Source organism: Gopherus flavomarginatus, chromosome 3 (assembly GCF_025201925.1).
Source record: "Gopherus flavomarginatus isolate rGopFla2 chromosome 3, rGopFla2.mat.asm, whole genome shotgun sequence".
In the NCBI taxonomy this organism is placed as follows: Eukaryota; Metazoa; Chordata; order Testudines; family Testudinidae; genus Gopherus; species Gopherus flavomarginatus.
In genome coordinates, this window is record NC_066619.1 from 149547006 (window position 1) to 149691184 (window position 144179).

Genomic DNA, 144179 nt, shown 5'->3' on the forward strand with positions numbered 1-144179 from the left:
TTATAGAAAGCTCTTTGAAACTGGAGAGCAAACATACAAAATAACAATACAGTATTTAGCACGTGATGGCATTTTCATCTTCAAAGCATTTACCTGTTTAATCTACACAATGATCTGAAGTGGCACTGATCTAGGTTGTTCAGATATATGCTTATATGTAAACATATAATGCTCTACAATATACATTTCTTGTCTTTCATTTCAAAGGATTGTCACCAGTCCTCTGACAATGCAAAAACAAACACACACTCTGAAGTATCAGAGGGGTAGCCGTGTTAGTCTGGATCTGTAGAAAGCGACAAAGAGTCCTTTGGAAACTTATAGACTAACAGACGTATTGGAGCATAAGCTTTTGTGGGTGAATATGCATTGCATTGCATCTGACGAAGGAGTATTCACCCACGAAAGCTCAGGCTCCAATACATCTGTTAGTCTATAAGGTGCCACAAACTCTTTGTTGCTCTTTACACACACTGAAGTGATGAGACACACAAAATAAAACCCAGCGATGTAAATAAGCCTATGCCACTTTTCCCAGACTTCAACTCACGATTGGGAAAGTACGGCGCACACTAGGGAATGCCAGATAACTCGGGTCTGGATGTAATCAGAGCCCTTTCTTCAGCTGTTGGGTGGGGTTTGGTTTGAGTGGAGGCCCGCTACCAGCAATGTGACCTGGGGGGATACACAGGGTCATTATGGCAGTAGCCAAAAATCACGGTTTTCTCTCAGGTCCCAATCCTGCAGTCGAACTCAGCACTGCACATCCCAGAACCTGTTGGAGCCTCATTCACCTGAGACATACGATGCCCTCTCCTGCATCTCGTGTAGTTATTTATTCTGTGCAAAATAGGTGGAAGACACTGGGCACAATTTTTTAAGCACCTGAGTGATTTAGGAGCCTAAACCCTATTGAAAAGCAACAGGACTTAAGCCCAGGATGGGGCAGGGCATAGCTGGGAACACATGATAGTTAGTGAGCTGTCATAGGCAAGCAGAAGTAATTAGTGGCTTGTTTATTCATGGCAGAATGGAGGGGGTGGAGGCCAATTTCCCCAGAGTGGTGACCATTTGGGGAAGGGATTGATTAGCAGCCACACATAACCCTGCTCTGCTATCACATATAGTGACCCTGAATCACCTGGTCTGGCCCCACACCACGCAGTACCGGCAGAGCACAAGGAGGCTTGTGAAAGGATTATCTCTCCTGGGGCTGAGGGCCGTTCAAGGCACCACCGAGGAGTAACAGCCCATGCAATCTCCTCCCAGTGCATAGGCGCCAACTCCATGGATGCTCCGGGGCTGGAGCACCCGGGGCGAAAATTGGTGGGTACCTAGCACCCACTGGCAGCTCCCTGCCCACCCAGCTCACCTCCGCTCTGCCTCCACCTCCTCCCCTGAGCACACTGCATGCCTGTTTTTCCCCCCCCATCTCCCAGTGCTTGCACCGCAAAACAGTTGTTTGGTGGCTGGGAGGGAGGAGGGGGAACACGGCACACTCGGGGAAGAGGTGGGGCTGGGGTGGGGATTTGGGGAAATGGTCCAATAGGAGCAGAGAGGGGATGGAGTTGGGGCAGGGACTTTGGGGAAGGGGTTGGAATGGGGGTGGGGCAGGGGAAATGGTGGCATCTGGTGGGGACCGGAAGCACCCATCTGCACTGGGGAAAGTTGGCGCCTATGCCTCCCAGTGGCCTGTTTGCACAGCCTCAGGGAAGCAGTCAGCACAGTGACCTCATCCTGCTTCTGCAGCACTGGCTGTTCTCCTAAGACTCCCTTTCCCCATCCTCACCTTTGAATCCTTGCTTACTACCACCAATACATTACCTGAAGCACCCTACACCCTGCCCATCTCACTTTGCAGGGCAGCTATTAGCCTGTTTTCAGCCTCCTGCCCTCCTAATCGCTTCACTACTTCACCTTATCCATCTGTTCTCCATTTCCCTTATTACTTTCCATCCTCTTCCCTCTTCTCACCCCATGAGTTCCTCTGCCTCGTCTCCTAACACCTCACCTCCCTCCTATCTCCTCAGCGCCACTGCCTCCTCCCCTCACTCAAGTGTCAATCACACCTCCACATCCTTCTTGTTTTTTCAAGGTGCTTCACCCAGTCCAGGCCCACCCTTCATACTAGACGCTTGCCTGTCCTGCAGACCAACTATGGAGAAGGTCACAGGACTATGCCAAATTGTGGCCTTCCTTTGTTCTCTGCGGCTAACCACTCAACCTGCCCCAGCTACCACGTTCCCCCTGTCGGCTCTTTTTCAGCCTCATTTTTAATTGTTAGCTCTTTCTGTCCTCCTACCATCTTCCCAGCTCATTTCTGCAGGCCAAAGACTATGTGCTTGGCTCCTCTATCCTAGAAACGTTTCCAGTTGCTACTGCAGCTTACTCCTCCAATTGTCTCCAAGACTAGTATTCTGGCTACCCCACCACCTAGACTTTCCTTCCACCATCTTTCTCCTACCTTCTTCCCTCTCCATTCCATGGCTCTAAGGTCGCTAATGACCTTCTCCTAACTATAACCGCCCCTTCCTGTTCTTCTCCATCTCCCCAGTGCCTCAAGACTAGCTCTCTCCTCCCCTGGTTGCACCCTACTCTAAGCTTCCATAACACTATAGTATCCCTGTTTTTTTCTACCTTGCTGGCCATTCCTAACACTTCTTCTTTGATGGCGCCTCCTCCTCCCCTTACTCCATACCTCTTTAGGTGCCATGGTTTCAATAAGACCTTCCCTATGGCTTATTCCCAATGTTACCTCTCTATGCCTGGCCTTTTCTTCACTGACCAGTCCTGAATCTCCAGGACTGGACAGACATTAAGCCTGGCATAGCAGAACAACAGAACTGTGCAAGTTAGAGGTGGAAAAGTTCTCTGAGCTTATCCACTCCAGCCTCATGGGGTCATGAGTATTTCCCACTGTACATTTACTGGAGATTCATTTATTCTAGTTATAAACATCCCAAAGGATAGTCATGGATGGTGATGGGGTATAGAGGGGGACAGAAAAGGAATAAGTCTTTAGCCACATGTAAAACTTTCAGCACTTTGTATTTTCTGGATATATGTCTCTTAGGCACTTCGGGTCCAATCCTCCTCTATTGAAGTAAAGCGGAATTTTGTCATTGACTTGAATGGGAGAAGGATCGTGTCCTTCAAGTTTTCAAGGTGGTCAAAGGGACCACCTCCCCGTATTGTCAGCTACTTCCACATTGCATACTGATGTAACTCTCTCACATAGCTACATCTCCCATGGACCTGCTGTCTGCTGGAGGGGGGCCTCACGAGACCTGGTGGGGGCAGGGGTTCCCTTCCTCCTGCTGCTGACCTCATACATCAGCTTGGTTGAATAAAAACACAGGGAAATTCCCCCAAGCAAAAACTTTCTTGAAACAAGAGTGAAGGTGGAAAGTGTGTTCCAATGGAGTCCAGTGCATATCCCACACCATTAGATAAAAATTCTACACATAAAAAAACCCTCCACCAGCAACAACCCCAAATGACCCAATTGTTAAGGAGTCTGGAAATGAACAGTCCAGGGATCCAGCCAGTTCCCCACTGCCCTATAACCAATGGCTCCAATTTGGGGTTCCACTATGGCCCCTTTTTATTAGCTCCGTCGAAGGAAAAGGGCAGGAAAACCAGCAAGCCCGCCTCCCAGGAATTCTTTCTGCATAGGAGGACTCCCCAGGTGGCACAAAACCTGCAGAATGGCTCCATGCCACCTTTTCCTGCACTCCTCGGAACAGGAGGTGTCTGGTTTACATGAGAGTCAACCCACTTCCCGGCCAGCCACAGAATCTAGGATGGGGTGGGCAAAAATGTGGCACCTGTCCATGTTGCCTGCCCTTCTCCCCCAGCCAAGTTGCACTAAGCTTATCTCAGCCACAGAGCGATGATCACTCCATCAGCCATATCCACCCAACAGTAACTTTTCACCCTTTGCAATCTGCAAAAATATTTGTAAAGGTCAAATGGACAAATTCCTGGGAGATAATGATGCTGAGAATTTGACATTTATATTGTAGCACCAATATTTGGGGCCCACTTAGGCTGTTCAAACTTAGGCTAGAGCTCTCTTGCCCAGAGACCTTACCGAGTGCTGCTATTGTGCTTGGAGAAGTAGCATTATTACCCCAGGAGCTTCTCAACATTTCATCAATCAATCTTCCTTCCTTCCTTTCAGCAAGGGATTTCCTAGTCCATACTGAAGGGACTGAGATGGAGGAATTGGCCCAGTGAATAGAAGAATCCCATGAGACTTCAATATGAACATAAAAATAAACGGACTTAATTTGATTAATTTCTCTCCACTCCAGTATTGACTCCAGAGCTTTTAGTTATTTCAGCTTTTAGAAGGGGAGTGGGTAAACTGGAGTAGGGGACAGAGAGTGTTCCTGCCCACCCCACCTCCCTCGCCTTCTTGCTCCAAGGGGAAAGGAATTCTCTCTGTGAATCTGCTGTCAGCCAGTTACATTGCACAGCAAGCATGTGGTTTTCATTTAATTTATCGGCAGAGGAAATTAAGGTCAGCAGTCACAGGGTTAACGGAGGGGAAAAAAACCTCTGAATTCTTTCCTTGCGCCAAAGTGGAGGTTTGCGTGTCTCAAATCGTTGACAAATGTTCCAGCAGTTAAGCAAAACTTTGTTTATATTGCGTGCCTCTCAACAGAAATTAGGAACCGTGGAAACAATCCACGCAAGTGCCGGGCAATCTACTCTGGTTCTTTCTTAGCAAATATGACAAGCTCACCTGCTGTGGGAGGCTGGAAATAAAAAGGACAATCTCACACTATTAATAAAACATGAACCACAGCCCAATCGCAGGCCGAGTTACCCACCAGAGACCTAGTGTAATGCTTCATTTGGTCGATGATGGAAGTGCTTTAGCCTGAGGTAACTTTCGGAGAGGCCATGTTTGCGTGCAAGCCTTCACTTAAAGCAATACAGGGCGGCCAAGCTAATGTTCACACGAGTGTAAACATACAGAGAAATGCACGAACCGCATGAGATGCTACATCACTCAAGCCTGTCAGCTTTGGTAGTGGCCTAATGTTTTATTGAAGCTTCCTCCTCTGAGGACAGCTAAAAATTCACTCGGCGCTTGCAGAGAAGTGTCTGTTTTGGCTGTAGAGAATGGTTCCCAATCACGGAAAGATAAAAACATCAAAATAAGCTAATAGGGAACTGTCTTGAAATGCAGTCCCTAGTGGGCACGGGGCCAGGTTTCAGGGGGACCACATTAAGCACAGATCAAGGGTTTGCAGCACGCAGCCGCACTTGACGCTGAGATACGGCAGTCAAGCAGATATAAGCGGATGCTGCTCCAGTGAAGGCAAACAAGCCAGGGAATTCTCTAGAAAGCCGGAGAAACCCATCCTCAGAGCTTGTTATAAATCAGTGCAGTGCGGAGAGGTCCCTCACCCTCTAAACCAAAGGTGTGGGCACATGTCCAGGGGTGGGCAGGGAGAACTGATTGATTAAGCTTCCAGAATTCATTAGCAAAGTCTGGATTAAAAAAAGGGTGAGATTCTCTTCACTGCTGCAGGCCTCTGTGGGGGTGCAAAGAGGCTGTCAATAGCATGCAAAAAGCGGGGAGAATTTCCTCCGCGTAGGCACGGCCTAGGGCGGCCATAGACTGCCCTACGCAGCCTCATCACAACCCCGCCTGCAGGGGGCAGGCCAGGATTAATGAGTCCCTGTAGCACTGGCTGCTCTGACAGTTCCTGACCACGCCCGCATGCCGCGACCCAAGGACAACCCAGGATGGCTGTGTGGGCGGCCATAGGTTAGAAGCACCTGGCTGCCCTCATTTTATGCAAGAATTGAGGAGCGGTGCAATGGTTACTTAAAGCCACCTTCAACTTGCCCCCCTCTTGAAGGCACAGCCCCTAACTATTTGTTCCAGGAAATCTTTAAATCACTGGAGGCATTAATTCTGTGTTCTTGCTCTTCCTTTAGATAAAGTCCTGAGCAAAAATTAGCATCGGTCCTTTTCGATTTTGAGTTGTCTCCGAAATTGTAAGCTTGCCGGGGCAGGGAGTGTGTCCTGGTGCGGTGGGAGGGAGGTCCTGATGCTCGTTTGTGGTCTTTATGTGCAACCGCTCTGGGAAGAATAAATACATGATTATGCTAACCGCTCATTTCTGTATGTCTTTGCAACAATCCTGGTTTGTTAGGTTCCTGAATATTCATTCATGCGGCAAATGATTCAGTTGGGGGTGAGTTAAAAAAGGGTATTTCCATTGTGGTTTAGTAAGAATGGGAGTCTTTTCGGCATTATTGCAGACTCCGGGTGAGATAGAATTACAGCTTTAAATCGCACGGTGGGTTGGGAGTCTGTGTGCACCTGTGTGTGGTGGATGGTAAATGGGTTTTCATTGCTTAGAGTAACATGTGTGAAACCTCTTTCCTGACCCAGTTTGCCAATTATGGGTCAGAGCTGGGGATAGAAAATGCAGATTTTTCCTTCATCTACTAAATTGCAGGGGGTTGGCTGTAATTATTAGCTACAGCACTTGCCTTTGGGCAGTGGGACTGGCTGGCTCACTGATATACTATGTAGGGCACTGCCCTCTCAGGTCTCAGGATAAGAAACAGTTCGAGCTTACAGCATTGTCAGATCAGTACCACAATGGAGGACCAAAGGGGCTAGGTAGAATGTCTGTGTAGCTATTTATTCATCTGAATATGTCCATTATTGGCCAAATAATTCACTGTTTGCTGACAAGTAATAACCACAACTAAAATTCCTTTAAAAAGGTTTTTTTTTTGCATGTAGTTAGCATTTGAGCCTTTTTAAAATTTTAGTTTACAGAGGGGAATTGTGTAAGAAATTCTATCGCTTACAGCAAAAGTTTAAAGAACTGCTGATACCACCTGGAAAACTCTGAAAAACCTTCTGTTTAGCCTGAGAACATTCAATTTCTCTGTTAGATATTTTTCTGTTTTTTTCCCCAGTTTTAATTATTGATAAGTTACATCAACATAGCTACAAGAACTTTGGCCAAGATATTAAAAAATAAGAATCTAAAATTAGGCTTATAAGTAGAGTTGTTCAGGAAATTAATCTCTGCCCTCCCTAATAAAACTTTAAAGAAAAAAATCATCAAATTGTTTTCTTTAAAATTCTTCATGCGTTGGGTAACTGAAAAATGATTTTTTTCCCACTGAAAAATGAAAAAACAAAAATAGCTTTTGGATGAAAATATTTTTTCCATTAAAAAACAGATTTTTCCCCCTGCAAAAAGTTGATTCATCAAAAAACATTTTGTTGAAAAAATGTTTGGTGGCAAGTTTTTGACCAGTCTTCCTCATAAGCTTATATTCAGATCCTACATAAAGTGGTCTGACTTTCACAAGTATTGACACCCCGCAGCTCCCCTTTACTTCAGTGGGAGCTGCTGGGTTCTTAGAAGATTTGAAAATCAGGCCATTTATTTAAATGTTTAAGGAAGGATCAAGGAGTAACTTTAGATACTGATTTTTTAAAATCACGGCCTTTGTTCCTGAAGAATTTGTCTACTGAGGTTGATGCTTGTTCCCAACCTAGAGTCACTATGCTGTGACAGAGCAACTCATGGCAATTAGGGAAATGCCCAGCCTGCAAACTCTGAATCCATATCGGGACTAATGCCAGGCTCAGAGATGTTCAGATCCTGGATTGTCGTTTGGACCCATCTCTACTTGTGGTGTCACTTGCTGAAATATTTCCACTTACCAACTCAGTAACGGAGTGGGTGCCCGGGGTGGCTTGGTCTCTGGAATGATACAACAGACAGACTTTTTTCATCTGGTTACATTACGCTCTTCATAAGACCAAAATGATTTCCAAATATGACATGCTGCCTCCTCCTCCCCCCCCTTGCTAAGTAGATAAGCAGACTACTTAAAAATCTGGACTACAAGAACTGGCATAATAAGCGTTTTGGGGAGGGTTGTTTTGTAGCTCTCTTACAAGGAGATTTTCATAGATTTGTAGAGTTTAAGAGCAGAAGGGACGACTATATCAGCTAGTCTGATCTCCTGCACAAGACAGGCCATTAAATTTCATCTGATTACAAAAGACAAATGGCAGTTAGATGAATAACTCCCTTTGAAAGTCAGTGGAAATTGGCCATCAAACTGCCCTTTGTGCCTCTGAAAGTCTCCCCTGTTGTCCCCATCTCTTAGAATTCTGGCTCACTAATATACAAATGAATCCTAGAGGGTCTTGGGCCAGATCCTCACCACGCCTATAGTGACCTCAAGGAAGCTACTTTGATTTACACCAGATGAGGATTTGGTGGTTTGGCTTTAGGCTTTAATGCCACAAAATGCAAGAATGTAAATGTCTTCTTTACATGAAAGAGTCACAGTTACTCAGCAACAGTTAGGCCCAGGTCACTGATTTAGTTTGTCACATATTATAATGAATGGTTTTTGTTATTTAGCAATGAGCAGAGCTGGCCTGAGCATTTCAGCCAGAGCTGCAAATCAGATTTTACCCTCTGACCCCTCCAGCAAGTATCAGTGATTGCTGTTTACCGTTATCACACAAGACCAACCTCAGGGTTTTGGACTGGGTTAGAAAAATGGGTCTTTGGGGTATGCATAAGGGCTGAAGCTCAGGAAGGAGAAAGGAAAGCAAAAAGAAGAGGTGGGGAAAGGGAGCTGGAGAAAAGAAAGAGAATTGTAGGTGAATGCAATTGTAACGGCCAGCACTGCAGGGAATGAACTAGAACTCAGCCTGAATCTCCAGAGCTTGAGCTAAAAAACCAGGCTGGGGGTGGCGTGGGGACCATAACAGCCTCAAGTCCTCTGCAGATCAGGCCCAGAGGGAGCTGGTAACATGCTGCCTAGTGGGCTACACAAGCAGAAGGCGTGCAGAGAAGAGACAATGCAGAGATTCAAAGCAGATGCAAAACAGAAAAAGAAGAAGTGGGGAGATAAGATACAGAAAGTGAGACAATAAAATGTAAATAGCCCTCAAAGAATGAAATCATAGAGAAAACAAGAGACAAAATCAGGCTCGTGAGACAAAGGGTGGAGATTTTCAAAAGCACATGGCACCAGGCTAGCTGCTGCTGCTAAAGATTCTGGGTACGCAGCATTTTTGAAAATCAGGTTACCTACTTTGGCCAAATTTATCCTCCCTACCCTGGGCCCTGAGGTTATGCAGAAGCAGAAAGTCTGCAGCGACAAGGACCCTCACCTGCCATCCTGTACAGTCAGAGGGAATTGTATAGGCCTGTGCAGTTGGCCTGGCATAATATACAAATGAAGGCGCAGTCACCCCAGATAAAGGCAGGGTTATGTAAATGAGCCCTCTAGGTGGACCCCATGTCAGCAGCAGGTAGCAGGGTGTCCTAGCATATAGCTGATTACCTCACCAGCCCTGGGCCAGAGGCAACATGGCTGCCCACACGTGTCGTTCTGCTCAGCTGAACCTCGGCGTCCTACCAGAAAGAAAGAGAGAGAGGCCCAAAGCACAGGACAGGTCGCCTCGCTGAGACAAGGCACTGGCCCAGGCTGCAGCATGCAGGTGGACATTGACTTACCCAAGGACTTATAGATTCATAGACTTAAGGTCAGAAGGGACCCTTATGATCATCTAGTCTGACCTCCTGCACAATGCAGGCCACAGAATCTCACCCACCCACTCCTGTAGCAAACTCCTAACCTATATCTGAGTTATTGAAGTCCTCAGATCGTAGTTTAAAGAGCTCAAGGTGCAGAGAATCCTCCAGCAAGTGACCTGTGCCCCATACTGCAGAGGAAGGCAAAAAATCTCCAGGGCCTCTGCCAATCTACCCTGGAGGAAAATTCCTTCCCGACTCCTAATATGACAAATCAGTTAAACCCTGAGCATGTGGGCAAGACTCACCAGCCAGCACCCAGGAAAGAATTCTCTGTAGTAATTCAGATCCCATCCCATCTAACATCCCATCACAGACCATTGGGCATATTTACCTGCAAATAATCAAAGATCAATTAATTGCCAAAATTAGGCTATCCCATCATAGCATCCCCTCCATAAACTTATCAAGCTTAGTCTTGAAGCCAGATATGTCTTTTGCCCCCACTACTCCCCTTGGAAGGCTGTTCCAGAACTTCACTCCTCTAATGGTTAGAAACCTTCATCTAATTTCAAGTCTAAACTTCCTAGTGTCTAGTTTATTTGGAGATTTGCATAGGACTTGCTGGGTTATGAGACACCTGCTTTGTTTACTTCCTTTCAGGGGCAGTCACAGCCACTCCTTACACAGCCAGGGTGTGATGCAACGGCGTGATACGGGAGATGGCTTGCACAATGGCTCGAACAGCCTACCCTGCAGTACTGGCTTACCGGCTTCCTCTTAGGAGCCTAAAACCGGCCTTACCGTCTTCCTCTTAGGAGCCTAAAACTGGCCTTAGCAGCTTCACCTTAGGCCCCTGTTTTTGGAAACAGGAGCTGGTTTAAAAAGAAACCAGATCAGTAAAATGGGGGAGATTAAGGCAGAGCCAGGAAGAAAACGAAGGAGAGGAGAACGTCCATGTCAACTAACATTAGCAAGAGCTGCTGTGTTCTAGTTCTGCAAGCATTTTCTCACTACATTGGCAAAGGTTTTGGTCTTTCCATGCGTCATGAGACTGGCTTAAAAATAACGAGATTTAAGATGTAATAAATCTTGGGGTTTTTTAATGTGCCGTCTGGTTTTTGAGCCTTTAGGGGTCACATTTTCAAGCTTCTCTCTGCAGTTATGAGGGCTAGAATTTTTTTTTTTTTTTAATGAAAGCCGAGTCTCTCACATGACTCCCGGGCTGAGGCTTTGACAAACACACCAAATATCACTAGACTTGTGTTGAGCTGGCAACACTTACATGTAAGTTAGAGAAGCAGCCCCCGTAGTGCCACTGTTTCAGCTGCTGCTGCGCTTTGCAGTGTTGGTGCAGAAGCACTCATAAAGGGACGTAGTGGTGCCTAGTGACTAACACCCCGGGGTTGGACTCAGAAGACCTACGTTCAATTCCCAGCTCTGATGCTGGTATATTGGGTGTCTAAGGCAAATCACTTCCCCTCCCTGTGCCTCAGTTTCCCCATGTTTAACAGAGATAATGATACAGACCTCTTCTGTAAAATACTTTGATAACCATGGAGGAAAAGCACTATATGGGAGCTATGTAGCATGAAAGGGAGACCCTCTGACAAACAGCACAGTGCTAGCTCTGTCTTAGAAATCTAATCATAGTACAAGAGTTAAAATCCAGACCCTGTTTCACTTCCCCTTCTCCCTCCATCCAATCAACTGACTGAAAGCCGTTGTGCAGCCAGCGAGAAGTGGAGAATTGTGCCACCTGGGCCCATCTAATCGCTGCTCAGACAATCTGCCACACATTTGGAGAAGGTTAAGGAAATATGACAGTGCATCATTATCCAGATGTAGGGGGTAGAGTGAAAATCATACCTGTGGCTAAAATATGGATCCTGTTAGGGGAGGAGGAAAATCAGAGCCAGTCGGGAACATGTGCCTGCCTGCTTCTCTCTTTACAATAGCTCTGGGTAATCTCTGCAATCATGTGACTGCCTCCTGTAAACACCTGTATGTGTCAGAGGGATACAGCTGTACGGTGCCTCTGCCGATGCATTAGCAGCATGTGCTGCATGCCAGTTGCTTGTCCTTAGGGAAGAAGGCAATGCATTAGAGAGATGGAGGCAGACAGAGGGGGGAAAAGTCTGCAAGCAGACTTAAATCTGCTCTTCTGATTGCTGTACTCCTTTAATCTTCATGCTTTCCATTGCCCCCCCACCCCGCTTCCTTTTTCTCTTTCACGCTGCAGCCAAGGTGTTGAATACAGTGCAAGCACCACTGTAATTTGGGTAATCACTTTACACATGTATTTTTGGAGTCCTGGGTCACCAGCTATCTTCCATGGTACCTATGAGGTATCCATCCAGCTCTAACAAACAAACAGAACTCCACAAATTCCCCAGTGCAGCATAGCCAGCCAGCAGAACTGCAGAAGCCTGTGTTAGAACGCTGTATTTTCAATGACTATTTACAGAGGAGGCATTCATATTCCTATTACGACAGCACCGAGAGAGCGAGGCCCTAGTGTGTTAGGCGCGGCATACACAAACCCTGCCCCAGAGAGCTCACAGTCCCATTGCACACACACCTACTAGGCACAGAGGAGGCAGTGACTCAGCCAGCGGTACAGGGGTTGTACTTTCACTAGGAAAAGAGGTGGGTTCTTAACTCATGGATTTTAACTTGAGTTTACTAACTTGGTGTAAATTCCTAGGGAAGACAAGGCAGGTTGTAGTTGTCGTATGAGCAGGTCATGTTAAAGACTAGGATCCCCCAATCGTTAGCCTTACCTGCTAACTCATGTGAAAGTGATGAAGTGCTTTGTCTTCACTGGGATTTTACATCAAGTTAAGACACTTCTCCCTCACCCACCCCAAGTGAAGATGCTGGCCAATGGGAGGGGCAGCAGTTATGCCAGGAACAGAATGCAGCTCTCCTGGGTGCCAGTGCCTGGCCCAAGCCACCAGACCAGCCTCTCTAGCCATTTACTTGTAAGGTTGTACTGTTTTATTTTGTAAAGAGAGGTCATAAGTTTCCACTGTTGTGCACCTCGCCCAGTCGCTTGCACCAGGGCAAAGTCGAGATAAAAATGCAACCCACTTAGAATGTGCTGTGTTCGACATATTTTGCACAGGTTGGCATGACTGCTCAAAGTGCAAGGCACAAAAGAATCAGGGCCCGAGAGCTGACAAATGCTTCATGTTGTTTATCATAGTCACTTTTTTCTCATTCGCAGTCTACATTTATTTCTTTGGGTTTAAAATACACCTGCCCATCCTTGCAGGTGCATTACAATATTTATTTACAACACCATGCAAATATAAAATGTATAAATGGCTACGATTAACCCCTCCCGCTCCCATCCACAAAGTACAACTCACCTTGTCCATTCAACCGTCCCTATTCCACCAGGGAATCCCTGGGAAAACAGATGATCAGTGGAACCTTCCCTGAAAGGGGAGGGTGTGTGGGGTTAATTTCAGGGCCAAAGAGACATCACTGAAAATTCACTGCCTCCACTCTTACTTGAGTCTGTTCACATTCCTAGCACAGTAGAACCCTCTTCTCTTTTTGCTGAAGAAGTAACCTTACAGGTATTGTCATCCTGCCATTTTCTCATAACATGCTACAGACCGAGAGTAGTCCATTATTTTGTGTCCAGGTCCACATTTCTTGGTCAAGGTAGCGTCTAGGTCCAGACTCCACAGAGACATTTTTCATACGGCAATAACAATAAATAATAATAAATTAAATAGAAAGATTGTGGTCTGTTCAAAAGCATCTGGCGGTCCAGATTTGGCCCCCCGCTCCACCAGCTGACTACCCCTGCAAATAGACCATAGAACACAGACCAGGGCCAGATTTTCACAAGTGATCGGTGCCTACAAGCGGACCTGGTTTTTCAAAAAGTTCAGCTCCCATTTAGTCAATAGCCAAGTCCCCAGTTTAGGGTCTGCGGAGGAATACTGCCCATTATGTGTTAAATCAGCAAAGCCACCCGGCCAACCGATGGATCAACATTTCCACTTCCTGTTTCAGGCCTCCTAGATTGGTATTTGATCTTACACAAGCAGAGATTTAATTAGAGAGGGTTTTTTAATAACGTAACAAATGCTAATGAAGACTAGTCTGAGTGCCCTCCCTCTGGCAACCTAGTAATAGCAACATGCTTAACACCACACAGGAGCAGCAGATCGTTAAGTGAGAATTTAAATGGGGTTCGTTACTTCTGACAACAGTGATTCGAGGTACTTGGGGCCCCTGTGTGGTGCTAGCCTGAGTAGGGAAGAGGAAGGAGAGTGAATTGAAGCTCCTGGGCACAGTTTTATACCTCTGGGACTTCACTGAACTCAGCCAGGTTCACCAATCAGAGTTCCCTAGGAATTCTTCCATCAAGGGGGAGAGTTTGCTCAGCTGTGGTTCTGTCCCATTAATCTATTGATCCCACCAGATCCATGTGGCTCTCAGGGGGTCTGCAGAAGGCCAAGGGGCGTCTGCATTAGATGGCACATTGACTCTGCTCTAAGTCCAACCAACATGCTGCTTTCTGGGTCCTCCTGTACTAGTGCATGCCCCCAAAGGAGGATCTCCACTACACACAAGGGCAAGCCAGTGTAAGAGAACACAGCCTCTCTCTCTCTACTAATTTCTGCTTGTTCACAAAGCAAGTTTTAGGAGGAGAAACTGGAGCAGCCTAGCTGACTCCCTCACCTCCTTGAAGCTGGGCCAGGATAAAACCCTGCAGTGTCCCCACGGAGGAGGGTCAGTGGGGCTGGGAAGCAGAGGGGTGTATCTGCCATGGGTCCCCAGGCTCAGCTCCACCTCTGTGCACTGATGGGGATATGGGACTCCACTCCTCTGTGCCTTAGTTCCCCCGTCTGTAAAACAGTGGTGTGTAGCACTGACATATCTCACAGGGATGTGTGGAAGAGTCATTGGTTGAGTATGTGTAAAGTACTGTGAAACTCGGAGGCAATACATGAATATCATTATTGTCCTTAAGAAGCATCCCTTGTATTGAGTAGAACCTGCAGCCACAACTTTGTAAACTTTTTCCTTTCTAATTAGCACTCACAGATCCCTTTTTCTTAATATAAACAAATACTATTGCAAATTTGAACTTTAATGAGTGGAAGTGAGTGTCAGGTAAAGAATAATCAGTTCAAGTTATGGATTCCAGACCCAGTTATTTCTCCTTGGAAAGCACCGGGGATTTAAACCTGCTCCCATTCCAGTTGATGGAAAGAACCTCCGTTGATCCTAGCAGCGTGGGCTCAAGCCCTAAATCTGGGGCAGAAATCAAGCATTCCCCCAGTTGTCGGTTACCACCATCCTAATCTCTGCATCTCAGAAAAGAAGCAACTCTTGGGCCAACATTTTCACAAATAGGAGCAGAAAGTTAAGCGTAAGAGTTTAGACTCCTAAATAGGAAGGCTTGGCAGAATTAGATTTTTTAAATGTAAATTCAACAGATAATATGGATGTTTAATTTTAAGCATTTTTTCTCTATTTTAATCAATTTATATTTTCACAATTGTGAAAAATTACGGGTTTTAGCCATTTTTCCTATTTTTATTTATTTAAATTTTCACAGTTGCAGGAAATTATAGGAGAGTCAAAATGGTGGTGGTCAGGGGGAACAGACAATTTAGTGACAGCAGACATTAAGATAAAAAAGTCACAGCTTTACAACTGTTCAACTACAAATTGTCAGCATCACATCAAAATATATAAAGTAAATATCTTTATATTGAAATCTCATAAGTTCTCAAGCAGCATTTTTCTTCCTGTGCCTATCTGTGAATTTTTATTATTATCAATGGAAATATTTGAATTGGTGGGTGGGTGTGAGGTGAAATCGATGTTTACTAACATTTACCAATACAAAGCTAATCCTTCCAAGCCTATAAATAAGTTATCGATTTTCAAAAGTTGACACCCAGCAGCTGCCATTAACTTGAGTCCCCCAAAAAGCACAATTTTCATGGGGACGTGTTCCTAAATCCCATAGGCACATCTGAAAATCTCCCCTGTAAATTCCTAAATAGGGACTTCGAAGCCAAACTTTAAACTGCTGGTTTTGAAAATCTTGAACTTAGTTTACTGACACCAAACCAAGATACAAAGGACACCATGTTCCAATTCCAATTTATATGCTTCTGAAATGGGGCCCATATTTAAACAGACTGATATCTAGACAAACCAGTCTAGATAGATCCCTGGGTGCTCAGCACAGCAGGAAAGAGGCTGACACCCACTTACTGTTTTGCATATTCCTTTGCCGTTAATGTTGTTCCTGATTTATAATCTCTTGTCCGTATGACATCCGTAAAAAGAAGAGCAGTTTAACTGTGGGTCTTACTCTACCTTTTAAGGTGACAAACTGAATCCAGGTAGTACTTTTGGCATATGACCATAGACAGTGAGAAGCGGGGGAGAACAACCCAGCCCGTTTATTGTAAGTGAGTGCTCCTTGTCACTTCAGATTTTCTATTTATGTCTCTGCTTGGAGCTTGTCAACCCACATGGATTAGAAATTAAACTGTAAACGAGCCTTTTCCATTTCCTGCCTAAGGAAGGATTAGCATATATTAAAACATGCTCAGGGGCTTTGCACTTTCTGTAATGAAACCTGTTCAAACACATAATTGATATGCAGCCACTAAATAAACTTAGCAGCTCGAGGAAACATTGTTCTCTTTTCTTCTCTTTCCTAATTTGCCTTTCTCGCCCCAATCAGCCTCTTCCTCAAATTAACATCATCCATTTTGGTTTGTGTAACTAACCCAGAGTGCACATGTTCTGGGAATGGATTTGGAATGGGCAGAAGAATAGATCCATAAAGCAGATTCCCAAAGCAGAGTATGTGGGACTTGACTCTGCTATCAAAAACACTCAAGCGGGAAAGAACACACGGGAGAAAAGAAAGAGTAAATAAAGAGAACAGCAGTGTATGTTAAGGGCATTAAGCTAATATCACTCAGGTGGTCTGCAAACACCTTCAGTTAGGGGGACCGACACCCTGATATTACCGGGACTGTCCCAATATCAGGGGCTTTTGTCATAACATTTTTCCCAGATCTGGACCTTAGCGTCCAAAATATGGGTGTTAGCATGAAAACCTCCAAGCTTAGTTACCAGCTTGGACCTGGTATCGCTGTCACCAGCTAAGAATTATACAGTGCCTAACTCACTGTGGTCCCCCAAAACCTTCCCTGGGGGACCCCCAGACTCAGATTCCTTGAGTCTCACAACAAAGGGGAATAAATCATTTCCCTTCCCCCTCCTCCCCTCCAGGTGTTCCCTCCCTGCGTTCCTGGAGAGATATACAGAAGCAAGAACCGTGAATCTAAACAAAGGGATTCTACCCTCCCTGTTTCCAGTTCTGGAAACACAAGTACCGAGAGAACTAATCTCTCTTCCCCCCTCACCCAGAGGGTATGCAAAGTCAGGCTTAGTAAATCTAACACAAAGAGATTTTCCCCCTGACTTCTTCCTCCCACCAATTCCCTGGTGAGCTGCAGACTCAATTCCCTGGAGTGCCCACTAAAGAAAAACTCCAACAGGTCTTAAAAAGAAAGCTTTATATAAAAAGAATGAAAAAAGGGCATAACAGGATCTCTGTAATAAGATGACAATATACAGGGTCAATTGCTTAAAGGAAAAAAATGAATAAACAGCCTTATCCAAAAAGAATAAAATTTAAAACATTCCAGCAACTACACACATGTAAATACAAAAGAAAAACAATATAAACCTATTGTCTTACTATCCTTGTACTTACAACTTGTAATTAGAAGATTAGAAAGCCTGGAGATAGAAAAATCACTCTCAGAGCCGAGAGGGTCAGACCCAAGACAAAGAACAAAGAACTCACACCCAAAACTTCCCTCCACCCAGATTTGAAAAAGTCTTGTTTCCTGATTGGTCCTCTGGTCAGGTGTTTTTTGTTACCCCTTTCCAGGTGAAAGAGACATTAACCCTTAGCTATCTGTTTATGACAGCTTTGTCTTATATAAGCAACTATACCCCCCACCCCACAAAAGATGTCCCAATTTTTCATACTTGCTATCCGGTCACCCTCGCTTCAATCACTGTCTGAATGGGAGTTGAGCTTGTTTGAAAATCTGGCTTTAAGAGTTATTGTTAGTAAGTTACCAAAATGACACCCTAAAATTGCCAGTCAGGCTGTGACTTGGATCGGAAGGTTTGTTTCGTTAACATTTGGCATCACCATATAGATAGAGGGGTAGGGGCTGGGAACAGAAGTACAGATAAAAGTAGAGCCTTGAGCTAACATCAATGGTTTTCATAACCCGTGGTGCTGAAAAACCAACAGAATTTAAGTCATTAGAATCTAGATATTAAAGATGCTTCTTAAGTGGCACACATCAGTATCGCTTGTACCCATGTGGCACATTTGTGCCCGAGTTGGCTGATCTTCTTTCATGACAGCTGTATCATTGCAAGGAGAGACCAAGTACTTTGTTATCTTACATCCTCATTCCCTTAATCTAAGTCAGAATCTTAGTATTGATATAGTATTAATTCCAGTAGCACCTAGAAGACCAAACCACAATCAAGCCCCATTGTGCCAGGTGCTAGATACAGGTGGAATAAGAGGCAGTCCCTTCCCTGCAGAGCTTTTGATCTAAATAGACAAAGAAAACATTATCACCCCCATTTCAAAGATGGGGAACTGAGGCCCAGAGAAGTTAAGGCTGGGGTTTCCCACTGAGCCCATTTGGGTTCTTCACTCCTTTTAGGTTCCTTCTAAAACCCCAGCCAAAAAGATCTGTCCGAAGTCCTCCAGGAAACCTGTGGCATAGCCAGGAATGAAAGCCAGAAATCCCAAGACCCAGGCTGGCTCCTTAACCATGAGTTAGGTTGTGTACGAGGCAGTTTTGGCTGGAATTCGCCAAGCACAGGTGTTACCATACTGTTCAGCCTATGACACAGGGCTAGAATTAGTGCTGGCAGACAAGGCAGGATGTGTTCATTCCAAACCTGATGCTGTGTAACACCTGTTGTAAAGAATTTCCTTCCGGTTACCACCACAACAGCTTTTGCACTCAACCATAAAGAGTGTTTAGTGGAAGATAAATGGGAAATAGGCCCTGGCTGGTAAGAAATGAAGTCTGCTTTTGTTGGGTTGCCAATTGCTGTTGTCACTGGGTGCTGGGTAGCTTTCCGGTAGCATCTGAGAAGTTACAGGAACATTGCTCTTCTCCAGCAGGTATTTCACTACAGAATCTGCAGAGATTTTGGGAGCTACACGCATAGTAAGGGATCTAAGTATATTTCCCTTTTGTAATTCCCTCTTGGTTTTTGCTACACTTTCAAAATTGAGCTTTTCCCCAGATAGCAGCCTAAGTAGACTATGGAACTGAGATTTCTAAAAGACACAGGAGACAGGAAAAGCAAAGGCGTGTGAGATGCTGCTGACAAGGCTGTGGTAATCTGCAATGTGCTGAAATAATGTCTGTGCTGAAAAAGCCCATTTTTATTACTATTTCTACTATAGCAGCATCTAGAAACCCCAACCAAAATCAGGACCCCAATTGTGCTAGGCTCTGTACAGACTCATAGTGAGAGACAGTCCCTGCCCCAAAGACCTTGCAGTCTATGTAGACAAAGGGGGAGGCACAGAGACTGGGCCAAGGTCACACAGTTATGCGGAAACCCAGCCAGGGATCCAATGGACCACTCCACTAAGACAAACGCAATTGTGTTGTACCATAAAACTACAGAGGTATTCTCAGATAGGTGGCCTTGCCATGAATGAAAGATTTTTCTTGGAGAGAGGCACCGTCTGGTGCCTGGTTCTCTCTCTGCTCCAGCTGGGAATTGATCTGCAGTAGCCCCATAACGTGACTCAGATTACTTCATGCCAGCTCTGCCCCTCTGCTCCACGTCCCCTGTGTACGACGAAGAGTAGCAGCCCCATGAAGGCTGCTCCCCACACTCCTTGTGCTGTGTTCTGCAGTATCAGCAGCCTCTGCAGGGGAGTAAAGCAGGCCAAAATGACACAGAGAAGCCAGGAGACGGAGCTGCTGTGCTTGGCAGTGACTGTTTGGTTAGCTTCTACTGCCCATCTCCTAAGACAAACACAAGGGGACATTTAATTAAATGGAGAGGTGGCCCATTCACAAGTGCAAAAAGGAAATACTTCTTCCCTCAACATGTAATTAGAATTTGGAACTCATTGCCTCAGGATGCCATTGATGTCAAGAAGTTAGCAAGATTCAGACGCGCTGGATGTTTTTATGGAAAAAAAATCAGAATATCCAGAGTTATCATAATTAATGACAACCGCAATTCTGGAAGGGATATAAAACCTCATGCATAAGCCAATCTAATATGGGGGGAGGGGCAGATTATCCCATATCTGCTTGATGTGGGGTTCTACCACCTTCCTCTGAGTTATCCGGTGGTGGCCACTGTCAGAGACAGGATACCAGATTAGATGGACCAGTATGGCAATTCCTGTGTAACAGAAGATGGGTTTCCTTCCTCCTAGCCTCGCCCAAGCATTTTCTGTGCTTAAGTTTGCCTAAATAATTCAGAGCAAATTATCCAAGTAATTCATAATACCAAATAACTCCGGTTGAGCCTAATTAGTTTGCAACCGTCTGAACAAACAAACTATAGCACTTGGGGACCAGGGCACCTGCGAGGGCACAGTGTCCCATAGCTGGCCCATCTCCAACATTTAATTAATCTGTCATCTTTCATTAGATCTCTGTGAAGCATCTAAATATCTTCCACATCTGAAAAAAGAGCCACATTTATGAGAAATTGACTGTTGCATTATGTAAACCTAGCAGGTTTAGTGATTTCAGTCTCTTAAGTGCCCATGTCATTTAAAAGGCACATCGGCCCTTGATTACATTGCAAACTCAGTGGCATTAGTATGAGTACAGCAATAAAGCACTTGTTTGGTAATCTTTTGGTTACAGCTCACAGTGACAGAGGAATGAAATTAGGTCCTGGGCATGGTTTACTGTTACATTACTCCAAAAGGAAATAGCTACTTTCTACCCTGTGGGCCTTTCTGCTCCCTGAAATTTCTATTAACAAATCTATGGTAATAGCTTCATGAGAAAGAAATAATTTTCAATTGCAAGGACAGTGAGCTGGTTGCAGCTTTTACAGAAGCAGAGCCACTCGGCCCCAACATTTCATGAGGAAGCTTGTGCATAACTCATGAATATGCAAATTTCCCTTTTGCAGATGTTCACTTGCTTAGGAACAATGCACAACGAGTGACATTTGTGGCATGCCTTCCAACATGCAAATGGCTTTATTTCTTGGAGGAGATTTTAAAAAAAAAGCCATAAATTGTCTGCTGTCCCTGCCTTTAAAACTATAGCACCAACTGCTGTAGAATTGAGGCAACATTTAAACACATGGTTCCACCCAAAAATACCATGGCTAGTGGTGGGGATGGGGAGGGAAGTGGAATGAAAAATGGGGTACGGTCAGTCTCCAGGCACTGAATAAAAGCACAGTGAATCTCTGCATAAGACAAACGCTATAGGCAAGACTGAGTCCTGCCCTACCAGCTTTTCTGGGTGCTATGCCCCTTTTCTTCCCTGAATGGAGGGAGGGCAGAGCCCAGAAGGGGTGGAAGGTGTCAAACTGGAGGGTGTCAATTGCAGCTGGAGGAGACGTACCCACACTAGCTCTGACTGAGCTAGGATGATAAAAATAGTACGTAGGTGCAGTGATGTGAACGGCAGACGGGGGTAGCTGGCATGCATACCCAGAGACGACCCACACCTGCGGAGTACAGCGTGGCAGTGTTCAGGCAGGTTTGTACACAGCATGGCTAGACCATGCCACCACATGCTGCTACCAGTGCTACTGAGGCTACACTACTATTTTTAGTGCACTGGCTGGATGAGAGCTAGCGAGAGGTGTAGAGAGAGAGCAGGAAATCACAGACAGACAAAGGCTAGGTAACAATTTTATGTTAAATTCAAAACTGTCCCTTCAGCTGGAGCATCCTGAACTCCCCTCCTACCTGCTCCAGAAGGTTAGCACACGGCACGTATGGCCAGTTTATTCCTGCATGGCCGGACCTGCAGTCTCAACCTGGCTCACTGTGATTGCTGCCGTCTCAAATACTGCCCAACACGGCTTGACTTCAGAGGGATCCATTTCTGCTGCAAATGGGTTATTTTGAATCTCTTTGCCTTACTGTACTTTCCAGATCTCCCTGCCAGCTCAGCAACAAGGCTCTTAACCGAACTCGTGGACATAAAGGCCGACATGGGGACTTCAGCAGATCGCTCACTTTGACAACACAGGTCGCTGGGTGCTCTGTTTACCACCCAGCCCTTGGAAACTGACAGTGCTGCTGCAGGACGAGTCCCACAAAAGGAGACCTCCACTGCACCAGGCACCTTAGCACACCGCCGTTGTGTGCAGTGCATTCTCGGGCTGCATGAGGCGCTGTGCACTTCAAGGCAATGTATTTATGACACCAGAGGGAAGCTTTATGAAATATTAACACGTGTTTTAAATCCCAGAAGCCTGGCACTGCTGGGAACACAAGATTCCTGTAACTCGGGGGAGACAGGTGTAATACCAAACTCAGACAGAAAGAATGGATTTTTACCCATTTTAGAAAGTGAATTTTATATATTCAGGCCCAGAGCCTCAGCTGCTGAAAATCAACATAATTCCAGTGAAGTCAATGGGGCTACACCAGTTTACATCAGTGAGATGTACACTTCAGTTTCTGTGATAAAATAAAATTGGTCTACAAGAGTAAGACAAGACCTAGTTTTAAATAGTGCTTTTCATCCACGGCACTTTATCAAGGGAAGTCACATTCGTCCTGTTTGCATATGCAGAACACACAGGCTTTGAGAAGTGAAGACACTTTCCCAAATCACCCAGCTGGCCAAAAGGAAAGCCAGGAAGAGAAGGTGGGTCCCCTGGGTCTTAGGGTTTGTCTAGATGACCAGTTAGTGTGCAGCAACCTGGGAAACAAATCTGCAGTGTCCTAGCCCACCGTGGGGACCCTGATACATGCACTAAAAGCCGTGTTGTGGGGGTTGGTCTACTCCCATGTCAAAACCGTGCAGCTCAAAGCAGCCTAGGGAACTTTTAGTGTGCGGCTAAAGGGTCTGCATGAGCAGTCAGTGTGCAGCATGCTACTGTGTGCAGATTTACATCCCAGCTTGCCACACACCAAGGCTATGTCTACTCTTAGGGCAGAGTGCAGAATACATGCCCTGCCTGCCAGCTAGCACAGGTACACACAGCATTTAGATGGTGAGGCACAGCTTAGGTGAGCAAAGACACACCAAAAGCTTCGGGGATGTACCCGACATGGTTCCCTACATGCCCAAGCAGTGCCTCCCCCAGCTACACTGCTATTTTTAGCAAGCTTCATCCACAGTAGTGTGTATAGCTACATGCGGCAGTGAAAGGCTCTGGCTGTGTCTTTCACTGATGCATGTAGCTATACCCGGTAGTGTGGATGAAGTTTGCTTTTTCACTATGGCGTGTAACGACATGTACCACTGCAAGAGTAGACAAGGCAAACTGGTCATCTGGACAACCCCCCCCGGAGCCCACTGCCTCAAGCTTGCTTATTAAAGTAATATTAAATTCCTGCTGATGCCTCATGGAAAAAAGAAGTTACAGCTTATCCTGTTTAGAGAAACTTCTGCTTCATGTTATGTGCTGCCTGCATTTCTCATGCCCTATTGTGGATTTGTTACTGGGAACACTTGCACGCCACCAAGACTTCCGTTGTAAAGGGTTCATCTGCTCTGCTTCTAGTTCCCCACCTGAAGCCATAATCATCTTGGCCAGTACACATGGCTGCTGCTGAAATGATGATGATGATGAAACTGGCTACAGGACTGTGACTTTGGGAGGCTAGTAAATAGTAGGAAAACATCAGTTCCCACGCAACAGAAATCCAATTTTAAGGCAAATGTTTACAACAGCAAAAAACCCCAAGGGAACAAAAACAAAACAAAACAAAAAAAGAAGCAGCAGCGACTCCCTTATACAGAATGCAGGCAGGAATAGACCCTAAACAATGCACTTTAAAACTGTCCAGGTCTCCGTTGCTCTTTATTAAAACATTTGCTTCACTGTGTCATTGATGAGATGCTCCGGACAAGATCCTGGGATCCAACTGGTGGCACGTGGCTCAGCTCCAGAAGGTGGTGTCTTTGTATGCCTCCAGTGAGTAAAGGGATGTGCTTTAGGGTGGCTGGAACAGTGCTGCTCCAACACACGCAGAGCAGAATGCACAAGAGTGATGAGCACTGACGTATCTGCTCTCATTAAAGTTGCTGACAATTTTACCATTGCTTCCAGTGGGAACAGAGGTAGGCCAGCACTGAGCACCTGTGAAGATCCCACCTGTAATGTTGAATGACCATAGTGCAGAATGACACCAGTGCAGAGTAAGGTACTATGCAGTGTGAGTACAGGTAACAGAGTTGGTCCTTTAGGAATAGGGTCTATTAAAGCACTAATATTTGGACTTATTTCACACAAACGTATACAAGGTACAGACTCAATACTCCTTATATACTAGCCTTATTACAGTAGTGTTGTTTCTCACAGACCTGGAAATATATATCTGATCAGGCTAGTGAAAATTCCATTCATTGTTATTAAAGAATGTCTATTATAAACCCATGTGCCATTTCCACTGGCTCATGATATCCAAGACTGAACCTCAACCAAACATCAATTTAGATTGTAATCTCTTCGGGGCAGCGACTGTCCCTTTGTTCTCTTTGTACAACACCTAGCCCCATGGGCTTCTAGGTGCCATGCTCATTTAAATAATAAATGGTTTACAATGGCATCGATACTCATCAGACCCTTTGCAACTGCCCCAATGCAACAGTTGGAAAAATAACTTGTTTTTCGGCCAAGGTCACGCAAGCATTTGGGACCAGGCCGCAAACTAGCAAACTGGCTCTCTGGCAGACTGCACGTTCCATAGATTTGTGTTAGAAAACAGTGCTAGGATGTAGCACCGAAAGATTTAACGGAAGATGCAGTGGTTAACTCCGGCTTCCTGACAGGGCACACAAAAGCCATGCTGCATGTTACACTTTCAACAGTTACTTAAAGGAAATTACATACAATTTGCCACAGCTCTCTTGTTTTAGCCTAATTAAATGCCTAAACACTTGTTTTAATAGGAGATTAAAAAATAAGCACACGTTCAGTGTATTCTTTTTAGAAGAAGGCCATACCATGTTTATTACTTATGTAAATTTCCCTAATTACACACCAACTAGGTTATCTTATTTATTGCATTTCCATCCTTTTAATAGTCACTAACTCCTTAATTAACTCACAGGAGCAAGAGGTGTCTTGTTAATTGTAAATTAAATAGTTTCAAATAGACAATAGACTGCAAGTGGTAGGTTTCCTTTTCCATGCACCGAAGAGTTGCTGGAAGGCCTGAAAGTGTTTGATGCTGTCTGCTTCAGTCTGCAGATGAAACCAGTCAAAACCTTTATCCTTCAATGCAGAGGAAAGCGCTGCAGGGCAAAAATGAGATATTGGCGGACTGGTGTGGAGGGTGAGGCTCATCAGGCATCATTTAAAGGGGAAAAAAACCATTCCGAACCAAGGCAAAATCCCTCCAATCAAAAGAAAAAGACAAGACCTTTAAATCAATCCCGAGCATGGAACCACATTCCGAAACGAACACACCACGGTCTGAAAACAGTGCTCACAATCGCTGATTTATTTCAGCAGTCAACAGACAAGAGGGCCATTGACTAATCTTCCCCCAGCGCTCTCTGGTGACCTATCTGCAAAGGTGGCACCAATGTGCTTAATGTCTGCTGGCAGCCTGAAGACCAGTGGCCTGACACCTGCACTCAACCTTGCTCTCAAATGGTTCCATGCTTAGCCCCCATGTTTATATGAGGGGGATTAAATGCTGAACTTGGATGTGGAAGGAAACTCAAGTGCACAGCAGCTGTATATGTATGTGAAAGATACCGACGGTCATGTTTCTAGCCATCATTTCCCGCTTATCTAATATTTACGGGCAGGAACCATCTTTGTTTTCTGAGTTTCTCCAGCAGCTAGCTCAACGGGGTCCAGGTCCGTGGCTGGTGCTCCTACCATCATGCCAATACAATAAATAATGACCAATGCGTGCCTCTATACTGTGTCAATGAAGTGCTGACTAGAGATCTAAGCACTACTCTAATGTTATGGTAAGACATTGTGTTCTACTCTCTCACCAAAGATTTGTAGATTCTAAGGCCATTTGCACTGTGGTCATCTAGTCTGGCCTCCGGCAGAACTCAGCCAGAGAACTTCCCCAAAATAGTCCCCAGAGCAGATCTTTGGGGGAAAATAGGCAATCTCAGTTTAAAACCCGCCAGAGATGAAGCTTCTCTATCATGACGTTTACAAGAAGGAACAGAGTTTCAAAAGAGCTCAGCTCCCAATTTGGACTCAAAGGCCAGACTTGGAAAAGCCAGTGGGCCAGAACAGAGTCCTTTTGAATATTCAGCCGCTTAGCAGCAGCACAGTCCAGGGGGTAGGAGAACCAGGAAGTGAAACTGTCTAGTTTATCATCATCATCCAAATTGAGCAAAATGCCAAAAGCAAACAAATTAGAAAATAAATGGGAAAGATTAATTTAGACTTTCAAAATCTTATCAGTGTGTATAGATCACCACAGATTAAATACAATGTGTGAAATCCTGACTCCACTGAAATCAATGGCAAAACTCCTATAATATTCAGTGGGGCCAGGATTTCGCCATATGACTTTTGTGTCACCTGTGGCCCTTTAAATTCACAAGAGTCCATCTCATAAATCATTATATTACAAAATCTTCAATAAAACAGACTTTTATTCCAATGTATACAGTATTTATAAATATCAGAGGGATAGCCATATTAGTCTGGATCTGTAAAAGCAGCAAAGAATCCTGTCGCACCTTATAGACTAACAGACGTTTTGGAGCATGAGCTTTCGTGGGTGAATACCCACTTTGTCGGATGCATGTAGTGGAAATCCACTACATGCATCCGACGAAGTGGGTATTCACCCACGAAAGCTCATGCTCCAAAACATCTTTTAGTCTATATGGTGCCACAGGATTCTTTGCAGTATTTATAAGTGAGTTTGTTAGATCTTTGGGCAAGGACTGCCTTTTTACTATTAGCTGGAATTTTAAAATGAGATGCCTAAAGACTAAATCCATATTTAGGCACCTAGGTAAATAACCATCATTTCCAGAAGTGCTGGTCCCTCTAACTCCACTGTCTCACAGAAGGCTCTCTTGCATTTGCACTAGTGACTGGGGAACCCTTGAGGAATGACTGAACTTTTAAAATAATCAAATAAAAGGATGAGTTTCAAAGGATGACCTCTAAATTACCCCCTTCAGCTGCTGTGCTCCATTGCCCAGAGGTCAAGGAAAAAGCTCCCATTGAGTTCCAGGGGTATTGTAGCTGATCCGCTTTATGTCTGCAAACACACTATTTGTGCACAAAATGGACATATGAATTGCACATGCAAATACCAGTTTTGTACACACAAATGTATGCCTTGTGGGTGCAGTGAGTGCTGATAAACATAGTAAGCAGATCTGAGCAGCTAACTTGGACAGTTTGGACCAAAAATCTATAGTGGATAGAAAAATTGTCTAACTAAAGGATCAAATGATGTTAAATCCACAGAAGGTGGTTATGTCACGTATAGCAGAGGAAGACTGATCCAATACCATTGCTTTTTGTGGTGTCTGCAGTACAGTTTAGCAAAATCAACACAATTACAGCAATACTTTCACCTGGAAGCACTAATGAACTAGATACGTGGTGAAAGATGCACATTTCTGCGTCCTTGTATTAGATTGTGTACATCAGTCTTGAAACAAATAGAGAGGGTGCCTTTTACATACCCAGACATACATTTTTATTAAAAGCCACTATTATAAATCATTGTTAATGTCCCAACATTACCACAGAGATGAGCAGCATGGCAATTATTCTGTACCAGGGCAATATGTAGAGGGCGTGTGCGCTTACATTTCAAAATTAGAAATAAAATTGATCTGTGCAACTAAAGCTGCAGCTCAGGCAGTTTTGTCATTTCTATAATGCACCGTGAAAACATAATAAGGGAATACACGGAATGGCAACTTACAGTAATTCTTTATAGAATGCCCGTCTAGTCAATAAGTCTGGAGTACATTGATAAACAGATCCATTGTAATAACCAGTGGAGGCAATGATCACACCATTGTTAACCTTCATGGGACCAATTTTCATCAGGGTACATGGGGTTGGGGGAGGGAGAATGAGACACATAAATCCCATTAACCTTAATGGGAAGGTGGGGGCCAGCGCCTTGACTGGTGTAAATTGGTATAGTTCTACTGGCTTCAGTAGAGCTAAACTGACTGACACCAGGATCTGTCCCTACAGGAGTCTATTTCCCGCCTCCCACACACACACCCCCGTTGGCCAAACTAAAAGGCTTTACACCTGAAGGTAAAACTGCAAATGGGGGAGCGTCGATATGAAATCGAGAGCCTTTTAGATTGTTAGAGCAACACAACAAAATAAATGAATGCATTCTTTTAAATATCACAATTCGAGAGATCCCTGAGCAAAAGAAGTCTACTTTGTGAAGAGTTACAACAATAATCTGCTCAGGATAGACCGGTAAGCTTAGAAGGAGCTGTTCTGTTTGTGCATATGCATGTTCATCCTTACCTATATATCTCCATCCTTTACAACTGGTACCCATGGAGACTATGGAGGGCAAAGGTCATGATTTTGCAAAGTATTTCCTCAGGTGATTGCTCAATTTTCATAGCTCAGTAGCAGCCACTGGTGAACAGTTGCCCCCTTGGGCTATTCATCATAGATATTTGCCAACTCATTCATTTTTAAGTGACCTGAAAGAAGCCTTTCTAAATTGGAAGCTATCAAGGCTTCTGTAGCATCAATAGAGGAAAAACAAGCCGGGAGCGACCCCTTAGCATTCGTATCAAAAGCCCGCACACAGAGGCATTAGGATGGCAAAGAAGGGAGCTATTGGCTATTTGTCTCAGCAAGTAAGTAATAGTCGGCCAAGTCTGTTACTTGTTCCTTAATTCCTGGAGCAACCACGCAACAAATAAGGGACATTCCATGGGTTGATGCAGAAATGTGCTTTCATTATTCCTGTAACAGCACCTGCATATTGTTTGGGGGAAGGGATCTGATCCTGAATGGGGTCATCATTGCCACCACTGAGCAAAGCTTCGTGACAGGTAACACACCCCGCATTGACTCTGACAATAACAAATGTGAATACACTTTTCTAGCATCGCCGTGATTTTCATATGGAACGGCACCTGGCTGCATGAACTGGCCCAGTCCATGAACGTCTCTGGCTGTATTGGCCTTACTAAGGGGAAAGCTGCGAAGCATCAAGGTCAGAAAGTTCTTTGTCTGGGCCTCAATCAATCATCCTGTTGTAGGCTGCTTTCCAGGGAGCAGCAGATCAGCAAGGCGACCAGTGAAAAGACACCCCTCCCCCCTTCACAGTTTCTGGCCAGGAAAGTGAACCTTAACTGTGGAATAACGTAAAAAGAAAGATTGTAAAGGGCAAGATGGGGCCTCTAGGCAGAGCCCTGTGCATGGGTCCATGTGTGAACTGCACTGGACTAGTCTGCATCGGGAGATCTCAAAGACATCCCTGTGAATCTCAATTCCTTCCCACGTCTCCCTGACCTAGGACACTGAGAGGTGTAAGAATCGGCCACAATTTAAGATACCCTTCCCTGGGCCAGCTCAGCTGCATGCACTGGGGACTTGAACCCGATTCTCCCTACAAGAGTGCCCTAACCACTGGGCTCTACAGCCAGTCACTTGCTTTCTCTGGCCCAATGAACATTTAATACAAAACGGTACAGCTTTAACAGGAGAAAGTGAGATGGCCCTCACCCAGAATACCCCACAGCCTAGGGCACTCTCCGGGGAGGTAGAAGACCTCGGTACAAGTCCCAGGTCCAAATTAGATTGGGCTTTTAATCTAGGTCTGAAAATGCACTAGAGCAGATTAAAGCCAAGACTGGCTGGGATTTAAAACAAAAAACAAAAAACATTCAGTGTGCTGTCAAATGCACAAAACTGTAAATAGCCTGAAAAGGCGGGGGGAAGTGAGCGGGAAAACAACAGCGAAGATGACATTGTTTTCCCCTCTAATCTCTTTCCATTCCATCATCTCAGTTGTTACCTGGAGCTATTGTTAAAAACAGTTCTGTTAGAAGTGCGATTTTTAAGTTGACAGTTTCCCTTTAATTTTAAGGAGCTGAAAAACATTTCCAGGGTTGGACAGATTGAGTTTTAACAACACGACAAACACATCCATTTGTTGATCTCAACTCCTCGCTATCCAACTTCAATTAACACGATAAAAATGTGGCAGGAAGCCAGTGTTATGGCATTTGTCTAAGTAGCACATAGCCTAGCAGTTGGAGAAAATGTTTGTCATTGATGAATGATAGAAGATAATTTATGGTATGACACCTGGCCCACATAACCAAGTAGATGGGAGTTGGGGAAGGGGTAATCAAATATGATGCTAAAAAAAATAATCTTTCAACAAAACCCAAAGAACCATTTAGCTTACAGAGGAACCAACTAAGAGTGAAATGATAGAAGTATATAAAATAATGAATAAAGAGAAGGTAAAGCAGGTTCTCCAGCCAGTGTGGAATGAGACAGGGCAATTAATGCAGTGGCTTTGAGCATATTAGCCCTATTCTCTATCAACTACCCTGATTTGATTTCCTTTCTTCTTACAGATGCAATCCAAGGTGTTGGTTCTGCCTAGCACATGCTTTGGGACATGGATATTTTAGAGAGCAGCTTTCCCTGTGTAGCAAAGAAGAAAACTGAATACATTCCTTGAGAAGTAAATAACTCTCTATGGGAAGAGATCGGCCTTGATTAAATAAAAGTCTGTAAATAAGTAATTTGATAAGCCGCATCTAAAAATCATACAAACAGTATAAATATTGATCGTGTAAGTATGAAAAGAATGTTATCTGATGAATGATAATCCAGACATCAGTGAGCCAAAATTAAAACTCATTTTATGAAGTTTTCTGCCTGGGATTTGCAAGATCTTTGGGCTAAGCTGCAACTCTTGGAGTAAGGTGCGTCTCAACAGGAGTAAAGGTGGCAGGATCTGTCCCATTGGTGCAGTTTCTACCTTTATGTACAGCCCTCAGCAGGGGTGGTGTACAAGCCACGCCAATCCAGAAGAAACCTCAAGAGGTGCTCTGACTGAGCAATGGCCCTTGGAGACCATTCCCCCTCCTGCTCCCAGGGGCCAGTCATTTATAGCCAGTCTACAGCAGCAATCAATTGTAGTCCTTCCTGCTGCCACCTGCTCCCATGCACATCAGCTCAGCTATTCTGGGCAGCAGGTAGAGCTGTGAAGCCACAGCACTCCCCCAATTCCATAGCCCTCGGCCACCCATCTACTGTAGGGAAGGAGCATTCCCCACATACTCCTTGGGTTCGAAAGGGAGCTCTGATCCCTGCAGCTCCCCTAGGCAAGCATGCCATTCAAGTCCCAACATGCCCTTGATGCTCTATGGTGGCTTTCCTAGACTAACCCCCTTTGCCTTCCCTGGGATCCTGGATGAGATTGAGCCTCTGGATTGTGATGACTGGCAATCACCTGCCAAGAAGAAGCTGCTGGCAGGAACGTGTTTTTGTGAAAGTGGCGGTACCAGTATTTATGAAACACCTCAGTTTAATGAAAGTGTCATAAGAAATTCTGTCAGACACCTTCCCAGCCATCCCCATGCCAGAAGCAGCGCATATACAATGCCTGTAGCATAGTCAAAGCAAGGCAAGAGAAATCCTAACCATTGTCAGAGAGACACAAACCTGGTTTGTGTCCTCCTGCATTAACAAAAACTGCTGCAAACAGAACTGTAGTCAGCTGTAACATGGGGTCCTTCTGAAAGCAGACGATGCTGCTCTGAGTTCATGGAGCACTGCAGGCCAAGCCCTTGGATTTACACTCACTTGCCAGTCTCATGGTGTGTAGCTCTAGATAGTATATGGTAACACGTCCGGGGTGGGTGTATCTTGCTGCTGAACGACTGTACCGCTACTAGGACCTACCCAATGAGGACAGTGCTGGCTATCTGGATGCCCTGTGGAATGCGAAGGAGACACGGTCTAGAAACACAAGAACAGTGGGGAATATTAAGGGCAACCACATGGCCCCAGAGACCCAAGGCACCCTCAACAAAAGCAGCATGGGCCAGCCAGTGTTCCCCACCCCACCTGAGTCCCACTCTTCTCCACCGGGGACGGCAAGTGCAGAGCTGAATTCAATGCTGTTCCCATCTGGGATAACTTCCATAAGGGTATCCACGGAGTCACAAGGGGCTGAGAGCTTCTGCTCCTCAGCTCTACGCCCAATTCCCACAGACTGAACATAGAGGGCATTTCACATGGTTCAAGGGAAGGGCAAACACTCAGCAGAAGTACTGCCCCTCCTCCCCACCATCTGCATCTGCTTTTCCTCTCTACCACCTGCATACAGGGAGGGGGCTGCAGAGCACACAGCAAGAGAAGAGTTCTGATTATTTTGGTCCAGTTTAAAAAGTGACTATATTTGTGCGTGATGGGATATGGTCCCTCTGGATGAATAAACCAGCTATGGATGAATAAACCAGCTAAGGACACCTCCTTGGTTCCTAAGGCAGGTCACTCCATGTAGTTTACATTTGCATCCCTGAATAAGGACACCATCTGATGGGAATATAAATTGCCAACAAAAACCATTGCTGCCTTCCCACCCACAGATTTTCCTCCCTACCTCTTACCAGACCCCATTTGCCATGATTTGGTAGGACACCTTCTACTGCAACTCTGACAGCTGCAAGTACAGTTTCCTGGCATCTTTATCCTAAACCCCTCAACTAGCAGTCAGCATCCTGCTTGCAATCCGGTGCATCCCCCTGGATACATACTAGCTGCCCGGAGCGGCGGCAGACTGCACTTGGGTGTCTAGCCCAGCTCACTGCCTGCGCCATCTCAGCCAGCTGGAGTGGGGCTAGTGCATGGATGTCTGTGTACCTGAGCTAGGAATTACACCTCCCAGCTGCTGTGACAATGTACCCAAAGTCTTCCAACACCGGGGTTTTCATTTGCTTTTCTCTTTACCTTCTTCATGGTCATAAGAACAGGACCTTTTGTGTGAAGACATTATTGCTTAAGGGCATTGCTCCTCAGAGGAAGCTGCATGGAAATAGCGGGTTTCACTCACTGGATATTGGGTAACATTTTGATATGGGATAGGTACAAATATTAAACACTTGCAAAGCATTACAGGTACAGTGTTGCAGAAATGCAACTGCTTCCAGGGTGGAAGGCGGCAACTCCACAGAACACAACACACAGTGTGGGCATGGGGGGAAGGAACTTACGTTTTCTACAATTCGGCAGAGAGACTGTGCTCCAGCCACCGGACCAGGACTCCTGGGTTCTGCTTCTGGTACCACCATTGACCTGTTGTGACACATGAGGTGTGTTGTTTCACCTCAGCTTCCCCTTCCACTCTTTACCTGTCTTGTCCATTCAGACTGTGCTCATCTTGGGACAGAGGTTGTCTTTTGCTACGTGGTTGTACAGTGCCTGGGGGCCCCATTCAAGCTGCAGCCTGTAAGCTCTACAGTAAGCAAACTGTAATGATAGGTGAAGAGAGGTGGGATTTGGGGACTGCTTTCTGTGATCAGGTCAAGTTACGAGAGTGATCAGGAGGCTTGGGAATGACGAATAAGACTGCTGAATAAGGCAGCCTGTCGAGAGTCATTAGGGGGGAATTTGGGTGTCAGAGAGACAGCCGGGATGGGTACGAAATGAAAGATGGTGGGAGAAGGTTGTCTGTGGTCAGCCTGGGAGAGGGAAAATCTTCAAAAAACTTCAAATAAATGTGGGCAAGCTTCAAATATATATCAGGGATCAAAACCCAGACCTGTGAATATCTGCTTACCAATCATTATGACATTGCAATTTTTTGAAAGAACCTGTATCTCAAATAAGGCCTTTGGGCCAGATTGCCACAAGGGCTCAGCCCCCAAAATTGGGGCTGGGTTTTTGAAAAAACTCTTATTCCCATCTAGGTACCTGTGCAAAGGGGTCAGATTTTCTGCCTATTCAGAAAATGCAGAGAAAATAACATTTGATCATGGTTATTTTATTATTGCATTGGTGCATGTGGATAAAGATTAAAAAAATAGCCATTTTGCTATTTGGAGAGACAAATTCAAAAGAAAAAACTGTTGACTTTACATAAAAAGTCCAAAAGCACAAGAACTAAAAACACAAATAAAGACTACATTTCAGGTACTCTAGTTAGAATTGGAGGGGAGGATGGGAAGAAACCAATATTTTCTAATAGGATAAGCAAGTCAGCAATCTTTGAAATCTTATTCATCTTTGAAGACCCAGGGGATGTTCAGGTAATTGAAAAGAACGGCAATAATACAGTGATTTCTAATAGCTCAGCAATGCTGCATATGTACACACACACACCGAACCCTCAGTGAAATAACTGTTGTACTTTGCTTAGCAAGTAGACAACATGGCAACAGTTTGTAGCTGGTATAAAGATTTTTTGTCCTCCCTTAATGCAAAATAAAGGAATTTTATGTATGTTTTAAGAATAAGAAATCAGTGTATAATTTATATTTTTGCCAACTGTCTTATAAACCAAACCAATCCATCTGAATGTTGAAGATGCCATCTATTTCCCATATGCTGAAGGTGACAGTTTAGCCCAGAAAGCACTTGAGTAGAGGATGTGCTAACTAGAAGCCACTTTGCCAACTGCAAACATCCCAGAAAGCAGCTATTTTGGGAGACCCTCTAACTTGAGGTCACAACCCTGCTCTCTGGATTTTCTCTTGCAGCCTCAGGGTTTTTCCTTTCTACTGTGCAAACGCAGGAATCCAAAGCAAATGTGCGTTCTTCAAAAATCAAACAGTGTCTGATCCAGCAAGGCACTTAAGCACGTGCCTAGTTTTAAGCACAAGTCGTCCCATTGCTTTCCACAGGAGTACTCCTATGGTTCGAAGTTCAGCAAAGCTTTTTAGCATGTGCCTGGCCAAGGTTGCCATATAATGGCAGAGATACTGTACACAACTTGAGTAAAATATTAGCTTTAGGAGTGATACAGGTTCCCTTTCTGAAGCCTTGCCACCTATCCTGAATCACCCATCTAGCCCTTTGCTTTCAGAATTCCCCGCCAGTCTGGCTGCCTCATGGTTATGACACTTCCTCTCTCATCTCAGCCCTTTGCCTTCCCCTCGCTTTGTTACTGTTCCCTCCTTACCTCACTTCCCCTCTCCTAGGCTGCCCCAGGCAGCAGTTCACCTGAAGAACTCTGAAAGGACCAGAGGATACTTAGATAGTTGGGGGGACAAGAAACAAACGTCACAGGATCTCATCAAAATGCCACTTTTCAAAGCCCCAGAAAACTTCAGCTTTGACAAACCTTCCCAATGGACTGAGGAAGCAGTATTTTGCAAGATTTCAAATTGGTACAAAACTCCAGAAAGAAACTGAAGATATCCAGATATGTTCTTTAATTTATGCTGTAGGGAAGCAGGCAAAACACTTCTTTAAATCCTTTTATTTTACTGAAGAGGGTCACAAAGATGACTACGTAAGGGTTCTGGCTATATTTGATGAATACTTTATGCCTCAGAAATGTGCTTTATGAAAGAGCAGGTTTTCGCCAGAGAATTCAAAGACCAGGAGAAAATGCTGAATGTGTTAAAAGAGCCCTGCAGACATTGGCTGAAAACTGATTTTGGAATTGCAAAACATTAAAATATCAGAGACAGGATGGTTATTGGGTTAACAGATAAAAATCTTTCACAGCAACTACAATTAAAAACAGACTTAACCCTACCCACAACTATTCAAACAGTAAATCAATCTGAGATGGTGAGACAGCAAAACTGAGAGCAACTTGCCGAACTTGAAAAAACAAGAAATTAGCTTAGAAGATGTTAAATACAGCATGAGCTGAGGAGAGAACTCTCAGACTAAGAGGGAGAAATTCCAGTCAAACGCCAAAGTCTTTCAAGCCTAAATGTAGAATGTATGTTTTGCCAAAGGTACACGTTTTAATAAATGCACAAAATATGGACCTTTGCAGCTGTTTGCCACACAAAAGCACTCAGGGAGTTGACTAATATTGCAGGTGGCCAGGCACCAGCAAGCATATAAAGAATAAAGTATTGGCATGTGAACTCTGCAAAACTAACAGTCCAACACAAAGAACCTTTAACAACACCTCTACCAACAGACCTTGGACAAGACTAGCTGAAGATGTATGTAAATTTGGAGGTCAGCATTTCCCGGTAGTAGTGGAGTATTTTTCCAGATATATAGAAATAATGTACTTGAAAGACATAATGTGTCAGTTTTATCAAGAAACTCAAGTGCAGTTTTGCTCACTTCAGTATTCCAGAACTTGTGATGGACAATGGACCACAATTTATGTCATTCCAAACTAGATATGATTTGATTTCAGCCACATAACGTACTCCCTGGCTGAGCTGTCATTGACTTCCACTATGCTTCCCCCAACCCTTGCTTCAAAGGAATATTTCTCCCCTCTCACACAGTTTCTATGCACTGTCTTTCTCCTATTGGAACTGACTGAGCGGGAGATGAAATTCATTATGATTGTGATGCTTTCCTAAGCAACCAGATGCAAGACAAGTATTGTACCATTCTTCAAAGAGACCACTCACCTGCTTAGAGATAAGCACCTGCTTATGTCCTGTGCTGGATTAGGGCCTAAGACAAGGGGCCATCTGTCCTGCAGCATCCTGTCTTTTTTATTATTATGTTACAAAGCTATATAAATAAGGAATTTGGAGAGTTGTATGCAATAATGATTAGTCTAATGTGGCAGAGTTATTTTAAAAAATTACTCTGGTGCACAGAAAAAGAGTGAAACTTATTTTGTGCATGTGGGGAGGTGAGCATGCGACTTCAGCCAGGGTGGAGAGCTGAGCTACTGAGTTGGCATGTGCCAAAATACCTTAGCAAAGTTCATTTCCTCTACTTGCCCTATGCTGCTTCTTCCAGCCCAACCTCAGATTTCAGTGTAATGCTTGCCAATCAGTTACAGTCTTTGGCCCCATGTCACTTTCATCCCATTGGATGACTGTCACGGGAGCTGCCCAATGGTGCGCCACTAATGAGGCAGTTTAAAGAGCAGCTGGGGATGTGCAATTGTTGGATTAGGGTCAAGGCCAACAAAGCAAATGGATGAGAGAGACAGAGGCTGAATGACTGCCAACAAGCAGGGTTTCTATTATCCTGCCAAAGCAGGACATTCATTACCATCTATTGTAACATAATTTGGGTTCAGTCAAGCAGTCTCTCCCTCTCCTCAGATTTACAATTCAAAACTATGCATGGGCCAATGAGCACATTGTCCCATGTGGCCACGTTACCCTGGGAGAGGAGAAGGCATGTCAGAAATGAATGAGGCATGAAGTCCAAACTCGGGGTGAAGCCAGAGCCGCTACCTCGTTACTAGGTGCTGAGACATAAGTTAAGGGTAATGTGCCTGGAGATTTTTGCATCTCTCTGATGCTGTTTGTTCATTGAGCAGAGATGGGATTTAAAAAAAAAAATCCTTGTTTATCCTCTGGGGGGAAAAAACAACCCTCCAAATCCTACTGTATCCCCAGAGTAATTTCACCTCATTTTTGCATAAGGCTGCTCCAAAGTTAGTTTTCCATTAAGGTGCAACTCTCTCTTTTAGTCCAACTTTTTCAGGCTCATTCCTGTTATCATTTTAACTACAGGTGGGTCTGTGATATACAAAAAAAAAAAGTGACATGAACAAAATGGACTTGTAAGACCTTTTTTCTGCTCCTCCTCTTAGCACAAAGCTCCTATTTTAAGATGGATAAAGGTAACCTTTCCCCACTGATCTTCAGTAATTACACAGTTTATTACTGCTTAGCTTCATTTTTAAAGCCCACCTGCCGTCTGGACTAAAGGAAACATAGCATGATTGTTTGTGTGCAGTGTATGGCTAGGAAAGCAGTGGGCTTGGGTGTTGAATTGAAAACAAGTACACTAATTCATAGAGCAGGAACCAAAGCCTTGGTGAGAAAGTTAATCATTATGCTCAGGTTTTGTGGGGGGGGGGCTTGAATGGGGATTTCTTTTAAATAGAAAATCCCTTGTCTCAGCCAGACGGATGACGGGGGCAGGTGGCTACATAGTGAACAGTAGATGGACAGTGTAAATTGCTCTCTTAGGGCCTTCAATGGGATTTGGATTGGGTTCTTAAATCTAAATTAGGAGTTCTGAGCAGGACCTTCTCACCTAGCAGGAAGAGCTCCATATCCACAGGTGCTGGAACTAGGGGTGCTGCTGCACCTCCTGGCTTGAAGTGGTTTCCATTATATACAGGGTTTGTAGTTGGGTTCAATGGCTCTCAGCACCCCCACTAAACAAATTGTTCCAGCCCCTCTGTCCATAGCTGGGTCAGAAAGGACAGACAAATCACAGAGAAGGGACGTTGAATGCAGTTTTTTAATCTATTTTAGATAGATTTCCAGCCCTCATTACCATCCTGTCTGAGCACCTTACACAGGGTTTTTCTCTTCACAGCACCACTGAGAGATAAGGCCATGCTATTATCCCCATTGCACAGATGGGGAATTGAGGCACAGAGAGGCCGAGTGACTTGCCCAAGATCATACATGCAGCTTGCAGAAAAGCCAGGGAACTGAATTCAAGACTCCAGCTAGGCAATTTTTTCAGATGTTCAGAGATGCTCCCACTCTACTGGGTCTGCAAGTCCTTAGCATCCCTGAGAACGAAGCCCGCAGTATTGTGCACAAGACAGGTGGTGCGCCCCTTTAGGAGAGGCTCTTTTGTAAAACAAAACAAAAAATCTGAAAGCAAACTCAAATTCTCTGCTCAAATCCAGGGACAGACAGCAGAGATGACATCACATGAGAACACACCATTTAACCAAACTTGAGAGCACAGCATGGAACAATGGATATTTTTTTGTTAAAGAAAAACACCCCAAAACATGTTAACAAACAATGGCTAACTCATTGCACAACACACATACTTGTGAGAATGAACAAATATTTGATCCAATACAACAATGCAACTTCACCAACAGTTATTAAATGCTAACAGAAAATTCAGATTTTAGGGCCAGAAGGGATCAAGTTCATCTAGTCTGAGCTCCCACACAGAGGCTATATAATTTCGCACAGTTATTCCTATATCCAGCTCAATGACTTGTGGGGGAACTAAAACAACTCTTTTAGAAAGATTTGCAGTCTTAATTAAAAGATTTCCAGGGAAAGGCTGTTCCAATCATTCGTGTCCTTCACTGTTAAAAATTTGCACTTAGTTCTATTTTGAATTTGTCAAGTTTCAAATCCCAGAAACTGGCTCTCGTGTTGCCTTTCTCTGCTACATTAAATAGCTTTTAGTATCAGATAGCTTCTCTTCATGCAAGTACTTCTAGATCACAATCAAGCTGTCTCTGAACCTGCTCATCAATGAGATCTGGAGTAACTCTAAGGCAAGTTTCCAGAGAGAATTCCCAAAAACACCTACCAATCCTGTGACAAGATTTCCCACTGATCTCTCAACACTTTGCCCCACACCTCCCTGCAGAGAACATTTGGTAGAAGATGAGTCTTGAGGCATCTCTGCAACCAACTCCCAGCCCTGATGAAGGATGGCCCTGATCCACACTCCACTAAGTCATTCAAAGTCTTGGTTGTCTTTCCATTGGATATAGCTGTGAAGTATGAAATAACTTTCAGAACTTCAGACTTCTCACTAAGAAGGTCCCATCACTAGCTTCCTTCTGTTGACACCAAGAAATGGCTCTCATCTGAACAGCTTTGGATCAACTGCTGTGGCATCATATCTATCTATGGAACTTATATGGCCTTCAGCACCATAAGCATCTTCCATAAGTTAAATGATAATAGATGATAGGGAGAGCAAGAATTCTGTCAGGTTTGTGACATCCAAACTCCCTTACGATGAAAGCTAGCCATAACATTTCACAGGATTAAAGAGTTTACTACACTTTTTTTTTTCAGACTCTCAACCAGCCCTGGTGGGAATGTGCTTTACTTAATTAATACTCAATTTTTACTCATGATAATGCAAAAAATGCCAACATTCTTCACTTTCACACTCCCCACTAAAATTAATAAATCAATCAAACAACAATCAGAATTGGTAGCTTCATTTGGGCACAAAAGCAGCAGCAAGTTCATTTACAACTAATTTTTCGGTTTTGCCCCCAAACCAAAACTTCAAGTTTTTTATTTTTTGCCCAAACAAAAATAATTTTTAAAAAATGTGTTTGGTCAAATGAAGTATTTTGTTTGACCCAAACATTTCAGGGAGGGCTTCGTTCCATTTTAGGATTGGGGGGGTGTTCACCATCGCTTGGTGGCAGGGGTTTATCCCCAAAACACAACCATAAATAAAACAGTTTCAAAACAAAGTCAAAACAGTTAATTTTGAAACTGTCAAAATGAACCATTTAAACCATTTAAACTTTTTTTCAAGTTGTATTAGACCTGAATTCACAATTAGGTTCAGTGCCCTGAAAATGCACTGTACAGCAAATTTACTATTCATCGTAAAAAAAGTCACCCAGTTCTAGTTTCAATCACATTTTGAAGGTTGCCATCTAATGTGGCTAATCAACTCATGAAGGCATTTAGTGCAGATTCCAAAGGAAGGGCAGAGCATTGTGCACCATCAAATAAAAGCCCACCAAAGCGTCCCCACCCTCAGTGCACTCCAGTTTGCAGCAGGCTGGTGTACAGAAGCAGGTAAATTTATGCAAGAAATGCCATGCATTCAGAAGTGTGTTAGCGGACAGATATCACTAAATGCTGACAGTGGTTGTCCTACCAAAATAAGAGGTGTAGTGAGGTGTAGCACTGGAGAGGGCTGCAGCAGGCTAAGAGAGATTAAGAATGGCTGGGGAAGCTGAGTAGGTAGCTGACCACAGCTGTGGCTGGCTTAATGAGGGCCCAGCTGGCCCTTATAAGAGGGCCGGGGCCAGAGGCTAAGAGACACTCTCTATAGCTTCTCTGAGAGAGAAGGACCTGGCTGCCTGGGAGCTGAGCAGGATACGGGAGGTGGAGCAGTGCTGGGGAAGGCCAGAGGGAGCTGGGGAGCTCCGGCCTGGTAATACCTCAGGCTGCAGGCCTTGCTAAAGGATCCAAAGCAGGTACTGGGGCTGCAGGGGGGCAGTCCGGAGATAGGACCCACTGCCTTTGCCTAACCCCCTTGCCGCTGATGAGTGGCTTACAGACTGAAGTCTGCCCCAAAGAGCGGGGGCTAGATAGTGACTGGCAGTAGCTGCTGAAGCAAGGTGGGGATAGAGGGCTGGGGGTTCCCCTGGGTGGGAAGACCCAGATAGTGGGTTGCTGCTGGGGCAGAACCCTTAGGAAAAGGGGAACTGGGGTCTGGAAGGGCCACGGGGGCCAGCGGCAGGTGAGACACCAGCCTGCAGAGGGCACTCTGAACTGGAATAGCTAATTCCCAGGACGACCAGCAGGAGGCGCCGTGCCAGTGAGTCGTCACCCCACCACAAGAGGCTAAAGTTAGGCTCTTAATTCCAGATTTAGGCACCTAAATAAATGGCCTGAAACACTGACTTCACTGGGAGCTGCTAGGTACTCAGCAGTTTTGAAAGAGGCTATTTATCTAGAAGCTTTAAAAAAAATTTAGAAAGGATGGGGCCAGATTTTCAAAATTTCTCAGCTCCTAGCTGTTCCCCCTGGTATACAACAGCTTGGCCCCTGATGTCAGTGGTTCAGAATGACGTCCCAGGCCACTTAAACAAGGCCTAAATATGGATTTAAGAGCCTAACTGCCTGTTTCTGACAATCTTGGCCATGACGTTTTCTGGCCATCATTCTGGTTTCACACTTGTAAGATGCCTATCAATAGGACTGGGGTGCTCTCAGTCACCAAACGTGAGGCCTCCACAGCAGCATTTTTCTAATAAACATTTTAAATTCCCCCGGATGTTAGATGCCATCAAGGCATTGGTGCTATGTCTCCACATGACTAGCAGATTGAGCATGGGGACGTTACAGAATGCTCCGAGTTTCATGGCATGCCAATTCAGCAGCAGCTTTTCATTTTTCATCGGCCACTCCTACCACACAAAGGCACAGCTACAGGTTCCTTTGGCCAATTTTGTATCCTTGACTTTGACGGCTGCTTCCACAACGGAGGCTGTGGGTAAGGCATGGAAAAGCAAGCCTCTTTCATCCATATGCCGTATGTTCTTAGGCGGATTGCCAGAACACATCTCAAACGAGTTTTGTTTCTTATTCAGAGCAGACTCCTTACAGACATAACAAGCCTGAGCACATGGGGTTTTTTTAAGTTTACACATTAACACTTTCTCCAGCTCTCAAGCCACCCATTGCTAGAGTTAGGGTGGGATTGTCTAAAAAGTTTAAAGGATTTAAACACTCAGAGCCCATTGATACTTAGTTGAGCACCTAACTCCCATAGGCCTCACTGAAAACTTTAACCTTGAATTCACATTTCCACACTCACATTCCCACCATCACTGACTTGGCTAGAATTTGTAGCCCACTAACAAGAGCTTTCTTCAATCTCGCAGTTCCATAATGCTCACATAACACTTTGTTGGAATTGGGTGAAATTTTCAAAAATGGCCAAGCCAAATTTTCAAACACGACTTAGTTCCATTGGACTTCGACTCCTCAGGGCCAGATGTACAAAAGCATCTGAGTGCTTAGAGATGCAGACAGGTGACTAGTGGGATTTCTGAAAGCACCTATAGGCAATGTCTACACTACACATCGCTGGAGCTGGCATGTAGGGTATGCCTAGCTATGTGGTGCAGTGAAATGCAAGCTCTGATTTACTGACACACGAAGCTACACACCGCAGTGTAAAGGCTCTGGCAAAGGGGAGACAGCAGGGAAAGACTCAGCCTTTGCCAGCTGCCTCCACCTTGCTAGAGTCTTTCCCTGCCACGGGGAAAGGCTCCAGCAATAGGGAGCTGGCAGAGCCTTTCCCCACAGCAAAGATAGACTTTGGCAGCAGGATATCACACTGATTAAAGTAGCAGTGCAGAGGGAGGCACTGCTTGGGCAAGCAGAGAACTGTGTTGGGTATGTACATGAGTACACACCCACACCCTTACTATGCTCACCCATGACTCATGATTTAGGCTACATTGCTATTTATACCCATGCTAAGGGGTTGGGGGGGGGGGGCTATGCATGTACACAACATACCTCTTAAAGAAGCATGCAGTGTAGACATGCCCTAAGTCAGGGGTGGCCAACCTGTGGCTCCAGATCCACACGCGGCTCTTCAGAAGTTAATATGTGGCTCCTTGTACAGGCACCAACTCCGGGGCTGGAGCTACAGGTGCCAACTTTCCAATGTGCTGGGGGGTGCTCACTGCTCAGCCCCTGGCTCTGCCACAGGGCCTGCCTCTACTCCATCCCTTCCTGCCCCCTCCCCTGATCCTGCCCTCGCTCCTTCCCCAGCCCCAGCCTCCTGCATGCCACAAACCAGCTGATTAGGAGGTGCGGGGACAGAGGGGAGGTGCTGATCGGCAGGGCTGCTGGTGTGGGGAACTGCTGGGGGCTGCTGACGTATTACTGCGGCTCTTTGGCAATGGACAAAGGGGATTGGTCCTGCTTTGAGAAGGGGGTTGGACTAGATGATCTCCTGAGGTCCCTTCCAACCCTAATATTCTATGACTCTATGATTCTAAATTCTGGCTCTTTCTCAGGCTCATGTTGGCCATCCCTGCCCTAAGTGATTTAGGTGCCTAACTTTTGACTTGAATGCATTCATTTATAGACAGCTAGAAAGAGGTATTTTATAAAGAAGGAAAGAGCTAGGAGGCTCTGATGTCTAGAGAATAGAGGAGTGGACTGGGAGTCAGCTGACATGGATTCTGCTTCCAGTTATGCTAGAACTGGGCTGGCATATGATTTTTGGGCAAGACACTTCATCTTTCCTTTCCCCAGCTGGAAATAATAATGCTTCCTTTCTCCCACTCCTGCTTACTTAGTGTGTAAACTCTTGAGGGCAGGGACTGTCTCTTACTACATTTCTGTACCAGCGGTTCTCAAACTATGGGCCGGGACCCCAAAGTGGGTCACCACCCCGTTTTAATGGGGTCGCCAGGACTGACTTGGACATTCTGGGGCCAGGTGCCAAAGCCTGAAGGCTTCAGCTTTGTTCCACCCCACCCAGAGGGGAGGAGCTCGGGCTTTGGCCCCTGCACCTGAAGTGGCAGGGCTTGGGCAGGCTCAGGCTTCAGCCCCCCCCTCCCAGGGTTGTGTAGTAATTTTTATTGTCAGAAGAGGGTCATGCTGCAATGAAGTTTCAGAACCACTAGTCTTTACAGAGCTTAGGTCAACTGGCCCCTTACCTCAGTCGGCACTACTGGAATATAAAGAACAATAAATTATTATTATAAAGTGTGTTGCACACCTCCTCCTTCAACAAACCAAGCAAGAAATGCCGTGATTGGCCTTAAAAGGATCACTGTCAGTACAATGTGCTTTTCAAGGTCAGGCGATGTCTGCAATTTAAAAAAAATCTGCATACTTTTGGTCTAATTATCACCCCTCCCTTAATAGCTCCAGGAATGCATTAAGTCTATTGCTGAAAACAGGAAACACAATGCTATTTTAATACTTGTTTTCCTGTCTCATTAAAGTGTCATCTTTGCATCTCCCACTCCCTGATTTTGTACCAGCCAACTTGGAAAACATAAAATCAAAGCTGTGTGTCAGGCATCAGTGATCAGTGCTGGAATGGGAAATCTAAATGACAAGAGTGGTATAAGTCAGCTTCGCTAATGTTCTCCTGCTTTTATCTGTCCTCCGTGAGTTTATTTCATTACTGTCTGAACTCAGCCCAGAAAGAAAACATTCAAAACAATCTGGCCCCAAATCAGATCCAGAAGGAACTGTCGAGGGAGGAAAGGGGACAGAAAACTCGTTAAAAATTAAAAGCTAATTGCTCAGCCCAGTTTGCTAAGGAGAACGCTGGATGGGGGCACAGTGCATCAATCAATGCCATTTACCTTTGGTGACCTGGGTTTAAAGCCTAATCAAGTCACAACTAGTGACACCTGATTGGGTTTGCTAGAGCCAAGTGATTCATGCATAGCTAATCACTCACAGTAAGAACTTCACCTTCTTTTACTGCCATCAAAAACGTCCACGAGCAATTTCCTGGCCAAAAATGAGTAACTAGCCAGGACTTCCAAATATTAGAGAATGGATAGACTGCAAAGCACTATTGAGCGATATAGACCCTTCTTCAATAGCATCTGTGTATTGCTTTTGGTTTTCTCTCCTTTAATCCTTCACATTTCCTTTCCCTGTTGAGATAGTTCTGCTCTGTGCTGTGTAAGTTATGCTTTTTCCTACATTTTTTCTCGTTCTGATTCTGTAATTTGATTGAGAGCTACTTTAGGTTCCTCAACGACTGCTGGGTAGGAAATTGATGGTGTGAACCTTGGAGCTAGCTTTGGCATTTTATGTTATACAGCAGAAATGCAAAGGAACCTATCGGCCTGTATCCGGTAAGACAGTAGATCTCACCCTATTCACCATTGTGAGCCGCATCCAATACTACCTGGATGGCCCTGAGGATGTCACATGGGCCGCAGCTCTGTGCTGATTGGGCTGCAGGTGGCCCACGGGCTGAGAACCACTGCTATAAGACATTAGCTGAAGCAGTTAGCATAAGGCTTTAAGGTCTGTGAACTTTGGCTCAGGTAATGGACCAACGGTCAACCTGAGTTTTGGGGAACTGAGAAACGTGTACTTGAAGGGGAATTTTATACCAGGATATCACAAAAACATTGAATTGATACTAAGCTTGGATATTTTAGCATAAAATATTGACATATGAACTTGCCTTGGAAACAAACTAAAGTATATTGTAACAAGATTATTAATCAATTAACCTATAGGCTAAAGGTCCCCAACATTATTAGGGCGAGGCAGTTAGATATGGGCAAGGGAGGCTGAATGAATATTTATGACTGCCCCTTGGCCCTATAATAGCCAGACTACCATGTAAGAAGGGTCAGTCAATCTCTTTCTGGACCACTGGATTTGCTGGACCTTTTTCCTCTTATCACAAGATGCCCAAGGAAGGCTGTGATTGTGTGTGAGAGGAATGGCACAAGATATCGCTTTAATTCTGTATTTTTATCATCTTTTTATGTGGCTGGAAGGGTTTGGGTCTTTACTATTTGTGCTAATAAAACTGCTTAGAGGTTTACTTTGCCCTCACTGCGAGTATCTTCGTTGTGCACACTGGAGTTCCCAACTAGACACTGAACTTGTCAACCTTGATTGTGTTGTGCCAGATTCTGAGACTAAAACTCTAGCTTTTTAAATTAGAATTGGAAACTAATAATGATCAATAACCACTAAAGAATCGGGCAACTACGTTTTCCCCCATTTTTTTTAACCACACCATAAATGGTTATTTGTGTGTCTTGGATTTATGATCCTACGTGCTGGTCTACATGTGGACATTTTTAATTAGAGGTATAGTTCAACCAGACAAAAAGCCCTAGGATGGGTGCAGTGATACCCATATAAAAGAGCTTATCGCCATATGGTTTATGCTGATTAATGAACTAGTATATGGCACAGTTATAATGTTATTTCTGCATCCACACTAAGGTACATATCAGTAACTATATTGGTTAAATATAGTCACATCCTAACTGACATAGTTATGCTTGTATAAACTTTCTACTGGTGTAGCCCAGGCCTAAATCATTTGGGTGGGATTTTGAAAAGCCCCTACTTTGTTTAACTTATGGTCTCCTGGCCTTCTACCAGCTCCTTACTAGTGAGCACAGCCAAAGATAAACAGCTACCACCATCTTTAACCTAGGAGGGCAGTGAAAGACAGGGGAACTGTACTCTGGTTTCCAATGCTGTTGCTCTCAGTAAAAGTTTGCACCTTCTCTACACTTAGCAATTATAACAGCCTCCTCTGCAGCTGCCCATTCTAGCAAGGCCTTAATTTCCAAATCCAGAGGGCAGGATATTCTTTGACACCCAATTTGTTTTTTGCTCTGAGAAGTATAGTCAGGCAATAAAGTATTCAGCATTTATGAAATATTAACACCAGGATAGCAGAATCCATATAACATTTCACAGGAGAATCCAACATGCCTCTTTCCAATCATGGGAAGTGAGGAGGAAAAAAAAGACACACCATTGGATGAAATTATTAATTCTAAAGTATAACACGAGAGGAAAAAACGCTTCAGTTTAGGAATAGGGAGAGCTAGGTCCAAGTCCATGCTTTGCCACAGACTTCCTCTGTGGCCTTGACAAGTCACTTAGCTTTTCTGTGCCTCAGTTCCCCATCTGTGCAATGGGGATCTAGCACTGCCTTGGTGCATAGGAGAGTTCAAGGTAAATGCATTAAAGATCAAAGTGACAAGACGAGGACCACATAAGTTCTTTAGCCAGACCCTGGGCAGCACTTGTAAATATGCAAAATGGCTATAAAATCTCACCTTCGTTTGTCTCCCATCATTTTATCCTCCCATAAAATTTTTCTATCCAGCACCCACGATGGAGTAAGATTTAGAGAGAGGAGGAAAAGGTATGGGGAGAAATACCACCTTGTTTGTCATGGAATAAACAACAAATGAATGAATGATTCTATTTCACTGCATTGGAATCAGGAAAATTGAATGCATGTTTAAAAGAAAATGAAATCAGGTTAGATGAAAAAATATAATGGCAACACAAATAAGGTCCTTCCAGAGATAATGCTGATTAGACTGTCAATGGCATTTTCCATTAAGAAACGGATGAAATTGAAGTAGAGAGCTAAAAGGCCATTTTAAATGTTGGTGACATTTGAAGAGCAAAGGTGAAAGATGATGGTGCCAAGATCAGAACTGAAGGCCCATGAAGTCATTAGGGGGTAACTTCTGCCTTGAAAAGTGTACAAATGCAGAAGAGTGCTCCTGAAATAAATCTTAAAGGCAGAATCACAATGGAAATAATTCATCTTCACTAACGCCAGGACTCCAGGAAGACATCCAAACAGCACCTTTTGCAGTTTGCCAGGGCCAGTCACCCCCAAGTAAATAAAGTGTTAACAGCAACACCCAATCAAATATTTTGAATCTCCAAAAAGATCCCAGTCCAGCCCTTGTTTTGGGGAAGGCGTGGATAGTTTTGTAGTTGATCCAAATAAAGCTCTACAATTCTCCTCCTATGAATGTGAGTGGCATATACAGACTACATGATGTGGCATAAGAGTGTTTTCAACACTCGTTTGTGAGGAGCTGCATAACTTGTTGCTTCACTGCTTGTGAAATATGAGATTTGCCCAATGGCATTCTGTATCAGCTCTAGGTTAGAATTGGTCACAATTTTTTACCAAATAATTGTTTGTTGTTTTTTTTGTTGTTGTTTTTTTTACAAAAAAATGGGTTTTATCCAAAAACAATCGTTTTCCACAGGAAAAGGTCATTTTTGGCAGCTTTGAGTTTTTCCCTATAGGAAATTCCAGAACAAAAGTGTTCATTTATTTTTAATTGAATTGTTTCATTACAGTTATTGATGTGTTTTCCCCTTTTCCCTTGTTACTTTTTTGTCAAACAACGGATTAGAACAAAATGTGTAGTAAGGGATGGCGGGGGGGGAGAAAGGGGTCACCACTCCTTTTTCTCCCCTCCCCAACTCGAATAGTTTGCAGAACTTCTCCAACTGTGGAAAAATTACAAAGTCGCAAAAGGAAAAAGTAAATTCTCTTACATTTCAGAAGCTGTAAACTGGCAGTGTGACTAAACTATAGCCTAACAGACTTTCATTTTTCCACTCTTCAACTTTTCCAAAGTTGGAGACGTTTGGAAAAAAGTTACAAAACGCAAAAGGAAACAAGAAAAAATAAAGTTAAAAAGCTTTCTACTTCTACATCATTCATGATAATGGATTCGGTGGCAATGCAAGAATAAAGGGGTGAGAGGGATGAAAAAAATCTCAAAATTTGGAATTTGAACTATTTGGTTAATTTTTGTTTTTTTAATCCAAAATGAAACAATTCAAATTATTTCCTTTTGTTTCAACATTTTCCCAGAAAAATTTGAACAATTTAGAGTGAAAATTTTCATATGAATTTTTTTGCTCAAACTGTCATAAAGACCCAACTTTTTCAATTTCCTCTAATCTAGATATAGAGTTGGATTTTCAAAGTGCCTAAGGGAGTTAGGCACCCAACTCACATAGAAAGTTAATGGGATTTGGACATCTAAACTTTCTCAAGTGCTTTTTAAAATCTCTCTCGCTCTCTACACACACACAGCATATGTATGTGCGTTCTTATAAATATGGTTATATAATAAAACATGCAGTAGAGTATGTGGATTTATAATTTATAACCGAGTATGTGCTCTGCCCTGACTCAAACACTGTGATCTAGAATGATGTCTTAAAGGTTTCTGTATGTATTCGATTATCATACGCAGCACAAAGGTGCCTGATAGCACTAAATATGCCTAGTGATGACTGGAATAAATCTGCTTCTGTCTGTGTTGTAGCTCAGGCCTTTGTGACATGTCATTTCTGGATGTTCTGTTTTACAAGATTGAAATTGTCCAAAGTCACCTACTATAAGAAGCTGGATCAATACTGAAAGGGATTTACTACCTGGCTGAGTGCATAAATCTACAGTGATTAAAGCTGAGATTGGAAAAATATTGTACTTATGTTGCAGTTTTTCTTCTTTCCACTGAGAAAGGAAATGAAATGCATTAATGTCAAGGATAGTCTGGATCTGAACAGGTTTGTGACACAGTTGAAATTATCTAGGGCCTAATTTAAACATGCTTCTCTCTCTCCCACCAGTAAAACAAGTGTGTATTTTTATTATAGATAGAATGGGTTAACTACTCTATACAGTACATTATCATCAAACATCCCTTCCCCACTCCAAAATGTGAAGTTTCAGTTAGAGAAGAGTGAATGTCCCAGCCAATAACGTCTTCAGATAATGTAGCTTCTTTTTCTGCAGCCTATCACTTTAAAATATTTTATTCTGACAATTTTTGGTCTATAGCTACCTTGTAAGCCATTTAAAAATCAAAAATTAAGCAGCTGAAGTGGGCTGGTTAGTTTTCATTGAACATACAGGTTCATGGAACAATTTCTTTCCTCTGATTGTATGAATGTAGCTCAAAACCAAACATCTGTTCCTAATATTCATATTTAAAAAATGAAAAGACTACTTTCTGAACATATTCTCTACTCACCGCTTCGACTTTGCTGGTTCTATGAGCGTTCCTGTTAGTAAAGCTGTTTGCTAGAATGCTTTTGAAAAGTGAACACAAAAGAGCCACAAACATAGTTGAAGTGAATGTAGTTTTGCCCAGCTCTGGTGACCAAAACAAAGCTGCATCTGCAAGAGAGCTCAGCTATTGTTCTCACTAGGAACCGCTGGGAGCAGAGCTCTTTTGAAAAATCTGGCCCATAATATCTAGGGGAAAAAAAAGACTGAAATATCACTTGCACTCTTTGGGTTTTACCACTGATTTCAATGGGCACAGAGCCAGGCCAATGCTGAACATTTTTGAAAAGCGCACCCTTTGTCTTCCCAATCCAAAGCTGTGTGGCATCCCAGGAGCCTTTGCATTGACTTCAGTGGGATTCGGATCAGGACCCAAGACTTTCAAGGGGCCCTCCCCTTAACTTCAATGGGAAACCCAGAGCTGTGCTCATGCAAGAGTTAATGAGTTAAATGGACAAGTTAAAAGACATACTGTCCTGTACACAAGTCCAGCCTAGCAACAAGGTCTTCTCCCATTGGCCCAGGATCTTCTGCAGGAGCCGGTCTACTCCCTGACTCACTTGCGAGCCCTTTTCTACTCCCCAGAAGGCAGGCACGTGACTCTGTCGGCTGACCCCCCCTCCAAAGGGGAGTTTGATCATCCTCTCTGCAACCTCCCAGTCCCCAACACTTGTTCTCCAATGGGGTCTGCTAAAGAGCAGTGCTGGCCTCCCCCGCAATCCTTACAGAGGCAACCTGCCATGTTGCAGCCTGTTCATGCCTAAGGGTCTGTCCCCTGCACACACAGATCTCTGCCTCGAAATGCTCTCTGTGGGTTGAGGAATTGAAGCTGGAAAGGGGATAGACAGTGCCTGAGGCAGGGGAGCCTGGGGATCTGGGATTGGAATGTAGAGTTTCTTCCATGGAGGAGGGTAAACCCTGCCTGCCATGAATGGGAAAAACACAGAGGAATGGCCACGAGGGGCGTGTTAAGACTCAAGGTAGAAGATGTCAGCCCCGCAGAGCCCGGCTCCATGTTCTCCCCTAAGTCAAGAAGGAAAACCCAGTGTCATCTAGTACTGCCAGTCTTGAGCCCCCATTACATACCTGGGATGCCAGTTGAGGGCTTACAAGCCTGTATTTGCATACAGGGAGTTAATGGCAGAATGACGAGGGATCGCTCCATGCACACACCACCTTGCTCACTGCCGTGCGGCCAACACTGACCTTTCCAGCATGCTGTCTGCCACACCCAGCCAGTGGGATGCTCTTTCAGAGGTCAAGGATCTTGTAACATGCTGGCTGTGCGTATGAGGATAATTTCTCTCTCCTGTATGGAATCAGACCAGCTTGGATGGGTCACTACTCCCAAGGCCACGCAGTGGAATGCCATCCACAGGAAGTAGGACGTGTGTTCTACACTAGCACTCGTGAGAGAAGTGACTGCTCAAATTCTGCCTTCCCCATGTTTGTCAGGAAAAGAGAAAAAACACCTGGCCTTCAGAGTTCTCTCTCTCTCTCAGGTCAAGAGAAAGATACTAGAAGCACTGGATGTGCCGTTGGCAGGGTCCAAAGGTAAAGTTTCTCTGACAAGCCATGTGCTTCAGTCCTCCAAAGATTTTTTGCAAACTGGCAGTTGTGAGACAGCAATAGCGGTAGTTAGCACTGTGCCTGTGATAATCACAGCGTAATCATTTCTGATGCTACTTGCCATTCCTTCCATAATCGCTGTAATTTTAAGTGGAGTGCCATTTAAGTGACAAGATTGTTCTAAGTGTCAGCAATACATGCATCCAAAGTTATTCCAGCTTTGAAGATGTTCTTGGCATGGAGCGCTTAATGGCATTTAATGTTTGTAAATCTTGAGATGAGTAAAATGTTAATTACCACTGGAAAAAAAACTCCCAAGCTGAAGTATGCAAAGAGTGCAGCATACTTGCTGTTCCTACTACATTCTCTTCTTTCTAATCACGCAGTAAACACCACATGCCCTATCAATAATAAAGACATTTCTTGATATTTTTTTAATAATGCTTATTCAGGAATGAAGTACTCTTTTGTTAGAGCCAGTTGAAAAATGGGGAGGGAAAACAACCACCTCCCCCCCGAAAAATCTAAATTTCAGTTTTTCATCATTGCATCAGATTCAAAATGGACCCATTCTTGACTTCCTTTCAGAAGTTTTAATCAAAACATTATTGAAATGGCCAAAAGGTTTACTAAAATTCTAGTTTTTCTATAAATGAAAAGTTTCTATAACCATTTGGTGCATCAAAAATCATGGGAAAAAGAAGTTAAATTTTAATGAAAAGTTATTTGTCAATTCATAAAATGTCAGGCAAATATTTCAACAAGCTCGACATGTTACAGCTTGGATTTTCAAAGAGGAATAAAGAAATTAAGGCCTCAGCTCCCACTGACTACCTGCCCATCTGCCATTTCTTCCAAGTGAATCCCTCAATCTACCAACATCTCTTCAGTTTTGTCTACATGGGGCTTGAGCCAGCTAATCATCATCCATGCTCCTTTCTCAGCCAGATATCATCACTGGCTAAGTCGGATGGGATACAGCTCTAGAGCGGGATGGCACTGGCATTCTGAAGGGACTGCCGTTTCTTCACTAACCTTCCGAATGGCCCCCATGCGCTCACTGAACTGGGGGGAGAGCTCACATTCCTGTGGATCCATACAGGAGAACAATCCCGGAGATTGCACCACCCTTTGAGAACACTCAACAAGATGTGAACAGGCCCAGCCGAGAGCAGCTCCTTTCACCACAATTATGGTCCACAATACACAATAGTGATTTTTATCCACTGCCAGGGAGGGGACCATTGATCAAGGTAAGCAACACGACCTCTGCATCTGCACCCAGACTAACATGGGGCCAAGGAGATCCACGATGTCTAAGTGCTCAGAGTTCTCACTGCAATCTTTGCAACAATCCTGACCAAAAATGGAAGATGGTAAGTGGCCCAGCTGCTTGATGGTAGACAATAGGTGGACAGATTGCCAGTGTCAGATGGCTTCCTGAGCACTTGTTTGCTTGAGAGAAACCAGCAACCTACCTCTCCTCTCCCTGCCCCCTCAAGAGAGGCCCTGGTAACCTCATTCTGCAGTGGTCCCAGTGAGTCATCTGCAGACTACTCATTATTTAGCATAAAACATTTGCTAACGGGATCTAAAAAAAAATAATTTTAGCTCTTCAGCTACATTATTTCTTTTGTATCGCTTGCTGAGTACTAGGAATGGAAGCCATCCACATGCCCGTCTGCAGTAAAACTTAGCCCAGATGTAAAAGCAGCAAAGAATCCTGTGGCACCTTATAGACTAACAGACGTTAGGTGCCACAGGATTCTTTGCTGCTTTCACAGATCCAGACTAACACGGCTACCCCTCTGATACTTAGCCCAGATGTTAAGTCATTTAAACAGCACGCTCACTTTTTGGTATTTCAGCAACATTTTAAAGGAAACTCAATTATCCAGGTCAGAATCCTACAAGAATTGTTTGGTAATGAGTGGTAGGGAATGGAAGGTCGGTCAATTACCTACAGTATTCCTACTTGAATTTATTTTATTGGATATTATTTGGCCAGTTTAAAACTGGCCAAAATAGTAGAGTGAAATAGAACATTTTATTTAGATTAAACCCTCACAAAGCCCCAGTGATTCCGTCCCCTCCCCCCAACTACGGGATTCTTCAGAATACAATGCTACCTAAGACCCTACTTATGAAGCTACCAGCCCAGCTCCCCACTGTTAAATACAGGCAAGGAAAGTTACCTGTGTGCGACTATTTGACCTACCAGACAGACAATCTGCTACAGTGTTGGGTCCTCCTTTGCTTCTCTTTCAGGCAAATCCACTTTGCCAATAAATAGCAACCTCAAAGCATGGCTTCAGAATAAAGGGCACTTCTAAAAAAAGAAAGTATTTGTTCTCGTTGACAAGTATCTCAGCAGAGAGACTACTGCCTGAGTAGAAAATGATAATCTGTTTTAAATTCTTGCTGCCAAAGATCAAGACATACATCAAACCTGGTCCAAACATCAATTTGCACTGTGGGGCTTAGGGAGTTCTCTGTTGAGCCCACAATTCACTCTAGTGTTCCTGGGAGTTCTTTTGCACATTATAGAGCAACCAGAATATCTGCCACCTAAGAATGATTTTGCTGGTCATAAAAACTGCCAGACAAGAGTGAATCACTAACACAGTAACTCGCTTTAAATTTAGGCTAATTAATTTATCATTTGCTCCCTAGAGCAGGTTCGCTTTTTCCTTAGTCATAATCATAAACCTGTTTATCACTAATTACTGTCCGAAAAAGGACCTATCCTGCAAACACTTATGCATGTGAGTAACTTTACTCATGATACCAGCCAATAGACTCCAATGGGATTATTCCTATGAGTACAACAGCTCATGTGGATGTCTGTGGGATTGGGCCCTAAACTATTTTAGGATATATTTTACTATCTAGTGTCAATACTGGCATTAGAATATTTCCCCTTGTAGAACACATTTCCATCAAAGGTAGGAGAAGCATTTTATGAGGAAAGCATTGGCCACTTTCGGATGAAAAACCCCTCTGGGCTTCATCGGTCTGTGTAATAAAATAAATGAAAAAAGAAGCGAGATGAAAAACCGGAATCAGTAGTGTGACCATGCTGCTCTGTAATAGGTATTTACAGTTTTTAACTAATCAGATCAATAATCATCTCCTGCCATTTAGTTATAACCCAAAAATGTTATAACAATCCTGATAATCGTTGAGGGATTACGTATGGATGATATTTGAGGAGCTGTGTATGTGTAATGAAAATATGTTTTAAAGTCCGTCACCAACTGAAAAGAAAACCGGTTTCTTCCACACAGGAGGCAAGATGTGCATCCATCAAAAGGGAAATGAAGCATCGTCAGCCAACACAACGGAGGCCCCCTTTACAGACGGAGTCAAAGTAAAGACCACACAGGAAAAAAAAACAAAAAAACCAAGCAAGCAGTTAAGGTTAGCCCGGCCATGTGTAAAGACCATGAACTTCGGTAGGGGGAGTATATGTAGGAGGCAAGGACGACACTCCTTTATCCTTCACCTAGGAAATAATCAGGCAAAGTGATTACATCCATGAAAATTGGACCGCAGGCTTGAAACACTGCCAAGTACATTTGAGTGTGAAACTTATTTGTTCTGGAAGTTAGTCTGTTAAGTTAAGGAAGCATGTTCTGATGTTGTTTCATATGTAACCCTTTTGTTCCCAGTATCCTTACCATATCTTATCTTGATCTTCGATAATATAAGCTCATGATTTTTTTTCACTCTAACTATAGCTCAGTGCTGTGGTATCGCACAAGATGCTGATCCCGAGTTGACTCATTCTAGTCAGTGTGTACAGTGTTCCCTTGGGCACAGCAGACCTGGCATTACTGGGAGTGTTCAGTGGATAAGGGCTAAACATTACAGGTGCTTGGGGACCAGGGTGCACCTACTGTTGCCCCGCAAGGCAAAATGAGGCCTGGCATTGCCCAGAAGAGATTGTCTGGGTGGCTAGCAATCTGCAGGTGGCAGGGAGATGATGCCCTGTGTTTAACTGGGTAAGTCTCCCTCTCACTGAAGGAAGCAGACTTTCAATCTTGGATACCATGAGAATCGTCCCAACCAGGGGCTGGGATTTTCCATGTGGTCTAAGGGAGTCAGGCACCTACATGTTTGAGGCCCTCCAGAAACATGTAGGTGCCTGACTCCCAGTGACTTACCCCTCATTAAATCCCATAAGCCCCTTGGAAAATTCCAGCCAAAGTACAAGTGTTGACAGGGTCTGCAAAATGCATTATACCCTGTGCACCTAGGGCCAGACCCATCACTGGTATTATTTCACAAGTGAATTTGGCCTGCTACATCTGAGGGCTTCTCTACACCTTATCTGGGGTAACTTGCTCTACGGGGATGTGATTTCTAAAGTGCACTCATGTGCTACATATTAATTGGTGCAGTGCACCTTTAGCGTGCACCAGCAGTGTCTACACAGACAAATTCATGCATGGCACATGTGTGTGCTTTAGAACTCACACACCTATAGAGCACAGCACCCCATCATGTAGACAAGCCCTAATCGTAGCACAGAGTTGCTAAAATATACTACCCTTCCTGAAAGCAGTTGTTTCTTCCCCAAGAAAGTCTCAGTCATCTCTCCATTTAGAAAAAAAGGGTTATTCATTTCAAAGCAGGCATTCAGAGACTTTCTCCCTAGAAATACCAGTCAGAGTTGGGAAGTGGCTGCCTCTGAGAAGGGCCAGAAGATAAGAATTGTAAGTGTGTAATGAGAATGCACTTGATTATGTTCATATCAACTCTCATTACAGTCTGTCGCTGCCCAGAATGGATTCAAATGGTATCATTTTCCATCCCTGTTACAATCTTTGTCACACACACACACAAAGTGAGTCATTGCACGTTAATCCTCCCTCCCCATGCTTTTTATTGTAATTTTCACAGGCTGCATTAGAACAATAAATTGTGTTTCTCACATAAAACCGTGCAACAGCCTGATAAATATCACTGACGCTCTGAGATACAAATCCACAGGCCAGAGAATGGAACGGTAAAATGAACAGGAGGCCAGATGGTGCTATCCTTACTCACGTGGAGCATCAGCATCGATCACAAGTGTTGGGGCAACTTCTGAAGTAATGTGACTCTGGTGGTGAGTGAGGGGTTCACAATCTGCCCAACTGAAAAACAAATACCTATTCCAAGATCACCCCCACCATGCACACACCCCGCCCGTTGCCCAACAAAACATGCTAAAGGTAGAATTTTCAAAGAAGTGTTCAGTGGTGCCCTAACACTGCTCCCACTGAAGTCAATGGGGGAATTTCCACTAAACTTCCCCAGTGCTAAAATCCCACCCTAAGTCCCCAGAACCACCACCCCCCACCTTGTCTTCAACATAAACATCCAACACTTTTAAAAATAAAAACATACACAAGTGCAGAGCCATCCTGTTTAACTTAGAAAGGACCAGATTCTGATATCCTTGCTCCACTTTCATAGCACCTTACCCCACAAGTAGTCCCATTGCTTATAGTTTACCAGGTACCTAGGTGCTTTGCTAGATCAGGCCAGCAGGCTCAGCAACAGGCCTGGCTGGAAAACAACAATGACTTTTTGTAGAAAATGTTAAGGTTTGAAAAAAGATTTTTGTTCAGATGCAGACTGAAAACAAGGCTTTTCAAAAAAAATTGTGAGAAACACAAGCAAAAGCCTCCAGAATAGCCAAAAACCTGGTGGTTGGAGGCTCACCTAGGAAGTGAGAGAGCTTGGGTCAAGTCCTTGATCCAAATGATTTAGAACAGGGGCTTGAATCTGGGTCTCTCCCACTGAAAGGGGGCGGGTGCCCTAGGTACCAGGTGCATTCAATTAAATTAAAATGCAAATGCTTGTTTTGTTCAACTTAAAATACAAAGTGTTTAAATAAATCAAAAAAATATAATATACTAAAGTCTAACACATTTGCTTAAGTAAAAAAAAAGAAACTTCATTGGCCAAATCTTTTAATTAAAAAACATTGTTATTAAAATTTGCATACCAACAGTCTTTAAAAGCAAAAACATAAAAAGTTAACCCACTCCCCATATTGTACATAAAATCCTTCTGGCTACCTCAGATTTCTAGCCAAAGGGCTAGAAATGGTAAAAAGCTATGAAACTTAAGGTTGTAGTAAGTAAACTCCTCAAAATAGGTGTGCTTGTCCTGGCTTGTTGCTCCAAAACTCTGTAATAAAGTTATTTTAGTAAAAAGGTATATATGGCATACATAAAATAATAAAACTAATGTACTGTATAATGGCAATGTTTATATGTTCATTGTTAAAAAAAAGTGTATCAGTAAAAAGTAAAAAAGTTTCCTTTGTAAATTAAAAAAAGCCAAAAAATAAATAAATTAACTAAAAAAAAATAGCTAGAATGCTCAGGCTAAAGATAAGACACTAACTCCATTCAAGGACACTGCTCACAGCTAAAACTTGGCTAACAGTCAAAAAAAGGGAGGGCTCAAATGTGCCCAAACAGCTATGATATCTGCAAAACACTGCCAGGCACTAATAAAATGTGTTAAGTTTCTTTTCTCACAGGTAAAGAAGCGCTACCCAAAAACCCTAGAAGCCCTGCCACTCCTTAAAACCAAAAAACTAAATCTATGTAAAGGTCCACCAATAAAAAAATGCTTTGGCTCCATGCTAAAAAAGCCCTTATTAAGTCCTGCTAACTACCAACCCTGCTGTAAAATGCCAAAAACTAACTGCCTAAACCCATAATTCTCACTAAAAAAAGACACTCCTCCACCTCAAAAAAATTCTCCTACTAATAATTGGCCTATTTCTCCTTCTGTGCCTTCTAAACAGCAAAAAAACAAAAAACAAGGTAAAATGCTAGTAACCTCTCCCTTGTCCACTAATAAACCTACTGTGCCTTTACATTTTTCTAAAAAAAATCAAAACCATTACAGGGTAATGTGCTGGTAACCTCTCCCCTGTAAAATGCTAAACCACAACTATTAAAAAAAAAAAACTCACTCCACTAAAATTGCAAAAGTCCAAAAATTCCTAACTAAAAAAAACATTAAAAACTAACCCTGATAAAAAAACAAAAAAATATACACGGGCAAAAAAAAATTGTAAAACCCTGCTTAAAAATGTGGTATTAATTAAATGTTGGGGTTTATTCTACAGGCTGTGCCCTATGTTCTAAATAAATCCTTCAGCAGGTATTGCTCTCCCTAATTAAATTTCTGCCACTAAAAATTTCACTTATATTAAAACCATTCCAGGAATTAATAATGTAACCTGTATCTTATTGCAATACACTCCCTCCTATGCTTCTAATGTTAATACCTCTTAAAAATACCTAAAAATAATTAAAAAACAAATATAAAATAATACTATACCAAACAAAATAATATTACATATCACTAAGGCTAAAAAGGCATTACAATAAAATCTAATATGTTTAAAAATTCAAAATTTCCTAAATAACCAGCTAATAGCCATTCAAAGTAATCTTAAGCACCAAACTTGGCCCACTGCCCTTACAGACACATCAAAAGTACCATCTAATCTGTGATCATAACAACATATTTAAACACTTTCTGAGTGGAAGTGTGAACATTCACAGTGTTCCTTCCAAGCATTTGGACCGGTTAGGGGGATGTGGTCTCCCACGTATCAAATCCTAACGGGTCCATGGGGAGGATGCATATAAAACTAAATTATTCACCGTAACATCTAAAAAATTAAAACACTGGTATACCTAACTAATTTATAGTCAATGCCTCTAAAATAATACCTAACATTTTAAATAGAAATAAAAAGTCAATAAACATTTTGGCTGTTAAAACCCCTACAGCTTCAATGTATCCATAAACTAAAGCCAGGGGAAGTTATCACTGTTCATAATAACGTTTACTAAAAAAATAAAAAACAAAAAACTATCCTAACAAAACACTTACTTTTTCAAGGTAATAATAGCTGTATATATGTTAAAACCACCACATTGCAAAATATACATTTTAATCTCATTACCACTGCAGGCAATCATATTGTTTATTGGCCTGCAAACAAAATTTTGCAAATAGCCCTAAGTTTCCAAATACCCTTTAATTAAACCAGCTTAGTATCTAATCAATTTCAAAATTTGCTTTCATTATTACCAAAAGTTCAAAAAATCTCTAAAATACAAAAGCAAATTCACATGCTTCAAAATATATATCAAGTTAAAAATATGCCTTTCATACAGCTTATAAAATATTTTATGTAGTAAGTATAATGTATTATGCTTTATAACTAAAACTGTACAACAACCCCATCATATTATTGCTATAAAAATGTTTTTGCTTGTATTGTTGTGTTAGCTTAAAATTATATTGTTGTTGTAAAAAACGTAATAGTAATACCTTTCATGTCCATGCTAATCATGCATTGTCATTACATCCAATCAAAAACCTCTAATGTTAAAACATCTAATGTAAAATCTAAAATCCATAGCTTAATGCAAATAAAAATTTAAAAATATCTGTTGGACTAAAAAGTACAAGTAAAAAAAAAACCTAACAAAAATTTGTCGGGGATCTTAATGCATAACAGTCTTTGTTAGCCAAAGTTAAGCTAGCTGTAACCCTAATAACGCAAAATTTGTAAAAGCAAACATTATGTAAGGCAAGTAAAAAAAACTGTGTAAAAAGTTATTTTAACCTTATATAAATAATATGTAAATAAACTGGCATCTCTTAAATAAAAAAAAACAAAATATCAAAATAACCTATGTATAAACAAAATGCTGCTGTTGTTTTCCATGCTGTGTCTCTTAATCATACCTTTAATTTTAAAAACCTTCTCTCAAACCTTGTCATAATTTACTGGCCTTTTCCATACAATTGTTAAATAAATTATTTTCTTTCTGTTTTTCCTATGTATTCTTTGGGTAGTAATGCAATGTGCAAAATGTCTGTGTAATGCTGTAACCAAAAATTCTGCTGTCCGTAAAAAAACCCAGGACCTGTCTCTTTAGCTTAATCGTAAATTATGTAACGGGCCTGACAATCTGGGCTTGTCAGGCCCAAAGGAAAAACTGTAAAAGTTAAGGTAGCGCCCCTTAATAGCTTACAAGCAGCCAGTAAAAAAAAGCAAAAGCCTCACATACACAGTACTCTAAACTTTTAAACTGTTTTTTCCTCTTCTGCCTTAAAGCAAAAAAAAAAAACCTTGCTTCAAACCAGTTTTTACTAAACAAATAACAAAACAGCAAGGTTTAACACTTACCAATCAAATGTTAACACATAAAGGTCTTTATCTAAAAATAGATAAAAGGCTTATAAAATTTGTATAAAATAGAGTCTTTGTACTAAAGTACAAGGCTCTCCTTTTTTCTGCAAAATAAAGCATCTTTTCCTTATCCCTGTCAGGCTGTTATTGGTTCTCAGCTAGGCAAACCCAATATTTCGGTAACAAAGTGGTTATTCTGAGGTGGGTTTCTCTCAGGTTTTAATCTGGAATTCCATCCTGGACTTGAAAAATTGTTTCAAAGAACCAGCATTTTTTTTTTTGTATGGGAAGAAATTTTAGAAAAAGGTTTTGACCAGCTCTGTTCAGAACCTTGCAGGATCAAGCCATCGATGAGCTTAGTGGGGAAAAATCCATCTGTGTAGAATTTACTGCAAATATGCAGCATGCAATTCTCCAGTCCTCCCCTCCCCACCCCCCCCAAAAATCAGGCCAGAACACTAGGGCCTTAAGGTGAAATTCAACTCATCTGCTGCACAGATATCCAATGTAAATTCTGCACCTTTGCCACATGAAGGATTCTCATTGGCATGTGTGGGATTCAGTGCAGATTATGAAAGACTAGCAAGGCTGGGGAGAGGAGAGAAGTGTTTTCAGAGACAGTTTCACCTGAGTCAGGATTGCAGAATCCAGCCCCGTGTGTATTGTCCATTAGGGCTCTGCTTCTGGAAAGCAGTGAAAGCATGTGCATCCTTATTAAGGAAAGCACTTAAGCATATGCTTAATGTTAAGCATGTAAGTAAGTACTTTCCTGAATCAGGGCCTAGCTGTTCAAAGCAACCTTGCTTTGTTCAAATTTGAATACTGGCCTTCCGATCTGGTGATCTATTTACAAACAACGCCAGTTTTAAACCTGTCTCCAACATTTTACTTTTAAAGATAAAAATACATACAATTCATACAATTGCATATAACTCCTCTTTGGGATTCATTTTGATTTTTTGGCCTCATTTTTTTAATAATTCTTTAGATCATATAAAAAGTTTCTCATTTCAATGGTTTAGCAGCACATTATTCCCCTTTGGTCATAAGCTTGTTTTGTTTTTTAATAATAATCTGCTACTTTTATCAACTGCTTTTCTGGGCCTTGGGCTTTTACAAAATCCAGTTGTACTTAATAATGTACTGTTCATTTATCCATGGCTCCTGGCTTTTCAAAGTTCAGATTCTTTGTCTCCAATCCTAAATGAGGAGTTTTAAGCTGGTGGTCTAACTTTGGGAAGATCCAAATGACAGAATGCCCAGAGGAGCTAGGAGATACTCCATTGATTTTTTTGCCTTGAGATGCTTTTTCACCACACGATGCCTCTCATTGTGAGGTAACATATCTGACTGGTGCTCAAACAACATAGGCTGCTGGAGTATTCAACAAGCAACAAAGGAAAAGGTTTTTTTGAAAGATAATTCATCTTACTGGTCAACGTTTCAAAAGCACTCAGTAGCTCTCTAATCATCATCCCTAGATCATATGTAGATTTTTCCACCAGTAGGTGTCAAAGCACTTTAAGAGGTCAGTATCATTATCCCTATTTTACAGGCAGAGAAAGTGAGGCACAAAGAGGGAAAGCAAATTGCCCATGGTCACCCAGGAGACCAGTGGCAGGGCTGGGCATAGAAAGTCTCCTGAGCCGCTGTTCAGTGCTCTGTCCACATATGGCCTCTTCTGTATTAAATACTACACTTATAAATCTACTGTACCCATCACCACCACAGATACTTCCCTATTAAATTAGCACCATTTCAATGCCTAGCTCCATTCCAACAGCTAAGCCCCAAGGCACTAAATGATTTCACCTGGGTGGGCAGGTAAGCATTGTACCCCCAGCACTATTGTTAGTGTCACAGATCACCAGCATGGACACTAGAAGATGAATGCTGACTGGCTGATTGCTGGTGTCCTGGTATAACTCTGCCTGGGCAAACAGAATAACTAGCTGTCATGGTGCTGCTGGCTTTTGAGGGCCTCTCTTTTCAGAGCAATGCTGTCCTGCCACATATGCAGAGTGTTCCAGAGCTGCTAGCGCCCTGCCAGCTGAAGACAATGAATCTCACAGGGCACATTGATTTCAACCTGCCTTCCAATCTCCTTCCTTGTCTCTTTCCGTTTCCAAGAACAAATCCCAAGTCATAGCACTCCACTAGAAGGAACAGTGGGAGTCACCAGGTGTTACAGCAGTGGTCAGATCCTTACGGTCTATTAAAATCGCTAGTGAAGAGTGTGCACAGGTCACAAACAGCAATCAAGAGAAACCATGTAACCTTTTTAAACTATCCCAAGATCTATGGGGCATTACGACTGTTTTGACATTCAGAACATGGCGGTCATATCCCCACAAGGGGCTGCATCCTCATCACTTTACTTATTTATTTGAGTAACCCCACTCAACTAGATTGGACTACTCAAGTGAGTAAGGCAACATGGAATTACTCAATTCCACCACAACCTCAGGATTTACTAAGCACACTGTGATCCTCAAGCCCAGCATCTGGTCTGCCTCATGACTACCTAGGCTAATGTGTTGAACAAATATCCAGCCAATTGCAGGTCATCCTCTAGTTTTCCATGCACAGGTTTTGCTCGTGCAAGAAATGGCATGGGATTACCCCCTTTATGAGAGCCAATGCAGTAACCCAACACCTTCTTATCACATTGACTCATACAAATACCAGCTTGCATGTACACGTGTGGACAATTGTGCGCAGCAAATTGTGTACCCTAGATTACAGGCCACTTTTTGAAAAAAATTGGCTCTGTGTCCCAGATCATAAGCTCAGATTTCGAATTCGGTTCCATTACTGGTATTACAATAGTGGTTATGAGCTCCACGATACTGGGCATGTAGTAAGAGACAACCCCTGCCTTGTATAGTCTTTCATCTCAATAGACGAGACAAACAGAAGGTGGGAGAGGAAAGAGACACAAAGAGGTGAAGGGCTAGATCCATGACGGGGCTTAGGCATCACAGATAGGAGCAGGAACGCCTAGTCTTTGAATCCTGCTGGGGTTTAAGCTTGAGCTAGGGCACCAAGTAAGTCGGTGGCATAAGGACTTATGCAGCTGTGTGATGCCGACCAATGGAAACTTGGGGAAACATAGCGGATTTTGCCAGCATAACCCGAGGTGCCTATGGAATTTAGGTGGTAGCTGAGGATCTTAGGCACACGTAAATGAACTTATTTAACACTTGGGTTTAGAGGAAGAGAAAAGGGCGGAAGAGCTCGTCTGACTACATGTTCCCATCTTCACAATGCAGTGAACACCCAAAGCAGTCCTGGGAGGTGGCTACTGCTACTTTTATTCCTTTGCTTACCAGAGACTGGGCTCTGCTTTCATGAAAACGGTCATATGACTTCAGATGACATCTAGTACTAACCTCGTCCTTCCCTCCCCCCGCCCCCGCCTTCTCTCCTTTGCCCATAAATCAAAGGAGAAAGGATCAAATGGACAAAACAACAAAGTGGTAAAGTGCTCACTTCAGAGTTGTAGCCAATCTAATTAATTTTTCATTTAGGTCTGATGTATTAGAGGCCAATCAATGGGGGATTATGTTTACAGAGTTGTAGAAAGAGGAGACCAAGTCGTCATTTGTTGTCTAGGCTGTCCAAATTAGTCAGTTAAATGATCCTGGGGGACAGCATGGAGGTTATTGTAAGTACCTTTCTTTTAATTACAGACCAGATACTCAACACTTCCTGCAGCCCTTGACTCCCTGCCTGAAGGGCAGAGCTGGCTCCTTGGAAGCCAGATGGAGGAGGGCGACTTCTGCAGACCCATCTTTGGAAATTGTGTGTGATTACCTCACCCTCATCTAGGGTGACCAGATGTCCTGATTTCATAGGGACGGTCTCAATTTTGGGGTCTTTTTCTTATATAGGCTCCTATTACCCCCCCATCCCCGTCATGATTTTTCACACTTGCTGTCTGCTTGCCCTACCCCCAGCCCAGCAGGTCGCCCTACCCCCAGCCTGGCAGGGGAAGTGTTCAGTGGAAGGCATGTAGTAGTTAGGCTCCTGATGAGTCACCTGGGAGTTACTGGGCCTAATCCTCATTTACGCTAGGGCAGTATGAAGGGGACTTAAATGGAGGCATACCAGCAATTCACTCTCACTTCAAGGCCCTTTTCCATTTACACTAAAGTCCCTTTGCGTCCCTCTGGAAGTGAAAATCAGGCCCAATCAGAATAATAGGTGAGATTTAAAAACAAACAAAAAAAACCCCACATCTTTGTGTTATGTGCATAGCTCCCATCAAAAGTTCATGGCAGTTCAGTGCCAAATCCACTTTGGAAAATCTCAGCCAGTGTGCCTATTTTTGCCCAACCACCTTCTACCTCCTGCTGAACATTCACCCATGCAGGGATAGAGTTTCAGAAGTGCTCCATGACCATTTAGGCACCTGAAGAAGTAGCCAGATTTTCAAATGAACTCAGCACATTGGGTACTGAACTTTTTTCAAACTGCGGCCATAAGGATCATAGAATATCAGGGTTGGAAGAGACCTCAGGAGGTCATCTAATCCAACCCCCTGCTCAAAGCAGGACCATTTCCCAACTAAATCATCCCAGTCAGGGCTTTGTCAAACCTGATCTTAAAAACCTCTAAGGAAGGAGAGTCCACCACCTCCCTAGGTATCCCATTTCAGTGCTTCACCAGTCTCTGAGCTGTGATCATAATGGGAGCTGCTGGAGGTGGGGGCAGAGCCATTGTGAAAACCTGGCCCCTTTAAGGACTGTGGCACCATAAAGCTCATGGATATATTTTAGGATAACACCACAGATTATGAAGACAGTAAGAATGTTGAGAATTTTATTTTTCTCTTTTTAGAGACTACCAAGATGGCCGGTAGCTAAACACCCCCGAGATGAGAAGACCTTTACACTGGGTTTGTTAAGGAGCTGGGTTCTAAGGAGCATGAACTGTGTTAACTTGTGTGCCTTGTAGGAGACTGAGCACATCAACACCTAGTAACTAACTAACAAGAATTACATTTATGGAGATGCTGGATTATTATCTCTGCAGACCAAACTCTTGTGTTCATCTATTGAACAGGTACTTATTATTGATTGTGTTTGTTGTGGTAATGCTGAAGGGCCAACCAAGAAGGGGTCTCAAAATGCTTACAAACTAAACGGATGAGACACAGTGTGGGGGGAAGGGGCCAAGTGAAAGTGTGGTGGCAGCAAACAGCATGTTAGTTCCATGGTGGGGGGGGTTGTTTGTTTTTAAAGATGGGTTTAGTTAGGAGGGAACCAGCTAAATGGAAAGACAGGGGAAGGAGAGGGGACACTGAAGGGAAGAGGATGAGACAGACAGTACAAGGGACGAGAGGGTGAGAGGCAGGAGGAATGAAACCGAGATGAAGAAACTGAAGGAGGGGAGCAGAAGGGTTGGAACAAACACCTGATCAGCACAGGGCACAGAAATTCCAGTCTAACCTGTAGACAGTTCTCTGCAGGTAGCAGCAGCAATGCAAGATTTCACTTACTGTGTGTATTACAGTAGAGCTTTGAGGACATATCAAAATCACAGTCCCATATATATATCACATGTACAAACACATAGTAAGAGACAATCCCTGCCCTATCAAGAGTTTGTCCTAATAGACCAGACAGAAAGAGTGGGGGAACTCTGCCTGAACTCTGTATTTGAGGTTTTTTTTATTTATGGCTTTAAGTAGAAGCCACCCAAACTTTTATCACAACATCACAGATAAGTAAATATATAAGAGGAAAAAATAACTCTGTCATCACAGCTGTTCAATTCGCACAGACTCGATGTGAAGGAAAAAAAGGAGAACAAACAAAAAAGGAATGCCATTCTACCGCATGCTACCAACATTCAGTAAACGAGGTGGTCAAGAAATTGCTGCCTTTGAGAACAGATATTACTTACAGTCCATGGGAACCTACCAGAATTAAGGACCAGCTCATGCAAACTCTTATATACTGCCCTGATCCTGGTACCATCTCAATTATGCATGTATGTGATGTTAGGCATGGACATAAATGGTAACAGGATCGGGGCCTAAGTTATGATAAAGAGGCATCTGTTATTATTGCATATTTATAGTCCAGTAGCACAGAGCTCCAATCAGGGCACCATTGTACAAGGCATTGTATACACGCACACACACACACACACACACCAACGAGATGGTCCCCTACGCCAGAGATCTTTGATCTATACATTTTCCCCTCTCTAGTTCCCAGAGAAAATGCAAACATCTTTATCTCAGATATCACAGGCTCTTCTTTATCCACATGATGCTAAAAAGATCTTGCTTCCATGGAAGTCAATGGAAGGCTCTTTTTATCTATAACCCTCCAGAGCAGGATTTTCAAAAGCATCTGTGTCATTCAGACCTCAGTGTCTTATTTGAATGCCAGTGGGCTTGTGCTGCCCAAATCACACAGCTGACTTTGAAAAAAATCTAACCTCTATTCATTCTGAAACCAAATCCACCATAATGTGTTTAGATAGCCAGTCTTTTCTTCTCCCAGGCAAAGACTCCAGGGCAGATTTTTCAAAAGCGACTATGACCAACAACTCCCATTTAGATCCCTAAATAAGTGATTTTCAAAATGCTTAGGGCCCGTTTAGCTACCTAGGGCGAGATCCTCATCCAGTGTAAATTCTCAGGGCTACACTGACTTCAGATGAGCTATGATATTTTACACCGGTTGTGAATTGGGCCCTCTATTAAGGTACTGTAAGGTAGCATACTCACCACCCGTAGCACCCTCTTGTGTCAAGAGCCCTTGTCTCCAGCATCTCCTGCAAGGTCTGGCTCTGGCTGGGTCTCCTGTGACTCGAACCTCAAGACAAGTCACAAGGTTCACCCTCCTTCTAAGATAACAGAAGGTCCAACTGAAAGGCCAAGCTAAATACCCAAATAAGGGGTTCTTCTACCCCTTCAGGCTCCACTAAAGTGCTTTTACAGCCCTTCCTCAGGGCCTCCCCCAGGATTCTGCTCTTGCAGAGATCTTCCATTGCTGTCACATCTTAACAGGTTTTCATGGAATCATAGATTATTAGGGTTGGAAGGGACCTCAGGAGATCATCTAGTCCAACCCCCTGCTCAAAGGGGAACCAATCCCCAAATGGCCCCCTCAAGGATTGGTCCTGCTCTGGTCCTGCCTCCAGCCCCGCCTCTGGCTCCCAGCCCCAGCCCTGTCCCTGACCGCAGGTCTGGCCCCCCTCACAGCCTGACTGCGGCTCTGCTCCCACCCCTGCCCCCAAGCTCAGCCTTGGGTCATGGCCCCACTCCTGACCCCGGTCCTAGCCTCAGCCCCACTCCCAGCTGCGGACTCAGCTTCATCTCCCTTACCCCAGGCCATGCCCCCCATCCGGTGCCACAGCCTTGCTCCTGGCCCTGGCTCTGAGGGGTGCAAATAGGGGCAAAGGGGACATGACCCTCAAAAGTTTGGGGACTGCTGCCTTAAGGTAACTAAGTGTCTGGGTTTTCAAATGCATTCAGTCACCCAGCAACATCCATTTGACATTATCCTCAGGATACACAGCATCATAAGCCATCGTGTTACCATCTGCCTCAGCAAGAGAGAGCTTTGCTGGGACTTAAACTGCATGCCAGCTCCCTGTCCACTTCAACAGCAAACTCCCTGAGACTCTGCCTGTCTTAATCTTGCCTTACAATTACAGCACCATAGAAATGTAAGGATAGAAGAGACCTTAAAAGTCATAAATTCCAGACCCCTGTACTAAGGCAGGACCAAGTAAACCTAGATCATCCATAACTGGTGTTTGTCTAACCTGTTCTTAAAAACTTTCAATGATGGAATTCCACAACTTCTCTTGGAAGCAAATTCCAGAGCTTAACTACCCTTGGAAGGCAGAATGCTGCTCCGTTGGGCAGAGTTAGCCTGTAGATGGAGCCAGGCAGCCTGGATCAAGCTTTGTGATCATTGGTGTCGGAAGATGAAAGAATCACCTGCTCGGATTCAGAGCACGGCTTGTGCATGGCTGTGCCCTACCTGTGGGCATGGCTGTCACTCACGCGTTGGACTCAGCAGCCATCAAAGAACTCATTGCCGCATCCACCATGCTTTGGAAAAAGCAACGGTGCTATTGATTGAGTGAGTTGTTAGGAAAACTTTCTATCTAACCTACAACTCCCTTGCTGCAAATTGAGCCCATTACTTCTTGTCCTACCTTCAGTAGGTGCTGGGAGCAATTTATCACCATCCTCTTTATAACAGCCATTAACAGATTTGAAAACTATGGACCCCCAACCTAAGTCTTCATTTCTTAAGACCAAACATGACCAGTTGTTTTTTTAACCATTCCTCACGGGTAAAGTTTTCTGCACTTTTCATCATTTTTGTTGCTCTCCTCTGGCTAGGATTGCCAACTTTCCAATTTCTGCTCTGCCCTCTCCCCCTGAGGCCCTGCCCCCTCCCTCAAGGTCCTGCCCTCTGTTCACTCCTCTGTCCTCTGATGCTTTTTTAGCTGTGTTTATCCTATGTGTAAATATACTGCCATTGTCCTCTGTCTGTAACCAAGCCAGGCAGACAAGTAAAGCCACAGTCCTTTGTCTAGGGCAGGCTTGTTTATCCATTGCCTTCCAAACATATTATAAGAACATATTTCGAGCACACACACAACTCTGTATACACAACCCATACGTACATCAAACAATGATATTCATGACCAGTGTGGCATCAGTTTGTATATGATACCTTATAAGACACTGTTTGGCTAAATATTTTGACAGCAGTGTGTTGAGTGGGTCCTTTGTCTGTTGGCATAAAGAGGACCTAGGGTCACAATCCACCATTGCCGATGGGAGCTGAACGCTTTTGACTATCTGACCACTTTGTTTAGGTGTATAAAAGTGAGCTGAGCAGTGAATTGCTTCCCTGACTGTGGGTGCCCACAAAGCACTTCTGAAATGTCAGCCCTAATTCTGCGCAGAAAGCTAAAACACCTTAACATACACATGGATTTCATAGACTTTGGTTTTATAAGTTTAAAACTATTGAAACTAACCTTTTTTGGTCCCTACCATGATTCTTTGAATTCAGACTCTGAGGAACAAGGAGTCAGACAAAGCAAGCATTTATTACGCAGTTCACCATATGTAGCCTGTCAGCAGAGGAGACTGATTAACCAGAAAATGTATTTCTTTGACAGCACAGCTTGAAGAGCTTGGGGAGCCTGAATTCCTTTCCCCTCCACTGTGTTTGCCTAACCAAAGGATTTCTAACTCCCTGCCCCACCCCCATTTAAATTTACCCCAATGACAACGTGCCATGCAAACTCTTTAATGATTCCAGTGCACCCAACCAATTCCGGCCATCCTGCTCATCTGAAATCCATCCACTCCCAATGAGCAGATTGATCATGTTCAGTGAAGCAGATAACCCATCCAAGGTTGGTAGTATCAGCGTGCTGTTTTTCTGCCTGATATTTTAAAGGCACTGGTGAAGGAGAGGCCATCACAAGATTCTCTCTTTATGTTTTGTAGATTGGAGTGCTCGCTCACCACAGGGCAGTGAGAAGCTGTGGACCTAATTAACCATTCTGAAACCTTTTCATTATTTTAATGAGTCCTTCTGAAGAGCTCTTTCCACTGATAAAAGGCACATGGAAGCCAAGCTCTCTCGTTATTTCCCAAACAAGAGCAAAACGGAGAAAAAAATAGAAAAAAAATCCCTGCACAAAAAATGACACCGGCTGCTGTTGATATCACCTTTTGGGTCTGTGAAGGCAGAGAAAATGATGATAATGTTGCCATTTTCCAAGCCATCACAGATGGCTCTGTTGCTGTGATGCCTACGGTGTCAGAAGCTGAGGCTTTAATCGCCATCCATTAACAAAAGTAGTCCGCAGAGGACAAAGAGAAATTTAAAACAAAAAGCACAGGGACTAACTCTTAGCAACAGAATTAATTGTCCTTAGCAAAACAGACTTTCTTATAATAGTTCCCATTCTGTATCAAAGATAGATATTAAGCTTTCCTTTACCAAGCACCCTTGCAGATAGGGTCAAATTCTGCTCTGAGCTTTTTAGGGCTAATGGGTCTACCCCTTCGATAACACCACAGCTTTCAGCTACACTGGAGAGTAGACACTGTGTACTGTGGCTAATGTAATACAAAGAGCAGTACCACCTGCTGCAACCAAGGACTCCAGGTGGGGCTGCAGTTGCCTCAATATACATGGCTGCCCATGGAGTCTCCTGGCCTTCATAGAAACCTAGGGCTGGAAGGGACATCAAGAGATCATCTAGTCCCTTCCCTGGCATTGGACTAGATAATTGCCAACAGTTCTGCAATTGCTTCAGCTAGTTTTTCATCAGGCACTGCCAGCATCCAACTTATCTACATATTTAACCTGTTCTTTCTCTATGTTGGCTGGCATTCCTTCCCCACTTACAATATGAATTGTGTTGAGTATCTGGTCACCATTAACCTTTTCAGTAAGGATTGAAGCAAAATAGGCATTAAACACCTCCGCCTTCTTGGTGTCATCTCCTTCCCCACTAAGTAGAGGATCTACACTCTCTCTTGCTCCTAATGCAATGTTTCCCCTGGGGGTACGCAGGAGTCTTCCAGGGGGTATATCAACTCATCTAGATATTTGCCTAATTTTACAAAAGGCTACATACAAAGCACTAGCAAAGTCAGTACAAACTAAAATTTCATGTAGACAAATGACTTGTTTATACTGTTCTACTAGATACTGAAATGCAAGTATAATATTTACATTCCAGTTGATTTATTGTATAATTATGGGAAAAGTGAGGAAGTCAGCAATGTGTCAGCAATAGTGTGCTGTGACACTTCAGTATTTTTATGTTTGATTTTTGTAAGCAAGTAGTTTTGAAGTGAGTGGAAACTTGGGGATACACAAGACAAATCAGACTCCTGAAAAGGGCACATTAGTCTGGAAAGGTTGAAAGACACTGGCCTAACGTATTTAAAGAATCTCCTCTTATTGCCTTTCATGTCCCTTTCTAGGTGTAACTCGTTTTGTGCCTTAGCCTCTCTGATTTTGTCCCTGCATGTTTGTGTTACTCTTTTGTACTCCTTAGTAATTTGTCCTTGTTTCCACATTTTGTAGGCTTCCTTTCTGATTGTCAGGTCATTATAGAGCTGCCGATGGAACCATATTGGCCTTGGTGCACACAGACTGCTGGCAGTGGTGGGAGGAGGCACAGAGCAGGGAATATGGGCTGACTTGCCTCAGTCCTACAGAGGCAGAGTATAGTGTTCTGTGTACATGCTCCCTGCAGCCAGTTCCTGGAGTCACTGTCACACATGGACTGCAAGCCAAAGAGATAGGAGACACTGAGCAGGAACCTAGGTCTCTTCAGTGCTAAATACACCATAGACAGAAGCAGAGTTAGGCCAATGCTGACCACTTTTGACAACCGGGAACCTATGTTTTTTATGATAGGGAGATGAGGACACCAACCCCCCACAGCCATCAGTTCCCAGTCCTGCAAGCTGATTTCAGAAGCTCAAATGCACCACAGGGAAGCCAGATTCTCTTTTTTCCCCCAACCCAATCAGCTCACCCAGCTGTGACACCATTCAAAGCTATCACCAGCAGCTTGTGAATACCCCCAAGGCGAGTTCTGCTCCTGATGGTGCCTCCTGGCTCTCTGCAGAGCAGTAACAAGTAGTAGATAGTAGCATGGCCCAGAGCTCTCATCTTTCTCATCTACTCTTGGTTCCTGTGACAGGGTTGGGCTCACCACCGCAGCGCCTCCTACTGGTTGTCTCCGGGAATTAGCTCAGTCCAGTGGAGAGCCCTCTCCTGGTGGTATCCTGCCCATTGTCTCGCTTTTGGTTGGCATTGAGCCCATGTCACTCTCCAGCTCACGGCATCCTCTTCTGGACCACTGCCCTCTGGCAGTGCCCCTTAGTCCATCCACACTCCCTTCCAGGGGAGGGGGGGTGGTGATCAGCAGCCTTTCTACGCCTCAGCCACCATGTCCAACCACACCCCCAAAGTGTGATCCCTCATTAGGGATCTGGTGTAGTCTATGATGGCCACTCCCCACGGCCGATGGCTGGGTGTACTCCAAGGGGAGGACCCAGGCCTGCCCTCTACTCTGGGTCTCAACCCAGGGACCCTCTGGTGGCAGCCTTGCTGTCTTCCTTCTCTCCCCTCATCTGTCTGCTTCCCTGGGCCGCTTTCCCTACAGCCCCTTGCTCCCGCTAGGTCCTTCCCTTCAGGGCCAGCAGCCTGGCAGGCTACGGGCTAGAGCTCCCTTCTGTTCCCTGAGCCCAGCCAGCACTGCGCTGTCCACGGTGCTCATCTCCCACCTCTGGAGACTGATCTCCCCCTGTCAAAGGCCTGGGACAGACTGCCTGCTCCCTTCCTGGGCAGCCTTTATATAGGGCCAAACTGAGCCCTGATTGGCTGTCTCCAATCTTGGCTCTGATTGGCCCCCTGTAAGCCCTTTTCTAATTGGTGGCTGGTCTGTGCAGGCGCACTGGCTTGCTGCAGCTCACGCTGTCGGGGAGTGGGGCAGCTGCCTCATTACAGTTCCCCATTATTCTGTATCACAGCAGTGGCTAGAAGCCCAAACGGAGAACAGAGCTAGGTGCTGTACATATACATATCGAAACACACTCAAGGCCCCAGAGAGCTTTCAATCTAAACAGGGAAGACAATGGGTGAGAGCGGAAACTAAGGCACGGAGATTATGTGACTCACCCAAGGCCATCCAGCAGGTAAGTAGCAGAGAGCCAGGAACAGCTCCCACATCTGCTGAGTCTCCGGTTGCTCTCCTAACCAGCAGGCCGCACTGCTGCCTTTGCTTCTATTTGTCAAGTTGAAGAGAACCTGTAGCAAAAGGAATGCATGGAGCCACTTAAAACTTCCTAAATAAATCCATCAATGGGGTTTGGTTTTTTTCAAACAAAAAATCTTATTTGTGACTCGCTCAATAACACAGCAAGTCAAACACTAAGAAACTAAAAGAGCAGAGCCCTGGACTTGGTCAGTGTATGTACTGCAGTTACAAGTTAGCTTTTCTAGGAGGAGAATTAGCTGCATATTGACTCTTAGGAACAGACAGCAGGTAGCACTGCAGATGCAGACCTAGTTGATCGAACAGGCCTGCTGAGCAGTTCCTGACTTCCTAGCCCAGGAGCTGGAGACATGGACTTTCAGGAAGCTGACAGAAAATCTCTTGGTGAAGCCGTTCAGGGTTAACAGGCCCTAGGAAGATCAAGTCTGGCATGAAAGTGGTTGGATGGCAGCTTTCCTGCTACAGCCATATAAACGAGGAAGGACATGTTTTGAATGCCTCTCTGTAGCCAATGAGGATCTCTGCCAACCTGGGCATCAATGTCCAGCAATGTGACACAACAGCAATCTAGACAAAGCAGGTTCTGGCCAGCTCCGTATGAGCCAAGAGTAGAGGTTTCCCCTCGGTAGGGGGGCTGAAGACAGCTCCTGTGTTGGTCGTGGGTGCATAGAAGGGGCTTAATAAGCCAAAATGTTTATTTTGTTAACTACCTAACCTACTGTTACAGGGGCTTGAGCCCTGGAGACTCTGTGGAATGAGTGTGCCCAGGGTAATCATGCCAGACTGATTAATGACTGGAGTTGAAGCTAAGCAAGAGTAGCTCTTAATGCAATCACAAAAAGAATGTGCTGCAGAGGTCATAAAAGCACTAAACCTATTATCTCTGTGTGTAATAAACATTATCCAAAGCAAAGAGATTACAATGGTCAGGAACACTGGAAAATCCGTAAATGCCAAAGCTATTTTCAGCTAGTCTGCATTAACACACTGAACTGGCATATTAGCGCATAGGATTAAAGTGTAACCCTAAAGTCGCTACATTGGGAATTCTAACATTTTGCTTCAGAGCAAAAGTGGTAATTTTCTGATACCTTTTAGTGTTCCAGAAGCAAATCCCAACCCAGCTGATCAGAACTAGTGAAATACACAACTGGCCATCTTAGTTCCAATTCACAAGTTGTCTAAAATGTGTTGGCTCATCTCCTCAGCTGAATAAAGCTGGGTAGATTTTTTTTAAAAAAAAAAGGAAAGATATTCTTGCAAATCAAACCTATACAATCCTTTTACCCAGCACAATGGGGCCAGAGCAGTGGTGAGGATCTCACTTTTGTTTGCAAATGAGTGAGTTTTTTTTACTTCAAAAGAATATTAATGGAAAGTAAAACTATAACAAATACTAGTGGAAATATATCTCCTCAGGCCTTAGCACCCTGGCAGCCCTTTTGAAAAGCTGTGGAGTTATTTCAACATTCACCCAGAGGGACAAGAGCCATCTGCTGAATTCCCACTACCACTTTCTGCAGGATTTTTCTTTTCTTTTCCTTGGACAGTTCCCATCAATGTACTGACCTAACCCAGCCCTGCTTAGTTGATGAGATCTGACTAGGTCATAATAAAAAGCAGGGCAGAAAATAATGACACAAACTATCACTGAAACCTCTGATTAAACCCAGGCCAAATGTTCTGAGTTTAGAATGTCTGGATAACTTTATATTTTATTGTTCTCTCTCTCTGTCTGAGTCTTGGTTTTAACCAGGATCTGATTCACAGACACGCTTTTCGTCTTTATCCAAACAGAACTTCCCAACTTCTTCAGAATCACTCATTATTAACTGCTACACCTGGAATAGAAGTTAAACTCAAACCTATATATCTTGGTTAATTAAAAGGAACATCTGCTTAACATACCGCACGGGATAAATGAAAGTTCCTTTGAATACAATACTGATCTTTTTTTAAACACAACCAGGAATGAAATAGTAGAATCTATATTGACCTAAACTCTTACATGCCAATTGGATAACCTTCAAAGAACAGACTTCTGGACATAGTCCATATCCCCTTGGGACAACTTAAGACTTAAATATTGTGAGTTCAGACAGAGGCAGGCTAGACCAAAAGATCAGAATAGGGCCCTCTATATTCTGAATTCAAGTACAAATTCTAAATGGTAACAGGTTTCAGAGTAGCAGCTGTGTTAGTCTGTATCCGCAAAAAGAACAGGAGTACTTGTGGTACCTTAGAGACTAATAAATTTATTTCAGCATAAGCTTTCGTGGGCTACAGCCCACTTCATCGGATACATAGACTGGAACACATAGCAAGAAGATATTTATACATACAGAGAACATGAAAAGATGGAAGTAGCCATACCAACTGTAAGAGGCCAATCAATTGAGATGAGCTATCATCAGCAGAAGAAAAAAAAAAACTTTTTTTCCTTTTCATGTTCTCTGTATGTATAAATATCTTCTTGCTATATGTTCCAGTCTATGCATCCGATGAAGTGGGCTATAGCCCACAAAAGCTTATGCTCAAACAAATTTGTTAGTCTCTAAGATGCCACAAGTAGTCCTTTTTTAAATGGTAACAGACGACTCCAGAGTGCATATAAAGTACAAATCTAGTTCATGCAACACTCCTTCAGCCTGTGAATTAGGCAGAGGCTTTTGAATGCAAAACACCTACTATAGTCTTCTCTTCCCATGTATATAGCCAGAATAATTGTATCTATATCTAGGTATAGTATCTTAGAGAGAGAAGATGGATGAGGAAAGTTCTTTTACTGGATCAACTTCTGCTCGTGAAAGAAACAAGCTTCTGAACTACACAGAACTCTTCTTCGGGTCTCGATATCCTGTATCTGTCTATCTAGAGATTTGTGCAGATCAGAGCGACAGATGGATAATGCATGGTGGTGTCCTATAGTGGATTAAATGTCTAATAGGCATGACATCAAAATCATTTCTTTGCTTATGAGTGGTAGAGCCATGAATGAGGATGTCATGTCTCAAGGTCTCAAACTCATGCCAAAAAAACCCTTCATATTACACTATTCAACGTTGTGTTTATACATTATATGCTACAGAAAAACTATTTTAGGGTATTTAACAAAGTATAAAATATTTTTATTTGGAAACTGTTTTTATGCCACCCCACCTGAAACACAAATGCCTTAGTTACCATGTGTCCAGATTTCCAAAACTACTTGCCTAACATTAATCATCTAGGGCCAGATTTTTAAGAAAGCTCAGCTTGATAGCTCCCATTTAAACACCTAAGAAAGTGGTTGTATTGTCAAAACAGCTTCAAAGCATTAGTTCTCACTGGTCTCAGAAGGCATAGCTGGGTGCTGGGCACTTTTGAAAATATGATCCCAAGATTTTCAAAATGCTGAGCATTCAGCAGCTCTCACTAGTGGCGGATTAAGGCCCACAGGCCCCATGACCAGGCACCCTGGCCAATTTGGGGGCCCCTGCAGGAGCAACAGAGCCTGGATAGAAGTGGGAGGGCCACCAGTGCTAGAACTGTGGCCCCACCCCCTGCTTCTCCTCTTCCTCCTCTGAGGCCCTGCCCCCTGGCCAGGCCAGAAGCAGGGCTGGGCTGTGGTAGAGTGACCATATTATCACCCCTCCACCGCCTCTTCAGAGCTGGCCCAAGTCCCCCCCCCCATGCGGAGCTGACCTGAACCACTCTTCTACCACACACAAGGCTGGCCCAAGACCCACTGCTCATTACCCCCCCCCCAAGATCCTTTTTGACAAAACTGGGCATTTGTCCCATTTGCTCTTGACAACTGGTGAACAGTTGGCAAGAGCAAGTGGGACAAATGCCCTGTTTTGCCAAAAAAGTCGGAATGTACTGGGCAGGGGGCCTGGATACCCAAGAGATGCCCCAATCCCATGTCCCTGCCCCCTGGTGCACACTGCCCAGGAAAGGTGGAGGGTCCAGGGCTTCTCACTTTGGCCTGGACTCCCTGGGCAACTCTCTCCACTGGAACCAATCAAGGGGTGCTCATCATCTGTGAAAATCAGGTTAATTACTTTTGTGGGTGCCAGACTTTAAATACTCTGGTCTGGAAATCTTGTATGTGTACATATTGCATGCACATCATTAGGAAAACAGAGAAACTATATGGAAACTATATTGGTTTTCTGCCTACTGTAGCTTGCTTTTTATCAGGAACCAGCTGAATAGCATTTTGTGAGCTTTTTCTGCATACCTGGACAGGCAGCTGCTAAGCAAGGTTGCAGAATGTTGAAAGGCAGCAGCATTACACATAGGAACTGGGTGTTGGAGGACAGATGGAATAAAGTTTGTAAGGCATCTTCCTGACGTAGAAACCTAAGTCCCAATTTCAAAAGTGACTTGAGGCCCAGATCCATTTAGGTGCCTAACTCCCACTAACTCCAATTTTCAAAATTTTCCCCGTGGTCTTGTTCTGACCAGTCTCTCCTGAAAAGATGAAGAGATGTGAGTAACCCCTTCAAAGTCTCTTAGAACACAATATCTCCGTTCCCAAGCAATCATAGCAGGACTTAGTGCACATCAGCACTTTCAAAGCTAATTTTCTCTATATATACTGAAGTAAATGGAGTCGTCTAAAGGGAAATATGAGAAGTGGGAATGGGGAGATCATTTAAACATGGCCTTTGTGGTATTATTCTTAATTATCCCACTGTCTATTAACTATATAATTTCACAGTTCATAGACTTTAAAGGTTGTGGTTAGGAACAGGTCCAGTGGTCCTTGGAAAAGAAAGTATTCATCTTCCAGGGGGAACGAGACTGTCATGTATGTGGTGGAAATAAAGGGCTATTCCCAGCATTCTGAAAAGCACAGGCATGTGAGAAGGGACCGCAGGCCTTTAAGCACGTCCCTCAGCAATGATGCTCTGTAGCATTTAAAGCAGAGCTATCTGCAGGTGCCGATGAGTTTTCGAAGAGGCTTGTCTGAGGAGGCAATGGGACCTGTATAGATGTGGGAGGGCCACTGAGGCTTGTCTAAGGTGTCCATGTTCATAGATATTTGTAAAAGTTTGTCCTTTGGGGGGATTGTGAGTCTCTTGGCCCCACCAGAGCTACATAGGGAATATTCTGAGTTTCAGAACTGACGGAATGCTGGGTATTCCATCTACTGCTCTTCAAATCTTCTCTTTGGAGGAAGACCTAGGGTTAGACTCCTAAGTCCACAATTAACTCCTAAGTCCACCCAGAGAAGTGGGATGTGCTGCAGCACTCTGGTGTTCCCGTATTTTAAATCTTGGCCAGTATCTCTATAAGCATGTACCCTGAAAAGGAAATCCTCCCACTCTTACAGTTGTGATGATGCCTAGGAGCCTTAGTCATGGACCAGACCCCCAGTGTGCTAGGGGCTGTGCAAACAGAGAACAGAAAGAAGAGGCTGAAAACTCGTGTTTTCTGTTCCTGTTTCTTGGATGCATTTCACTCCTTTGGAATCAGCAGCACTGCGCCTGTCACTACTTCAATAAGAATGGTTAAAAGAGGATTTCGTTCCAGAAATATATTCTTTTAAATTTCTAACAGTGTCCCCATCACATATTTCCCTGGGCACAATAATAAAATTCTCTCAAAAGTACAGAAATTAGTTGGCAAGTGTCAATGGCATATTAATAGTTGCAACCCAGAATCCTACCTGTAGGCATAAATTCATCCCACCATCACCGCTTCGAGCGAAAACCTGAATGAGCAGATGCGCTTTACACTGTGAAGGTCAACAGTTGTGCTCTGTTTTTGGACAAAGGGGAAAAATGAACCTCAGAATCAGGGGACCTCCAGCTTCCAGGAACGGAAAGTGAGGCAACAGCCTCCCATTTCAACTGCCTTGACCAGAGCTGGCAAAGTGATATTTGCTAATAGTTTGTTTGGCTTATTTTCCCCACCAATTGTTGGCCTTGTCTATGTGCGCACTACAGAGGTGTGAATTCTGAAGCGTATCAATGTGGTGCACACTAACGGCCCGTGTGACCCTGCCAGTGTGCATTAAGAGCTCCCTCATGTACATTAACTTAATACAGGACCTCATTAACATGCATTAGGGAATCCACCCCAGCAGGATCTACACAAGTCAGGTAGTGTGCAAAATATTTGTGCACCTTAGAATTCACACACATACACCCTGTAGTGAGCACTGCCCACGGATAACCCAATCTAACTGAGCAGGGCTGGATAGCAGAGAGTTGCTGAACAAGCCGTTGCCTCAGGAAGAAAATGAGCAGTGGGGTCATTTGTTTCTGGTCATTTAACAAGATGGAGAGGGGCTAGGGGAGCAGAGCTGCTCAGACCCTGCTGTTTCTTTAAAGGATGAGTAGGGTCTGAATGGAAGGGAGGAGTTTGGAGGCTAAAGGAGAAAAGCAGAAGTGGTGATTGCAGATGAAGAACCATGCAAAAGGGAGGGAGGAGAATTAATGGAGAATTGGTTGACTGGGGACAGAATCCATAATAGGCATTGATTAAAGAAAACAGAACTACAACTGCAGAGACAGACTTCCACACAGCTCAAATTCTAGCTTTGTCGTCCTTGTTTACCAGGGATGGCATTCTGCTTGGGACTCCACACAACATATAGGGTCATCTAGTGCCTGAACAATATATTGCAAGTAAACATGCAATTACAGGCAGAACTAATTTGCAGCCAAAACTGATTTATTGGGGGAGTAAAGGTGTGCCAATGAGAATTAAACAAACTTGACCAGAAATGTTGGCTCCTGGGGCGTGTGGTATTGTAGGTATTTGGTCTTCAGATGAGACAAGGTCTGTGAAATCTTTCAAATGCTGCTCTTCAGGAATAGACTAGCTAAGAACGCGGCAGGTAAAGGATAAATCCATTCAGAAAGTTTAACATAACAATGTCACATGATTATGCAAACAGGGATTTGTGGATTTTCACTCTTTTTTACGGTAACAGTTCTCTGTCTGTTCAGGTGACATTTGATAGGCACGTCTCTATTTGAATGGGGAGGAGTAATGGGATATTATTTTTTTGAAAAGTTCTGTCTCCTTCCATATTGAACAGTGTATCTGTTTTGCTGCCCATTGCGGGGAATGAAATAGTTGTCATTCAGAGACTCAGTCCAAATTTAAGCACCTAAATAAGCAGCCAAATTTCAAGAGCGGTAAACACCTAGTAGCACACATAGGCTATGATTTTCAAAAGTGGGCTCCCGAATAAGTGGCCTGGTTTTCAAAAGTGCCGAACACCCAGCAGCTCCCACTGACTTATTTAGGAGTCTATCTGAGGCCAAATTTTCAAACAAGATCAGTGCTCAGCAATAGCTGCTGGGTGCAGAGCACTTATGAAATGTGGCCAATTCATTTAGGTGCCTAAATGGGAGATCATTGGAAAATCCAGCCCTTGGAGATGAAAGATCAGGCAGCGTTTCAGTGGCATTGTCAGTGACGCATGCATGACAGTGAAATGGGAGCCACTGTACACAAAGAAAAATAAACTACTAGTTAAGGCTGTAAATTGACAAGTTGCATTATTCTGCTCCTGACCAATCACTGTTATCGCAGAATCGTCCTACTTTTTCTAAGGGGTGTTGCCATAGTGATACTATAGAAGCTGCGAAACTGCCCTGACTATTTATCATGGAGATTGAAATATATTATGAAATTGCCTTTAATATACTATAAATTATATATACTGTAATACCATATTCGATTATAAACTAGGCTTCAAATAACACATGGTGGAACACAAGTAGCTGCTCCAGAGTTCAGGTGGAAGATCACGTCCCATTATAAACCTGATTTCCAACCTTGCTAACGACCCCAGGAAGAAATCAATCACCCTGAGATTTCACCTGCCACATTTGATTCTAGGGTAGGAATTTTCTGGGAAGGGAGCAGTGGGGGACAGCAGCAGGGTTTTGAATTGAGGGTGTTTGAAAACATTACCCATCATTAGTTTTTTTTAAATGTATTGATAACTATTTTTTTGATTTACCTCAAAGAGGCCTGACCGGTGAGTCCCAAATGTCTTTGCTGAGAAGCAGCTCCTGGAGTGAGATCCACACAGGGCAACACCTCTCTTTAGGCGCCCTGCTGCCTAGTAGAATCAACCGCCCAAGGGAGGCGCCAGCCTCCCTACACAATGCATGAGGAGAGCTAAAGCCAGCACACTGAGAAAGGAGCCACCTAAGCTAACCAGAAGGAAATGCAGAGAAGAGGGGTGGGGCTCAGGCCCCAAAGGGAGGAGCCTGCAGCTGCTTGGGATTCACAGCCCTGAGCCGTCTCCTGGAGTTAGGAACCTAAGCCAGGTCTGCCCTGTCTCACACAAAGCTAAAGAAGAGGAGGTGGAAGTCCCCACTTTGCCTGCATAGGGACTAAGACTCCTACTTGCTCAGTGACTGCACCAGCCACTGGGCTAGGAATCCCTCGGGTTCTTGCATCAGGTTCTCAGCTCAAACACACACTCTCCTGGTGAAGCTGCTCTCCTTTGTGTAAAATACTCAACCAGCCATTGGAACCAGGGTTTGAACCGTGCAGCGCCACCATCCCAGCCGCGTGCCCGCACCACTGGGCTAGAGAGTTATTTGCATTGTCTTACTCTGGCCCAGTGAATATTTATTTAAATAAACTAGAAGGGCATCAACAGGAGAGCGTCCCAGCCCAGGATGCCCCACAGCCACTGGTTAGGGCATTCAAGGAGTATTTGGCAGACCTGGGTTCCATCCTCGCTCTGTCTGAGTCACAGCAGAGCTGAACCTGGGTCTTCCCCTCCCTTGGTGAGTGCTCTATGTAGCACAGAGGAGGGCGCACCACTGCCTCTGGTTGTGAGGGAGTCAATCAAGTACATGTGCTCTAAGGTGGCTTCTGAGCATGCCTACCAGATTACACCTGCAGGTAAGATAGGTGGGGGAACACCCAGGTAAGTGTCAGGGCTTAGGTGGCTGTGCACATGCCCGGAGGCAGAAATTTCGGTTATATGTGGACTTTATAGCCAGAAACCAAGGGAAATGTCGGCCCTTGCAGGGTGAGGCAGCAGCTGAAATGGAGATTTAGAGGATCTAAATGTTGGGCTTAGGCACCTGAAGCTGCAGTTAGGCACTTAAATCCTAGTTTATCTCAGGAGAGGTGGGGTTAGCAGGAGCATTACAAAGCTTTTTATTATAAAGGGCATGTGATAAATTACACTCCTCTTGTGCAGGAGAAGTCAGGGTGCGGACTGGAACAGAGGAGGAGTTCACTCAGTTTATCCTTCCTGTTCCCACAGGGGACACATCAGAGACCACAAAGCCTACGTTAGCCATGGAGAATTTGTGCAGCCACCTCACAGTCTGGGAAGGACAATCTTCTCAACTCCCTTTCCCAACCATGAATCAGCGCAGGACTTGGCTTTGCTAAGAGACCCACCACTGAGTAGTGTATTTTAACCTATGTGCTTATAATATTCTCTCTTCTATTCACTTCCTGCTGCTCTTTGTTGGGAGGGAAGGAAGGAAAACATAGCCAAAGCAACACAGGGTTACAGTAAGTGATACAGAATTTTGTCATCTCTTGCACTCGATCTATCATTTCACTGATTCACACTTGCCTTTGCATTCCAGCATCCATTTCTGGATGAGGGAAGTAAAGCATAAAAAAAAGCCAGAGAGAGAGAGATTTCACAGACTATCTATACTAATACATCACTAACTGAAACCAGAAGGGCCCAAAACATGCTATCTGTGAACAAGAAGATCAGAACATAGTAAAAAGCCAACACGCAAAGCCACTACAGGGAAGAAAGGTATTTTTCTCAGCAGACTCAAATTAGTAGTAGCGGAATATGTAAAGGCAGCAGCTTGTCAACTTTTTCAGCACCTGCACTACTCGCCTGTTTAAAGTGCTCTGAGCAAATCATTTGCATTGGAAACCCCCACCCCCACCCCATAGTCTATCAAATTTCAATGCTGCCATCTTGTCTGCTTACAAAGATCCCCAAATGTATTTGTTATTTGAAACATTTCCCTAATTTTGTTTCAACAAAAAAATTCTTAACTTGCAAATTGTTCCTGAACAGCTCATTGGGAGTCGTTGTATACAATTTGCACTGGGCTGGTTAGGCCATTGGTTCTCTGCTTATGTAACTAGATTGTAAATTTTTTGGGGAAGGGATGGTCTTTCTGGTCTGTGTTTGTACAGCACCTAGCATTATGAGGGTCCTAGTCTGACTGGGGCTTCTAGGTGCTACCACCATACAAATAATGATGAATATTAATAATAAATAGCATGGATAAATATTCATAATAAACACAGTGTGCACAGCTAACTTTACAACTACATAACCAACTGAAAAATTCACCTTCGAACTTAACACTCCCTTTTTGCAACTATTTGTGCTATTGAAGTTCCAGCAGTCCCATGATCCAGGGAAGTGAACATTCAATTCCAAAGGTGAAGCTCCACCTTTGAGACACTTCAGTCACAATGAACTCTCCCAGGCACTACCCAATAGTGGAGCTACCAGTTTATGACCTGATATAATGTATAGCTAGCCTTGCAGTTTAGGATTTGCTCTGCCCTCTGATGAGCGATATCGGATGACACCTCCAGGATTAGAATCATAGAAGATTAGGGTTGGAAGAGACCTCAAAATGTATCTAGTCCAACCCCCTGCTCAAAGCAGGGACAATCCCCAACTAAATCATCCCAGCCAGGGCTTTGTCAAGCCAGGCCTTTAAAACTGCTAAGGAAGGAGATTCCACCACCTCCCTAGGTAACCCATTCCACTGCTTCACCACCCTCCGAGTTAAAAAGTTTTTCCGATATCCAACCTAAACCTCCCCCACTGCAACTTGAGACCATTGCTCCTTGTTCTGTCATCTGCCACCACTGAGAACAGCCGAGCTCCATCCTCTTTGGAACCCCCCTTCAGGTAATTGAAGGCTGCTATCAAATCCCCCCTCACTCTTCTCTTCTGCAGACTAAATAACCCCAATTCCCTCAGCCTCTCCTCGTAAGTCATGTGCCCCAGCCCCCTAATCATTTTTGTTGCCCTCCACTGGACTCTCTCCAATTTGTCCACATCCCTTCAGTAGTCAGGGGGCCAAAACTGGACACAATACTCCAGATGTGGCCAAACCAGTGCTGAATAGAGGGGAATAATCACTTCCCTCGATCTGCTGGCAACGCTCCTACTCATACAGCCCAATATGCCATTGGCCTTCTTGGCAACAAGGGCACACTGCTGACCCATATCCAGCTTCTCATCCACTGTCATCCCCAGGTCCTTTTCTGCAGAACTGCTGCTTAGTCAGTTGGTCCCCAGCCTGTAGCGGTGCATGGGACTTTTTCTTCCTACGTGCAGAACTCTGTATTTAAAGACTGTAGGCTTTGAGGATTATAACTGCTAAGGGAAGAACCGAGTGCGTATCTTAACCAAAGATACAACAGATCTGTGGGAGAGCAAGTCCTGTGCAACGAAAGCAGAGCTGCATGAATTCCTTTGGTTTCAGTTTATGGAAATTCACTTGTACCTAAGCCGTAGGATTTTTCCCACAGCAGTTCAATCCCTTCAAGTAACCTAGGGCTAACAGGTTCACATGCTCCTAAAGCTAGACCAAGAATCCATGTGAATCTCCAGATATGTCTACACTAGAAACACTACTCCAGCTGAGCTGCTGTAGCACCGTAGTGTAGACACTTGTTATAGCAACAGAGCAGTAGCTGGGATGATGGAACAATTCTGTCGACTAATGGCATCTACCCCGGGGCTTAAATTGGATTAACTATGTTGCTCAGGCGAGTGAATTTTCGGTTGAACTAACTTTGTAGTGTAGATCAGCCTTCAGTTGCACTCACTATTTTCCCATGATGCAGACAAGTTGCTCTGCAAGTAGCTAACTGAGTAATGACCCTTATTAAATTGGCTTTTGTGTGTGTGTCCCCAATTCAGAGGTCACCCCAGATAGCCTGGAAATGTTTCCTCATGTCAGCAATGCGTTAATCCCACTGATGAGCGTAAGGAACTGCAGAGATCTGAGACATAGCCATAAAACTCAGAGAAGAACCCTATAGCATGATAAATGCTGCATGTATCTTATGGATGTAAAACATTAGAATTAAGCATGGCACTCTATACTTGCTGCTGGAGATGCTTAGTTTCTGGTTAAACAGCACATCTCATTTGAGTGTTATAATCTTTGGGTCTTTACTTTTTGTCATGTATCTATTGCACATATCATACGATGGACCTTATGTTGCATCAGGTCTTCTTGGTCTCTCTTCTTGGCAGTGAAGTGGAATACTTTCCTCTTAGTTCTAACCGCTTTGATTCACCTGTAACATTGGGTACAGCTTGCTTACAGCTGTGTAGGTTGCTTACCCTCAGGGTACATCTTCACTACCCACCATATCGGCAGGTAGCAATCGATTGCTCGGGGATCGATATATCCCATCTCATCGATCCCGCACCGTGAGGACGGTGAGTAATTCGATCTTAGATACTTCGACTTCAGCTACGTTATTCACGTAGCTGAAGTTGCGTATCTAAGATCGATTTTCCCCCTTAGTGTAGACCAACCCTCAGTAGGCACCAACCCTGAAGACTTTTTGATCACACTATTTCTGCTGAGGAGATGAGGAGCTTTGATTGTGCAACAAACGTGCTAAGAAACCCAACATGCACTTCTCCTACTGCCACCAATACTGTGAATTACTCTGCTACTGCCTCCTGCTAAACTATTCTGTATAACCATTTACTGGGCATAAGCAGATACCCCTCTGTTGTGTAGACTAAAAGCCACTGAATATTGTGGAACTTGGCAAATGAATGATCAAGATTGAGAATGTTTAATATGAGATAATGTCTGCACTACATGTCATGCAGATGTGCATTCCCCAGCAGTCCATCACATGTCCTGATCCCCTACAGAGCGCTGGCTTTGTCTCCTGATTAACCATTTTAGCAATCATGGATCTTTGCCCCCAATTCAGTAATATGCTTAAACATCTGAGTAGTCCCCATTAAGTCAACAGAGTTGCCTACGTAGAATTGAATAGGCAGGCCCTGTGCGTAGCAGTCATTTCCTCCTCTCCCAAATATTGCATAGCCTTATTAAATAAACAGCCCAAGATTCCACTCACCTGCCTCAAACAGAAATCATCACTGCATATCCAGCAGCCCTCCACACAAGTCCCTTTCTCAAGCAGTTCTATAGTATTCTGATCAACAGAAACAAATTCTAATTTCACTCAGAACAAAGACACTGAATGCCCCAAATCCTGGCAGAGTTAAAGGCCTAAACCACCCGAATGAGCAAAAACTTAAAACAAAATCTCCTCCCTTGTTAACTTCACATACTGAAAGGAAAGTTCTCACACTTTGAACCTGCAACGTTCCTTCCTCTGCTCTCCAAAGTGAAAAGGGGGAACACGTGCACAGAAGCAGAGTGACTGCAAGGATTTGGTGAGCATAGAGGAGGTGTACATGAGAGGGTCAGAATATAATGGTCATCTACATCCCCAGCTCTCTCCCTCTCTGCGCACCTGACTGTAGAGAATTAAACGTAGGTGATCTGGGTTAGCCTCGCATGAGTGAGAGCATCCACACTGAGAAATAACACTCATGTTGCTGTAATGCCCTGTGTTAACTGGCACTGTACTCACAGGGTGTGTTGCTAAGACCTCTGGAGGCACATACCATGGTTCTTAGTGCCGCAGGAAGCTGAATTCTTTCACAGTGCACATGCAGGGAAACGTCTGTCCTTCCCATGCACATAGACAGAGGTGGTATTAGCTCATTAATGATAACTCGTTAATGTAAACTCTTTCCAGCTTCACACACTTCAGCTTTCTGTCCCCTGCCTTTGTTCCAACAAGTGGCAAGACACAGACACAACTCACAGCGACAACTTATGCCAAACGTTGGCACAAACACAACTCTAATTTTGGCAAGCACAATCGAAGGGCTGGTTCAAGGATTTGTGAGGAGGCCCACTGAGCTGGTAGGCCCTGTACCAACATGCAACAGGCTTGGTGAGGAAAGGTCCTTGAGAGCCACGTGTTCAGCCAACCAGTCATTGATTTCACTGGCTAACAGCTACTTCTGGTCACCAGTCAGATGGAGTTTTCAAAAACTGGGGTTCCCACAGAATCCCAGTGCTGCCAACTCTCGTGATTTTATCATGTGTCTCTTCATATTTGGTGCTTTTTTTTTGAAGCCCCAGCTCATGGAGTTATGTGATTATGTGCAACTCTCAGTTTTCATTTTAAAAAAAATCAAAGTAAGTTTCTAAGCCTCCTAGATGTGGGGAGGGGGGGAAGGTTGAAAACAGGACCACTAAAGGGTATCACACTAGAAGACAAAAGACTCATAGACTCATAGACTCTAGGACTGGAAGGGACCTCGAGAGGTCATCGAGTCCAGTCCCCTGCCCTCATGGCAGGACCAAATACTGTCTAGACCATCCCTGATAGACATTTATCTAACCTACTCTTAAATATCTCCAGAGATGGAGATTCCACAACTTCCCTAGGCAATCTATTCCAGTGTTTAACTACCCTGACAGTTAGGAACTTTTTCCTAATGTCCAACCTAAATCTCCCTTGCTGCAGTTTAAGCCCATTGCTTCTTGTTCTATCATTGGAGGCTAAGGTGAACAAGTTTTCTCCCTCCTCCTGATGACACCCTTTTAGATACCTGAAAACTGCTATCATGTCCCCTCTCAGTCTTCTCTTTTCCAAACTAAACAAACCCAATTCCTTCAGCCTTCCTTCATAGGTCATGTTCTCAAGACCTTTAATCATTCTTGTTGCTCTTCTCTGGACCCTCTCCAATTTCTCCACATCTTTCTTGAAATGCGGTGCCCAGAACTGGACACAATACTCCAGTTGAGGCCTAACCAGCGCAGAGTAAAGCGGAAGAATGACTTCTCGTGTCTTGTTTACAACACACCTGTTAATGCATCCCAGAATCACGTTTGCTTTTTTTGCAACAGTATCACACTGTTGACTCATATTAAGCTTGTGGTCCACTATGACCCCTAAATCTCTTTCTGCCATACTCCTTCCTAGACAGTCTCTTCCCATTCTGTATGTGTGAAACTGATTGTTCCTTCCTAAGTGGAGCACTTTGCATTTATCTTTATTGAACTTCATCCTGTTTACCTCAGACCATTTCTCCAACTTGTCCAGATCATTTTGAATTTTGACCCTGTCCTCCAAAGCAGTTGCAATCCCTCCCAGTTTGGTATCGTCCGCAAACTTAATAAGCGTACTTTCTATGCCAACATCTAAATCGTTGATGAAGATATTGAACAGAACCGGTCCCAAAACAGAACCCTGCGGAACCCCACTTGTTATACCTTTCCAGCAGGATTGGGAGCCATTAACAACTACTCTGAGTACGGTTATCCAGCCAGTTATGCACCCACCTTATAGTAGCCCCATCTAAATTGTACTTTCCTAGCTTATCTATAAGAATATCATGTGAGACTGTATCAAATGCCTTACTGAAGTCTAGATATATCACATCCACCGCTTTTCCCTTATCCACAAGGCTCGTTATCCTATCAAAGAATGTTATCAGATTAGTTTGACACGATTTGTTCTTTACAAATCCATGCTGGCTATTCCCTATCACCTTACCACCTTCCAAGTGTTTGGAGATGATTTCTTTGATTACCAGCTCCATTATCTTCCCTGGCACAGAAGTTAAACTAACTGGTCTGTAGTTTCCTGGGTTGTTTTTATTTCCCTTTTTATAGATGGGCACTATATTTGCCCCCTTCCAGTCTTCTGGAATCTCCCCCGTCTCCCATGATTTCCCAAAGATAATAGCTAGAGGCTCAGATACCTCTTCTATTAACTCCTTGAGTATTCTAGGATGCATTTCATCAGGCCCTGGTGACTTGCAGGCATCTAACTTTTCTAAGTGATTTTTTACTTGCTCTTTCCAAAAAAAAATTATTTTTTAAAGTCTTATAATTTGGCAGGCCTTGATCTTGATTTTTGAATGACTGGGGTTGCCTACACTGGAATCAAGCCTTTGACATTTAATAATCCATATGTCTTCTTCACATCCTTTTGTCCTATTGGTATGATCTTTATATTTAGCCATTTTCACAGTGCCAATTCCTGGGCAAAACCAACTCCACAGAAATCAGGAACTCTCTCAAGAGAATCAAATCAGAACTTCACCTAAATTAACTATGGCAGCAAAGACAGATAAACAATTCACAGGGGGTACACAGAAATTGCCCAGACTAGATCAGACCAATAGTCCACCTAGTCTACTGTGTTCTAGCAGTGGCCAGTACCATCTGATTTGGAGGAAGATGCTAGGAATCTTGTAGTAACAGTTAAGATATAGCCTGTCCAGGGAAAGTTTCTTCCTGCAGCTACCTGACTCTACACATCAAAAATCCAATGAAATTGAGAGTGTGTCTACACAGGGACACTCAGGGTTTCTCTACACTGCAATGTAAACCCAGGGTCAGTGGGACTCGAGCCTTCTGGCTCAATGTTTTTAAGCCCAAGCTTGAGCTTCGACACTGAATATTTACCTTAGGTTTGTAATTTCTGAACCTGGGTCTCACACCTGCACTCAGGTATCTACATTGCATTATGCAGCCTCGAGTCAAACTAACCTATCCCAGGCTTCCTAGCTCTCTTCCCAGCTGTCACTGCCTTAGCCCTTTGTATACGAGGCACTGTGGAAAACCTTCCCTGTCCATCCCGCAGTAAGTTGTCCCATCCTACCAACACATCCAGCCAAGCCATCTTTTAGGCATTCAGGCTTCTATCAACTGGAGCAAGCAACATAGCAGAGTCACTGTTTGAAGAACTTGTCTTGCTTGGGCTTTCACACCTATGTCAGCAAGCAGGCAGAGCATCCATGACATACTGATGGACATTTTGGCAGCAATTTCTGACCTACCGTAGGCACCTATCAAAAGAAGAGGAGGCTAGCGACACAGACAGGGCACCACAAACTGTGTTGGATGCAACTTCGTAGTCGTGCTGTACCAGAAATGTCTTTATTCTTAGAAACACACATTATGTGAGCTCATGCAGTGAGCAGAGGTGTGGTTCTCATCCCTGGTTTTACAGCAGTTGCTCTCGAGTCATTTAATCTGCTCCCTGCAGTGGTCACCCATCCGGCAAACCCCCAAAGCTGCCAGCGAGTTTCACTATTTCCTGGTCTGTGTAGTCATCACTGGAACTTTTCCTGAAGTCAAATGTCTTGCTTGCCTCACACCAGAGATTGACCAAATCTGGCTGTGATCCTGTGACCAGGCAGCAGCATGCTTGCCAAAGGACTTCTTGCCAGGGGCCATTGTGAATGCACCAAACAGTTCACTCTGTTTGCAGCTGAGCAGTCATAATAAAATGGAAGGGTTAAATGCCAAGCAGCTGTACTTCAACCAGGGCATTGCTTCTATTGCCTGGGAGCCTGTTGGCTAGTTTGGGGATAGAAATGTCAATGAACGCTGGCGCATGGGAGTGTGGAATAGTATGGGCAGACTCTCGGGACACAAGTCTGGAGGACCTGAGCTCTCGCTGCAAAATGATGGAGCTTGGACCAGAGTCTCAATGGGACTTAGGCTCAAATCCACCCCCCTTGCCAAGTCGAGGGCCTGGAGGGCTTACTGGCCCAAGTCGGACAGATTTGTGTCTACACTGAAGGGGATCTGGGCTCAAGCCTGAGTCTGAGCCCTGGCTTACATTGCATGTAAACGTAACTTTCCTGAGGGTGACAGCAATCAGTTAAAGGTGTGGGCATACATTAAAGCAGCTTTAAATTCACTGACTCCTCATTTAATGCTCAGTGTGAAGCATCCACACTGGGCTGTAAGGTGCTTTTACCTGTGTGCCCTGACTTTACACTTTTAGTTGATTCGCCTTAAATTTCCTGAGTGCCCCTTGTAGACATGGCTTTAGTTGGCCCAGATCTGCTATCCATGACAGAGAGAAATAAAATGGATATGCTCTCCATCCAGCCTAAGCAATGATATCTTTCTGCATTCATTCACCTAGAAGCTTTAAAGAAAACCATATTCAGCATTAGAAACACAATCTCATCTCGGAAGGAATAACTAATCCTTCCCATAACAGATTACAGTTCAGGCTAAAATAGGATGTCTAATATATTCCAGCCCTCTTCGTGCACTATCTTTAACAATACTGTGAGATGACGGTTATGCAAGCTGGTTCTTACTAAAGCAATGCAAGTTGTCACTTCTGGTTGATGCCCAACTTCAAGGTCAACGTCAAGACAAATCCAGGAATGTTGTTCAGGCCAGTTCTCATTTTTATCTCGTTCTCAGTCATTTTGTACGCACCAGTCTCTGTTGGCATGCTACATTCAGAAATATTTATGACAGTCATAGAATAATTAGAATAGACAGCCTGCATCACTGATTACATTTCCTATTTACATTACATGTTTGCAATGTGGACTCCTAAATTTTCAGAAGCATTTGCCTAAATTCCACATACAAAAGATGCAACTGCACACATAGAAAAGGTGATTGCACATGCTGTTTGCAATCTCTTCATGTTCTAGGTACGATTAGTTGGTCAGCAAATTCAGCTGCATTGATTTGCGTGTGCAGTTTAGCTGCATCATTTTAAATATTTTGCTCTTTGTCTATTTTTCTTGTCACTGTCATGTAAATGTATTTGCTGTCCATTTCACATGGAGGGTGGATGGATGGAACTCTGAGCAAAATCTCATTATTACTGCAAGTCTCCAACAGCACAGACAAATTTCAAATTTCACTCTGGGCTTTCCAAATTCTGAGTTGATGTACTTGGTCATGTGCTCCCTGCCAAGCTAATAGTGCTGATGGATGAATGCACAGAACAACTAATGTCTTTCAGGTGGTTCCCAAAGCAAGGAGAAGGAATAGGATTATCCCCAACTATTCAAGGGGAAAAGAGTAGAAAAAGGAGTTATATCAGTTATATTGAGGGAAACAGACAGATCGATACAGTTAATCCTCCATTTTCAGAAGTGACCAGTGATTTTGGCTGCCTCCATTTTGAGGGGGTCCAACTTAAGACACCTTAAAGGGACCTGGTTGTCAGAGGATGGATGCTTAGCACTTTCTGAAAACCAAGTCCCTTTCAGGTGTCTTCAGTTGGGCACCCAAAATCACTCGTCACTTTGAAAATGTAAGCTTAAATTGTGCTATCTGCAATAGTCATTATTGTGCAGATGACCAGACACAGAGAATGTCTCAAGTTCATCCAGTGTAATTCACATATTCCCCAGTTACACTGAACCAAAACCTCCTAGCTGAGCACCACAAAACACAAAGCCACAAACCTTTACGAGCTCCTGTGCTCTATCCTGAAATATTTAATTTTAAATAGCTGCTTTTAAAATGTAAATCAAATCTAGTCATACGTGCACGTGTGGGAATCTGAAAAGCAGCCACAGCGAATAACGATGAAACCAGTGATGGATATTTAAAACAAGCAGAACGGCCATGTGTGCTCCAAAAGTGCTCCTTTCTCCTATGTTTTAACACCACTTTGATAAGCAGAGGTAAAGAGCCACCTACTTTTTATGGCAACTTAGGAGAGGAAGAAAAAACTCAAAGCAATAGAACTGTCAGAGCACCATCCACTCCAACAAGCATCCTCCTACCCCAGGCCAGGGTATGGCAAGACAATAGCACAGGAGCCGGTTTTGCCACTTCACTCCTTATAATGGGAGAATTCTGTGCCACATGAGCGGTGCACAGTGGCTGGAACAGAAGGATGGAATCTAGCCACAAAATCGCAGCGAGATGGTGCTGTGGTTTATGTCACAAGTGATCCATCCCATCATCCAGTCCCAGCTTCTGGCAGTCAGACATTTATGGACACCCAAAGCATGGGGTTGCACCTGTGACCATCTTGGCTAATAGCCATTGAGGGACCGGTCCCCTAGGAACGTATCAAATTCTTTTTTAACCTTGTTATACATTTGGCTTTCCCAACCTTGCAGCAATACCGTGAAGGTTAATGAATGATTGTTTGATAAGCGCCTTGAGATCCTGAACTGAGAGGCACCCTACAGAGGCCAAGCCTGGCGTTTGTCACTATTATTAGATGTGGTTATTTATGTGGTGTGGTTTAATATCCAGAGTTTAAAGGTTAGGACAAAAATGTCTGTGGCAGCTTGAATTAAACATCAGTCTTCGGCTCCCACTGCTTCTTCCACATGCTCTAATCCTTCTGGATGACCAACCATGTGCCTTAGTGCATAGCTAGGAAGTCTGTTCTATTGCATTCATTGGGATCGCTGAGTCGCTACGTTATATTTCCTCTGATCTTCAGTGTTCACTGGCTACTTCAGTATCTTGTCACAAAAATTAAATACATACTGTGACAAAGTTCCTCCTTTACCTTGGTGGGTCCTGCGCTTATTGGCGGATTTGCTCACCTCAGTGATCTTCCCCTCTGGTGGAACCCACAGTCTGGGTCAACTCCTCCTGTGTCTGATCAGGAGTTGTGAGGTTCGGGGGGAACCCAGGCCCGCCCTCTACTCTGGGTTTCAGCCCAGGGCCCTGTGGATTGCAGCTGTCTATAGTGCCTCCTGTAACAGCTATCTATTTTCCAGAGCCTGGTTCTCAGAAATGGCTGCAGCACTTTTGCTGAAACTTTTGAAAAAACTTCAGCCTGGCAGATGGAAAAAGTCGGCCAGATGGAAGTTATAAGCAAGTGAAAACAGTGAGATATAATTGAAATTCTTAGATCTGGCTATGTTTGAGCTGGGAGGTGCGATTCCCAGCTTGTGTAGATGTGCCCACGCTCGAGCTAGCACCTAAAAATAGCAGCGTGGCCACGGCAGCACAAGCAGCAGCTTGAGCTGGCCACCCAAGTATATATCAGGGGGTCAGGCAGGATTGTATTCAGGGCAGCTAACCCAAATGGCCGTCTGTGCAACCAGCTGAAATGTAAACATACTCATAAGCAACTCAAAGTACAGACATTGCTCTCAGCTCTGTCTGTAATAAGAATGTTGCAGAAGATATTTCAGCGTCGCTCTTCACAAAGATCCTGAGTTTGAAAAGCTTTCTGTGCTCCGTATTTCCTTTAGACTTGTTCTCCACTCCTGGATCTAGGTTGGCATAATTCCATTGATCGCTTCAGTGGAGTTACACTCACAAAATAAATAGAGTGAAGAATCAGGTCCATTGTCTTTAATGAGAGTTCCAGGAGTGGAAGACCCACAGGTTTAAAAGATACAGGAAGTATTCCTTGACACTTCTGAGTCCTGCTGTTATTTTTCCTTGCTAAGAACCAGGTCACCACTGGGTAAGCAACACACGTTTCATATGACTGAATGCACTGGAGTACTAGAACACGTTTGACAGCAGCACCATCAAAGAAATGCGTCTACTTCTTACAGGAGATGAAGCCAGTCACTGCACCATATGCTTCAACAAGACATGGAAGCAGAGCCAACATTAGTGAAAACACAACTCTTATCTTTTGTCATCTTGGAACATCTCAATTGCATTACTATGGAAATGAAGCTGGCAGCCCTGTGAGACTGAAAACTTCCAGGAAATTGTGGCTTGTTTGTTTTGTTCAAATGCTATTACTGAAATGACAGATGCTAAAGTTATAGAGAAGCAGGAACAGTCTGCACGTGTACATTCACATCGGAAATGTCTCAACCAAAGGTGAAATTTTAAACTAATTATCTCGCCTAAATAAAACGAAGCTCCCACTGTCTGGACTTACTAGGCATATATTGATCTTGCCAAAATGCACAACAATATTTACTAATTGCCATATTTTATCAAATGGGTCTCTATTGTTTACATTGCTACAGAATTTCCATGGAAACAAAAGATTTCAGCCAGGCACAGCATTACTGGAATAGTAAATATATGGCAATGTGGGAGACTGGATGGATCAGGAGCTTTGAGTAGAAGAGACTTTCATCTCCAGCAAAGGGCTTCTGAAAGTGATTCATTATGTTGCCCTGTAAACAAACAGTCTCCTCCCAAGTGCCCCCTGCTGGCCTCAAGGAAACTGTGAGAGTGGCCCCTTGAATCAGTTTCCCTCTTGAGTTCACAATGAGTCCAATACAAGCATGTCCTCATGTCCCGCACAGGGTATTAACCAAAACACAGGGTAAAAGTCCCAAGCCAGAAGTCCCACAACATACTCCTTCCTCATCAATCCCGTGCTCATAATCTTTAAAATTGTGCTCCATTCTAACCATCCCGGTATCTTCTGCCAGACCTATGCTCTTTATCAGTCACCCTCTGTTCACCCATCAGGGCAGTCACCCCATCCTTTCCTTCTAGAGCAGAACCCCACTTTTCCTGGTGCAAACTCTCACAGCCTCTCCACTGGGAGCCTCTCCTGGTTCCTCTGGGACCCAGATCCCCAACAAGGACATGCCAACAGGTAAGCCCCTTGGTTGCTTCCCTTCCTTTATCCATCTGGCCCTTGGCTCCAACATACAGCCAGCATGCATCTCCTGCTACTGCATCTCCTGCCTTCAGTCCTCTCCAGCACTGGCTGAGGGACACAAGCCAGCAAACCCCTGCCTGATCTCCTGCTTTCAATCCAGGAACTGCCCTTCCTGACTACATCAGTCTGCTCTGACCCACTTAACACACTCTCCTATCGCTTCCCATATGCTGCCCCCCCCCTTAGTTGGCCCAAACAGAGAGATCCTGGACTGGAACAGGAGAGCTAAGCGCAGTTTCCTTTACTGGCTCAGCTCCCCTGTTACATGCCCACATGTAGACTGCAGCAGAGTGGAAAACCACAGCGGGGGTGGAGGAATCACAAACCCTTGTTTGAATTTTTCTCATTACTATATTTTGACTTTTTCCCTCCAATTTTGAAACTCAAAATTGTGTTGAAATTTTAAAACTTGAAAGAAAAAAAATAGTCAGCTTTATTCTTCCCAAAGTCACTGCCTTGTAGCCCATCTCACCTCCTCTTCGCAACCACGTAACACTCCTGGCACAGCTCCGTCTGCTAACATGGAAAAGCGGACTAGACAAAGATGTGACATACTCTAAGTTACTATTTATACTACCCTGGCACTGAGACTGAGATAAGGGTTCCCCTCTAAGCGCCATGCAAATGCACACTCAGAGACAGTCCCTGCCCTGAATGGATTCCAAGCTAAATAGAAAGAACAGAAAAAGGGTGGGAGAGGAAACAAGAACAAAGAGAACAAGTGACCTGCCTAAAGTCTGTCTGCTAGACTACACAGCCTCAGCTCTCATTCCTGAGATCTAGCAAGTAGGAAAAAGGGTGACATTAGCACTATGTGACTAGCCAGTTCTCCAGGGACAGCAGTTGGAGACTCACTGTAACAGATCACCTGTTCAGATCTGCCCCATGCTGATCATTAACAAAAGTTGTTACCAACCTGGTCTCTGGATGGCTGTAGACTTCCAGTCTCAGTCACATTCTTAGTGGACAGATGCCCGTATCACAGAAGCCACTGGTCAGCCTCAACAAAGAGGTTAGAAACTGAACAGATGTGATCTCCATCCGGACCGCCTCTGGTAGGATGGTCCCCTCTTCAAGTGCATTCTCAGTCCTGGTGTGTTCTGTTAAAAGTGAAATCTTCACTCAAGCATTTGATGAATCCAGTTCCTGAACTGGTATCTGTTACTGAACACATCAAATTATAAATCTGGTTCTGAACCAGTGCTGTATGAGCCAGTGCTCATCAAAGCATGCAATGAGAGGCCAATGTCAAAACCTGAAGTTTGACCTTCCACACAGCAACATGCATGTAATATTAAACGACTACTAGCCCAAGAAGCATGCCCTGGGTAAACTCCTCTCAATTTCATTGTTGGAATATACTATACACTGGTGGGTCTATGCTGCTCACCCAAAGTTCAGTTCAGTCACTCTCTTTACTCTTCTGTGTTTTGAAAGATGACAGGCCAATTGTTATAATCTTTGTCACCAGAATAAGGTTTATTTCCTCATATATATTCAATGAAAGACAGCCGTAATTCCATAGGTTTTAAGCTTTGCATCATTCTAGAATTTGATTGGCCGGACAATCCAATTTTCTTTCGCAGCTGTCGCAGTAGCCAGCCAACCCAAACACTTCACACGTAAAAGGTTAAAGCAGTAGAGCATAGTTTGGTCTTTTATAGACTCTGTTAAGCATTAACGTTCCCTGTGTCTTGTTTTTATAGCTAAGAGTGCAATGAGAAGAGAAAGTGGCACAAACATGAATCTCCCTTTGTGACTGACAGTGAGTTGGTGAAGGACAGAACCTAAAGCGGGTCTATGATGAGACCATGAAACTAATTTCTTTTGTGATATAATCCTGACTCTAAACTAGAGGAGAAATGCTAATGCATTCATCTATGTCTCTAATGTCACTGTGCTAATTTAATACATTACTGAGGAGATAAATCTCTGAATGCATCCTGCATAAATAGTATGCATTGTTATGATTTTGTTAATAAGCCATGGAAAATTAATATTGGCATTGCTAGCAGCTTCAGTACATAATATGAATGTAATTTATTGTTTTGTGAAATATAGTTCTACACACACATTATGATATTGCACTAATTTTCCCAGACAACCTTGAGACACTTGACAAACTAGAAATGTAATGTACTGTTCTTATCAAGTCCTTTCTCAATAAAGTCCTTCAACCCAAAGCACCAACATTTCTGAAAGATGATCAGCAATGAAGAGTTTAAACCAAATAGTTGGGGAGAGGATGAACATTTGCTTTTTACGAAGAAATGCAAATGATCCAATCTGTGTTTGCATCACTGACGAAAGGTAAGCTTGGAAACCATGGAGCAAGGAAGTGTCTGACTGCACCAATTCTTACAGATATTGCTCTCTACTGCCTTGGAGGATGGGCAGCAGGTTAATGACAGGACTGATCATACATCCAACTATCTTAGATAGTTACACAGCCACCTTTACTGTAGTATCTGGGAGCTGCAGAATCACTAATGTATTTGTTATCACAACACCCCTGTGAGATAGGGCAGTGTTATTATCCCCATTATATTGATGGAAAACATGCACAGAGCGATTAAGAGTCCGATTTTTAAAGGTATTGAGATGCCTAATTCACACTGATTTCAAGTCCCTAAGTGGCTTGCCCCTGGCCACACAGAAATCTGCAGTAGAGCAGGGACTGGAAATCAGCTTCCCAAGTCCTAAACTACTGCCCTAACCACTGGACCATTCTTCCTTGTTGATCCCCACAGAAGGCGGGAAGGCTACAGGAGGAGGAGGGGAGGGACTAGTTATTTACTGGATTTGGGCTGAGACACCAGCACATTCAGAGGACCATGCCTCACCCCTTCCATCAATAGGCAAACCCGCCTCCCTTCACCTCAGTAGGATGATGTGCTGGGAATTCTGCTAATCTATGGAGTTGTCCAGGTACCTCTGCTCTTCCCATTGATGTTTTCCACAGGTTAAGCGCCCTGTATTTCAGTCTCCCAGTTTGTGAGCTAGGGATAGTGACGCTTGCCAGCCTCACAGTGCTGATAGCTTTACATAGATACTGTGACAAAGCTCCGAGCCTGTATTGGTGGGTCCTGCACTTCCAGGCAGATTCAGTGGCCTCAGAAGCTAGCTAAGGCCTTCAGTGTGACCTCCCTTTCTCAGTACAGTGGCCAAGGTCACAGCCTATTGAGTTACTTTCATCACAGGCCAATATGGGAGGCGAGAAGGTGAAAACCCACAGTCTCTGTTGCTCCTTAGAGCTCAGTAGGTGCAGTTCGGTCTCCTGCCTGGACCAAAGTCTGCTTCCCCTCTCAAGGGGATCTCTGTAGAGCATGGGGGGGAAGGGGCCCCCCCATCTGGGCCCACCCTTTACTCCGGGTTCCAGCCCAGGGACCTTAAAGCTAGCAGCTGTTGGCGGCTTCCCCTTCACCACTGATGCTGGTTTGATTCCTTGGGCCACATCCGCGTGATCCCCTTTTCCCAGCTTCACCCTTACCTCAGGCCTAAGCGACACTTCCTCTCCTCCAGCTCCTTTCACCTGGGCTTCCTTAAGGGCACTGGAAGGGGAGCTTTTCAGCAGGATGAGCAGGGCCTTGATTAGCTCCAGCTGTCTCCATTAGCCTAACAGCCTTAACTGACCCTTTGCTGGTTAATTGGAGTCAGGTGCCTGCAGTAGCCCAATTACCTTAATTGGTTTAATTGGCATCAGGTGACTTGACTGGCCTGGAGTAGCCTTTGTTTGGCTACCCAGGGAACAGGGACCTGCTCATCCTGAGGCTGATATATTTCCCTTCGACTACTCTGAGTCTGTCACATATCCTTTCCCCCTGCTCAACACCAAGGGGTTGGGCAACTTGGGTCATCGTACAGCGCACCCACGACAGGCCATCAGCCTTGCCATGTCGACTTCCAGCTTGGTGCTGTATGCAGAACTGGAAGGGTTGGAGGGATAAGAACCAGCTGGTCACCCTCGCATTTTTTTCCTTGTTCCTCTGCATCCATTGAAGAGGGGAATGGTCGGTCACAAGGACAAATGGCCTCCCTGGCATGTAGTATCACAGTGTTTCCGTGGCCCACTTACCGGTGAGGCATTCCCTCTTGACCACCGGCTACTGCTGTTCCCTTGGGAGGAGTTTCCTACTGAGGTAGAGAATTGGATGCTCTTCTTCTCCAGTATCAGAGAGGTAGCCATGTTAGTCTGGATCTGTAAAAGCAGCAAAGAAACCTGTGGCACCTTATAGACTAACAGATGTTTTGGAGCATGAGCTTTCGTGGGTGAATACCCACTTCATCAGATGCAACTGCATCTGATGAAGTGGGTATTCACCCACAAAAGCTCATGCTCCAAAACGTCTGTTAGTCTATAAGGTGCCACAGAATTCTTTGCTGTTTCTTCTCCAACCATCTGGGATAGGACAGCCCCTAGTCCTACTTTGGATGCGTCTGTCTGCAGGAGAAACCTCTTAGTGAAGTCTGCAGTTATGAGTACAGGGTCACTGCAAAGGGCTGTTTGCAGATCTGTAAATGCCCTCTCTGCTGTGTCAGTCCAATGTACCATTTCAGGTCCCCGAGCTTTTATTAGGTCCATCAGAGCACTTACCCTGGTGGCAAAATGGGGGATAAAGCGTCGATAGTACCCCACTATGCCCAAAGATGACCAGACTTGTTTCTTGTGAACCAGCTGGGGACAGTTTTGGATGGCCTCTAGTTTACTGACTTGGAGTTTCACTACACCTCGCCCCACAATGTAGCCCAGATATTTAGCCTCTGTTAACCCAAAGGCGGACTTGGCGGGGTTTGCAGTAAGGCCAGCACTCCTTAGGGTATCTAGGACAGCTTCCATCTTTTCCAGGTGGGATTCCCAGTCTAGGGTATGAATAACCACATTGTCCAGGTAGGCAGCTGCATAACTGGTATAGGGGTGCAATAGCTTATCCGTGAGATGCTGAAAGGTAGCTGGAGCCCCATGAAGACCGAACGGGAGGAATGTATATTGAAAAACACTCTCCGGTGTGGAGAAAGCGGTCTTCTCCTTTGCATTTTCAGCAAGGGGAATCTGCCCAATACCCTTTAGTGAAGTCTAGAGTGGTCAGGAACCAGGTATTTCCCAATCGGTCCACTAACTCGTCTATGTGGGGTACAGGATATGCATTGAACTGGGACGCCTCATTCAGCTGATGGAAGTCATTGCAGAATCTTGTGGATCCATCCTGTTTGGATATTAGCACGTTCAGGCCAGACCACTGACTGACTCCTAACTCCAGCATTTTCTTTACTTCTGTTCTGATTTCTTCTCTTTTGGTCGCTGGCACCCGATAGGGCCTCATTGTTGCCTTGGCCCCAGGGTTTGTAATGATGTGATGGTATGTCTCGGTTGTTCCACCTGGATGAGACGAGACTACGTCTTGGTTCTGGTTGATCATCTCAGACACCTCCTCTCTTTGGGTTGGCATTAAATCAGGATACACCCTCATCAGCTTGGGGGTTTTGTTCTCCTGCGATGGGTCCTGCGGAGATGGGTGAGCAGAAGAGAGAGATTTGCAGATCATTAACATAAAGATGGTGGTTAAAGCCACCAATGGAGATATAGTCACCGCCAGATAGCCAGAAAGAGGCTGAGAGACGAAGTCAGGATTCTGTGAGAAACTCTATGATAGGAAGCTGGTGGGAGGAGCTAAATATGCTAATATTTATTATCACACTGTGTGTATTATCATTAATTATTATTAAATAAAACTGGTCATTGGACAACATTTTTATAAACATTTCAACTAGTTCTATAACTGGCTCAAGAAAAACAAAACCCCAAAATCATGTCAGAAATTATCTGCATTATTTGGAGTGGTGGGCTTTTGAGGGGGGCGACAGGGGAGGGCAAAATTGGATTTGTCAACAACATTTTTCAATGAAAATAAAAATCTGAAATGTGTTCACCCCTGATATTCCAAAACATTGTTTCAAGCCAAAGCACTGGAGTAAGTGAGGCTACACAGCTTGACAAGCCAGAAACATTCTGGTGGTGCAGTGACAGGGCACTGCCCGCTCTGCCCTGAGTGTTCACTTGGGGAAGACTGTCTTACATTTCCCATGTGGTATCCCCTGGCAGAGGCTTCCTAAGCACACACTCATGGACAGCTTAATGATACCCCCCCCCAAAACCCACTTTTGGAGCAGCCAACTGGCTGCAGGACCTTCAGGGCAAGGGAAGTTACTGCTTCCTTTTGATGCTGTAAACTCCCTTCTGGTGGGCTTGCCACCGCTGAAGCCCTGTGGTGTAGTCTGCAGCAGCTAGGGTCAATTGGACCCAGAATGTGTGTGGTAACACAGCCAAATGTCCAGCTTCTGTTTCAAACCAAAGCTCTTTCCACTTCCATGTTTGATTACAATCCTCTCTAATGGAAAAGTCCTGGGTAGAGCAGAACTAGGATCCTACCCAGCCCAAAATAGCCTTCACTGACACCACTAGACCTTGGAAACTCTGTAAGCATCTTAACTCCCTTCTGGGCTGCCACCAGAGAAAGAGACCTGTTAAGAGCCCTTCTAAAGAATGGTATCACTAAAAGAGAATTCTCCCAGTTCCTTTCCTACATTATGAGCCCAAGTTCTGATGTTGGATCTGAGGCCACAGTCTTTTAGCCTAGAGCAGTGTATTTCAACCTGTGCTCTGCAGACTCATTGGGGTCCACAGACTATGTCTAAGATGTCCAAGGGGGTCCGCACCTCCATTCAAAAAAAATTAGGGGTTTGCAAATGAAAATAGGTTGAAAACCATTGACTTAGAGACAGGACGGTATCCAAGTGAGCCACTGCAAGGGAAAGTAGCAAGACTCACTAAGTAGCTGGTTATCTAAGGTTTTGTGTCTACCTTAGGTTTCTCTAAGGTGCTTAGCACCTTGGTATCTAAATACCATGCTGTGATGATCTGCAGAATCTATGTACAACCTAAGCATTCTGGTTGACATTATGAAGTTGTTATTATGAAACAGTTGTATAATGGACTTCTTCTTTGTGGACATGGAATCCACTATCTGCTGACAATGTTGGAGGATGTCTCTGACAGACAAGGCACAATGGTGACTGGTTAGACTGTAAAGGATCACCTGGTCAGGACAAGAGGCTGGCTCCTACTCAGGAGAACTGGTTCATAAGCGGAGAGGTCACCTGGCAGTGAAGTCACCCAGAAGGGATCTGTGGTCACCAGCTGAGGCAGATCAGGGATCAGCTGACGAAGAGTATGTCTCTCAGCAGGCACTTTCTTTTGGCAAGACAGGAAGAAGAGGCCAGAGATTCCATGCTCTGGAGGAGAAGCCATGTGCAGGGGCAGCAGAAGCATCCTGGACCCCTTACAGCACTGTGACCAAGCCCTAAGAACTCCCCAGAGTGGTGAGGAAACTGAGGCAGGGAAATGCCCATATGGGTGTGTTCGTTATTTTGTTTGGAACCAGAGAAAGCCATTGAAAAGCGAAGGGTCTGAGGGATGGCAGATTCAAATAATTGTAAACCTCTCAGGTAAGTTCCATGATTCCAAGGGTAGTACGCTCCAGTTGGTGCCACATTCTCCACAACCTCAGTACCTCCCCTCCACCCCATCCTGCCCCTTTCTGGAGCTATTTTCCCCTTGGCTCTCCTTCAACATCCCAATCTTCTTGGTGTTGCCTCTCCTCTTCTGCCCCCTGAAATGACCTGGGTCTGGCTTACGTAGGGCTAACGCCCTCCCACTCCCAGCGGCCTCTGAGAGCATTAATTGGAACCAGTTGCCTGGGACGGGGGTTGTTTTGTTTTGATTCCCTCGTGTGACAGTTCACTCTGTCATGCCACATCTCACTCATTCTTAACCATCATCTCACGACTGCTCCACCACCGTAAGGACCAACCCAGCCCCAAAATGTCAGATTGGTTATGAGCAAAGTAGTAATACTGTGCCATGCAATCTCTTGCCACATGGTGTATGAACATAAGGGCCACATGAAATGCCATATGCAGCAACCAGTTAGACAAACATGAGGCAGGATGAGACCATTATGAATACCTGGTCCTCTTTCAGAGGGCTGGGCATTTGCTACAATAAGATAAATCACCCATTATTAACTTGAATCCATCAATGATTCAATATCTGCAGTGCTAATTACAGTTGTGGCACTATCCCTTGCACAACTCCCAATTCTGTACCTGTTTCACACAGATACATGCACAGTTCTCACAATATGAATCAGTTGGGGCTTTAACGCTTGCATGAAAACAATCTCCCTTTGATTGCCAGAGGACCAGAATGATTCATGGATTCTTCTGTGGGTGGTTAAGCAGCAGGTTGCGTAGGGAAAGGCTGGCTTGGCTTTGCTAAACCAAAACAATACCTAGCCATTGGGCACATCTCTACACGGTAGCTATTCCCCTGCTGCTTAATGCAGGTATATACAGCGGTATCCCCTTGTAATTGCATCACACTTTCACAGCTCAGCTTCACTGGCATTAGATCTTGCACTATGAAGGTGAGTTGTGAGGCACTGAAACCAATAAGGGATTTCTCTTCTATTTCACGATCAATGGAGTTCCTCTGATTGATAAGGTCACTATGTTGTATGTAGATTCAACTGCATAATAACAAGGCACATGGCCAAATTCCATGCTGATTTACACCCTGCACAACCATAATAAAGTAACCCGTATTACATGGAAGCTAAGTCTGTACAGAACTTGGCCAACAGTGTGGCATGTCTGATTTATTTTCAGCCCCAATACATAGTACTACCATGCCCTTTGACTGGTGTTCTGTAATAAGAAATAAGAAAGATACATAACTGGGAGATTATTCTTCTTTGGACCTGATCCTGCTCTCAAGTAAAGAGGTGTAAATCTGGAGGAACTCCATTGCCATCAGTGGAGTTACACCAGTGTAATACTGGTATGAGCATGCAGAAAACTGGATCCAGCTTGTGTTTGGAATATTTACAATTGCCCAGGTTTTCAAAAAAGGCTCTGCAGTTTTGTATGTTCTGCTTCCTCATCCAGCCGCAGCTGGGGAATCAGGCAATAAATACAATTTATTTATTTTAATAGTATGCTTAGTGAAAGTATTACCAATATTTCCGATGCATAAAAACATTCCTGAATGTATTTTACTGTGAGGCTCAGCATTTTCATAATAATTTACAACTTTAAAAGGGTAAACTCTATTATTCTCTGTCAGATCTAGAACTGGGTAAGTGCAGAATGTTACCATATGAAGTATGATTAAATGTATTGCTGCAATCATTAGTACATATTGATTGTGTTTATAACAACCCAAAGGGAATACTAAACCTATTATGCTTGTGCTGTGGTCTCTCTCCCTCTCTCTCTGACAGGAACCAGACATGGCAGTGCCAGCTTTAAAACAACAATCTCTTGTTAGCTCTCCTGAAAGGGAGAGCTCCCTAAGAGAGCAATGCAGCTCCTTTTTTTTTTAGATTCTCATGATTATTGCTACCCATCAGTGGCATGATTTGGAGGGCATTACATCTCTTGTAGTAACCACAGTTGTGCTGCTAATTTGCCTCATTCCATGCAAAAAAAGAAAAAAACAAATAAGCCAACAAATAGCAACCAAAGCCAGATCACATTCAAGCATAATTTTATCTTGTCTTTTTTTAAATCAGTTTCATGTAACTGTGATATTAATAATGCTTCACACTTACGTAACACATTTTATCAGCATTCAAAGGATCTTTTATTAGTCTCAGAGCTCATGGGTGAAATATTTTGATGGAAAATGCAATTTCTGTACAATCAAATTTCAAATTTGCGGAGTTTTTTTTAAATTTTCTGTGGAAAAAATCAAAATGGAATATTTTGGGATCAATTTATGAGCCACTGCAGCATTACAAGGAGAGTTTAGTGTTCTGCTGACTGAAAATGAAACACTTTGATTCAGGAAGGCTAAAATGTTTCAGGAGAGGGATAGTTCAGTGGTTTGAGCATTGGCCTAATAAACTCAGGGTTATGAGGTCAATTCGTGAGGGGGGGCATTTGGGGAACTGGGGCAAAAAATCTGTATGGGGATTAGTCCTGCTTTGAGCAGGGGGTTGGACTAGATAACCTTCCAACCCTAATATTCAAGATGTCTAAACAGAATCTTTTCAGAATTTTGTTTATTTGTTCTGCAAAAAATGTCAATATTTTGATTTTTTGGTCCCAATTAGGATAAAAACAAATGTTGAAATATTGGAATTTCCCACAGGGCAGATATTTCAACTTGCTCTCAGCTCTAGTTATTAGTGTTGCTGGTTGAGAAATGGAAATATTTTCCATGAAGAATGTGAAAAAGACATGAAAAGTTGTTGAATTCAAAATTTCCCACAGCATGTTTTAATTTTTTTTAATTTAAAGGAATTTCAATTATATTTAAATTTTAAAGCCCGAGCACTTGGACTCAAGTGATTATGGAAGAATCTCAGCTTTGATTTTAGAGAAGAAGGGAATTTTTATTCTTGGTGACTGCAGAGAAAAGCTTGAAAATGTGACACCTGAAGGCCCCAAAACCAGAACAGAAATAAAAAGATCCCTATATGTATTTATTTAAATCTCCCCATTTTTCAGCTAATCTCATGATTGTGGGGAGCATGACATTTGAATATTTCAGGGTGGTATTGCTGGTACCCTAGCATTTCAAACCCTCTTAGGTGCTATCTGACATTACGGTTGACAACTGTCTGGTTGCACAAGCCCAAACACCCTTGCCCAGCTCCTGCTCTGCCCCTTCCCTGAAGCCCTGCCCTTGCCACACCCCTTCTCCAAGGCCCCACTCCCACTCACTCCAGCCCCTCTTCCTCCATCGTTCACCCTCCCCCACTTTCACTCACTTTCACTGGGCTGGGGCAGGGGGTTGGGGTGTGGTCTCTGGACTGGGGTCGAGGGGTTTGGTGTGTGGAGGGGGCTCCTGGCTGAGCCTGGGGAAGGGGGTTGAGGTGCTGGAGGGTGCAGGGTGCAGGCTAGGAGAAGTAGTTTGGGTGCAGGGGGAGGGGCTCAGGCTGAGGCAGGGGTGTGGAAGGGGGTGAGGGGTGCAGGCTCCAGGTGGCACTTACCTTGGGAGGCTCCTGGAAGTGGCCAACCTGTCCCTCTAGCTCCTACGCTCAGGGGCGGCCAGGTGGCTCTGTGTGCCTCCTCCATCTGCAGGCACTGCCCCCACAGCTCCCATTGGCTGCAGTTCCCAGCCAATGGAAGCTGCGGAGTCGGCGCTCAGTGTGCAGAGATCCCCTGGCTGCCCCTGTGCCTAGGAGCCAGAGGGATGTACTAGTCGCTTCTGGGAGCCACATGGAGCCAGGGCAGGTAGGGACCTTTAGCAGCCTATTAAAATCTCCCAGATTGGTTTCAGTAGCCACTGGGAGATCATTTCTGATTCCAGGAGACTCCCAGCCAGTCCAGGAGCGTTGACAACCCTATCTGACATCTACAATGTTAGTATCCTCATTGTACAAACAACTCACAGAGCAATCACGTGATTTGCCTAAGGCCACACAGGAAGTTTGTGGCAGAGCTGAGAACTGAACCTTGGTTTCCAGAGTCCCAACCTAGCCCACTAACCACTGCCTATCCTACCTCTCCTTACCTATAAGTAGCCCCCACAAAAAGCATCACCTTTGGATAGGTCATAACTGCAGCAAAATCACCTTTCATTGAGCCACTGTTACCAAACTCACCTTGACCCACATTAGCAGTTTCTACCAGCCGTGACCTGAACACAGACTGTGCACTAGGAAGCAGTACCTCCTTTTTCAATCTGCCAAGGTTTTCTGACCCCATGTTTAAAAAAAAAAAAACTCATTTAATCGGCTCCCAACCTGCCATCAGGTACAAGCAGTGTAAATTCCCCTTCATAAAAGTTTCATCAGAATATTGGGCTTGCTGCCCTCTCTTTAGATGGAGAAATTACAGGCTGGGAAGACTGGATAGCAATCATGTATGATTGATAGGTTTGTGGTGGATGGCCTTCATGTAAAAAACCTCTGTATTAAATGACCTTTGCAACTATTTCATCCTCTATCCTGTAAGCATTTTTTTTAAACTTCATTTTGTGGGTAGAAAAATTATTATTGATTGTTTTGTTTTGTTTATTGCAGCCTCCAGCTGTGGACCCTCTGGCGGTCGCTTTTGGACTAGAATACCTCTGCTTTCAGGGCAGGATACAACAGGCTGCTTTTTTGCCAGCCAGGTTTTTTCTGAACAGATCTCAGGCGTGGTCCTTTTGTCTGTAGGTTTCTGACACTTGAGTTGAAGCAGACATTTGTCTTCTCGGTGCTGTCTTATTGGAGCCACAGAAATGGAAACGCTAGGTCACTGAACAAATACAAAGCAGCACACTGCTGAAAAAGGAGAACAGGAATTTCAGCGCAGAAGTGAGGCTGTAGCTTCTGCCCCTGTCGTAAAGACGAAGCTGGAGGAACAGATTTTATATATGGAGATATACCTATCTCACAGAACTGGAAGGGACCCCCAAAAGGTCGTTGAGTCCAGCCGCCTGCCTTCACTAGCAGGACCAACAGAACTGTGGACAGCAGTAGAGGAGGGTGACAGAGAAGGACGAGACTGGGGGTATTTATTTACTATTGCCCTGTACCTGCTAGAGTCGTTTACACCAATGCAAAGTGGATGTGAAGCGCAACCATTCTCCTTTGGTAGCATTTGACATTCACTTGGCACTGGTGAAAGTGACTATGCAGGGCAGAGAAAATGTGAACCTGGCCCTCTGTCAGGTGGCATGATGTCCCAGTGTTCTGTCTTTGCTCTGTGCGCAAAATACAGGAGATGAAGGAACCACACAGGCACAGTGCGGACCAAATAACTCTGTTTACTAGACGTGTAACATGCAAGGCTTGGCTGCCTACATACACTGCTGCTTGGGCAGGGTTTGGGAGGTTTCGGAAAGACAGAACACTGTAAGGGCCACAAACCATTTAAAGGGATACTCTCCTACTCCTACACAGCTTCCTGCATCACAAAGACATGCTAATTTGAAATGTGTTTCACTTGCATTAGGCGTAGTGGGTCGATGTTATGCACTCAGGCTGCTTAATATTCTGCCTTAGGTCATGTTTGTCTGACGCTCTATGGAAGTTTTTATTACACAGATGCTTCTGCAAAGTTATGACGTTTTGTGGGCCTAACCTCACAAGGTGGATGTGGCAGTGGCTGTAGGAAACTGAAATTGTTGCCTTACCACAATGCTGGTTTTCAGCACATGTGAAGGCCTCTGTTTGCACTGCTGTTTTTGTTTTTTTGGGGTCTTTTCTTCTTTGCCTTTTTGTTAGCTGTAGCGGCTCAGCAGGGAACAGACTTTACTGGTCAGTTGCTAAGGTTCTAAAAGGAGCTGCACCACAGCTAACAGCACAGCATTCCCCCTGAGATTTAACTCACTACATGCTCAGTTAAACAGAACTTGTAAGAGTATTTGAAATGGCACCCAAAATATGACCCAGAAGCGAGCAATTACTTTCCATTAGAACTGTCTCCATGCTCATGAGGAGAAGGAAGCAGTGGTGTTATTTGTTTTTATTACAGTAATGCCTTGAGACAAGTCAGGATCAGGACCCCGTACAAATAACGACAGATAAACAGAGATAAGGCCAACAAGTAGGGGGGACAATGGAGACCGGGAAGTGGACAAACAGATGCAGTAGCGATTGAGGTTACATAGATCAGCTAAGGGCAAGATTTTTCATAGGCACAAGTGGCAATTAGACACCTAACTCTCACTGAAAGTCAATGGGAGTTGGGCGCCTAACTGCTATCTGTGTCTTTAAAAATTGCCCTCCAAACAGACAATTCAGAAGCCAGACATTGTCCCTCTCCCTTTTTAAATAACCAAGCAAGAGCTATTGAAGAATCCTTCTCTGATCTTCTCAGCCAGCCCTACCCACTTCTAGTGGCCTGACTAGTTATCTTCCATTCCTGTCTGCAGAAGCTGTAAACGTGCGGCGCAGCTGGTTCCAGCCTTTGAGGAGGAATCGAAAACCTGTTGTTGGAACCAACTCTCAGGATCAGGATCATCATAAAATGTCAGCGCTGGTGGAGAGTTATTTGATTCATTGAGTTTGTGACAGCAAGTACACTGGCTGCCTGCCTCTGCTCAGAAAACAACAGCAGACACCTGGATAATCCATCTTTCAGAAGACCTTTATTTCCCATCCGTCTTACCGAATTTATTTACTTTTTTTCCTTCTCCCTGTCAGTCTTCCCTTATGCACAGTCGCCAACAGCCGGACACACTAGATACCTCATGAAGCCAGTAAATAGTTTTGCCACTTACTGTTCTCCACCTGCCATCCCATAGCCGCTAATTAAATCCTCCATCAATTAGTGCACTCGTGAATGAAGCCATTTACAAATATCAGTGATACGGAGCAGATAGTCTCCCCAGTAAGGGTAATGATGACCCATAAACGCTGATGTCCTGCTGCCAGCCCGCACTTGGGAGAGATCATCCAGCAAAACGCACTTCGCCATTTTCAGTCTCCAAGTGTGACTGCTGTCAAGCTTTGCTCAGAGAAAAGCAAGCCAGTGACCTAGAAAATACTGAAGCAAATCGGCACCTGCTTGCAAGTCTCCGCCATGACACTTTGGCTTTGGAGCTGCCACTTTATGTTCTCTCTCCCTAGCCCTAGTCACTGCTGGCTGTTGAAAAGAGGGAAAGGAAGGATGGTCCACGCTTAGGGGCCTGGCCTGCAAGCAGGGTTTAGTTCCTGCTGTGCCTCATGCTTCTTGCGTCACCTTGGGCAAATCACACAGGTAATCAATGGGCGTCTCTGGCCTTTTGTGCCTCAGTTCCCATCTGTGCACCGGGACGATGGCGCGTCCTTACATCAAAGAGGTGTTGTGAGGTCCCACATACTACAACGGGGTTGGCAACCTCCAGCCTGTGGGACGCTTCCAGTCTGTGAGATGTTTTTATCTGGTCCTCGAGCTCCCACCAGGGAGCGGGGTCAGGGGCTTGCTGTGATCTGCCCGGGGTTCCAGCCAGGGAGCGGGGTCAGGGTCTCACAACGCTCCACCCAGAGCTCCAGCTGGGAAGTGGGTTTGGGGGCTTGCCGCGCTCCTCCTGGGGCTCCAGCCGGGGAGCGGGATCAGGGGCTTGTCGCACTCCGCCTGGGGCTCCAGCTAGGGAGCGGGGTCGGGGGCTTGCCGCGCTCCGCCCGTTGCTCCAGCCAGGGGGCAAGGTTAGGGGCTTGCCGCGCTCTGCCCAGGACTCCAGCCAGGGAGCGGGCTCAGAGGTTTGCTGTGCTCTGCACGGTGCTCCAGCCGGGGAGCGTGGTCGGGGGCTTGCCGCACTTCGCCTGGAGCTCCAGCTGGGGAGCAGGTCAGGGGCTTGCCACGCTCCACCTGGTGCTCCCAGCGCTTAACTCAGTGATGAGCAGTTTGACTTTGAGCACCACATTCCTGGAAGATTCTTGCAGCACGCAGAAGAGTTGCATGAGTTCACCACCCCTACGCAGCAGCAGGCCCAATCCTCTCCCGGTCTCCTGCAGCCCCACCCTTGATAGCCTCTAGTAAAGGGAAATTGCCCAGGGGGCCTCAGCTGCTCCCGTCCCAGCTCAGGTGCTTCTGCACGTGGTACAGCTACCTTGGTGTCCCACTGCCAGCAGGGCCTGTAGGAGTCCCCAGTACCGCCCCTGTAGAGCTGCCAATGTGCCACACCTCAGGAGTCCTCTCGCCCCACAACAGTAACATCCCTTACTACATACAGACTTTTAATTAACGAAACAGTGCAAACAGAACTCAAAGAACATTTCTGCAGGGATGCTGGGGCATAAAGTTACAGGTGAGTTTACACCTGCTTCTGCCTCTTCTTGTCCACATTGGGTTCTGGGATAGAGTGTGATGGCTCAGAATTGTCAGGGGCACTGACGCCTGACAAATCCAGGCTAGAAGGAGGGCCCAGTTTTTTCACAGTGCTGCCATCTTGTAACACAGCCATTTGAAATAAGAGCAGCATTTAGGATTTTCTTTTCCCTTTCAAAAATGAGCGCTGCAAAAAAAAAAAAAAGGAAAGAAAGAAAGAAGGAAAAGTGAGTGTCAGGTTTTCAAAAAAGAATGGAATACAAAATATTTTTTCACAGATGTGAATTTGAAGGCTGTATGCCTGATTTGTCAGGATAGCATCACAGTATTGCTGGGGTACAAGCAGGGAGGGATAGCTCAGTGGTTTTAGCATTGGCCCGCTAAACCCAGGGCTGTGAGTTCAATCCTTACAGTGGCTATTTAGCAATTTGGGGATTGGCCCTACTTTGAGCAGGGGTTGGACTAGGTAACCTTCTGAGGTCTCTTCCAATCCTGCTATTCTATGATTCAATTTGAATCACCATTTTTCAAGGAAACATCCTAATTATGGCAGCAATTTAACAACTGAGGAAAGGGCAAGAAAAGCTGAGAAACTCACCACAAACTTAAAAGCTGAAGAAAACATTTGTGTGACAAGGTACTACAAAGGCAAGTTGTGTTCTGGCATTTAAAACTGCTAAACAAAATCAGTCTTTTGCTGAAGGGGAGTGTTTGAAAGGATGCATGGGTGATGTTGCAGGCATGCAGTGCCTGGAATACCAAAACAAATTTGAGAATATTAGTAACCACAGATGGATCACCAAATTTAACTGGGAAAACCATAGGACTTTTAAAAAGAATTCACAAGGAGAATGACACCAGACTTTGATGCCCTTGTAAAGACGAGTGACCAGCTGCATTGCTCACATTAATCGAAGAGGGCATGGAAAGGGGTTATATTGGGTTTAATTATAGTAATATATTGTTATGATGATCTATTTATAATAGTAAGTAAGGGTTTATGTTGATTTCCACTAGAATGTATCTTTATTAAATAGAGTTTAATTGAATATCTTTGAATTGTTAATTTTGTGAGCATTCATGGCCATGAACATTATTACAGTAATGGAGCTATGTTTCTGGAAGTGTTCATGGCCCACAATACAATTTCCATACCCAGATGCAGCCCTCAGGCCGAAACATTTGTTAATTAACATTTGCCCACCCCGGTATTACCGTAATTCCCGGTAATGGAGCTATGTTTCTGGAAGTGTGACTAATGCAAGAAGAAGCACTGAAGGCTTGCAGCTGTGCATTACTGGGCATTGTGTAGAGGCGACTACTGCAGTTACAATAGTGTCAAGCCTGATTCCCCACTCTGGCACTTCAAGCGTAGAAGGTGGGGGCCCGCAAGGATTCTAAAAATTAACACTGGCCACTCCAGACTTGTATTAAACTCCCAAGGTTACAGCTTCTTTCTGACCGTGGATTGGTAAATGCTGCCACCACCCCAAGTGCAGAACCCTGTTAAGAGCCCAGGAAGGCACACTTGGGAATTCCTTCCTGTGGGGTACCCTCAAGTCCTTTCACCTCCCTCCGGGGAAGAGCTGAGAAAGAAAACAAAGGAAATCAGCTGTTGCCACCAGCTAATTACACAACATGTGCTCAAACCTCTTAGTCACAAAAAATCCAATTCTTCTCTTAAAAAAGGTAAATTTTATTTTACAAAAATAAAAGAAAAATACATTTGGGAACTCAGGCTATTGCTGGATTTAAAAGAAAAAAAACTACAAGGATTAAGCACCAAGGTCCAGCTCAAAGGTTACAAGCAAAACAAAAAGGACCTGGGGTTAGCACAGAGGAATCCACAAGCCATAAAGGAATAAAACAGATAAACCTAATGGCATCTTCCTAGACATTTCCTGATCTACTCACAAATCTGGGGGTTTAAATGATTACTTTCTAATTATGATACTGATGAGTTTTCATACCTAGTTATGATACTGATGAGTTACAGCTTCTTTCTGACCTTGGATTGGAGTTTTCATGCCTGGCCCAAGCTTCTTACAGCATAGGTGCTCTGTCTGCCTCTCCCCGGAGAACAACCACAGACAGACAAAAGGGGAGTCTTGTTTCAATTTTAAAAAGTTCTAGCCTTCCCTTTGGCTCTTTTGGCCAGGTGCCCACTCACGTCCTTTTACCTACGCAGGGCAGTGAGACTTTTTAACCCTTTACAGGTAGAGCAATTAGAGAACAAGAGGGATTTTATAGCTACTGGCTGGCTGGGTGTCTATAAAAAGGAGCTACTCCTCCCCCCCTTTCATTTATCACAACTAGATATGCAGTGATGCATACTTGACTGTTTAAGGAGACAGACAGTCACCAAGCAGTATTCAGATTGACTATCACTGCAGGATAAAGGCCAGAGGCTGATATACTAAACAGTGTGAGTCAGTGTCTGCTCCACTAATCCTCCCACTGAAGTGAGTGAGATCCCTCCTGCAATAAAGGGCTACTCAGTGTGACTTTGGTTATCACTATCTCCCTCTGGAACCTGATCGTGCAGAACAGAGCTGGACTCATGGGCTTCCAGTCTGCTTAGGGTGTGATTTGAGTGTTAATAGTTTGAGACCTGTCTGTGTGAGAGATCACCTCCCATTCCATACCTTTGCAAGGCAGATAAGATAAAGCAGAAAGCGCTATCAATTCCTGGGACCGAACCCTGAGGCATAACTCTCTCTTCACATTGCTTTCATGCCAGTGTATTTCCATTGAAGGCCACTGACTTCGGTGGGGATGCTCCTATTTTAGAACAGGGTGAGAGGAGGATCGGGCCCGTGATTGACCGAAAAGTTCTCGTGTGAGCCCTTGGAAGTCGAATTTGCCCCCCCTGTGGCAGTCTAATCAGAGCCCCAGTCTAGTGGCCTCTAGAGAACAATTTAGGCCTCGATGCTGCATGACAATTGGCCTGTGTCATAACATTTTTCCCAGATCTGGACCTTAGTGTCCAAAATATGGGTGTTAGCATGAAAACCTCCAAGCTTAGTTACCAGCTTGGACCTGGTAAAGCTGCCACCAGCCAGGAATCTATACAATGCCTGGTGCACTGTGCTCTCCCCAAAACCTTCCCTGGGGGACCCCCAGACTCAGATTCCTTGAGTCTCACAACAAAGGAGAATAAACCATTTCCCTTCCCCGTCCTCCCCTACGGGTGTTCCCTCCCTGGGTTCCTGGAGAGATATACAGAAGCAAGCTCCATGAATCTAAACAGAGGGACTCCACCCTCCCTGTTTCCAGTCCTGGAAAACAGAAGTACCGAGAGCTAATCTCTCTTCCCCCCTCACCCAGAGGGTATGCAAAGTCAGGCTTAGTAAATCTAACACAAAGAGATTTTCCCCCTGACTTCTTCCTCCCACCAATTCCCTGGTGAGCTGCAGACTCAATTCCCTGGAGTCCCCACTAAAGAAAAACTCCAACAGGTCTTAAAAGGAAAGCTTTATATAAAAAGAAAGAAAAGGACATAAAAATGGTCTCTCTGTATTAAGGTGACAAATACAGGGTCATTTGCTTAAAAGAAAAAAAATGAATAAACAGCCTTATCCAAAATGAATACAATTTAACACATTCCAGCAACTATACACATGTAAATACAAAAGAAAACAATATAAACCTTATTATCTTACTATCTTTGTACTTACAACTTGAAAACAGAAGATTAGAAAGCTGGAGATAGAAAAATCACTCTCATAGGTGAGAGGGTCAGACCCAAGACAAAGAACAAAGAACTCACCCACAAACCTCCCTCCACCCAGATTTGAAAAAGTCTTGTTTCCTGATTGGTCCTCTGGTCAGGTGTTTCAGGTTACTCCTTTCCAGGTGAAAGAGACATTAATCCTTAGCTATCTGTTTATGACACGCCCCCCAAATTGCAGACAGTGGGGAACCTCACTGGCGGCGATTTCCTTCTAGAACTTTAAAATAAACAGATTAATACAACACATGCACCTTTACATATACTACTAAGTATATAACTAACAGACTTTTACATTTTAAGAACACTTTTTAACTACTGGATTGTGGGAAACTCTCACGGGAGAGTGCATCAGCTACTTTGTTAGAAGCTCCTGAGATGTGCTGAATTTCAAAATCAAAATCTTAGAGAGCTAAAATCCAACGAAGAAGTTTCTTGTTGTTCCCCTTGGCAGTATGAAGCCACATTAGCGCAGCATGGTCAGTTTGTAGCTGGAACCGCTGTCCCCAAACATATGGGTGTAGCTTTTCCAGGGCATACACAATGGTGTAGCATTCCTTTTCACTGACTGACCAGTGACTTTCCCTCTCAGACAGTTTTTTGCTGAGAAACACGACAGGATGGAAGTTGTGATCCGTTGCTTGCTGCATGAGAACTGCTTCTATACCATGCTCAGATGCATTCGTGGTTACTAGGAATGGCTTGTCAAAGTCCGGGGCCCTGAGCACAGGGTCAGACCTGAGCGTTGCCTTAAGTTGGGTAAAGGCCAATAGCTCATCGGTGCGTGGCATTGGATAGTTGTCCGGACGAGTTACCGCATTTAGCTTACGGTAGTCCACGCAAAAGCGTATTTCCCCATCTGGTTTGGGTACCAGAACCACTGGAGATGCCCATGCACTGGTAGATGAGCAGATTATACCCATCTGTAGCATGTTCTGGATCTCCCGTTCTATAGCAGCTTGGGCATGAGGAGACACTCGGTAGGGTGGGGTTCTAATGGGGTTAGCATTACCTGTGTCAATGGAGTGGTATGCCTGTTCAGTCCATCCTGGGGTGGCTGAGAACAATGGGGCGAAGCTAATGCACAGCTACTTGATTTGTCGCCGCTGCAGACGTTCCAGGGTGGTTGAGAGGTTCACCTCTTCCACGCCACCGTCTTTTTTCCCTTCGTAGTAGACACCGTCAGGCCACTCAGCATCATCTCCCTGGACTGTAAACTGACAAACCTGTAAGTCTCTGGAATAGAAAGGCTTGAGAGAATTAACATGGTACACTCTGGGCTTTAGTGAGGAATTGGGAAATGCTATGAGGTAGTTCACAGTTCCCAGGCGCTCTTGGACCATGAATGGCCCTTCCCATGATGCTTCCATCTTATGGGCCTGTTGCGCCTTCAAGACCATAACCTGGTCTCCTACCTTGAAGGAATGTTCTCTGGTATGTTTGTCATACCAGGCCTTTTGCTCTTTTTGAGCATCCTTTAGGTTTTCTTTAGCAAGGGCTAAAGAGTGTTGGAGGGTGCTTTGTAGGTTGCTTACAAAGTCTAGAATGTTAGTTTCTGGAGAAGGCGTAAACCCTTCCCATTGCTGCTTCACCAACTGTAATGGCCCCTTAACCTCGTGACCATACACAAGTTCAAACGGTGAAAACCCTAAACTGGGATGTGGTACAGCCCTGTAGGCAAACAGCAACTGCTGCAACACTAGATCCCAATTATTGGAGTGTTCGTTGATGAATTTACGTATCATGGTCCCCAAAGTTCCATTAAACCTTTCCACCAGGCCATTGGTTTCATGGTGGTACGGGGTGGCAACCAAGTGGTTCACCCCATGAGTTTCCCACAGTTCTTTCATGGTCCCTGCCAGGAAATAAGATCCTGAATCTGTAAGGATGTCAAAGGGCCAACCTACCCTGGCAAAAATGTATGTTAGGGCCAGGCACACCGTGTTAGCCCTGGTGTTGCCTAGAGCTACAGCTTCCGGCCATCGGGTAGCAAAGTCCACGAAAGTCAGTACGTACCGCTTTCCTCTGGGCATCTTTTTTGGGAAAGGACCCAGAATATGCACAGCTACTCGCTGAAATGGGACCTTGACCTGGTCGTGGGGTTTTCCCACTCTTTGGCATACCTCACAAGACCGGACACACTTAGCAACGTCCTTGCCCATCCCCTCCCAGTGGAAGGACTTCCCCAACCGGTCCTTGGTTCTGTTCACCCCAGCATGGCCACTGGGATGATCATGGGCTAAGCTTAAGAGCTTCCCCCAGGACTTAGTTGGAACCGCCAACTGTTTTTGCGGCTGCCATTCTTTCCGGTGTCCACCAGAAAGAATCTTCTTGTATAAAAGTTCTTGGTCTATAACAAACCGGGATCGATTAGAAGAGCTGAGAGGCGGTGGGGTGCTCCGTGCCGCCGCCCAAGCTTTCTGAAGTCTGTCATCTGCTTTCTGCTCAGTCTGGAACTGTTCCCTTGAGGCTGGGGTCACCAGTTCTTCCTCAGACTGTGGACTTGGGATTGGTCCCTGCCACCATGTCATAACATTTTTCCCAGATTTGGACCTTAGCGTCCAAAATATGGGTGTTAGCATGAAAACCTCCAAGCTTAGTTACCAGCTTGGACCTGGTAAAGCTGCCACCAGCCAGGAATCTATACAGTGCCTGGCACACTGTGGTCTCCCCAAAACCTTTCCTGGGGGACCCCCAGACTCAGATTCCTTGAGTCTCACAACAAAGGGGAATAAACCATTTCCCTTCCCCCCTACGGGTGTTCCCTCCCTGGGTTCCTGGAGAGATATACAGAAGCAAGCTCCGTGAATCTAAACAGAGGGACTCCACCCTCCCTGTTTCCAGTCCTGGAAAACAGAAGTACCGAGAGCTAATGTCTCTTCCCCCCTCACCCAGAGGGTATGCAAAGTCAGGCTTAGTAAATCTAACACAAAGAGATTTTCCCCCTGACTTCTTCCTCCCACCAATTCCCTGGTGAGCTGCAGACTCAATTCCCTGGAGTCCCCACTAAAGAAAACTCCGACAGATCTTAAAAAGAAAGCTTTATAAAAGAAAGAAAAATACATAAAAATGGTCTCTCTGTATTAAGGTGACAAATACAGGGTCATTTGCTTAAAAGAAAAAAATGAATAACAGCCTTATCCAAAAAAGAATACAATTAAAAACATTCCAGCAACTATACACATGTAAATCCAAAAGAAAACAATATAAACCTTATTGTCTTACTATTTTTGTACTTACAACTTGGAAACAGAAGATTAGAAAGCCAGGAGATAGAAAAATCACTCTCATAGCCCAGAGGGTCAGACCCAAGACAAAGAAGAAAGAACTCACACCCAAAACTTCCCTCCACCCAGATTCGAAAAAGTCTTGTTTCCTGATTGGTCCTCTGGTCAGGTGTTTCAGGTTACTCCTTTCCAGGTGAAAGAGACATTAACCCTTAGCTATCTGTTTATGACAGCCTGGGTTGACTTTTCCACCTGCACTGTCATAAAGGAGAAAGAGGGCACCTACTGAAGTGAATTTGTCCCCTCCCTGTGTTGCCTTCTCAGATGTACGCTCACCCTCCCTCTCCCCTCCACTATGGAGATGTAGCCAGAGTTGGTGAGGACCTCGTTGTGGGATGGAGGTTTTTATGGAATGCCAGAAGAGTGGGGATCATGAGCATTCCCCCAACTGCTACCCAATTTGAAATGGGTTCAGCCCCACATTTCAGGGTGCATTGTAGCACAACGAGGCACTGAAGACTCAAGTGCATTCTGAAAGCTAACGTTGCTTTAGCTAGCGCCTCTTAAAGCACCCTCCCGGGTCCCAGGGAGGGATGGAAAATCAACCACTTAGTCACCCTGGAGACAGTCACTACACAGGCCCTTAGTGAAAATTTGATGCAAAAAAGGCTTCATTTAAAACTCTAGTTTTTCACGGCTGCTGTAATAATAGTTTAAAGTGACGAGCTTTCAGAAAACAGCCCTTCCAAGCTCATTGATTGTTTCTTGCCTGAAGATAATCCTGAGTTAGGACTTTCATTGATTTATGTCAGGTTTAAAAGCCTGCTTCTCTTGAGTTATTCCAATACATTTCAGGCCAGGCAATTAATTCATTTTTTTTAAACCCTATGTAACGTAGAGGATATTTCCAGTGCTACACCCAGGATCTTAGCAATGAATCTCGTTGAAATATGTTTTAATTCCAGCATACTTCACATATCAAATTGTTCTGGGATTAGGAGCTTTAGTAGCCAAGTGAAGTTAAATATATTCGAGTCTGCCTTATACGTTGATGTGTCAGAAACCTTTTGCCTCTTTGGAAGCATTTAGCTGTCTGCTATGAACGTCCTACTTCAGCGTGGTCAGACAGTACAAAACACTTTCCAAGAGCCTTTATGGTGCTTTTAGACATAAGCTTTACACAGTGTGGCAATGCAAGAAATAATGGGTTAATTACTTCACATATATGCATGGTCTAAGTTGAAATACACACGACTAACACTTTTCCTATTGGCTAAAAACGCCTATAATAAATGAAAGGTGATAGATTGGTGCAACTCATTACAACCTGCATCTGAAATTAGTTAGCTTGAAAACAGAATTACTACTTTCTTTGGTTAGGCTGATTTTCTGACCTACATCCCTACTTGGAAATGCTTCTTTCATTTTATAAAAGCTTAGGCTGCTATTTTCAAAGGTGGGTGCCTAATGTTTGGCACCTCAAATCCATATTTAGGCACTTAAATGAGTTTGGATTACAGATGACAAATTTCAGGCACTCAGGTTTGAAAATGCTGACTATGCATTTGACTAAGGACATCTTAACTGTGTGCTTCATGATTGGTCAGGCCTTAAGATAGCTATTCATCAACACTGTCCTACCTGATGGGAAGAGTAGGACTGTTTCTAGGACTACATCATAGTCCATGAGATCTCATCCTGCTATGCTCAACTCCCATGCCCTTCCCATATTGCCACTGAGAGAGGGGTTCCAGCAAGATGGGAGCAGTGTTCCCAGAGGACATTCTTGCTATGGGAAAAGAGATTTCAGTATAGAAAAGGTTGAACGACACCATGATGATTCTCTTGGAAAAGACTATTACATTTCCCATGATGCATCAGAACCACCAGGATTTGGAAGTATGGTTTCAAGTATCAGAGGGGTAGCCATGTTAGTCTGGATTTGAAAAAAGCAGACTAACAGACATATTGGAGCATGAGCTTTCATGGGTGAATACCCACTTTGTCATATGCATGTAGTGGAAATTTCCAGAGGCAGGGATAAATATGCAGGCAAGAATTAGTCTAGAGATAACGAGGTTAGTTCAATCAGGGAGGATGAGGGCTTCTTCTAGCAGTTGAGGTGTGAACAACTAGGGAGGAGAAACTGCTTTTGTAGCTGGCAAGCCATTCACAGTCTTTGTTTAATCCTGAGCTGATGGTATCAAATTTACAAATGAACTGAAGTTCAGCAGCTTCTCTTTGAAGTCTGGTCCTGAAGTTTTTTTGCTGCAGGATGGCTACCTTTAGATCTGCTATTGTGTGTCCAAGGAGGCTGAAGTGTTCTCCTACAGGTTTTTGTATATTGCCATTCCTAATATCTGACTTGTGTCCATTTATCCTTTTACGTAGGGACTGTCCAGTTTGGCCGATGTACATAGCAGAGGGGCATTGCTGGCACATGATGGCGTATATTACATTGGTGAATGTGCAGGTGAATGAACTGGAAGTATGGTTGGTTTCCTTCCATAAAGGTGAGATTAGTCTGCACAATGTCATAACAATTAAAAAAGCGACAGCAGGCTAGGGGCAGTGTGGCTCTACTCCTGCTGCTCCTTACCATGCTTAAAAGGTAAAGAGCTATTTCATCTTAGCTCAAATAATAATCAGATCACTATGTGGAATATGGTGCCGGTTCTGCAGTAACCACCTACTGCTCATCCCAAAGCAAATCCATAACCATGCCACGGATCCATCGCCATTGTTTGTACCTCCCCAGCTTGCCATGGTCAAGCAAGGAGAACAGGCTGCATGAGCTGGTGCCAGAAAGGAGAACAAGGCAATGATCTTGCCCTTATCAGCCTGACCAGTGGGGATCGCCTGGGGAGGGGGGTACATGGAGAGGGAGGCTCTTATAATGTCCCCTTACATAATGCACATGGACACATAAGCAGGGGAGATAAGGCACATTCCTTATGCTCTTCCTGCCTCTCCCTTTCTCTCCTCCCCACACAAGTGCCAGTCACACCCCTGGCCCCCAATTTACTGTGTAATCAACCCAGTTTGAGCCATGCAAAAGCAGAAGCATTTATTGTCACCGTTTGGTTTTGAGTATTCCCCTCACCCCCGAAATTTTGCTTTAGGATGAAATTCTGGGGTTGGGGTGGGGGGAGATTAGGTTTTGTTTTACAATATGCAAAGAAAACAAATTGGTTTAAACTGCTTGGCTTGTGAAAGTTTGGGTAGAAGAATAAAGCAGCTACCTGTGTGTCGTGTAGGCAAAGACAGAGAGAGGGAGAGACACATGCTTCTCAGATGTTCCCAACTGAGTCCCAGAGTTCTCTACATTCCACATAAATATGATGCACCCTCACTTCTATTGCTGAAAATAACTCACATCAGTAATAAATAACCATGAAACAGGGGTGTCAGAGATAGAGTTGCCAACTTTGATTGGCTGTATTCCTAGGGGGTTCATCAATGACATAACCTTTTAATTAAAGATTCATCTTTAATTCCTGGAGACTCCAGGACAATCCTGGAGGGTTGGGAACTCTAACCAGTTATTTGCCTTCAAACAGTGAATCCCACAGCATCTTACCATTTCCCACAGGAATCCTTTTGGGGGGGCCCTTATTCTGGCTCTTTGTCACACATTGCATCCCATATATGGGCAGTGGGAGGATGGGAGGTGTGGAAATCTCTCATGCCACTGAATACCACTGCTGATGTCTTCTTCTTCCTGCTCTGGCATCTTGCCACAGTAGGAGTACTCACGTATGCTCTCCTTTCCACATATGGCGACTGGTGAGCTGTTGAACCCACATACCTTCCCAGATGTCCAAATAAGAAGGCCAGTGAATTTGTCAGCTTTTGCCTCAAGGGAGCCGGGTTGAATTCCATCATACACGCAAGCTGGGCGGTCCCAGAGATCACGGCCTGTCACAGGGTCCAAACATTGCTAGGTCTCCTCCACCTGGTTCCTCTGGGGATTAGCGCCTTTCAGGGCCAATGCACCCTTCTGCCGCTCATTCACACACCCTGCCACCTCTTTCTCTATCTGTGACTCAGAGCACTGTCTCTTTGTGGGTTGGCCCTCTAGCCAGGTCACTATATTCCTCCCCTTCTGGGGTAGCAAAGTCTTATGGGACAACTGCCCCCAGGGAATCTTCTGCTCCACTGCCTAGTCTGGGCCTGTCTTCCACTGCAGGTTCTAGTGCAGGGCCGTTTGCTTTCTCCCAGATCCTGTTGCTTTCTCCCTACATCTTCTAGCGTCCCCCTCTCTGGGATTACCAGTCCAAAACTCCTTCCCCCAGGGAGTAACTGCAAGTTACTTAATTCCATAGCCCCCAGACATGCCTCCTTTCCCCCAGGGAGCCTGTGATGGCAGGCTACTTCCTCTACAGCCCCTTTCTGCTGCCAGCTTCCTGGCTTTAGATCAGCCCTGCCTGTTCCTTCTCAGCTAGGTTCCATCAATCTTTCAATCCCTGGCTCTCCGCCAGGTACAGCCTATCAGATTATTTAACCTAATTTAACCTGTTCAGCCTATTGTGTGGTGGACACCCCATCACATGGCTCTTTCTCTGTGGTGGTCTTGAGAGGGTATTGTTCCTCTAGTCCATTTGGAGTCTCATGCCATGCCCTTCACCACAATGGCCACTGCATGGCATCAGGGAGTAATAGAAAGCCACTTCTTGCTGCTACTGGCTGACAGGGTTTGCTTTCTAAGGAAATCACAGAATTCAAGCCCATGGGGAAATTGCAAGCAGCAAAGGCTGTATTTCAAAATTGTTACACGTGTTTCACACAGCCACTGACTGGCTCACGCACAACTACCAGGAATGCAAGCAAACCCTGATTTGCACATGCTTGAGATCTGGGTGTGCACTCTGGAATTTGCCTACTCATGAACTGAACACGCATAAAATGTGTATGCAGATCTGTGCTCCCACGTTTGAAAAGCCAACCACTGGCTCTTTCCGATTGGCTCAGAGCAAGCATTGGAAAAACTCATCCAACTGGCTTTCATTGTTTATCCTGACCACATGGGAAAGTGAACTGGAATAAACAGCATGCAATGTCCAAGAAATGACCAATTAATAGTGAGGTTATCCTAGGCTTCCCAATTGTGCAAATAAATAATAATTATTAGAAAATAAAATGAAAAGGTAGCATCTAACTTCAATAAGCAGTTAAGTTGACAAGAAATATTTTACACAAAACTTTGTGTCAGAAACTTGACAACACAAAAGCAGGTACCTATTTTATGTCTCCAATGTCATTATAAATATTGTGCCCAAATTTATTTTAAAAAGGGATGTGGAGAAGGGGAAGGAAGACGATGAGGAAGAGCAAGAAATATCCAGAAATAGCATGCCTTATTAGAATGAATTTTGGGGTGTAATAAATTGTGTAACTTCCTGCAAAAACTCAAAAGGGTATAGTTCTAGTGTTTGGCATTGTCATAGCAATACCTGAATTATTCCATCATTGTGCAGATGACAACATTGCTTGGTTTTCTAATGTTAAGATTGCGACAGCTGCTCTAAAAATTTAGTTTTCATTTACTTTTTTCCACATAAAATTTCATTTTTCAGTGGAAATTCAAATAATGAAAAATTTCAGTTAAAACTCAAAATATTTTGGCCAAAAAACTAAAATGTTTTGCTATGGAAATACTGTTGCAGTGCCTCATGGGAGTTGTAGCTCAGGTGCCTAGAGCTCCCCCTCAACTCTAAAAGCTAGGCTCCCTGGGCAGACTACATCTTCTATGAGGCACCAAGGGTCTCCCTCTTGGAGAGGGGAGCTGGTGTATCATGGGAGTTCCCAGCCATGGTGCAAGGGCAACGTAGTCTGGCAGAGGATCCCATAGAAGAGAATGGGAACACGAGGCAATGAAAATACAGCTCCTATAAGGCACCCCAACAGCCTTTCCAAATCAACATATTTCAGATTTCAGCTGAAATATTTTGGCTTTCAGACACCATATTTTGTAAAACAATTTGTTTAATCTAAAACCTAGAAACAGTTTTAATGGAAATGTTTCAGCCAGCCCCCGTCACTGCCATGGCTCAATTTTGCCTTATTTTAAATGGCTTTTCTAACAGCCTGGTACATAGCCCAGTGAAGGCAATGGAAAGACTCCCATTGATTTCATTGGCCTCACAGTGTGCCCTGTGCCTACAGAAAGTACCAAAGAAAAAAAAGTCAGAGAATGTAAGAAAAATACCCTCTGGCAGACCCTGATCCAATCATCTTTCTTGTGTTTTCTATTACAAACTGTCACACAGGAGGGAGTGGAAGGTTAATTGCACACTGCAAGTTTCACACAGTATTGAAAAGCCCTGAAGTATTTTCTGCGGTGTTACTTCTGGTCTATCATTTACACTGAGAACTGCAGAATCAAGCCAGTGGGTATGGGCTTTTATTTTATGCTACATGCAGTGTACCCCTGTGATTCTCTCTTTCTGTCACACTCACCATGCTACGCTTACGGGCCTTTGCAGTGTTTCTCTTCCAAGGCTTGCAGATGAAATGAAATGAAGTCAGCAGATGATCTGACTGATGCGCGCACACACAGAGACCACATTAGGGCACTGGATAAACGTGCGTGGGTAATAAATTCTATGTTGCTACAGCTGAATTATAAACACCTTTAAAGCAGCACGTTCCCCCCTCGAATCCCACGTGCTCCTGGTGCTAGCTGGAAATACTGTTATTTAGTTTTGTCTCTGATTTGGCTATGGCAATCTGTAATCAATGGCTGTTCACAGCAACATGCAGAGACATGATTTTTAGTTAATGTGATGGTGGCTGCATGATGATTGGAAAGGAGCGTGGAGGCTCTTCAGCTTTTGAAGCAGAGATGGAAAACTGTTGGCTGCAGGAGAAAGCCCTGCTGCAGGTCAGGAGGTGAAAAGGTAACACGCCTACACTACACGCCCATGTCTAGCACTACTGCTGAAGTGCATCGGGTAGCCTGGCTGCACACCTGTGCAAGGGAGTAAGGGTTTGTAAGGAATCCCCTTATTGCCCGACACAGACTGCCTGTATTGCCAGTCTGCAGCAGGGCAGCAGGGCAGCCACCTCCAGGCTACTACTACTGTTCCCATGCAGGCGGGCAGGGAGTGGGCCGGCAGCGGGGGGATCACAGTTCAGTCCCCTCCCTATTCCCAGGCAGCTGATCTAGCCTCAGGTTGCAACTCATGATTTCACTGCAAGTCTCATGATATTTGGTGTTCTTTGTGAATCCTCAGCTCCTGGAATCATATGAATATGGGAGAATCTCAGGTGTTATTTTTTTAAGTAAGTTTCTAGCCATCGTGGCTACAGAGACAAGTTGGAAATGGGAAGCAGGTACACCTTAAAGGCTCAAAAAACAAAAGGCAAGTAAAAAAGTACCTCAAATTTATTATTTGAAGAGTAATCTCATGATTGTGGGGTGTCTGACTCATGATTTTTGAATTCTTGGCATTGGCAGTACTGATTCAGCCCTCATGTATCCCTGCTGCATTTCTGAATCATGGGACTGGCAACATCAAGTGTTTAAAAATCATGAGTCAGGCCCTAAAAAAATAAAATCATGGCATTGGCTTACAAATAATGAGATTTTTAAAAAATCAACTAATACATTTGGAGTTTGTCCTTGGGATTGAAGTTTTCAATCTTTTCTCGGCAACCACAAAGGCTAGAGTCTCATGCAATCACATGACTCCAGAAGCTGGGGCTTTAAGAAAAAATACCAAATATCACAAGAGTCATGATAAAATTATAGAATCATATGACTGGAAGGGACCTTGCGAGGTCATTTATTCCAGTCCCCTGCACTCATAGGTGCCAACTTTCTCCTGCACCAGTGGGTGCCCGCACTCCACCACCACTTTCCCTGCCCTTGACCCCACCCCAACTCCACCCCATCCCTGCCCCCATTCCAACTCCATCCCCAAAGTGCCCACCATAACTCCGTCCCCTCCTTGCCCCTGCTGGATCCCTTCCCAAATCCCCACACTGGCCCCGCCTCTTCCCCCAGTGCACTGCGTTCCCCCACCCTCCCTGCCCCACGAATCAGCTGTGTCACAGTGCAAGCGCTGGGAGGGAGGGGGGAGAAGCAGGATGCGGTGGCACACTCACAGAGGAGGCGGAGGTGAGCTGGGGCAGGGGAGCGGGGCAGGGCCAAGGGGAGCTGCTGGTGGGTGCTGAGCACCCAGTAATTTTTTTCCGTGGGTGCTCCAACCCCAGAGCACCCACTAAGTCGGCACCTATGCCTGCACTCATGGCAGGACTAAGTATTATCTAGACCACCCCTGTCAGGTGTTTGTCTTAAAAATCTCCAATGATGGAGATTCCATCACCTCCCTAGGCAATATTATCCCAGTGCTCAACCACCCTCAAAGAAGTTTTTCCTAATCCAACCTAAACCTCCCTTGCTGCAATTTAAGCCCATTGCTTCTTGTCCTGTCCTCAGAGGTTAAAGGAACATTTTTCTCCCTCCTCCTTGTAACAATCTTTTATGTACTTGAAAACTGTTGTCATGTCCCCTGTGTGTCTTGTCTTCTCCAGACTAAAGAAACCTAATTTTTTCAATCTTCCCTCAGAGGTCATATTTTCTAGACCATTAATCATTTTCATCGCTCTTCTCTGGACTTTCTCCAATTTCTCCACATCTTTCCTGAAATGTGGCACCCAGAACTGGACACAATACTCCAGCTGAGGCCTAATCAGCACTGAGCAGAGCGGAAGAATTACTTCTCATGTCTTGCTTACAATACTCCTGCCACAACATCCCAGAATGATGTTCGCTTTTTTTGCAACAGCATTGCACTGCTGACTCATATCGAGCTTGTGATCCACTATGACCCGCAGATCCCGTTCTGTAGTACTCCCTCCTAGGCAGTCATTTTCCATTTTGTATGTGTGCAACTGATTGTTCCTGCCTAAGTGGAGAACTTTGCATTTGTCCTTATTGAATTTCATCCTATTTACTTCAGACAATTTCTCCAGTTTGTCCAGATCATTTTGAATTTTAATCCTATCCTCCAAAGCACTTGCAACCCCGCCCATCTTGGTATCGTCCACAAGCTATGCCAATGGCCCCACTATGCCATTATCTAAATCACTGGTCCAGCTATTGAACAGAACAGGACCCAGATCTGATCCCATGAGTGTGAGCAACCCTGAAAATATGACACAGACCAGATTTATCCTTGGTGTGACTATTGAAGCCTGTGGATTTACACTGAGGATCAATTGTCCCACTGTGTTTTAATCTGGGGCTAGAAGTAAGCCAGGAAATGCTGTAGCAGGTGAAGGGGCATGAAGCCTCTGTCTCTGGAACAGGCTCCGTGCCCCCTACTCAGTTTGAGTAGCATCTTTCTCCTCAAAGTGTCCTACTGACTTCACCTGGGCTCTCCTGGGAGTAACGGGTTCACAAGCTGGCACTCTGTGACTTCCCCTTACCTCTGATTTTCACATAATACCAAGCGGTTCGGTGGCATTTAAATTTTAAATGCCAACTAGCGTTATAATGATGTTGTCTCAGTCAGTGTTCAAGGAAACTATTACTCTTGCTACTGGCTGATCAACAGAGGATCCAGGAACAGCGGTGGATGTTAAAACACAATACACCTAGAGCCAGAGCCATCAGCTACATCAGTAAATTGATGGAACTACACGGATTTACACCAATGGAGTCTGTTACATTTTCTCTCTCTGTTCTCAACACTGCTCCCAGATTTTCCTCCATTCCACATGTCCATATTCTGTCCAGTTTGTACCACATTTGAGACTGCGGTATATTTCTCTACCTACTCCTTTCCATCTGTACTGAAATCGTCAGACTAACTGAACCATACAGAAAGCAACTCCGGCAGAGAGTGTTAGAACACAGTGGAAGCAAGAAGCAATTTGGCCTGCTAAAGGCAATCCATCATGTAGCCTTCCTCCCAATTTCACAAACATATTTTCTCCCCACTTTGGGTTCAGAGTTTCATGTTGTGAAGGGTGATGAAGGGACAGGTTTCAACTGGATGACCTTGAAATAAATGACTTTTGTAGAGTATAGCGAGAACTGGTAGCAGAACTTTCCTTTGAATTATACTAACGTTCTTCTCTGTTTTGCTTTGTTTTTCTTTCCATTTAGGTCTTGCTAGCGGTCTCTCTCTCCCTACCAACACCCTCAAGTCTCACCATCATTTTCTGTGAAACTCATGATTTTGGGGGACCTGACTTAAGATGTTTGGAAACTCAGGGTTGGAAATACTATTATTATGGGCTAAACTGTGCCGAGGGTTTCTAGGTAGAATTTGTCACTGGACAAAATGGGTAAGCTGTGTTCTTATTAAGACATGACTTGTATTCATCACTTACATTCCTTTTATTTAAACATCATGTGGCTAACTTACCAGCAACCAAAGATCTTTGCTAGCTGCAGCCCATGCCTCCCGAAAGCCGAAGTCCCACACTCTGAGATGGAGTGTGACCTTTGGCCTCCGCAGCCACACCCACATCCTTACCTACCAATCACAGCTGCTCCGCCTCTCCCGTTTCCCCACCCACTTGCATCACAAGTGGGAGTAGAGGCAAATGGCCTTTGCTCTTCACTCGCTATGGAGCTGTTGACACTCATTTCCCGTCAGCCCAGCCTCTATCATCCACTGGTTAAATTTCAAACAGGGCGTGTTTGTGAGTTCTCCTATGCTGCCCCAGTTGGGAGGTGCTCCCCAAAAATATCCACAAAAGCTACCTCATTTATCCATCTTTAGAAGCAGAAGAGCTGCCCTCTCCCTTTCTTCTGAGCATGGAAGAGTAGAGGCTGTGCCAATCTAGCCCTTAAAAAAACCAACAGTGATATGGATAGTTACAAATCAGAACATTTGTGGCAGGGAAGTTCTGGCATCTCCAGTGGAGTATAACTGTGTGCAGGTCCAGTACTGCCTTCTTGTCTCAAAAGAGGGGAAAGGCTGCATTTATTTTGTACATATGTGTAGGTGGGGTTGAGGACAGCACATTCTCCTGCCTTGCTATATATTCCATGACTGTGGAATAAAAAATAATTTGCTGTTTGTCAACCAAAGTCGTCTTTCTCTCTCTCTCTCTCTCTCCCCCGCCCCCCCATCATTGATTAATTCTGAATAATCAATTGACATTTGGCACCGTCTTATTTATAATCATTCAAGTCAGCAGCAGCGTAATTTAGAAACTGGCTACTAGGCCTGTGCTGGTAATGAATCGAATCCATGTATAATTCAAATTCTTAGACTAAAAAATTACATTTAAATAATGTTAAGGTTGTGACAACCTGACAAAAGCCAGCAAATGCAATATAAAAACGTCTGCTCCCTCTTGCGGCTGAGGAGGTGACATGATGCTATGAGCTGGGATCAATACTTGCTGGCTGATGAGTGCTTGCATTGCAGTCTCTGCATCTGACATGCACAGCACCCTCAGATGTATGGGCGTGCGATACTACCTTTGGGCTGGACTGTGATATTAAGCATAACTCTGAGCTAAGGTAGGAGTATGAATTTCTCCACTCCAGCTCCAGGAAGTGCCTTAGAGACACTCCTCTGACTCACACTTCCTCACTTCCTTTCGCCTCACTCCAGGTGCTGGAAAGCAATAATTTGCAATTGCCATTTATTAGTAGCAAATGACAGTAGTTCCACACCTTTAAGCTCTGCCCATTGCCCGCCATCCCTGACCACTCCTCACCTACTGGCTCTGAAGAAGGAGGAAGTGGTTGCACACAACCTGCTATCTCTTACCTCCTCAAACCCCAGGCCCGGATAGCCCAGAGAAGGGGCTCAGAATCAGCCTCATGTTTCAGTCCTGCTCAGTGGGAGCCATGTGCATTCATCCATGGAGAATATTTGTCCCTTAGTGTTAAATTTGTGAACATAATTGGTTTCAGGTGTGGATGCAGGGGAAATTATAGTGATCTTGGATGACACCTAAAAAACCCCCCAATTTATAGCTGGTTGTAATACCATGTGCCCCAACATTTCCTCCAGAAGCTGCCCTCCTCTCGCATGCAAATACACTTCGTCTTGTGCAAGCCCATTTCTGACACAGCTATTCATGCATTTTAATGGTGCCATATTTATCTGATGTTAAGGAGTGGATTTTCATTTTAACCCGCAGATCGTCTGCCTGCTAAGGAGCCCATACAGTTTAGAGTGTAAATCTCTCCTACTTTTCTGGCTTACTGAGCTGATACAGGAGTTATGGTATGTTTATCCAGCGGATGCATGTAAGCAAGAAGGGCTGCAGCCCTCAGAAATTCTCCTCCGGAGCTGCTGCTAGTTTGGAAGCTACCTGGAACTGTGACCTGTGATCTGCAGTGACTACGGAGGCACATTCTCTTTCCCATTATGCATCTGTGATGGGACATGCCCCCATTCACTGACAGCAAGTCAAACAAGTGTCCTTGCACTCAGGCAGCGCCAATCCGGCACACCTGCAGAGCATGCGCTACCTGGAGAAGCGGAGTTTAAAATGGTGAAGTTAACCACAGGGGAGGAGTCTGCCCAAGAGAAGAGGCTGCCAGAAAGCTGAGGCGCCCAGCCCAAGGCACTGACCAGCCTTCCCTTCTCCTCCCCCTGTTTAGGGCAGACAGACACTGCAGCCCAGAGAGGGGCTCTGGATCGCTGCTCTCCATCCATGCACTGTAGCTGGACATGAGGAGCAGCAACAGGGACTGGAGGACCAGAAAGGACCCCAGAATCGAGGAGTGGGGGTTCTGGAGGACAAAAAGCGACGAGTTGTAAAAGGATGACAGACAAGCCCAGGCAACAAGCCGGCTGACTACTGCATCCTGTGCCTCCCCACACCCTGGGATGGAGTACCAGGCCAAGCTGATTGGCCACCACAGATTCTTGCTCCAGAAGCTGCCTGGGAATTGTAGGCAATTTCATCGTGAGCATCTAATGGCTGATGTGATACAGCTCAAGTGGACACAGCAAAGTACACACAGAGCCTAGGATGAAATTAATTGTGAGTCAAAGCAGTGACTCTGAAAAAGACTGAGAAGGAGAGGTGGATAATCAGCTGAATGTGAGATCTCAGAGCAATGCTGTGACCAAAAGAGCTAATGCAATCCTGGGATGCAAAACCAGGGGAATCTCAAGCAGGACTGCAGAAGTTACTTTACTTGTGCATTTGGCAGTGGTGCAACTGCTGCAGGAATCCCGTGTCCAGTTCTGGGGCCCACAATTCAAGAAGGATATTGACAAATTGAAGAGGGTTCAGAGAAGAACCAGGAGAATGATTAAAGGATTAGAAAACCTGCCTTAGAGTGACAGAATCCAGGAGTTCAGTCTATTTAGCTTACCAAAGAGAAGGTTAAGGGGTGACTTCATCACAGTCTATAAGTACCTACATGGGGGACCAATATTTAATATTGGTCTCTTCAGCCTAGCAGAGAAAGGTATTACACGATCCAATGGGTGGAGGTTGAAGCTACATACATTCAGACTGGAAATAAGGTGTAAACGTTTAATGGTCAGAGTAATTAACCATTGGATCAATTTACCAAGGGTCATGGTGGATTCTTCATCACTGGCCATTTTTAAATCAGGATGAGATGTTTTTCTAAAAGATCTGCCCTAGGAATTATTTGGGGGAAATTCTATGGTCTCTGGCCTGTGTTATACAGGAGGTCAGACTCAATGGTCCCTTCTGGCCTTGGAATCTATGAATCTAGAGCAGTGTAAATAGATTTTGTGGCTCACTGCCAATTCCAAAAATTGAAGGCTGTGGGGCAGGTCAACCCAAATATGAAATGTTTCATAATTTTTGACAACTCAAAGTAAAAAGAAAATTTGTTTGGGAGTCAAATAAAACATCCTGTTTTGTTTCAAGCTCTTTCCCTTGAACTGTTCTGGTTAATCCAAATCTACGTTTTTCCCCAGAAAAAAAACTTTTTTCAAAAAATCCTCCCCTAGTTCTACTTGTGAGGACCCTGATCAGAAGTGGATGAGCAGTGACACTGGTCACTAGTCTACAACTTGTAGTTAAATATTAATCCTTGTTAAAAACTGTTTATACAGAAAGAAAGGTGGAGTGAAGGTCTGAAGATAAATGCACTGTTTCTTTAGATCAGGAGCAAGAATTAGGGACAGGGGAAAGTTGCTAGGCAGAAGCCAAAGACAGCTGAGGCGCTTTAAGGATAATTGTGTTTATTTTATACAAATAAAGTTCCTTGTTCAGTGTTAGATGAAATTGACTCATTCTTTGTCATTGTCACATGACCAACTCTTACAGAATATGTGTATTCTCTCTTTGTTGCACTTTGATGAACATTAAACCTCCAGGCAATGCACTGCTGTAGGCCCGACTGGCCTTGCACTCAGCTTTAGTACCCAGCTCAGAGCTGATGAAGACCTGGATCACTGTGACTTAGGTTTGTGTGTGCCAGAAAGAAGCAGAGTCACTGTCCCAAATGCTGGCAAAGAAACATGTTTCTGCCCATGGTTGCTCTTTGGGAGCCTCGTCAGATGAACAAAGCAGAGCTCTGAGACCATTCTGGCAAATGAAGGGAAGGTGCCCTCATTAGAGGGAGCAGCCACTTTTCCTGTTGATTCATCAGAGTACTTTCCCTTAGCAAGCTGCATAATCTGGGTTCAGCTTGGGCCAGCTGTTTTTCTTTCATGTGCTTATTTCTTTCAGATACTGGGACAACTGGGTAGTTGGATGGCGTAATTCCAACATGGAGGGTCAAGGTCCACGTCTATTGCCAGACAGACATTATAGTTCACCTATTTTTGCTTTTAAACATCTCATATTTGCACATAAACATTTATAGGGTTTGTTGTGTGTAGTTTTAAAGAATAGGGTAGCGTCCCTTAAAATAGCTTGTGAGTCCTCTACTGGTGCTCACCATGCTCTGCGATTTAGAAGGCACCAGAACCCAACCACAGGAGCAGTGTATATGTAGCTAGGTCTCTTGTGTTATATATATTCTGTAAATACAGTTATTTGGAACCTGTCTGGTTCCTTCAGGTCATGTGTGCTGTGTAAAAAGCAAAAGGTACATGTGAACCAGTGGATTCTCACCAGTCCCAGCCAGTTTGATAAATGATCACTGAGGTGTCTTGGTCCTCTGGCTAAGCCCCAAATCCCACAGCTCTAAATGTCACCCAGGCATTGCCTCATGGGCCAGGATGACCGGACTACCTCAGACACAGTGGGGTGAGAAAGGACACCAGAGAAAATGTAGGAATATCTATAAAAGGAGTGCATCAGTAATTAGTCTGTCATCATCTACCCCCAAAGTCTTTAGTCCCATTTCCCCAGAGTTCTCATACTTCTCAGGCAAGTCCAAAGTTTCCTAGGGAAGCAGGTACCAACCTGTGCCCAACTCTCCCCGAGCTCAGTACCTTTTCCCCAAGGTGACTGCCACTCCTCCTACTGCTTTCTGGAACAGTTTTTCCTCTTGGCACGCCTTCAGCCTTCTGGGTGTGGGTCTTCGTATTCCCATTCCCTCTCCAGGATGACCTAGGTCTGGCTTCTATAGACCCCAGCCCCCTCCAACTCCCAGCAGCTCTGAGAGGACTGGTTAATTGGAATCAGGTGTTTAGTTATTTTGTTTTTCTCCCCACATTGTGTTTTGGGACTTGGGAGGGTTCACCAAGTGCCTATTTTTCTTTAACTCCTCCATCTGACCCCTTTCTAATGGAGCAAAATTTTCTTCTGTGACCGTTCTCTTTGCTGTCCCAGTTCATTTGTATTTTGTTTCCTACTCATAACCAGACACAGTGACACCTTTGCATCTCATGATTTCACCTAGTAGTCTGATATCAATGTTGCCTAGGGAAAAGGGAAAGAAATGAGTCATGCGGGCCTGAGATGGACAGTTGCCCATCACAATGGGCATGGAGTGATTGCAACTCAGCTGACCACTTCTACATCATGCATATAGGCCAGCAATCCTTGGTGGTCAATTGTAGCTGACTTTATTCGTGGAAGAGCACTAGCCAGTGCCAGACTTGCCAACTATTTGAATGATTTTCAGGTAGTTAAACACATTGGTATTAATGGTAGAAAATGTTCCTGTACATGATTATTTGTTTACTCTAAACCCATTCCAACAAACTATTATTTCTCTAAACTGAAACCACAGGGGGTGATTAAAAAACGGCACAATATGTTTTTGTGGGATTAAATATCTAACAGTTCGTTAAATCTGTCACGCAGCAGCACTAGAAAAATGCAACAGCTCGTCTCGGCAGAAGCGATCTCTTCCAGCAATGTAAGTAAAGGGTCCCGAATCTTACAGGGCAGCTGTGGCTGTTCAGCCAATGTCATCAGTACTCAAAAGAACAGCTGGTCACAATGAGTTCAGATAGGTACCCAAAGATATGGATGCTTCTCTACAGTTTAGAGAGGGATAGCTCAGTGGTTAGAGCATTAGCCCACTAAATCCAGGATTGTAAATTCAATCCTTGAGGGGGCCACTTGAGGGGGGGGGCAAGAAATCAGTGCTTGGTCCTCAAGTGAAGGCAGGGGGCTGGACTCCATGACTTTTCAAGGTCCCTTCCAGTTCTAGGAGATAGGTATATCTCCAATTATTTATTAATTAACCTTGGGAGTCTGCAAAATTTGGCTCATAAGTGCACAAGAACAATTTCTGGTGAGGTTTTCAGAACTTCCAACTTCTAGCCAGACCAGAAAAAAGGCAAGAAAGTAAACAAGGTCTCACTGCTGAAACCAAGATATACAAAAATAGGAGCCCAAAGCTAAGTTCCTAGGTCTAGATCCTCAAAGGTATTTGAGTGTCTAATGGCCATTGATTTCAGTGGGAATTAGGTGCCTAAACACCTTTAAGGGTCTGGGAGCTAAATCTTATTCACGCTCCCAAATAAGGGACCTGACTTTGAAAAGTGCTTCACATCCAGTAACTCCCACTGAAGGCAGTGGTGCTTAGCACTTTTGAAAAGCCACGTTTCTTACATAGGTTCCAAAATATGGACTGAGGAGCTGCTTTTAGGCTCCTAGGGTGAGATTTTTCAAACCCATGTAGGGGATTTGAATACTTACTTCCCACAGGGACTGGGCATCCAAATCCCTTAGGCAGCTGTGAAAGGCCCAGTCCTATTTTTGAAAATCTTGGCCTGAAGGTCTAAGATCCTAGGAGGGCCCAAACCTATGAGCAGCTGATTGAGACAGCCAGCATCTTGGCCCAGAGCTAAAAGCACCAGTCTCTAAATTATGAACTAAACAGCTGGGTTGTCTAGGCAGGGCTGTAACAGGCTCTCATCCTCTGTTGACAAGGCTCAGAGGATGACACAATATACCTTGACCAGCCGATTATACTGCACGTCTTCGATTTCAGCTAAGGGCTTACTCCTGAGCCCTCTTGGTCAGTAGGGCTACATTACACATGGCCTGCAGCAGTGGGCCCATTCTCAATGCGATCTGAGCCTGCTCAGTATCTCTTAGGCTATGCTCAACATCTTAGAGGACCGGAACCTGGAGGGTTAGTTCATCACATAAACCCAGACTGATGTTTGAATGTCAGACCCACAATACTGTGAGCTACCTAATTGCCTTATTAAGACAAGCTAGGTTGATGAATGCATTAATGAATTATTCTTTAACTTCAGGATCACCCAGTAGTTTGATTTAAGGAAGGCCTGCAGTGTAATGTACCTTATTCATATCGCCACAAAAATGAAGGAACTTTATGGCTGGTTACTGAATCGCAAGTGCTGGGCTCTTTGGAGTGGAATTTCAATTATGGGAGAATGCCCTGTTAAACTCTCATTCAAAACCTTAATTACCAATGTTTAACCACTATATACTAGTGGAGGAAATGAACATTCAATAAAAAAAATCCTATAATTAAATTAATTAATCATAATTAATTCCAGTCACTATTACAATAACTATTAAAAGAAGAGAAGTATTAAAACAACCGTCAGGGACTGCTGAGGCTCCGGAATTCTGAAATAACACAGGTTTGTGAGGGAATACAAAAGCCTTGAGCTAGCAAAGCATGCAAGCCTGTGCTTAATTTCAAGCACATGAACAGTTCCCTTGTATTAAAGTTAGAAGCATTGTGCTTAACTGCTTTGCTGAATCTTTTCAGTTTAGCAAGGAGAAGAAAATCACTTTGAACGCTGTTTATTTTTATGGCTGTGGCTTGAAGATCTTTTGTATTTAAGAAAAATGTCAGTGTTTTGGGTCTTTGTGTCTGGATGGAAGGGAAGTCTAACCATGTCTGAATGATCCCAAGCCTTCCTGTTCTTCTCTGAGAATCGCTCTGCATCAGCCAATGGACGCAAGTACCTCTTAGCATCTGGGGAAACTAACGCGCATTAATCACCTTTCGCTGGTGGTCATCAAGGCAAATCCCAGTGGTTTCTATAAACAGCACACATGTGCGGTCACACAGCAATCTCCCATATACTGCATATACTGTGCTGCTCAAAACTTCCTCTGTCCCAGATGGTGCTGGAAGGTCTGGGCGAGTGACTCAGGCCACACAGGGCTCCATAGAAGCTGGGGACAGAAGCAGGAGCAGGACCCAGCAGGGCTGGCCTGGCCACCAATGCACCCAAGATTGGGCCCTGGAGCAGGTAAGTACTGAGGTAATCAAGGCAGAAGTTGGTACCCTGGTGAAACAGACATGAATTACTGGGACCTCACTTTCCAACCTGGAGCTGGCTGCCTCCCCACACCAAGTCTCAGAAGCTCCCCTTGCTCCCTATGCAAAGCACCCAGCCTCATCCCCCTGACATCCCCGACTGCCCCCACTCACCACGCACAGCACCCAACTCATTCTCCTCTTACCTGACACCTCTCCTGCCCTCTTCTCTCATACAAAGCATCTACCCGATTCCCCTCCTATCCCCCACTGCCCCCACACAGCAACCACCCTGCTCCCCTCCTATCCTCGACTGCCCCTCCACAGCACCCACCCCACCCCCCTCCTATCCCCAACTGGCCCTCAGAGCACCCACCCCGCTCCCCTCCTATCCCCAACTGGCCCCCCACAGCACCCACCCTGCCCCCTCCTATCCCCGACTGCCCTCTCACAGCATCCACCCTGCCCCATCCTATCCCCAACTGCCCCTCACAGCACCCATCCCACCCCCTCCTATCCCCCACGGCCCCACAGACAGCACCCACCTACTGCCCTCCCATCCCGACGGCCCACACAGCACACACCCTGCTCCCTTCCTATCCCCAACTGCCCCCCACAGCACCCACCCTACCCTCTCCTATCTCGAACTGCCTCCACTTGCAGAACCCACCCCGCTCCCCTCTTGCCCCTGACACCTCTTCTGCCCTCCACTCCTCATACAGAGCACCTACCCCACTCCTCTCCTATCCCTGACACCTGATTGACCCCTGCTTCTCACACATAGCACCCAACCTGCACCCCTTGTACACTTGCACCCATCTGCCCCCCACTCCCCATGCAGAGCACCCACTCCACTCTCATCCTACCCGACACACTGACTTCCTCAAGCACCCCATGACACTCCCTCTCCCCATACATAGCAGCCATCCTAACCTGCTGCTATCCTTGACACCCCCAGGTGTCACCCCAAGGACAAAAATGTTGTGGTCAGTAGAGTTTGTAGCCTGCACAGTACAAAGCAAATTTAGAGGGATCATTGGTTGTAGCCTCCTTGCAGATCACGTACCAGCCATTGGCCACCCATGTAGTTCATGAGGTAAAAGTGTGTGTGTTGAGGGGCAGGGGGGAAGGATTGCTAAATGCCCTCTTCAATTCAGCCCTCTCTTTGACCCACCACATCCAGTCTTGCCATTTCTACCAACATAACATTTCCCAGAGCCAGCCATTCCTGTCTGTCCAGAAGACCAAGACTCTTAATCTTCTTGCACCTCAACTACTGTCATCACCTTCGCTCTGACCTCAGACTCAATCAAAATGCTGCTGCTGGTCACCCTTTGGCTCGTTGTCCCCACCAAATCATCTCCCTCTCTGCAGCCCTTCACTGGCTCCCACTCCTACAACATAACACAATCTCCTTGTCTTACCTATAAGGCCCTTCAGCTTCTGCTGAGGGGGGACTTTTTGCATGACAGTGGGACATATTAAAATTCCCTCTCCTCCGACACAGACCTGTACTCCAGGCCTGTGCTGTAACATCACAGACATTCTTACTGCTTTCTTTCCGTGTGGAGCAGTGCCAGACAGGCCCCAGGCTGAGAATCTCAACTAGGAAGAAAGCTGTCAGGGAGCAATAATCAGTGTATAATAAAAAAAAAAATGGGATCTGTCCCCTTTCTTAGTGAGGTATGACAGACAGATTGATGAGAAGGAAAATGTTCTCCTGTAAACTGACACTGGAATATGGCAATGCATTGCAAAACCATATCCCAGTGCTTTGTGGCACAGCACAGCTATGTGGCAAGAGGCTTTTCAAGTGTCTCTGTCCAATGCTGTGTAATTTGAGAACTAATAAACTGTTGAAGGCATACAGTGCCCAACAGACTTCTTGACTCACACAGCTTGCGCATTGATTTGTATGTATGTCCGCCTTTTAATTTTGCCATCAGCACACACCAAGCTGTTCTTAGTCGTTTCAAGTGATTTTTAAAGGGCTTGGTTGTTTTTGCTTTCCCAGGCAAAGGAAGATATTGTTTTTAGATAGGTCCAACCCCCCAACAGCCTTCAAACAGATTCAGCTCTTCAGGGTGGTAGAACGCATCCCTGGCCCGTAGAGCTGCCTCTGTTATATTTCTCTGGTCTGCCTGCAAAGATGTCACTATTCTGTTTGTTCTGCCATGACTTTACTGTGCCACCCCCTAGTCTGTAAACTGGATCCCTAGGAAACACAGAAGGTCTTAGGGCACCGAGGATATGTCTACATGGTGATAAAAGTCCTGTGGCATGGCTGTAGCCGGCACAGATCGGCTGGCTCAGGATCGCAGGGCTCGGGCTGCAGGGCTAAAAACTGCTTTGTCGATGTTCGGGCTCAGACTAGAGCCTGAAGGGCTGGGACCTTCTACCCATGCAGGGTCCCAAAGCTCAGGCTCCAGCCTGAGCCCCAACAGCTACAAGGCAATTTTTCTGCCCCTCAAGCCCAAGTCAGCTATCCCAGGCCAGCCATGTATTTTTTGTATCCCCGTGTAAACACAGCCTGAGGTAAGGAGCTAGGTAACCCCTTTTGAGTTAAGACCTGTTCTAATAACTGAGACCTAGCAGGCCTACTTTAAGTGTGATCCTAGCTGGTGGAAAGTGGGTCAAGGTTTGTGGATTATTACAATGACCTGTTATAGGAAAGTGTTTAAGAAAAGATTTAAGATGGAGACAGAATGAACTTATACAGAGATGGTTTACTGATACCACTTAAGGACCAGGCTAAGATTATGACTGGAGTAGGAGATTGGAAATCAATTGACCCAAACTGGTTGTTTGGAAATTAGACCTAACGGGTGGACCAAATAATGAGGATAGACCATTCCGCCCATCACCACTTTGGGGGGCTCTTCAAAGGAGGCAAGAGGGAGAAAAAGAAACTTTTACCATCATCGCAGCAGAAGAAGCAGGATTGTTGTTGTGACACTAGACCTTAATACGCCAGTGGAGACACATGAGCATCGTCGCTGCACCAGCAAGGACCTCAGCCAGAAACACAGGCGATCCTCTCGGTCATGCCCTTCCTTGTGTCCTGCTTTCCATCCCTTACTATCTTCCTCCAATCTTCTCTCCCACTCGGCTTTTCACTTCATCCTGAGATCAACTGTACTGCACAGCACCAGCATGATGAGATGAGATGGGTCATCCAGCTCTGCTCAGCCCAAGAAGGACCAGCAAAGGAGACCAAGTATCAGAGGGGTAGCTATCTTAGTTCATGGGGAAAAAAACCCATTTCTTCAGATGCACGGAGTGAAAATTACAGATACAGGCATAAATATATATTGGCACATGAAGAGAAGGGACAAGCGGAGAACCAACGTTGAAGGCCAAATTGGCCAGCAAAGAAGAGGGGCCTGACCTGACCGACCAGATGATGTCCCTGACCAGGAAGGCAAGCCGGGGTTCAGAACAACAGTTGCCTTGTATCCTAAGATCAACAAACAACAGTATTCCCCTGCTTTTCCTGTCCTTTCTCTTCTCAACCCTCAGCATCTGTCTGTTTTGTCAAAAGCAGGGAAGTGACTATCGGTCCCAACACAGAACTGAAGAACAGATCTAACCCTTTCTTCCCACCAAGCAGAAGTGTTTGACAGAATAAGAGACTTTAACAATAATCACCATCTTCAAAGACAGATTTTGTAAGGTTCTGATTAAGTTTGTTTTGCATAATCACTCAATTTCAATTTCAATGCTTTTTGCCTTGTTTTGATTCTTTTCCTTGTGCGTGTTTCAATCAACACATTTCTAACCTTTGGCATGAATTTTGTACATGCACACTCCATGTTGCTAAGGAGGCTGAGATCCCTGCATACCAAACCCCGAACCTTGTTTAACACTGTTTAATGTTGGATAGTTTCAGGGTCACATCAACACTTTTAACTCTTTGAGCCTATTTATTCCATCGTAAGTAATACAACCACCTTCCATCGAGCAACGGACTCCAGCACATGTTTAAGAACACGAGTAGCCCCATTGATGAAAATGAGATAATTCGTGTGTTTAAAGCGAAGCATCGGCTTAAAACCTTAAAGGAGCAGCAGCACCCTGAAAACCCCACCAAAGGACCCCTCTTTCCCATTGTATTGTTGGAAGATTACAGGAAGGACCCCAATGACACAGTGTTGGATTCTTTTGGTACAGTAGAACCCCAATTTTATGAACTAATTGGGGATTGATGAGTTTAGCAAATCAAAGAGTTCACAAAACTGATCATCTCCAAATTTCAGTAGGTACGGTGCATAAATTAATTTAATTATTCAGTGACAGTGTACATGAAGATGGCAACAAATGTATACCATATACCTATCTTGTATATGGACTGCGTTGCATCTCACACTACTGTATGTACATGCGATAGGGATCCTGTAGTCCCCTGGTGAAATAAATTATTGATTTTTCTTTGTTTAAGAGAACTGCATCTCTTCTTTGCCACCAATCTCCCAGCATGACACACAACCTTTCCCAGACATGACTCATCTGCTACTCAGGTACTTTCACCAGTGGTAAAGATACATACTCTCTGAGTTCACGTGATCTCTACTCAAGCTCATAGACACATACCTTGTTGATAGAGGCTAAAAATGGCTCATTTCACTGGTTGTTTAGAAGATCCATGTTCATAAAATCAGCATTCTACTGTAATTTAAAGGAAAAAGGTGGGATTTGCAAAAGCACACAGCAATGGCCTGCTATCTCTCCTGCTGAAATCAAGGATGCAACTTCCGTGGTAAAGCTTCTATTCACTTCCGTGGCAGCAGTGTTTGGCCAACATGGAGTGTTTTTGAAAATCTCATCCAAACTATATAACTTGGTTGCTGCTGTATTGGATGCACTGGTTTTCAGAGCCTTCAGGTAAGTAAATTATTATCATGATTTTGTTATATTACAAAAGCACCTAGAAACCGCAACTGAGATCAAGACCCCATTGTGTGAGGTGCTGTACACTACAGCTGGCTGAAACACTTTTGAAAACATGACATTTCATTGAAATGCAGTGTTTCGTTGAAGCAGAAATATTTCACGGAGACGTACCAGTTTCAACCACGTTTTCATTGGGAAGGTTTTTCAGGTCCAGGACTCTCTGGTCCCTTCTCGCTAGAGAAGGAGAAAGAAAAGCAAATTGAAAGTCTGAGCTTTTCACTCCCAAGCAGCCATCTTAACACAATTCCACTTTTTGAAAACATACCATAGATTTGGGGTTTGTTCCAGTGCAGAACAAAAATAAATTTCAAAATATCATAAGTTGTTACTAAACAGAATTGTCTGTACAGCATTATTGTACACATACATAGTAAGAGACCGTCCCTGCCCTAAAATGCTCAATCGAAATAGGAAAGAGAGACAGAATATGCTTGAAAACAACCTATTATTATCCCCATTGCACAGAGGGACTAAGGACTCAATCCTGCAATGTGCAGAGCATTCTGGCCCTCATCCAGGCAAGCCCTTAACCATGTGCTCAATTTTAAGCTTGGGAATAGCCTCATTAAATCAGTGTTTTGTGGGCTCTGGACCAGCGTGCTCAAACCCTTGCAGGAGCAACCTTCAAGATCACAACAAAGAGTCAGGGCAGAGACAAGAACTGACTCCAGAATTCCTGAGCCCCAGGCTAGTTCCTTAACCGCAAGACCCTCTTTCCTCGTCTCATGAAAGCAGAGTCACTCTCTTACAGTCACCACAGGTTACAATTTCTCCAGGTATGCAGTGTCTACTGTGACTCCAGGACCAGATCACTAACTTTTCTTCATGATCTGGGATTGTTACCTGCAATGCAGGTCTTCCCTCCTGAGTTGCTCCTTCTCCTTTTGACATTAAAGGAGCAGAAGATTGAGCAGGAGCAAGTAAGCAGGAGGAAAGCATAGGAGGAAGTTGTGTTACATGAGGAGAAGAAAAAGTCATGGGCCATCATCACCAGTTACGTAGCTGAGATCCCACTGATGTTAAGGGAAGTTGTAGGCTCATAGCTGGTAGCAAAATTTGGCCCATGTCACCTGGGCCCAGATCCACAAAGGTTATTAGATCCCTAACTTCCATTGACTAAGTTAGGAGCCTCAATACCTTTGAGGATCTGGGCTATGATGTCCACTGTCAGAGATAGATGATTTCAAGATGGACTCTCCAGACTTCTTAGCAAATGCATATTCATCCTGCTGCCATGTGAATAGAACCTTCCGGAACAAACTGATGTGAGAACTGGTTCATGCTAGCAAAATATTAAATAATCAAGTGCTTGTAGAAATCTCCATTTCCCATCTGCTGCCAGGAGGAAGAAGGGAAATTATCATAGAATCATAGAAGATTAGGTTTGGAAGATACCTCAGGAGGTCATATTCTCACAGCAGAACCAACCCCAACTAAATCATCCCAACCAGGACTTTGTCAAGCTGGGCCTTAAAAACCTCTAAGGATGGACATTCCACCACCACCCTAGGTAACCCATTCCAGTGCTTCACCACCCTCCTAATTATAAATTGATCATTCGATTTGTTCATCTCTGAGGTCTGTTTGCTGTCCAGTGATAGAATCCAGACTGGCAAAGCTACGAGATGCTGTACATTATGAAAGGAGACTCAAAGAGCTTGGCTTGTTTAGTCTAGCCAAAAGAAGGCTGAGGGGGGATACGCTTGCTCTTTATAAATATATTAGAGGGATTAATATTAGGGAGGGAGAGTAATTAGTTAAGCTTAGTACCAATATAGATACAAGAGCGAATGGGTATAAACTGGACACTAGGAAGTTTAGACTTGAAATTAGACGAAGGTTTCTAACCATTAGAGGAGTGAAGTTCTGGAACAGCCTTCCAAGGGGAGTA